General features: G+C 47.0%; 1 long non-coding RNA gene across 2 annotated transcripts; it reads left to right on the forward strand.

The window, feature by feature from the left end:
• Window positions 1-36,130: 36,130 nt before the first annotated feature.
• Window positions 36,131-108,600, forward strand: LOC140385987 (uncharacterized). Of its 2 annotated transcripts, XR_011933506.1 has the most exons (6): window positions 36,131-36,249; window positions 46,083-46,179; window positions 48,495-48,558; window positions 87,471-87,577; window positions 107,564-107,682; window positions 108,406-108,600. It is a non-coding gene; the product is annotated as an uncharacterized lncRNA (long non-coding RNA). The 2 variants fall into 2 exon arrangements; XR_011933507.1 differs by lacking the exons at window positions 36,131-36,249; window positions 107,564-107,682 and adding an exon at window positions 40,146-40,263.
• The last annotated feature ends 35,579 nt before the right edge of the window (window positions 108,601-144,179 follow it).

Consider the following 144,179-nt stretch of genomic DNA (forward strand, 5'->3'; position numbering starts at 1 on the left):
ATCGCGCCGCACCGGTTGGCGGGCCCCCCCGCTCGATTCTCTGGCCCGGATGGGCCGAAGTCCCGGCGCTAAAATGCCTGTCCCGCCGGCGTAAATTAAACCACCTACCTTACCGGCGGGACAAGGCGGAGCGGGTGGGCTCCTGGGTCCTGGGGGGGGGCACGGGGCGATCTGGCCCTGGGGGGTGCCCCCACGGTGGCCCGGCCCACGATCAGGGCCCACCGATCCGAGGGCGGGCCTGTGCCGTGGGGGCATTCTTTCCCTTCCGCCTCCGCCACGGTCTCTACCATGGCGGAGGCAGAAGAGACTCTCTCCACTGCGCATGCATGGGAAGCTGTCAGCGGCCGCCGACCTAGCCCCTTAAGGTTGGGGCTCGGCCCCCAAAGATGCGGAGCATTCCGCACCTTTTGGGCGACGCGATGCCCGTCTGATTTGCGCCGTTTTGGGCGCCAGTTGGCGGACATCGCGCCGTTTCCGGAGAATTTCGCCCCTTATGCGGAAAGGCTGAGGGACTTGAGGCTGTTTTCGTTAGAGAGAAGAAGGTTAAGAGGTGACTTAATTGAGGCATACAAGATGATCAGAGGATTGGATAGGGTGGACAGTGAGAGCCTTTTTCCTCGGATGGTGATGTCTAGCACGAGGGGACATAGCTTTAAATTGAGGAGAGATAGATATAGGACAGATGTCAGGGGTAGGTTCTTTACTCAGAGAGTAGTAAGGGCGTGGAATTCCCTGTCTGCAACAGTAGTGGACTCGCCAACACTAAGGGCATTCAAATGGTCATTGGATAGACATATGGACGATAAGGGAATAGTGTAGATGCGCTTTAGAGTGGTTTCACAGGTCGGCGCAACATCGAGGGCCGAAGGGCCTGTACTGCGCTGTAGTGTTCTATGTTCTATGTTCTAAGCTTCTTGAGTGTTCTTGGAGTTGCATTCATCCAGGCAAGTGGAGAGTATTCCATTGCACTTCTGACTTTTGCCTTGTAGATAGTGAACAGCTTTGGGGGGGTCAGGAGGTGAGTTATACTCCATAGGATTTCTAGCCTTTGACATGCCCTGGTAAGAACAATATTAATATGGCTAGTCCAGTTCAGTTTCTGATCAATGGTAACTTCCAGGATTTTGATTGTGGAAGATTCAACAACGGTAATTCGATTGAATGTCAAGGGACGGTGGTTAGATTCTCTCTTGTAGGAGATGGTTATTGCCTGGCATTTGTGTGTCGCAAATGTAACTTCACACTTGGCAGCCCTCGCCTTGGAAGCAAATGGACGTATTAATGAGAGGCAGCACGGTTTTGTGAAGGGAAGGTCGTGTCTCACTAACTTGATAGAGTTTTTCGAGGAGGTCACTAAGATGATTGATGCAGGTAGGGCAGTGGATGTTGTCTATATGGACTTCAGTAAGGCCTTTGACAAGCTCCCTCATGGTAGACTAGTACAAAAGGTGAAGTCACACGGGATCAGGGGTGAGCTGGCAAGGTTGATACAGAACTGGCTAGGCCATAGAAGGCAGAGAGTAGCAATGGAAGGATGCTTTTCTAATTGGAGGGCTGTGACCAGTGGTGTTCCACAGGGATCAGTGCTGGGACCTTTGCTCTTTGTAGTATATATAAATGATTTGGAGGAAAATGTAACTGGTCTGATTAGTAAGTTTGCAGATGACACAAAGGTTGGTGGAATTGCGGATAGCGATGAGGACTGTCGGAGGATACAGCAGGATTTAGATTGTTTGGAGACTTGGGCGGAGAGATGGCAGATGGAGTTTAATCCGGACAAATGTGAGGTAATGCATTTTGGAAGGTCTAATGCAGGTAGGGAATATACAGTGAATGGTAGAACCCTCAAGAGTATTGAAAGTCAAAGAGATCTAGGAGTACAGGTCCACAGGTCACTGAAAGGGGCAACACAGGTGGAGAAGGTAGTCAAGAAGGCATACGGCATGCTTGCCTTCATTGGCCGGGGCATTGAGTATAAGAATTGGCAAGTCATGTTGCAGCTGTATAGAACCTTAGTTAGGCCACACTTGGAGTATAGTGTTCAATTCTGGTCGCCACATTACCAGAAGGATGTGGAGGCTTTAGAGAGGGTGCAGAAGAGATTTACCAGAATGTTGCCTGGTATGGAGGGCATTAGCTATGAGGAGCAGTTGAATAAACTCGGTTTGTTCTCACTGGAACGAAGGATATTGAGGGGAGACCTGATAGAGGTCTAAAAGATTATGAGGGGCATAGACAGAGTGGATAGTCAGAGGCTTTTCCCCAGGGTAGAGGGGTCAATTACTAGGGGGCATAGGTTTAAGGTGAGAGGGGCAAGGTTTAGAGTAGATGTACGAGGCAAGTTTTTTACGCAGAGGGTAGTGGGTGCCTGGAACTCGCTACCGGAGGAGGTGGTGGAAGCAGGGACGATAATGACATTTAAGGGGCATCTTGACAAATACATGAATAGGATGGGAATAGAGGGATACGGACCCAGGAAGTGTAGAAGATTGTAGTTTAGTCGGGCAGCATGGTCGGCACGGGCTTGGAGGGCCGAAGTGCCTGTTCCTGTGCTGTACATTTCTTTGTTCTTTGTTCTTTGGATGTTGTCCAGGTCTTGCTGCATTTGGACATGGGCTGCTTCATTATCTGAGGAATCACGAATGGTGCTGAACATTGTGCAGTCATCCGCAATCATTCCCATTTCTGACCTTATGAGGTCATTGATGAAGCAGTTGAAGATGATTAGGACACTGCCCTGAGGAACTCCTGCAGTGATGTCCTGGAGCTGAGATGATTGACCTTGAACCACCACAACCATCTTCCTTTGTGCCGGGTATGACTCCAACCAGCGGAGAGTTTTTCCGCTGATTCCCATTGATTCCAGTTTAGCTCGGGCTCCTTGATGCCATATCAGTCAAATGCTGCCTTGATGTCGAGGGCAGTCACTCGCATCTCACCTCTGGTGTTCTGCTCTTTTGTCCATGTTTGATCCAAGGCTGTAATGAGGTCAGGAGCTGAGTGACCCTGGGGCAACCCAAACTCAATTTCCGTGAGCCGGATTTCAAGGGAGGTGGTGGCATAGTGGCGTTGTCGCTGGACTAGTAATCGAGCAACCCAGGATAATCATCTGGGGGCCCAGGTTCTAATCCCCCCTTGGCAGGTGATGGAATTTAAACTTAATAAAATATCTGGAACTAAAAGTCTAATGATGACTGTGAAACCATTATCAATTTCCTGTTGAATGTACCACTCGCCACCGTGGGGATGCGTCTGTCAGCAGGACAGTAAGATCCCACCATTGTGAACAGCCAGAAAATCCCGCCAAGGTTTTCTAGTCCTGATTGGAATATCTGAGGTATTGTCTTTTACAGTTTCAGGACATCACAGAGTATTTACAGCCAATGAAGTACTTCAGAAGTGTGGTTAGTGTACAATGCAGGAAATGTGGAGCCAATCTGTGCACAGCAAACTCCCACGAACAACAATGAGATAATGAATTACCAGATAAACTGACTTTGTTTTGCAATATTGATTGAGGGATAAATATCGCCCAGAACACAAAGTAATATTGAAGCATGTTGACACAATGCAAATGTTTCAGAAAGATTTACAGATCTTAATAAAGTACAGTTCAGTCAATCAAAATGTCAGAAAGGCTTTGATCTGTTTGTTGGTCGAGATTTTCCACTCCCTTTGGATACAGTTGGCTTAATTGATTCAGTAACTCTGCATATATTAACTCAATTGCACGGCAGTCACTGACATTTTTACTTCTAGGTGTCAACACTGAAGAAGGCTTTGCAGATAAGGCAACCTTTTCACATTGATGACTTTTCTTTCATTTTCCCTTTTGATGCCTCCTTCATCCTGGTATTGTTCGCAGCATTGTTTCCAGGTACAAACATTAAAAAGCGGTTTTGTTGTCAAATTTTAGCCTCTTAACCAAATATGTTGTTCACCTCTTTCCGAAAAGTGTCTGTTTAAATGATGTTACGGACAGGGGGTGGTTTAATTTAAAACAACCCTGATTTCTCCTCTCACTGCACATCCATAAAGAGAAGGAGGTTTGGATTTTTATTTCCTACTTTTGAAGTGGTGGCGTAGTTCCAAACCCCTCAATTTTGGTGTGATCCAGTTTTTGTCAATAACCCGACAGCAAACTCGAAAAAAGCTCAACTCAGAGGGTTAGTTATTCACACAAACTCAAAATGTGGCACACAGTGGAGGGTGAGGGGCATTGCTATGTAGCCCTCGGCATATTTACACAGGAGGAGAGGGACAGAGAAAGAAAGATTTGCAGGGCAAGGATCACAGGCCAAATAATTATTGTTTCATATGGGTCCAGAATCAAGAATCAAAAGTCCAATGATGTAGATGTTCAGAAAGTCCAGCATTGTACAAACTGATGCTGGACAAGCAGAGGCAGATTTACTGTGAAACACACCTTGCCTTGGCATAGGGCGCCGGCCATAGGAGGGGGTCGGAGGGGGGGTCGGTGAGGGGGGTCGGGGAGGGGGGTAGTTCCACGCCAATCAGAGCACTGGGCATCCAATCACAGCCTGATTATTCCGCATTTGCTGATAAGCTCAACGAATAGAAATGTGCCTCAACAAATAGAAATGAGCCCATCAGCAGGCAATGCACAGTGAAATCAGGCTGTCATTGTTGAGTCTGAAAGAGCAGCATCATCAAGGCACGAGGCACTGAAAACCACCACAAGGTGAAGTCAGCCGCTGAGGGGAGCAACAGGCAAGACGGGCTGGTGACTCGACGGAGGACTGAGAGCAGGTCAACATTAGCAAAGCGCGAGGCGTTGAAAGCCATCACGAGGTGAGGTCAGCCACCGGGCAAGGGGAGCAGGTGAGGCAACAGGCAACTTGACCCAAGGCTGAGAGCGTGCCGGCAACAGCGAGATGCCAAAAGCCAGCACAAGGTGAGGTCAACTGCCGTGCAGGCGAGGCATGCAGGCGCGCAGCCCCGAATCAAGCCTCAGCCACAAGGAGACGACGGTGAGGATGAAGGCTGCCTTGAAGTCCCCCGGCGACCAAGGCAAGTGACATTGTGAGAGTGAAAAAGTGTGAGGGGTGGGGGGGAGACTGGGAGGGAGGGGATGCTGGGTGGGGGAAAGAGTGTCAGGGAGAAGGAGAGTGTTCGAGGGGGTTAGCCGGAGTTGCAGCCTTGCAGGGAGGGAGTGTGTACGAGGGCTGGGTTGCATTTTGCAGGGAGGGATACTTTGTGGTGGGGTTGGGGTTCCAAGAGGAGTGAGAGTTTGTGAGGCGATGTCGGTAGGGGTATGAGGTTGGGAGGGGGGGATGCCCTGAAATGAGCCCAACAAACGGTAAATCTGCCTCTGCGGATAGGTCACTTTTCCAGTAGAGTTGATTTCCACGATGAACTGAGCGCACAGAGAATTAGACTTGAAGCCGTTGGTATAGACATTCAGAAGTTCCATGAGAAACTGGGTGGGGGGGGGGTGGGGGTGCAGTTTGGGTGTGTGCAGGCGCAGGCATTCAAACCTGGATATATATAGCTCTTGCTGAATTCAAGATAACAAACCTTCATACAGTCCAGCAAGAGAGTATAACAGTGTCTCTTAACTCAGGTGGGATCATAGAATCATAGAATTTACAGTGCAGAAGGAGGCCATTCAGCCCATCGAGTCGGCACCAAACCCTGGAAAGATCAAACCAGTTAAGCCCACCCTATCCCCATAATTCAACCCAACCCAACCTTTTTTTTGGACATTAAGGGTAATGTTAGCATGGCCAATCCACTTAACCTACACATCTTTGGACTGTGGGAGGAAGCCGGAGCACTCGGAGGAAACCCACGCAGAAATGGGGAGAACATGCAGATTCCGCACAGACAGTGACCCAAGCCGGGAATCGAACCTGGGACCCTGGTGCTGTGAAGCAACTGTTCTAACGACTGTGCTACCGTGCTACCCCTCGGATGTGGGGCAGGGGGTTGGGGGATGAGGTGTAATGCCACGTGGCTCCCATGTCTCTCCTTTAGCTTTGACAACTTCTTCAGTCCCTCATTCCAGCAGTTTGCATTGCAGCAGTCTGAGATTGTATTGCATTAGTCTGAGATTGTATTGCATCAGTTTGAGATTGAATTGAAGCAGTTTAACATTGCATTGCAGCAGTTCAAGACTGCATTGTAGATGTTAAAAGATGGCATTGCAGTAGTTTGAGATTGCATTTCAGCAGTTTAAGGTTGCATTGTGGAAACTCCAGATTGCATTGCAACAATTTATGATTACATTGCAGATGGTTGAAATTGAATGACAGCAATTTGAGATTGAATTGCAGCAGCCTGAGATTGCATTGTTGCAGTCTGAGATTTAATTGCAGCAGTCTGAGATTGCATCGCAGCAGATTCAAATTGTAATGAAGATTGAACTGAAGCAGTTGAAGATTGCATTGTATCAGTTTGAGATTGCACTGTAGCAGTCCGACATTTAATTGGTGCAGTCTGAGAATGCACTATGTTAGTCTGAGAGTGCATTGCAGTTGCTTGAAATTGAATTGCAGCAGTTTGAGATTGTGTTGCAGCAGTCTGAGATTGCATGACAGCAGTCTGATATTGCATTGTATCCGTTTGAGATTGCATTGCAACAGTTTGAGTTTGCACTGTTGCAGTCTGAGATTTAATTGCAGCAGTCCGAGATTGCATTGTATCAGTTTGAGATTGCATTGCAAGAGTCTATGATTGAATGCAGCAGTCTGCGATTGCATTGTAGCATTTTCTGATTGAACTGCAGCAGTCTGAGATTGCATTATAGCAGTTTGAGATTGCATTGCAAGAGTATGTGATTGAATTGCAGCAGTCTGAGATTGAATTGCAGCAGTCTGTGATTGCATTGTAGCAGTTTGAGATTCAATCACAGCAGTTTGAGAATGTATTGCAGCAATCTGATATTGCATTATAGCAGACTGTGATTGCCCTGTAGCAGTTGGAGATTGCACTGTTGCAGTCTGAGATTTAATTGCTGTAGTCTGAGATGTAATTTTAGCAGTTGGAGATTTGCAGTGTCGGAGATTGCATTGCAGCAGGTTGAAGTTGCATTACAGCAGTATAAGATTGAATTACAGCAGTGTTGGATTGAACTGCAGCAGTTTGAAGAGTTTGGAGAGTGAGAGAGATGTGGGAGGCGAAAAGGAGGAATAAATATGATATCCACCTTGTTTTGATGATTCATGCTGACCGACACCATTTTGAACTAACATTATTGATGGGCACAATTCATCAAAACATTTTCTAAGTGTAATTTTGGGTGAGTTTTGGGCAAGGTCTTTCACATTGGTTGCAATGGTGAGATCACGGTCTGCATTCACCCACACTTGGTTCCAAAAATGAGCCCACATGTGAATCTCGACATGCCTGGCTCCTTCACCGTCTGACTCGCCCGACTTGCACCTCAGCAGCTCGCCGCTAATAAGGGGGAGCTGCTTTTAAACATTCCCTCAGCCTCACTCCCAGTCAAGAAATGAGGACGGCAGCGCACAGACCTGCTGCTTCCTTTGGCGATGCCGACCTGGCCTGGCTTCTCGATGCCGTTGATGAGAAGCGGGGCACACTGTTCCCACGAGGGGGTCGGAGAATCTGCAGCAGAGTCGGCAATGCTGCCGGGGAGGCAGTGGCAGCTGCCATCAGTGCAGGTAGCATTACCAGGAGGACTGTCGTCCAATGTTGGAAGAAGATGAACAACATCGAATGCAAGGGTAAGTTACCACCTCTCTTCTGGCATCAGTCCCATCTGCCACCCCTCAATTTCCCAACCCCTCACCCCCACCTCCTTCCGAATCCACTAGCTGACACCTCGCACCCACCCAATATCCGATCTTCAATCTTGTTCCTCAAAATTCTCTGCCACCCACCAGCACAACCCCTTCATGTGCAGGTGTGGTGCCCACACGTGCCAGCTGCTATAGACCACCCACGACCCATAAAACATGAAGCTCACACATTCCTCTCTTTGTCCTCGCAGGAGAAGATAGCCCGTCAGGAGAATGGGGATGAGGAAAATATCACCCCTGATTGAATGGAGGAGCAGACTTGATGTGCCGAGTGGCCTAATTCTGCTCCTATGTCTTATGGTCTTATGGACACCGCAGAGTGAGAAACCACCGGTTTCCACCTGGAGGACCTGTCAATCAAATGTGAGTTGTTATTGTCTCATTGACTGACCATCCCTCCCACTGACCACATGTCCATTCTCCCACAGATACAAGGGTTGCCCCCAGAATGGGCACACATGATCCAGGGATTGGCATGGTGGTGCCACGCGTGGTTGTCACCTGGTTGCCGCCCAGCGCCTCCCCCCTCCCATGGAGGCCCACCCCTGTGGAGGTTCCCCCCACCTCCAGCCGAGGGCCCCCCAATGACCACAGGGGCAGCAAGCCCAGCACCCCCAGGCTCTTTGCCTGTGAGCAAAGATGGCTACTCACCTCCTTGGCTCCCCACAGAAGCCCTTCCGCCAGGTTCACGCTTTTCAAAAGGAGTACTAATCAGCGCCAGCATGGCCACTTGCTGGGGAGGCCGCTGAATGAGGGGAGGCCGCTGGATGTGGGGTCACTCCCGTTAATTGTATGGAAATTGGGCTTAAGTGGTGACAATTGGTTTCTTGTCACGTTACAGTGGGATCCCAATTTCGCCTCCACGAGGAGGCTGGTTGCATCACAAACTGATTCTCATTTTTGGCCTCTCCTACTATTCACCGGCTTCATTTCGCTTCAGCGAGAGCGTAACGAGGCCAGAGAATTGTGCCCTTTGAAATTTTTCGGTGAATTGCACCCCTTAAACTGACTTGTCAGCCAATTACCGCTGATGCTGTATTTCTGAAAATAAAATTAAAGGTTGTTTTATCTTTTCACTCACCCTTGCGAATGTTTCCAGCATTTTATCATCTACACCTCGCAGTGTTTTACTTTTGTTTCACTGTTTAAATTAATGTCAACTTCCTTCCAAGAATTACCAACATGAAGAACTTTATCTCTGACTGGATTTGCAGGTGTCTCTTTTTAACATCTTTAACCTCTTCCATTTCTGACATAAGATCATACAACCTGGTACCTAGGACGTGGGGGCCTCCTACAAAGTACATACTTTCAGACTTTCAGCCAGGAAAAATAATTATGGGGAATGTCGATGATTCGTTTTGCAAGCTCGGAATGCCTGGGGCATATTGTAGAAGGCAAAGCATATGATCATGGTGTCATATCATACATGATGCTACATATTAAGTTGCCAGGCTTAAAATGTTGACGCAGTCGTATTGTGTCAGGATAACTTTATTAATATGTGATTGCATATTGCAATTTTGGAATTTTCTTACAATGCGGTGAAAACTGAGAATATTGGTGCAAACAAATGTCAACGTTCTTGTTACTGATCGCTGAGGCAGAAGAAATGGGTGCTGAAACAGTTTGCACGTGTGAGAATTCTGTCCACACTCATTTCACAAGAATGCAGTGCTGTGAAATATCTTGATATCAGGATTAGTTATGTGAATGTGAGAGACTTTGTGGAAGAATCGTCTACAACAGCAGAGATGCACCACAGCATTCATTATTAGGATTGCTATTTTGAGGTTGACAGTGCCTCACTCTCCAGTGTGCCCCAGCATCCTCGGAACTGGTGGGCGAGAAAGGAGCGGGCTCACATTGAGAGATTCCAGTGGCATCTTTTAAAATGACAAACCATTATGTGGAATGGTAAAGTGACATGTTGCGACACATTAAGGCTTTGTATGTCCATGAGGTGTTAAACAACTGCAATAGATATTCACGTTTTTCAGAACTGTTATATTAGCCTCTGAAAACTGGATATTCTTGCCCTCTACTGATCAAATTTGGATTGCACTGTACGCTTGGAAAGATACTACAATCTCAGCTAACTCTTCCCCAGTTTGGTTTGAACTGGAACTTTTTGATTCAGCCCATTCTATCATCCCAAAATGGGAGTAGCAATCGCAGGGCACACATTCTTTATTGTTTCACTAATTTAAACACTTGGATCACCCACAATTACTTGGAATGCACTCCATGCATTGGGAGTGTAGAATCAGCCCTGCAGTATATTTAAAAGAAATATATATCAGCAAGCATTTGCTGTAACTATGTGATTATTAACTGGCATCATAATATAAATAGGCCAAAATCAGCATATGTGACATTAGCACATAAAACCTTAATGCATTCAATTGAAATTCCATTGTCTGTTATCTTAATGGACTGATTAATCTGCACCATTTTCACACCAGAACAACTTACCGTTTATGTAACATCTTTAGTGTGGGAAAACACAAAAAGACATTTTACAGAGGTGTGAAGAAAATAAGAGCTGCTGAGCCAAAAAATAAAAACGATTTGGGAAAGTGACTGAAAGCTTGTTTGAATTGGTGAGGTTTAAAAAGGATTGATCCTAAAGGATAGGTGGAGAACAAGAGGGATTTAACAGAAGGAATTTCATATGTGGGGCCCAGGCAGTCGGCAATGGTGGGTCAAAGAAAGATGGCAGTGAGGTGGCACAGTGGTCAACACTGCTACCTCACAGCGCCAGACCCCGCGTTCGATTCCTGCCTTGGGTGACTGTGTGGAGCTTGCACATTTTCCCCGAGTCTGCGTGGGCTTCCTTCGGGTGCTCCGGTTTCCCTCTCCAGTCCAAAGACGAGCATGTTAGGTGAATTGGCTGTGCTAAATTGCCCCTTTGTGTCCAAAAAGGTTAGGTGGGGTTACAGGGATAAGGTGGAGGATTGGGCCTCAGTAGGATGCTCTTTCGTAAGGCTGATGCAGGGTCGATAGACCGACTCTGCACTGTAGGATTCTAATCTGTGATTTTATGAGGTGCGATAGCTAGATTATCCAAGAGAACGTAGACATGGAATGTAGGGTAAGGGGAAGGAGAAGTGGTAATGCAAAGGTATGGAGAGATTTATAAACGAGGATAAGAACTAAGAATGTATAATTCAGGCAAATTGAGGGCTAGTGAAGATCAATGAGGATATGAATTTTTAAAAACCAAGCAGAGCTTAGTCCAGAAAAGGATATAGGCCACTTGGCTCCTGACCTCATTAAAATCTCAGTTCAAACGTGGACAAAAGAGCTGCATTCTCGTAGTAAAATGAGAGTGACTGCCTTTGACATCAAGGCAGCATTTGATCAAATGTCACATTCAGGAAGCCTAGTAAAATGAAAGTGAAAGGGAATCAGGGATGGCAAAGGGAGATGGTTGTCATTGTAGGTCAATAATCTCAACCACAAGACATCACTGTAGGAGTCCTGCAGGGTAATGTCCTAGCTCTGGCCATCTTCAGCTGTTCCATGCTTTTCTAACATAAAGTTAAAAATGGGGGTGTTTGCTGGTCATTGCACAACAATGTCATACAAGACTCCTTAGATATTGAAGCAGCCTGTGTCCATGTGTGCAGCAAGACCAGAACAACATTCACTGTTGGGCTAATCGGTGACAAGTGTCACACAAATGTCACAAAATAACCATATCCAACAAAAGAGAATCTAACCACCTCTGGTTGACATTCAAACATGGGGCTGGTTTAGCACAGGGCTAAATCGCTGGCTTTGAAAGCAGACCAAGTCAGGCCAGCAGCGCGGTTTTATTCCCGTACCAGCTTCCTCGAACAGGCGCCGGAATGTGGCGACTAGGGGCTTTTCACAGTAACTTCATTTGAAGCCTGCTTGTGACAATAAGCGATTTTCATTTAATTCATTTTCATTTCATTTCAAATCATCGATATTGCTGAATCTTTCACCATCTACACTCTGGAGTTGCCATTGACCAGAAAATTAATTGGAACAGTCATATATACACTGTGGATACAAGAACAGCTCAGATGCAGGGACTTCTGCAGTGAGTAACTCTTGGGTTGGATTCTCCGTCCAGCCGCGCCAGATTTCTGGACCAGCACGCCGGTGGGATGCTCTGTTTCGCCAGCTGGCCAATGGGGTTTCCCATTGTGGGGCAGCCCCATGCCATCGAGAAACCCGCGGGCTGCCGGCAAAATGGAGAATCACGCCGGCGGAGAATCCAGCCCCTTGACTTTCTAAACCCTATCAATCGTCTACAAAGCACGGGTCAGGAGTGTGATGGAATATTCTCCTATTCCATGGACGGGTGCAGCTCCAACAGAACCCAAGAAGCTCAGCTTCATCCAGATCAAAGCTGTCTGCTTGATTAGCATGCCATCCATCACCTTAAACATTTACTCCCTCGACTACCATTGCACCAAGGCAGCAGTATTTACCCTATACAAGTTTTCTTTGATTACACCTTCCAAACGTGCCACATTTACCACCTAGAAAAACAAAGGTTGCAGACACATATCAACACTAGCACCTCAAGTTCCCCTTTGAGCCACACACCATCCTGCTTGGAACTATGTGGCGCGCTTCACTGTCCCTGAGTCAAGATCCTGGGACTCCCTCCCTGACAGCACTATGGGTGTTTTGACACCAAATGGGCTGTAGTACACTCGGGACCACCTTCTCAAGGTCAATGAGGGATGGGCAACAAAAGTCTGACCTCCCTTTTCAGTGATGCTGTCATCCCTGGAACTGAGAACTTAAGGGATAAGAATTTAAAAAAACAAGTCAGTTCCATAGGACGTCCCAAAGTAAATATAGTCAATGAAGCACCTATACTTCTTAAGCCTTGATGGTCAAGCGAAAGTATTGACCCCATCAGTGCAGCTAGTTGTGAGGGGGCTGTCCCCTGATGAAAGGCTAAGTAAATTGGGCTTATGTTCTCTGGGGTTTAGAACAATGAGAGCTAATTTTAATGAAACACTCAAAATTCTGAGGGTATGCAATAGGGTAGACAATGAGAGATTGTTTCTAAGGTTGGGAGAGCCTAAAACACATGGATGCAGCCCAGAATTCTCCATTGCAAGTCCGCCCCGCTACCGCTGTCAGCGAGAATGGAGAATTTGGTGCTCAACAAATCGCCCACTCACTGCAGTGGCACCGGAGAATCGCAAAGACTTCAGCTGATCCAGGAGACCGGGAGACGTATCTGCAACATCATGGCGCACCTGTGACCTTGGGGGTATGGGGGAGGACACCTGCTCCTGGAGGCCATCAAGGTGACGGTCGCCCTGAACCTCTATACCATTGGCAGGCACCTGTCGGGGATCTCAAAGATCTCAGTGAACAGGTTTATGCTCGCCGCCAGGTATGGCCGGTTGGCAAAATACATCAGCCTGAATATGGACCGAGCCCACTAGGTTACCCGGGTAGCAGGTTTCGCCACCATTGCCGGGATGCCCCGGGTCCAAGGGGTGATCAACGTGACGTATGTCCCCCTACGAGCACCATTGCATGAGGTGTGCACTTCACAAATTGCAAGGGGTACCACGCCATGAACGTGCAGCTGGTGTGTGATCACGAAATGCACATCATGCACGTCTGCACCCGATACCCAGGCAGTGTGCACGATGCCTTCATCCTGCCGCACTCGAAGGTGACCAACATGTTCGAGACACCCCACCTGGTGAGTGGGCGACAGGGGTTATCCGCTGCAGTTGTGGCTAATGATGCCTATCCTGAGGCCAAAGACAAACACGGAGTCTCGCGACAACAACGCCCATGGAGTGACCAGGAGTGTAAACGAGCGGTGCATCGGCATGCTCAGGATGGGGTTTAGCTGCCTGGACGGCTGCCAGAGTATCGGCGCAGGGTGCGGTGGTGGATCTCTTACCGGGTAGCTCCTACTATATGGTGCCTCCACATATCTGGTCCCGTCCCCTGCTGCTACCAGGGTCAACACCAGGGGTGGTTCCCGTCTGCCCTGCAGGTCCTGGCCCGGGGGGGGGTCGATGGTCCCCGGGCTACTCCTTGGGACGGGGTGCAGCCAGTGCAAGCTTTGGGGGCTCCCAATCACCTGCTGCTGCCAGTCCTGGAGGACTGCTCTTGTCTCGACCAGGGTCTCCATACTCGCAGCCATGGAGCACAGGGACTGTGCCACATTCCTCTGGGACTCATCACTCAGCGACAATGCCACGTCACCCAGTAACTGTTCCAGGTCCCTCTGTGTCTGGTTCAAGTCAGCCAGCAACAGGCCATTGTTCTCGACGCCCGCAGCTATGACCCGTTGTGACTGGGTCAAACTCTGGAGCACCGCAGTAATATCCATGTGGTCCTGGACATGGCTGCCTGTGAAATGGTCGCCCTTTCCTGTCCCGCAGCCAACGCAGAGTACCCCAGGCCTTGGACATTCCTGACCCAGGGCCGATAACGTCGCACCCAAGGTCTCAACTGCAGACATGCGGTATTGGCCTGGGTGACACGCATGGTCGGCACCACCACCCGTCCCTCCACATGGTTGGACTCTGCTAACTGCACCTGCAGGTACTGGATGGTTGCTGGCACCCCCTGATGTAGTCCCTGGCTCTGTCACTGCATCTCCAGCATTGATGGGAGTTCCCTTTCCAGAAGCCCGAGAACCGTCTGGACAGCAGCTAGTCCCTGGGGTCTGGACGCCCACCCACCGTCTGCCCATCGGGGGTTCCTCCCTCCACCTGCTCCAGATGGTGCCACAGGAGCCTCCTCACTAACATGCCCAACCGAGTTGAGTGCCTCTGGAATAGTGGAGGGCGTTGGTGGCAGCAGTGGCAGGATGTCGGCGACGTCTCCGGACATGTGCTCTGCAGTGTGGCGGGGTTGCGGCTGTCGGTGCCGGTCAGCAGCAGGACCTGCCTCATCGTGGGGCAGCACGGTAGCATTGTGGATAGCACAATTGCTTCACAGCTCCAGGGTCCCAGGTTCGATTCCAGCTTGGGTCACTGTTTGTGTGGAGTCTGCACGTTCTCCCCGTGTGTGCGTGGGTTTCCTCCGGGTGCTCCGGTTTCCTCCCACAGTCCAAAGACGTGTAGGTTAGGTGGATTGGCCAAGCTAAATTGCCCTTAGTGTCCAAAAGTGCCCTTAGTGTTGGGTGGGGTTACTGGGTTATGGGGATAGGGTGGAGGTGTTGACCTTGGGTAGGGTGCTCTTTCCAAGAGCCGGTGCAGACACGATGGGCCGAATGGCCTCCTTCTGCACTGTAAATTCTATGATAATCTATGATTGCAGGATGAGTGTCTGGTTTGTGGACGGGGACTCCAGATGGACCCGCCTCGTTGCCAGGTGACCCTGCAAGACATAACACAAAACGTATGGCTAGACAAAGGGTGGAGGTGAGGCTGGAGTGGGCTGGGGCTGTGGTGGGGGGGGGGGGGGGGGGGGGGGGGGTTTGCCTCACGTGCCAGAAGACCAGTGCTATTCACTGCGGGCTCATTTGCTTCTCCGAAACCGACCTCCGCCCCGGCGACTGCCCACTCTCCGATCCCACTGATCAGTTCAAATACCCTTTGCTCTGTGATGGTTAGGGGTCATTTGTCTGGCGGGCCCCCTCGGGTCTTTTCTCTCTCCCAGCGGTTGCGGGCCACCCTCTCCTGGGAAGATAATTCATGCACAACGTGAGACAATCGGAAGCGGGCAGCGCAGGGGGCCCACAGCTGGTGGCCTGGCCATGGCGAGTGGTATGGGTGCTGGCATGAGGTGCAGGGTGGGGGAGTGTGCAGTCTGCCAGCAAGTGAGGCTGGATCAACCTCTGGGGTGGGGGGGGTGTCGGTGGGGGGAGGATAAGGGTGTGTGGGACGGGGGTTTCACCTGGTGGGGGCCGCATGGGGAAGTGAAGGGAGGGTGATGGGGTGGGTGTGTGGAACAGGGGTTCGTGCCAGCGGCATGGTCACGGTTCCTCACCCTGGCCGACCTGAGGAGGTTGTGCAGTTTTGCTGTTGTTGAAGTCCACGAATCCTGCCCTGGATCTTTGTCTCAGGAACGGATAATCTGACTGACTATGTTTTTCTTAGGGTTTGGAAGCCTTCTGGTTGTTGTGTTTGGGCAGTGACCAGACTGGTCCACATAACTGAGGCCTGCAGCAGTGGTTTCTCCACTCTGGCTGGTGGCTTCTTTATGCGTGTGCTATGCACACTGGTTGCACTCCACCTGACCTGTAACCAGGTGGGTGGGCAAGCAGGATGGTTGGGGTTGATAATACGTTTTCGGGGAACTGGCAGCCATGGAAACAGGAGAAGGCCATTCAGCAAATTGAGCATGTTCCACCTTTCAATTGGGATAGCACTGACCTCAACACCATGGCCTGGATTTGTGATGCACCATGGTTCCTTTCCCGTCTGGCTAACAAGTGGAGAAACCCATCCACAACTCTAGTGGCTTCCACACAGGAATTTAACGCTGGGAGTAGTGTGAATTGAATTAGGGCGAGAATTCCACCCCATCTCGGTAAGAAGCCCCCCACCCCTGCCACCCCGAGAGAACTATTCACCAAATGGATGACCGCCAGCTCTGTAATCCCAGCAGCATGAGCTGGACGTGATAGGCATTGCTGGGGTTACAGGAAGGTTCACCACACCAAGGACCTGAAGAAAGCCTGGGCTTGGGTGTCACAGCTGGGGTGGGGTGGCTGGATTTAAGAGTTCGAGGGTTAAGGGTGTGTGTGTGCATATATGTTAGTTGGGGGGGAGTGGTTGGTGGGGGGTTTGGAGGGATGGCTTTGACGGTACTGGTACCTCTGATGGGCTCAGGAAACCAGTAAAGGAGGTTTTCCTGCCCCACCCTTGCCCAACATCAGCTCTCGCAGCTAAAGTGACCATCCCTCCTACATGGGATGGGCCTAATTGGCCACTTAATGGGGTCAATTGTTCCAATGGTGGGCGACGGGTCACCCAACCCCTCTCCCGTTTCCCAATAAAATTTCAGACAGGTCAGGGCCAAGTAGGCAAGTGGCAGGATTGCCACAAACTGGAGTGTAAAATCCACCTTTTCTGAATTTATTTCATACCCTTATTGAACAGAAATCTATTGACTTCATTCTTGAAATCCCCAATTATCCCAGCACCTACAGTCTTTTTGAGGAAATTTGACTGCCCTTTCTGTGGAAATGTATTTTGTTGTTTTCCTCTCAGTTGTTTGGCGTTGCCACGCACACAATAAGAATCTAACTTGCAAGTGTACGTGGCACGTACGTGTCCCACATGCAACCAGACAGTGGGGGTAGGCAGGAAATATCCACCCTGCCATCAGCTGACTCAATTTCAGGTCAGGCAGGCTATAAAAGTTCTGTCTCCGAGGCATCCAGTCTCCACAAACAGCGAGAACCAATTCTGATTGGGGAAAGTGATCATCCATCAGTACGACCACCTAGATAGTTTTATGTGTCTTTCCTTGACACCCTCCATCAATTGACCCCTATCACCCCCTGCCCCCCTTCCACCTGCATGATTATCTCTCTGGATACCCATCACTCCAACACTCCCCATTCACAAAGATATCTTAACACAGTGGAAGAGTGGTCCCACTGTCCAATGATGCTTCCCTGCAGGTTCTCTCTCAGCCCACCTGGAAGTGGCAGAAAGTACTTTTCCCCAGGGATGGGAACAGGAGGCACTCCCACTAAGCCAGGGCAGCTTGGGCAGAGATCGGAGAGGAGACGAGCAGCCATGGGGTCCACCCAAGATCCTGGGTGCACACAAATGCGTACTCACCATCAGTACTACATGGCAAAAAAGGGCCAGGCCATGCAACAGTTGTGCATGACAAGGGGCTGGGGTTTCAGTTAGAACGTGTGGCCAGTGTGTGTCATGGGGATGCATGGGGTCAAGGGAATTAGGCGCCTCTTTATATGCTGCTCAGTCTCCAACTGACACACGAGATAAGGAGACAGTCACTGCTAGGGAGATGGTCAAGATAGGAGGATGAATGGCCAAGCTGAAAGTGGTCATGCTTTTCGAGCAGGAGGCCTTAGAAATTGGTGGGGAATAGGGAGGTGCAGGCAGTGTCTGCCAGGATAGAGATATTGAGGCAGGGACACTTTAGAGACAGGAGTAAGACAGTGGTTTCCTGTTACACCAAACTGCCCTTTCTTGTTGTTCTCTACTGCAGGCCATCACCACAAGTTCATAGAATCATGGAATCCTAACAGTGCAGAATGAGGCCATTTGGCCTATTGAGTCTGCACTGACCCTACCTTGGGCATCCTCCCAAGGCCCATTCCCCCGCCTTATCCTCGTAACCCCACCTAACCTGCACATCTTTGGATTGTGGGAGGAAACCAGAGCACCCGGAGGAAATCTATGCAGACATGGAGAGAACTTGCAACCGCCACACAAACCGTCACCCAAGGCCGGAATCGAACCCAGTTCCCTGGTATTGTGAGGTAGCATTGTTAACCACTGTGCCACCAAAGACAATAATGCTAAGAGATGAGTCTACCTCTGATGAAGATGAAGAAAACCCGAAGGGTGCACTGAAATCTGTCTCTCCCTCCTTCCCCATCAATATAGTTATACTCATCACAGTTATAAAAGGTTTGTGTGGGGGCACAATCCAGGGATCACTTCTTAGATGCATTCCAGCAGCTGATGGAGGCTGTGTCAGCCTCGATCTCTGAAAGTGGGAGGTTTATTGGGGGTCAAGCCCATGTGGAGCCGCAGGTTGATGTTGGTGGTCTGGGTCGTCATTCTCCGCCGGCGGGAGTCTCCGTTTTGCCGGCGCCCGGGGGTTTCCCGACGGCGTGGGGCTGCCCCACAATGGGAAACCCCATTGACCGGCCGGTGTTACGGAGACTCCCGCCGGCGGGTCGGGGCAGAAATGTGGCGGGGCGGGTAGGAGAATTTCGCCCCTGGTCTCAGCCACGATAAGCTTACTGGAGAATGCAGAGGTGGGCCGAAACATCTGGAAGAAGTGCGAGAGGCTACACTGAACCTTCTGTGGAGGGTGGAATGGTCTATTCATGTCTTAGCTTGAGCCATGAATTCGGCTTGTGAGCACGTGGCTTCCTTCATGACAATGTTGGCGACTCCCATGGCATGTCAAGAGTATCATACAACCTATACGCGCGAGGACCTGCATTTCGTTCTTCTGGCCATAGTCGCAATACAGCAGCGGCTAGGCAAAAGGAGAACGAGGTATCAGGACCTCTGTCCAGAAGCCCCTTCTCCCCAATGTTACTGGTGGTGCTATTGTGGACCAGCGGGATGGAGGAGCATCAGACAGCCACCCTGGGGCATCCCTCAGGGCAATCCTATGGTGAGCGGCTGCTCCTCATCCACTCTACTGGTGGTTCCAGAGTCTCTAGGAGGTAAGGCCAAGGAGGGTGCCCTGCAACCATGCAGGAGACCCCTAATAGGCTTGGGCCCCACAAGATCTTACATAAGAACATAAGAACTAGGAGCAGGGGTAGGCCATCTGGCCCCTCAAGCCTGCTCCGCCATTCAATGAGATCATGGTTGATCTTTTGTGGACTCAGCTCCACTTTCCGGCCCGAACACCATAACCCTTAATCCCTTTATTCTTCAAAAAACTATCTATCTTTATCTTAAAAACATTGAATGAAGGAGCCTCGACTGCTTCACTGGGCAAGGAATTCCATAGATTCACAACCCTTTGGGTGAAGAAGTTCCTCCTAAACTCAGTCCTAAATCTACTTCCCCTTATTTTGAGGCTATGCCCCCCAGTTCTGCTTTCACCTGCCAGTGGAAACAACCTGCCCGCATCTATCCTATCTATTCCCTTCATAATTTTATATTTCTATCAGATCCCCCCTCATCCTTCTAAATTCCAATGAGTACAGTCCCAGTCTACTCAACCTCTTCTTGTAATCCAACCACTTCAGCTCTGGGATTAATCTAGTGAATCTCCTTTGCACACCCTCCAGCGCCAGTACATCCTAAGGAGACCAAAACTGAACACAATACTCCAGGTGTGGCCTCACTAACACCTTTTACAATTGCAGCATAACCTCCCTCGCCTTAAACTCCATCCCTCTAGCAATGAAGGACAAAATTCCATTTGCCTTCTTAATCACCTGTTGCACCTGTAAACCAACTTTCTGCGACTCATGCACTAGCACACCCAGGTCTTGAATACTAGAGGCGCAAGGTCATCACATACAATGGGGCAGCACTCTCAGAAATCGAACACCTGCTGATGTCAGATTTACACCTGGCATAGTGGTCATAACATAAAAATTTTTAGTTCACTTGACTGTTGTGTGTATTCAGTACATTTGTTGGGACTTCTTCCTTCAGAGGACATATTGCTCTGTAATGTTTCAGGTTTGGCAGTCATTACTGAGTGCAGGGGACTGAGAGATACCTCAACTGTGGAGGCGACAATGTGATGGAGGTCAGTTTTTATTGAATAATAATCTGTGATTGGCTTGATTCACATTCTCAAGGCAATGCAACATGGCTGAACTTACAGAATCTGACAGTCTCCCATAAATAACATGCCAAGGAGATTGACTGACATCACTGACAAGTGTGAGAAGTGATGTTGCTGCTCGTGCAATCATGACCTTGACAATATGATTAAGGAGCAGTGATATGGGGCGGGATTCTCTGACTCCCCGCCGGGTCGGAGAATTGACGGGGGGGTCGGCGTGAATCTTGTCTCCCCGCCCCGACGGCAGCTGCCGGATTCTCCGGTGCCGGTTTTTCGGCGGGGGCGGGAATCGCGCCGTGCCAGTCGGGGGCCGTTGGCAGTGCCCCCCCCCCGGTGATTCTCTGCCGTGATGGGCCGAGTGGCACCCCTATTCGGCGGATCCCACCGGCGTGAAATAAACCAAGTCCTTATCAGCGGGACCTGGCTCTGCGGGCGGCCTGCGGAGTCCTCGGGAGGAGGGCACGGGGGATCTGGCCCCGGGGGGGCCCCCACGGTGGCCTGGCCTGAGACCGGGGCCCACCGATCCGCGGGCGGGCCTGTGCCGTGAGGGCACTCTCCCTCCGCGCCGGCCATTGCGGACCGTTACACCGGCCGGCGCGGAGGGAAAGAGTGCATGTGCTGGGATCACGACAGCACATGTTGGTGCTCCCGCGCATGCGCCAACTCACGGCAGCCGGCAGAGGCCCTTCGGCGCCGGTTGGCGTGGCACCAAGCCCTTCGGTACCGGCTGCCGCGGCGCCAACCCCGCCGGCGCCGGCCTAGCCCCTGAAGGTGTGCAGGTCTGCCCCGCCGATTCGGGGAGAATCCTGCCCATGGCTCTTCATAGTTTCATTGACTTGACCATCAATGTAAAACCAGTGTCCTTTCATCCTATTTGATAATGGGCACTCCTCTTTGTCTTCTTGGTGATCGGGGGCATGTACAATGAGGTAACTCGGGATGGCGGCTGGCATAGGCGAGTGCCCAATCAGTTTAGGCAAAGGTTGATTGATTGATTGATTGATATTTATTGTCACATGTACCGAAGTACAGTGAAAAGTATTTTTCTGCGGCCAAGGGAACGTACACAGTATGCAAATAGTAGACAAAAGAATAATCAACAGAGAACATTGACAAATGGTACATCGACAAACAGTGATTGGTTACAGTGCAACACAAGGCCAAACAAGAGCAGCATAGGGCGTTGTGAATAGTGTTCTTACAGGGAACAGATCAGTCCAAGGGAGAGTCATTGAGGAGCCTAATAACTGTGGGGAACAAGCAGTTCCTATGTCTGGATATGCGTGTCTTCAGACTTCTGTATCTTCTGCCTGATGGAAGGGTCTGGAAGAGGGCAAAGCCTGGGAGTGAGGGGTCTCTGACAATGCTGTCTGCCTTTCTGAGGCAGCAGGAGGTGTAGACAGAATCAATGGGAGGATGGCAAGCTTGTGTGATGCATTGGGCTGAGTTCACCACACTCTGCAGTTTCTTGTGATCTTGGACCGAGCAGTTGCAATACCAGGCTGTAATGCAGCCAGATAGTATGCTCTCTATGGCACATCTATAGACGTTTGTGAGAGTCGATTCAGACATGCCGAATTTCTTAGCTTCCGTAGAAAGTAGAGATGTTGTTGGGCTCTCTTGACTGTTGCATCAATGTGAGTGGACCAGGACAGACTGTTGCTGATGGTGACCCCCAGGAACTTAAAGCTATCGACCGTCTCTACTTCGGAGCCATTGATGTAGATGGGGGTGAGTGAAGTGTAATGTTTCCCGAAGTCGATTTTCAGTTCCTTGGTCATCCAGCATTTAGAGAGAGGTTGTTTTAGGTACACCGTGCAACCAAGTGACTTATCTCCCTTCTGTAGTCCGATTCGTCGTCGTATCATCTGCAAACTTCTGGATTGAATTGGAGTTGAATCTCGGCACACAGTCGTGTGTGTACAGGGAGTACAGTAGAGGACTGAGCACACATCCTTGTGGGGCCCCGGTGTTGAGGACTATTGTGGAGGAGGTGTTGTTACCTATCCTGACAGATTGCGGTCTGTTGGTGAGGAAGTCAAGGATCCAGCTACACAGGGAGGGGTCAAGTCCAAGGTTGCAGAGTTTGGTTGGGATAATGGTGTTGAAGGCGGAGCTGTAGTCTATGAACAGCAGTCTGCTGGAGGTGTCCTTGTTGTCAAGGTGTTCAAGAGTTGATTGTAGGGCCAGAGAGGTAGCATCTGCTGTGGATCGGTTGCCGCGGTAGGCAACTGCAATGGATCGAGACCATCTGGGAGGCTGCTCTTGATCCGCCTCATGACTAGCCGCTCAAAGCATTTCAGGGCCACCGGCTGGTAGTCGTTGAGGCACGCTACCTTATTCTTCTTTGGTACTGGTATTATGGTGGTCTTCTTGAAGCAGATAGGGACCTTGGAGCGGAGAAGTGAGGTGTTGAAGATATCTGCCAGCTGGTCAATGCAGGCTCTGAGTGCTCGCCCAAGGACTCCGTTGGGACACGTTGCTTTCCGTGGGTTCACTTTCAAGAAGGCAGCTCTTACCTCCGAGGCTGTAATAGTGGATATGGGTGTGTCCAAGGCTGTTGTGGCGGGTGGCACTGATGCATTGGCTTACTTTTCAAAGCGGTCTTAGAACTTTTTCAGTTTGTAGATGAGGAATGATGGTCAGGGTGTTGCATCACTCTTGGTCAAAATGATGGTAAATGAGGTAGTCCCAGACAGTTCTGACACATCTTCCCATGGTCTTAGCATTTGGAAGAAGTGTCACGTGATCTCCGTTCTGCTCCATGTAATCTTCCCCAGCATGCTCATCTGAGTAGGTTATCAGCTCCCGCCGACCTCAATTGGCAATTCTTCTCCCCTTTTCATTGTTATTTTCTGCAAGGGAAAGAAGACAATTCTGGACACCCCCTGTGGTAAAGCTTTACCGGAGCAGTGAAGGCATCAGAACTACATTTTGAGCAATGCTATGATGTGCTCTATCATTGCCGTTGTTGAGGCATGTGCTGCATTGCAATTCTCCTCCGTGAGTCACTTACTGGTGTCATGAGCCATGATCTGAGGGGATAGTTCTTGTCACTCAGTTTCCAACCCTGGTCTTGGGCAGGTCCCTCAAATAGCTGCTGCTGCTGGGAGTTTCCTAAGATTCATTAGTTATGCAGCTCCCTGAGAAAGAAGTACATTCCTGCATAGCTCTTTTCTGGTGGTCACAAACAATCTGAATATTAAGGGTGTTAGACTCCTGTCAATTGGTAAATGCAGCTGGCTGTTTGCAGAGAACTCTAATAGCCATGTGTGCACAGTTGATTGCACCCTGTACTTGTGGGATTTGTATTCTGCCGCAAAGCCAGCTGTTCGCCTTATCTGGCTATCTGCATCTGTTGAGAACCTGATGGATTCATTGGTCCTTCTGAACAGGTCATTCATTGGCCAGTGTGCCCCCACCCAAATGCACTTATGTGTTGCAGCCTGGAAAATGGCAGGTAATAAGGAAGGCAAATGTAATTTTGGCTTTATAGTTGAAGGGATAGAGTATAAGAGTAGGGAAATGTTGCTGCAAATGTAGAAGGCATTAGAGAGACCGCACCTGCAGTACTGTGTACAGTTTTGGTCCCCTTATTTGAGGAGGGATGTAGTTGCATTAGAGACAGTTCAGAAGAGATTAACTCCAGAGATGAGGGATTTGTCTTATGAAGAAAGATTGAGCAGTTTAGGCCGATACTCTCTCAAGTTTAGAAGAATGAGAGGAGATCTAATTGAGGGAGAGAAGATGGTAAAAGGTATTAACAAATGTGACGTAGAGTGAAAGTTTCCTCTTGTGGAGAAATCTAGAATGAGAGGTCATAGTTTTAGGATAAGAGGTAGCAGATTTAAAACAGAGATGAGGAGAAATTACTTTTCTCAAAGGGTCATGAATCTGTGGAATTCCCTACCCCAGATTGCAGTGGATGCTGGGACTATGAGTAAATTTAAGGAGGAGAGGGTCAGATTTTTAATTGGTAATGGATTGAAGGGTTATGGAGAACGAGCAGGAAAGTGGAGCTGAGGTCGAGAGGAGATCAGCCTTGATCGTATTGAATGGAGGAGTGGATTTGAGGGGTTAAATTGCTTAATCCTGCTCCTAGTTCTTATGTTCTTGAGCTTGAAGTCTTCCATGTCAGCTTTGATGTGAACATTTTCTTATCTTGTTTCATTTTTCATTTTTAGGATTTGTTTATTTGGGGTTAAAAAAATAGCTTTCATTCATTCACAGCCATCTGCTCATTCTGCATTGCCACCTGCTGTTGCAGTTTGGGTAATGTATTGGGGTTTTCAGAACAGTTGGGTGAATTCTCCGCCGGCAGGATTCTCTATTCTGCTGGCAGTGGACCCCCGTCCACGGGTTTCCCGGCGGTGTGGGGTGCCAAAATGGGAAATTCCATTGGGCGATATCGGAAATGGAGAATCCCGCTGCTAGTGACGGTGGGCCGCAGAGAAATACACGGCTTTCTGTCGTTGTTTTTAAGATTGCACGCGCCAGCACTTGGAGATTAAAATATTTGTTCAATGCAGTTGAGATTTAATTAAAGCTGGTTAAGGATTTACCAATGCCTTGTATGAGGATTATTTCATCCACAAATGCATCCAGCAAATATAAAAACATAATAACTTGGATGTCTACTGATTTTTTTGCTTAATCCTGATGTACTCCTGTAATCTAAAGATTGTCTTCCCCATGATGCCCAATTTTGCATCTGGTTTGGCCTTTGCAGATACTCCAATTGGTCTGGTACGTCTAATTTGTAAACCATGGCTGTTTTCCTGAAGAGTTCCTTCTCCAAGATGGCTCCACAGTCGCCATTTTCATTTCATCTCTTGCAAGGTTTCGGCAGGTTCCCATTGTGCTGGCAGGGATTTTTATTTTTTAACTATTCACTCTGAAGAAGGCATTTAGAATAAAAATGTTGGGCCAGCTTCTTGTTTTTGTTAAGCCTGGGAAACAAAGAAAGGTAGATTTTTAGCTCTGCTTGTAATTCTCTGCCAAGCCCGGCCACCGTGTGTAACAGCACCAGCTGTGGAGCTGCTGCAGCAGCTTTCTTGCAGTTGCCCTCTGGTGTGCTTGTGTGATCAGCTTCTGTTTTATTCCAGCTTCCACAGTATTTTATTTTGAGCTATTCATGGTGCTCCCACATGCCTCTTTGTGGAAGGTGCTGTGCACAATTGGCTGCCATGTTCCCTACATTGCATCAGTGACCACACTTGACAAAATCACCTCATTGCTTTAGACTGTCCTGCAATTATGAAAGTCTCCTAAACGCACATCTTCCATTTACCATGGGAATAAGGAAGGCTTGAAGAATTTGAGCAGCATTTCAATTCCGCATATCCAAAAATTGTACTTGGTAGATCTATGCAATAATTTAGAAATTCATCTTTCGAGAACGTTGACAGAAGTGTATAAATTACAAGCTGTTACCAGGTAATGGGGTAATAATAAAGTCACTTAGAGATAATACTTTGCAATATCCAGTGGAGAATAAAACTTAACTGTTAGCTGGTAGCGATTGCCCATTCATCAATTTTGCAAATAAGACTGGATACGTGTTAAGATCTAAGGTCAGTGTTTTGGAAAAAATAGCTTTGGGATATTCAATGGTTCTGAAAGGTGTCATACAAATACAATTCTTATGTTGATAATATTTTCCCACTGACTGCATATTTTCAGTGAATGGCTGATGATCATAATTAAATTATTTTTCTTTTTCTACCTTTGCTATTGGGCATTGCTCATTGGGTTTATCTGTCATGTCTCTTGTTCCATTATACTTTGGGCTGAATCTTCCAAAGAGTAGTAATCACCGCTGGATTGCCAATCCGCTCCCAGTTTGTCCAGACAGTGCTGGAGCACTGACTTTCTCGTTCGAACCGTGCACCTTCAGAAATCCTTACTTGTACTTGGAGTCCTTCTTTGTAATGCATAATCGTCAGGGAAGTCCACTTTTACGGCATTACCTGCTGTATGCTGATAAGTCTTCATTCATTGACGCAGTGAATAGCTAGGAAACATTTAAGTAGCTTTTCACTGTGTTAGGAAATGAGTGTGAATGAGTTATGTGGGGAGGGTGTTTGAGTGACAAGGTGAGTAGACTGCCAACTGGTAGGCTAGCATGGTGGTAGTGAGCAGGGTGGTAGGCTGGTAAGTGGCAAGGCTGTTAAGGTGGCAGATGGCACGGTGGTAGGTGGCAGGGTGGGTCGGGTGGGCAGGTTGCCAGCTGTGTCAGGTTGGCAGGGTGGTGAGCTTATGTCAGGTCAGGGGGGCAATCAGAGGGACAAGACTGAATTGAAGGGTCAGGGGAAGTCGGTCGGTCAAGGAGGTGTCAGAGAGTCGTGGAGGATCGGAGGATCGAAGGGGTGTTGGAGGGCCGGGGGCAATTGGAGGGTTGGGAGGGTTAGATAGTTGAGAGGGAGTCAGAGGATCGGTGGAGTCAGAGAGCCAGGGAGGTGGAAGGTTAGATGGTGTCAGAGGGGGAGTTCGGGTAGTCAGAGAGATAGAGGGGAGGTTTGGGACTTCTGAGGGGTCCTGTATGCACATCCATTATTTACAATTCATTTTTACAGAATGTGGGCTTCGCTGGCTAGGCCAGCATTTGTTACCCATCCTGAAATATCCTTGGAAAGGTGGAGGTGGCTGCCTTCTTGAACTGCTGCAGTCCATGTGGTGTTGGTACACCCACTGTGCAGTTAGGGAGGGAATTCCAGGATTTTGGCCCAGTGACAGTGAAGGAACAGTGATATATTTCCAAGTCAGGATGGTGAGTGGAACTTTCAGGTGGTGGTGTTTCTATGTATCTGCTGTCCTTGTCCTTCCGTAGAGTAGTCGTCGTGGGTTTGGATGTTGCTGCCTAAGGAGCCTTGGAGAGTTTCTGAAGTACATCTTGTAGATGGTGCACACGGCTGCCACTGTATGTCGGTGGGGGTGGGAGTGAATGTTTGTGGAAGATATATGCCAATCAAATGGGTTGCTTTATCCTGGATGGTGTTGAGCTTCTTGAGTGTTACTGGAGCTGTACTCAACCAGGCAAGTGGGAAGTATTCCATCACACTCCTGACTTGTGTCTTGTAGGTGGTGGACAGGCTTTGGGGTGTCGAGGTGACTTACTTGCCACAGGATTCCTAGCCTCTGACCTGCTCTGGTAGCCACAGTATTAATATGGCTAGTCCAGTTAAGTTTCTGGTCAATGGTAATCTCAGCATTGATAGTGGTGGATTCAGTGAATGGTAATGCCATTGAATGTCAAGGGGTGATGTTTGATTCTGTCTTATTGGAGGTCATAGAATCGTAGAATTTACAGTGCAGTAGGAGGCCATTCAGCCCATCGAGTCTGCACTGGCCCTTACAAAGAGCACCCTACTGAAGCCCACGTATCTACCCTATCCTCGTAACCCAGAAACCCCCACTTAACATTTTTTGGACACTAAGGGCAATTTGGCATGGCCAATCCACCTAACTCGTACATCTTTGGACTGTGGGAGGAAACCGGAGCACCGGAGAAAAGCCACGCAGACACAGGGAGAACGTGCAGACTCCGCACAGACAGTGACCCAGCCAGGAATCGAACCTGGGATCCTGGAGCTGTGAAGCAACTGTGCTAACCAATATGCTACCATGCTGCACTAATATTCATTGCCTGCCACTTATGTGCTGCAAATGTTACTTGCTACTCGTCAGCCCAAGCCTGCATATTGTCCAAATCTTGCTGCACTGCAACATAGACTGTTTCACCTTTGGGGTACATCTCGCCTTCAACTATCTGGTGATTGGAAGATCTAATTGCTGTGTCTATCCATCTGCCATTCCTCCTCAGTCCATCCTCTTGGATCAACGGATCCTCGAACTATCAATCTCTTATATTTGCCATTTGGCTTACGAATATCAGCAGATTTTACAACATTTTATGCAATTCTTTTCCTTATTTGTTAGTAACAGTGTGAACTGTAGACAAACCAGAACAGGCCCCTGTGGAACTCTATTGGGCACTCTCACCCAATTAAACATTTTTCCATTTATCATTGTAGCATATTGATGCAGTAACTAAATACAGTGTGTTCTTTTAAAACAATATCCAGAGCTTCTAAATGATTGATGAGACTCTTTGAAGGCTTTTCAGCCTGGATTTGGCAGTAAACATAATAGTCAGGCTATCAACACCTCCTGTTATTCAAGTGTATGTGGGACAGTAACTTCCAGTAACTGCATGTGGTACCATGGCCCCTTTAATGGGCGATTGGTCTTGGGTCATGTGACCCACTCGGGACCTAACATGAGGGAGCCCGCGAACCTTCGCCAATTGGAGGTAAGCGTGCGCACCTCGGGCGCAAGGGACCCTCAGTGTGGGCCGGGCAATGAAGACATGCATAATAGTTGCTGTGCCTGTTAATGAGTTATCTTCGTTATTGCCTTGCGAATTGCTTTGCCTCCTCATTGATACCTCGAGCTACTGCATTGTTGACGAGGGCAACTGGATTTTGGTCGTGAACTTCCGATTTCAAGGGAGAAGGATGTGCCATTGGACTTGCTCAGAAAAGTGATCTCCACAATAACAGTGAGTGAAAAACAATACCGCTGATAGGGAAACTTGTTTCTTTCAAACCGGAGCCAAAGACTGGGGCCAATACATTGAGAGACATCGGTACTTCTTTAACCCTAATGATATTACTGGAGGTGACATGCAAAAAGTAATCTTGCTTACAATATGCGGAGTGCAGACCTACAACCTCATTCGGAGTTTAACATCTCCAAGTCGCTTGATCAAGTGATAGCATTGGTAAAAGAGTATTATAACTCCAAACCCACTGTCATACTACAATGGTACAAATTCAATTCGGCCATCAGGGACCAGGGGTGTCTATTTCGTCATTTGTAGCGAGACTTCGTCAAATGGCTGAGCGCTGCGAATTTGGCCCTTTATTAAGTGATAGGCTACTCGACCGTTTGGTTTGCAGCATTAATAACCTAAACACCCAGAGGAAACTACTGGCAGAAACCAAAATTTCCCTCGATAAAGCAAGAAAGGTCGCTGAAGCTCCTGAGTGTGCGGAAAAGGGCGTTTCCGAGCTAGAGTGCGTGCTGGCAGGCGAGGTGAATATGTTTTGGCGGGGAATGGAGGCAAAACGAGGACTCAAAGTGGCAGATACAGAGGAGTTTGAATTGAGAATCCAGAAGCAGGAATGGATACAGAAACGAAAGAGGAAAATGGACCTTCAACCGGTAATTTTGATGAGTTTTACAGATGTGGGAGAGACCACTCCCAGGATACTTGCCAATGCAAAGATTTTGTGCATTTCATATGGAAAAGAAATGGCCACAATCGAGCACAGTGACGAGTCACCCAATTTTTAAAAAACCTTGACTCCAATAAGGTAGGAGCCTGAGGAAGAATCTGAAACTTACAAGTTGAATATGGTTAAGTTAATTAAGACCACTCAGGTCGAGATAACCCATATGATAAATGAGCGTGAGTTGCGCATGCAGGCTGACATAGACGCTTCTGCCACGGTGATGGGAGAACAAACCTACAAGGACCTGTGAGGGGGAATCCAACCCTTCAGATTAATCAGCACAGCTGTGAGGGCAACAAAGTATACGGGGGAAAGCCTGAAGATATTGGGTACCACGACAGAACCAGTGTCGTCTCAGCATTAATCTGCACAGTTACCCATGATTGTTTCGGAAGGCCAGAGGCCAAACCTCATGGGGCAGGACTGGCTACAATGAATAAAACTAGATTGGTTCAAAAATTTTCAAATGACTGGCTTTCCAAAAAATCCAGAGCAAGTACAAGGACGTTTTCCAAAATGAACTGGGCTGGGTACAAGGGGTCATAGGTATAATCTATGTGAACTCCGAGTCCACACCAAACATGTTCAGAGCTCGGCCTGTTCCGTACGCTCTCAACCAGAAAGTCGAGGCAGAGCTGAAATATTTAGAAGAATTAGCAATCATCAGGCCAGTGCAGTTCTCTGAACGGGCAGCCCCTATCACCCCAGTGGTAAAGCCTGACTGCACCGTCAGGATCTGTGGTAATTACAAACTCACTATAAACTAAGAAGCTCAACTTGATAAGTATCCTATTCCCAGGATAGAAGACCTTTATGTAAAACTGGCAGGGTTTTGGGGGTGGGGGTGGGGGGAAGAATTGAAGTCTTTTCTAGGTATGGTCAATTACTACAGAAGAATTATACCAAGTTTAGCAACCACTTGGCATATTTGCGGCGCCTCCCACTGCAGGCCGCTGCCGTTCGCATGTGCGGCCATGGGCCGAACAATTCTCCGGCCGTATCGGCAGCTAGAGCCGGGTGCTCGATGCTGCGTACCTGCTAGCCCCCCCCCCCCCACCAGATGGAGGATCGGTGGACCTTTTGTGCCAGTTCTTTGGTCGCAAAATGGCAGTGTTCCCACGCCAGTGTCAGGACATGGGGCTGGATTCCCTGCACCCGCGACGGCGAAATCGCGTTCAGCGATGGGGCGGGGAATCTGTTTTCCTGCAGGAAATCGGGACCGGTGCTGGTTCCGCTATTCTCCGCGCCCCCCCCCCGAAATCCCTGAGTACACCGTGCTGAGTATCCACCGCCTCAACCATTACCTGAGGCGACCCCGCTATTCTCCGTCCCTGACCGGCCGAATTCGCGACGGCGTGGACTCAGTCCAGGGCCGCCACAGTGGGGGAGGGCTAATCAGAGGGCAGGGCGGGCTTCATTCTGGACAGGGGGCTATGTGTGTGGGTGCTCCGGGTCGCTGGAGGCTGGCGCCATGCAAATGCGCGGCCTCTGGCCTAGAACTGCGGGCGGGGGGGGGGCATATTGGCACCGGGAGCTGCGGGCTCCACGATAGCTGCCTGCTAGCCCCCTGCAAGACGGTAAATCTGTGGCGTTTTGACGCCAGTTTTCCTGGTGTAAAAGACCACAGTTTTCACGACAGCATGGGGACATAGTCCCAAAACTGGAGAATCCAGCCCGTAGTCTCCAAATCGGAGAATCCAGCCCATTCTCAGTTATGGAGGTGTGCAGTAGTTTACTCCATTCACACAAGTCCCAGATCCCATATGGAGGGTGCAGTGCCAAAAAAGGCTTTTTCGGCACAGCGGTTTCCAATGGAAAATTCCACAGCAAATATGGCTAGAACTGCCCATTCACTTCCTGACAGCCAATTTTGACACAGGGTCAACTGGTCAACTGTAAACCATCGTCAAAAGACTAGAACCTCAGAAGGTGATGACCTAGTTCCACGGCCATCAACATTCTATTTGACTATTCCTTCAGTGAGGGATCACAGTTGGTTTTGTACAGATATTCAATCACGGGGCTCTCATGGACGAATTTGAACAACCAGAAACTAATTCGCACATACGCATTTTTCGCAAATTGCTTCCCCACCTTGGCCCAGAGATACTGAGGCCACTTGTGGCATTCCACTGACAATCGAGACCCACTTATTGAAAAGTGAGATCTTGTGACGCTAAGTATCATTCGTATTGAAAATGTTGATCCTGGAGAGCTTTCCCATCTTATGACTCGAGGTCAATCAGAAGCACTTATTGGATATTGCCAACATTACAGCAAAATGTCCTACTTTTATATTTCCGTGTTACTTATTACTGATAAAAACGATTAGTTCTAGAAATGATTCACCGGTCCCCCAGCTGTGTATTACTCAGTAGCGCGCCGTTCGCTGACGGGATTCGAACTTCCCGCCACTTGTCAATGGGATTTCCCATTGAAGCTATGCCACACACCAGGGGATGCGATGCCGGTGGGAACAGAGAATTCCTCCAGCCGAGATCATGAAAGAATAGTCTATGCTTTTAGCTGATTTGACTGAAGAGGTTTTTTTTTAATCTAAAAGAATGCTGAACCAACTCTGCTATGGAATATAAAATAGATGAACTATTTAGGAATGTAAGACATTTTTAAACAATCCATGGAGTGCCAACAAACTGAGCTGGGTGGGAACAAGATTTTGTGATAGGGTCAGTAGCTGACCTACATGACGAATAAGGAATATCCATTCTTCATTGCAGAGAAAATATGAAGTGACTCTATAAACCCAGTCTGCATGCCATAGAACATAAAACATAGAACATTACAGCGCAGTACAGGCCCTTTGGCCCTCGATGTTGCGCCGACCTGTGAAACCACTCTAAAGCCCATCTACACTATTCCCTTATCGTCCATATTTCTATCCAATGACCATTTGAATACCCTTAGTGTTGGCGAGTCCACTACTGTTGCAGTCAGGGCATTCCACACCCTTACTACTCTCTGAGTAAAGAACATACCTCTGACATCTGTCTTATATCTATCTCCCCTCAATTTAAAGCTATGTCCCCTCGTGCTAGACATCACCATCTGAGGAAAAAGGCTCTCACTGTCCACCCTATCCAATCCTCTGATCATCTTGTATGCCTCAATTAAGTCACCTCTTAACCTTGGGAAGTAGATGACCCAAGGAATGCTAACCATAGAATTTTACTGCACTTTAATACTGGAAAGATTGAATAATGAATCATCAAATGAAGCTAAACTTGTTTTTTAACTGAGGATTCAAATGCAACCAAATAACAAAATGGAAAAACACAAGCACTGCAGTTGGAGAAGCTTACATTCCACTCCCTTCCGTATGTAACATCAAGGGAGTGTGCCTATTCAGTTTGATCCTCCGATCATGCATTCCTGACAGGGCACCTGCTCACAGGAAACAATTGCTTGGGAAATCATGCTCATGCACCCTTACACTTACGGTCAATTTAAATTAATGGGTGGCACAGTGGTTAGCACTACTGCCTCACAGCATCAGAGACTCGGGTTCAATTCCAGCCTTGGGTGATTGTGTGGAATTTGCACATTCTCCACGTGTCTGCATGGGTTTCCTCCTGGTGCTCCGTTTTCTTCCTACAGTCCAAAGATGTGCAGGTTACGTGATTGGCCATGTTACGCTGCCCTTTAGTATCCAAAGATATGCAGGTTAGGTTGGGTTACGGTGATAGGACAGGGGAATGGGCCTAAGTAGACTGTTCTTTTGGGTGGTCGGTGCACACCCGATGGGCCAAATGGCCTCCTTCTGCACTGTGGGAATTCTATGGTTCTATGAAAGTCTGGGGCTGTAGGCTTGACTGGTGCTCATTGTGAGCATGATTCTCGGGGACGGCGGTGGGTGGGTGGGTGGGGAGGGGACACGGAGGGACGGATGCAATTAAGCCATCAACCTTATTGTTCCTACACTTATTTGGCATTGGGAGATTTCACAACTTCCTACTAAGTCCTTACTTCCACTGACCGTAGTGCCGATAATTCACAGCGAGGATACAGCTACAGACTTCTTCTGTATGACTTTCTACAGCAATGCATATAATGGTGCATTTAGAGTGTACACCAGACTATGTGGACTGTGATTTTATTTTGATCCTGCATTTCCCTATTCAACTTTTGTTTTCCCTTCTATATATATGAATACATAGGCAAATATGTTCAAAGCAGCTAAACTGTTTAAATTATTGTGAAAGTGTACAAACTTAGCAATAGCATGATGGGAAAAATAGCCAACTTATGTAACCATGTATAAGAAAGCTGTGTCAGCTATTACCAAGACCAGACCCTGAAAAACTAGACAAAGCTAAGAATCCACATAATCGTATCATACAAGGCCAGAAGAGGGAAAATAGTGCCTGACCTTAGTAAAACCTGATAACAAAGTCACGATCTAGGAATGTCCTAATAACACAACCTCCTCATGACCTAGGACCATCTGCTTCAAGGGATCATGAGGGCAGAGGTGAAAGCAAAATAGGACCACGTCTTAAACCCTCTAAAGACAAAATACTGCAAATAACCCAAGTCAGGGTCTTTCCATGACAACATGTTTGTTCAGAAGTTATGACTGTATTGATGTCCTTACTACTGATTCCTTACTACTGATTACATTTTTGAACAAGGTCTGTTTTTGTAAAATGATACAGCTTTTGTATAAATATTGAACGTTTTCTCCATGTCTTTGCGAGCTTGAGGAAGAATTTGCAGTTTTGCCTTAACTGCTCTCTCACTTCAAACTGTAGCCGTACTGCATGCAGACTTTGGTCAATAAAGACTAAGTTATTTTTATCGAAACAGAGTTATAAAGTTGTTTTCTCCACAGTCTCGAAGTAGGAAAGATTTCCAATTCAACATTATCAATGTAGTTTGCACCTAATGACCATCTGTGCATTTTCTAGAAACTGGTGACATGGCAACTGAAGTAGATCAAAAGGGGATTCTAATGCCTTCTTCGATTTCACTACGTTGACTGCTGTTGTTCTTTTACTGCTGGGACTGCCCAGTCCTTCTTCACTTATAAGTGATTGGGGGGGGGGGGGGGGGGGCGGGGATCGCAACAAATTTTCTGGTTCTTCAACAGTGTCCACACAATAACATCTGGACAACATTCAGGTTTGGATTGATGAGACAAGTAGTATTCACATCACTCAAGTGCCAGACTATCTTCACCAAGAGAATCTAACTTCCTTTGCTTGATGTCCAACAGCATTATCATTGCTGAATCCCTGACCATCAATAGCTAGGATTGGGGGGGTGGGGGATAGGGCGTGCTAGGGGTTACCATCGACCAGGATCTTACCTACAGCCATATAAACATAGATGCTACATGAGCAGATCAGAGGCTGGGAATTCTGCAGCCAATAATTCACCTCATGATTCCCCAGAGCCTGTCCACTGTCTACAACACACAAGTCAATAGTTTGATGGAGTCCTCTCCACTTTCCTAATTGAGTGCAACTCCAACAACACTCAAGAAGTTCAACAACATTCAAGACAAAGCAGTTTGTATAATCAGTAGGCTATCCACTACCTTAAACTTTCACTCCCTCCATCACCGTTTCACAGGGGTAGCAGTGTGTACAATCTGCAAGATGCACAGCAGCCACTCACCGAAGCTCCTCCCACAGCACCTTTGAAACCTGTGACCTTCACCACCTAGAAGGGCAAGGGCAGCAGATGCATGGGAGCACCATCACCTGCAACCTGCCCTCGAAGTACACACCAACCTGTCTTGGAACTATATCGCTGTTCCTTCCTGAGCATGATTTGAAAGGGAATGGAAGAGCCTGTCTCTAACAGAGTGCATAATGTCTCAGGCTGTCATGCCGATGTCTGCATCCATGACAATTCCTTTGCTCATGTGTACTTTTCCTGGTTATCCTTGGCAAGGTCCCTCACTGTTGCCATTTGCATTCACATTCTTAGAGGGCAGCCTTTGTTTCCAAGGGGTCATCCATTTTAACTGAGGTGGCCATACAAAAGCAAAATATTGCAGATGCTGCATCAAGCTGAAATTGTAACTTTGTTTCTCTGTCCTCAGATGTTGCCTGTCATGGTCACTATTTCCAGCATTTCAGCACGACCTGAGATGTATTAATAGAAAGCAACACTTTCAAGGTTGGACTTTCAGTTTCTCTCCATTTTGTTTGCAGCCTGGCCTCAGAAATCAAGTTGAGTCTTAGTCAGTAATAGCAATGCAGAGATTGCAATCAAATGCTGCAAACAGGATATGGACCTTTCCAGACAGCTGCCACTTTATACAGATGTATTTTATTTGGTTACTTTGGTTAAGTTGCATTCTTATTATTCGGATAGATAGCGAGGCCCAGAAACCTTTGGTTGATGGATTTAGTCCAAAATCATGTCCCGCGGGCTCTGCATAAATGCTGATAACATTATCGGCGCTTGATTTGCTATGACCGTGCAGTGATGAAAAATTATTTTGCTTCATCTTCATTTTCTTTTCAGCTTAAGTGCTCACCCTGTATTTTCTTTTGAGATTTGGATGGCATGTGTGGGTGTGTGAGTGTGTGGGTGTGTGCGAGCTGTGTAGGTGTGGGTATGTGTACACATCTGATGGGGAGAGCGGAGGTCAGGGTTGTGGATCTTGTGAAAGACTCTTTCCTGAATGATCTATTTCTTTGTCTTGGCATGGTTTTCAAACACTATCCTTGATGGTTTATAATTCATTACATAAGGTGAGTTCAACTTTTAAAAATACTGCACATTAGTACACACCCATAAGGTATAAGGTAAATTGTGATCTAGTCTTTGACAGCCAACTCCTGCAAGTTAAAATAAAGGATAATTGCACATGCTCTCGGGCACAATTGGAATACGTCTTCAACTATACAGTGCTCGCTGATTATGCTTAAATGAGGGAAGATTTTCAATTGTGTACAATGATGTCAGCACAATGTGGAAAGGCTTCTTAGATTTGTTTTTCATTTAAATTTAATGAATTGGCTGTCAACATAAATAACGTTCATTGGAAAGCTCGCCCACTGGGAGGAGGGGTTTTAGGCAGGCCCAAGGTCATTTTTGGTGACCTGCATCTCTTAAGAGGGCAGTACTCATTGTGAAGCTAATCTAAAGTCTATTTCCGTACTGCATGCCAATATACATCGACTGGATTCTCTGACAATGTGAACATTTTAGTGGAACAAGTTTGCAGGTTTAAGAATATCCCCACCCCATCAGGTGGGAAGAGGCTGTCCTGCCACACTGCCAGGTGAGAATATTACTAAAGTAGCATGTCAGTGTCAGAGGTTTTGCCCATCTCACCTGGAGGCAGTGCAGAAAAATGTTCAATTACCTTTCCCAGGCTGTTAAGGTAAGACGCCCATTCAAAGCTCTGTACCACTGTACAGCCTATCAATGATAGGCTTCAGTACCACTGAGAGCTCGCTGTTCCTATAGAACTGAGACACACCTCAAAATGGTGGGCCCTCATATCACTGGCTTCTATTCAGCATTGCAGACCATTTAAGCTGAAAGGGAACAGTTTTTTTTCACTGTGATTCACAATGTGTGTATAGACCGTGTAAACAAAGTAAAGAAAAAAGCTGCAAATATTGGGAATCTAATTTTGGAAATGTACGCAGGCTGTGAAGAGAAAAGGCAGCCTCGAGTATAACCTTCATGAAAACTGAAAACATTAACGTGGGAAAGAATTTACAAAGTTTCAAATAAAAAGGGGAAAGCAATGAAAGGAAACTACAGACTCTTCAATCAAAGGAAAAAACTTTCGCAAAAGTTTAAATAAAATGACGGAAAGGATCAACTAAGCTGATTAAGAACTACTTAACCAATGAAATTCCTTTCTCTGATTAGAGAGCCATTTAGTCCGCCCTGCTTCTCTTTCCTATCCACATCTACCAATGTTTTCGATTCTGATGAAGGACCATCTGAAGTGTTAACCTGTCTTCCTTTTAAAGATGCTGATTAACTGTATATTTCGGGTGGCGCAATGGTTAGCACTGCTGTCTCACGGTGCCGAGGACCCAGGTTCGGTCCTGGCCCCAGGTCACTGTCCGTGTGGAGTTGCACATCCTCCCCGTGTCTCCGTGGGTCTTAACCCCACAAAGATATGCAGGGTAGGTAGATTCACTACGCTTAATTGCCCTGAAATTGGAAAAACAAAATTGGGCAGTAAATTTAAAACATTTCCAACATTTACTGCTTATCAAGAAAAAAAAGCTAGTTTACAGCAAGTGTGAATGAAATGTGTGCTGGGAGTCTCCGGCCATTGAGATTCTCTGTTCTTGCTGGCCGTGCACCACCGCTCGCGGGTATCCTGATGGCATGGGGTGGCTGAATGGGAAATTCCATTGACACGCAGCTGGAGGATGGAATCCTGCCACCAGCAAACGGCACACCGCCGAGAAGCACAAGGCAGGTGGACCAGAGAATCCAGCCCATAATATCTGAGTGTTCTTTGATTTCCTCTCTCATGTTGTTTATAACATCCTCTTCCAAGGGTAGCACGGTGGCGCAGTGGTTAGTACTGCTGCCTCAGAGTGCTGAGGACCCGGGTTCGATCCTGTACCCGGGTCACTGTCCATGTGGAGTTCGCACATTCTCCCTGTGTCTGCGTGTGTCTCACCCCCACAACAAAAAAAGGATGTACAGGGTAGGTGAATTGGACACGCTAAATTGTCCCATAACTGAAAAGAAATGTATAATCCCATCGTCTTCCAAGTGGAGTCTTTCAAGACATTTGGCAGCCAAAGGAAGTGCAGGCTCTGACCTTCTACTACTGTGAAGGCAATTCCCTGTACCTTACGCTGGTCTCCTACCAGAGTTATGGAGGGGAGACTGGGAGCATGCCCATGGAACTTCAGATACCTGGCATTTCAAAATCTGCTGAGAAAAAAGAGACTCAGGAGCCAAATATTAGAAGAGGACAGACCTAAAAAAAACTTCTAAGCTCGATATTTGAAGGTGCGCACAGCATGGAATGTTCAGGTGAGGTAAAAATATGAAGTAATCAATTTTGGAAAAGTGTCTAAGGAGTGACACAGAAGGGAGAATGGGGAAAATATGAATGGCAGAGTAGTCAGAAATAAATAGATAGGATTTGCAATATTAGCAATGAAGATTCAGGACCTGAGGAAGGAGCTGCGCTCCGAAAGCTGGTGATTCAAAACAAACCTGTTGGACTTTAACCTGGTGTTGTAAGACTTCTAGCAATGAAGATGTCAGCTCATTTGTACATAACTAACCCTCCACTATTAAGTAAAGTAAGCAACCTGTTTGTTTTAAATAGGTTAACACCTTATTAATATAACTGGGAAAATGTGCAGATCAGGTTAGATGAAGCAGAATGCGATGGGGCTTGTGTGGAGCATAAACACTGAGGGAGGCACCTTGGACCAAGTGGCATGGTTTTGTGCTGTAAGTTCAAAGCCATTCCAGCCAATCTAAGAATCATATGGACAAGCGAACACAGTTGTTGCTAACATTTGCATTTCAGTTTGTTAAAATTGTGCTTTAAGGTCTGATTCTGTAGTCAGACGTCGCCAGTAAAGAATATGGCTTAATCAGTACTCTAGTAATCTAGAGTACTGATTAACTTACTTACCTTGCAGGTCAGCTGTTTAGTTCGGGAGTGAGAGCTGGGACCTTAGAATCAGCGTGGGGATTTGAAAAAGCGCGGGAGCTGCGAGGCAGAGGGGACCGTTTAAAAGGTCGCTGCCTGGGCTGAGGTAAGTACTGATTAACTTACTTACCTTGCAGGTCAGCTGTTTAGTTCGGGAGTGAGAGCTGGGACCTTAGAATCAGCGCGGGAATTTGAAAAAGCGCGGGAGCTGCGAGGCAGAGGGGACCGTTTAAAAGGTCGCTGCCTGTGGTGAGGTAAGTACTGATTAACTTACTTACCTTGCAGGTCAGCTGTTTAGTTTGGGAGTGAGAGCTGGGACCTTAGAATCAGCGCGGGAATTTGAAAAAGCGCGGGAGCTGCGAGGCAGAGGGGACCGTTTAAAAGGTCGCTGCCTGGGGTGAGGTAAGTACTGATTAACTTACTTACCTTGCAGGTCAGCTGTTTAGTTCGGGAGTGAGAGCTGGGACCTTAGAATCAGCGCGGGAATTTGAAAAAGCGCAGGAGCTGCGAGGCAGAGGGGACCGTTTAAAAGGTCGCTGCCTGGGCTGAGGTAAGTACTGATTAACTTACTTACCTTGCAGGTCAGCTGTTTAGTTCGGGAGTGAGAGCTGGGACCTTAGAATCAGCGCGGGAATTTGAAAAAGCGCGGGAGCTGCGAGGCAGAGGGGACCGTTTAAAAGGTCGCTGCCTGGGGTGAGGTCAGCTGTTTAGTTCGGGAGTGAGAGCTGGGACCTTAGAATCAGCGCGGGAATTTGAAAAAGCGCGGGAGCTGCGAGGCAGAGGGGACCGTTTAAAAGGTCGCTGCCTGGGTGAGGTAAGTACTGATTAACTTACTTACCTTGCAGGCCAAGTCGATTTCAGCAGGAGCGGAGCAGGCTAGTCCATTTCAGCGGGGGCAGTGCAGAAGTGATTTCTGGGAGGGAAGTCTTTCCTTTAAATTTTTTTTTTTTTAATTTTAGTGTTTAAGGTGGGAACAGGAAGTCGACCCGCTGACTTCTAGGAAGACCTTCACCAATAAATTCTGGTGGAGAGGAAACCCGAGACACTACACCTGTAGTGTCTCCCACCCGCCTTCCTCCTCTAACCTAATAATAAAACCCATTGGTGTGAGGTAAGTACCATATTTTATTATTGTTATTAATATTTTTTTATATAAAAAATTTAATTTAGTTGTCAGCCAGATCTTGGTAGAAAGTTAGAGGGATGGCAGGGAAGGGAGTGCAATGTTCCTCCTGCAGGATGTTTGAGGTGAGGGATGCCGTTTGTGTCCCTGCTGATTTTACCTGCAGGAAGTGCTGCCATCTCCAGCTCCTCCAAGACCGAGTTAGGGAACTGGAGTTGGAAGAACTTTGGATCATTCGGGAGGCAGAGGGGGTCATAGATAGCAGCTTCAGGGAATTAGTTACACCAAAGATTGGAGATAGATGGGTAACTGTAAGAGGGACTGGGAAAAAACAGTCAGTGCAGGGATCCCCTGCGGTCGTTCCCCTGAGAAACAAGTATACCGCTTTGGATACTTGTGGGGGGGGGGACTTACCAGGGGTAAGCCATGGGGTACGGGCCTCTGGCACGGAGTCTGTCCCTGTTGCTCAGAAGGGAAGGGGGGAGAGGAGCAGAGCATTAGTAATTGGGGACTCGATAGTCAGGGGCACAGATAGGAGATTTTGTGGGAGCGTGAGAGACTCACGTTTGGTATGTTGCCTCCCAGGTGCAAGGGTACGTGATGTCTCGGATCGTGTTTTCCGGGTCCTTAAGGGGGAGGGGGAGCAGCCCCAAGTCGTGGTCCACATTGGCACCAACGACATAGGTAGGAAAGGGGACAAGGATGTCAGGCAGGCTTTCAGGGAGCTAGGATGGAAGCTCAGAACTAGAACAAACAGAGTTGTTATCTCTGGGTTGTTGCCCGTGCCACGTGATAGTGAGATGAGGAATAGGGAGAGAGAGCAATTAAACACGTGGCTACAGGGATGGTGCAGGCGGGAGGGATTCAGATTTCTGGATAACTGGGGCTCTTTCTGGGGAAGGTGGGACCTCTACAGACAGGATGGTCTACATCTGAACCTGCGGGGCACAAATATCCTGGGGGGGAGATTTGTTAGTGCTCTTTGGGGGGGTTTAAACTAATGCAGCAGGGACATGAGAACCTGGATTGTAGTTTTAGGGTAAGGGAGAATGAGAGTATAGAGGTCAGGAGCTCAGATTTGACGTCGCAGGAGGGGGCCAGTGTTCAGGTAGGTGGTTTGAAGTGTGTCTACTTCAATGCCAGGAGTATACGAAATAAGGTAGGGGAACTGGCAGCATGGGTTGTACCTGGGACTTCGATGTTGTGGCCATTTCGGAGACATGGATAGAGCAGGGACAGGAATGGATGTTGCAGGTTCCGGGGTTTAGGTGTTTTAGTAAGCTCAGAGAAGGAGGCAAAAGAGGGGGAGGTGTGGCGCTGCTAGTCAAGAGCAGTATTACGGTGGCGGAGAGGATGCTAGATGGGGACTCATCTTCCGAGGTAGTATGGGCTGAGGTTAGAAACATGAAAGGAGAGGTCACACTGTTGGTAGTCTTCTATAGGCCTCCAAATAGTTCTAGGGATGTAGAGGAAAGGATGGCGAGGATGATCCTGGATAAGAGCGAAAGTAACAGGGTAGTTATTATGGGAGACTTTAACTTTCCAAATATTGACTGGAAAAGATATAGTTCGAGTACATTAGATGGGTCGTTTTTTGTACAGTGTGTGCAGGAGGGTTTCCTGACACAGTTTGTTGACAGGCCAACAAGAGGCGAGGCCACATTGGATTTGGTTTTGGGTAATGAACCAGGCCAGGTGTTGGATTTGGAGGTAGGTGAGCACTTTGGGGACAGTGACCACAATTCGGTGACGTTTACGTTAAGGATGGAAAGGGATAAGTATACACCGCAGGGCAAGAGTTATAGCTGGGGGAAGGGAAATTATGATGCCATTAGACGTGACTTGGGGGGGATAAGGTGGAGAAGTAGGCTGCAAGTGTTGGACACACTGGATAAGTGGAGCTTGTTCAAGGATCAGCTACTGCGTGTTCTTGATAAGTATGTACCGGTCAGGCAGGGAGGAAGGTGCCGAGCGAGGGAACCGTGGTTTACCAAAGAAGTGGAATCTCTTGTTAAGAGGAAGAAGGAGGCCTATGTGAAGATGAGGTGTGAAGTTTCAGTTGGGGCGATGGATAGTTACAAGGTAGCGAGGAAGGATCTAAAGAGAGAGCTAAGACGAGCAAGGAGGGGACATGAGAAGTATTTGGCAGGAAGGATCAAGGAAAACCCAAAAGCTTTCTATAGGTATGTCAGGAATAAGCGAATGACTAGGGACAGAGTAGGACCAGTCAAGGACAGGGATGGGAAGTTGTGTGTAGAGTCTGAAGAGATAGGCGAGATACTAAATGAATATTTTTTGTCAGTATTCACTCAGGAAAAAGATAATGTTGTGGAGGAGAATGCTGAGCTCCAGGTAAATAGATTAGATGGCATTGAGGTACGTAGGGAAGAGGTGTTGGCAATTCTGGACAGGCTGAAAATAGATAAGTCCCCGGGACCTGATGGGATTTATCCTAGGATTCTCTGGGAGGCCAGGGAAGAGATTGCTGGACCATTGGCTTTGATTTTTATGTCATCATTGGCTACAGGAATAGTGCCAGAGGACTGGAGGATAGCAAATGTGGTCCCTTTGTTCAAAAAGGGGAGCAGAGACAACCCCGGCAACTATAGGCCGGTGAGCCTCACGTCTGTAGTGGGTAAAGTCTTGGAGGGGATTATAAGAGACAAGATTTATAATCATCTAGATAGTAATAATATGATCAGGGATAGTCAGCATGGCTTTGTGAAGGGTAGGTCATGCCTCACAAACCTTATCGAGTTCTTTGAGAAGGTGACTGAACAGGTAGATGAGGGTAGAGCAGTTGATGTGGTGTATATGGATTTCAGCAAAGCGCTTGATAAGGTTCCCCACGGTAGGCTATTGCCGAAAATACGGAGGCTGGGGATTGAGGGTGATTTAGAGATGTGGATCAGAAATTGGCTAGCTGAAAGAAGACAGAGGGTGGTGGTTGATGGGAAATGTTCAGAATGGAGTTCCGTCACAAGTGGAGTACCACAAGGATCTGTTCTGGGGCCGTTGCTGTTTGTCATTTTTATCAATGACCTAGAGGAAGGCGCAGAAGGGTGGGTGAGTAAATTTGCTGACGATACTAAAGTCGGTGGTGTTGTCGATAGTGTGGAAGGAAGTAGCAGGTTACAGAGGGATATAGATAAGCTGCAGAGCTGGGCTGAGAGGTGGCAAATGGAGTTTAATGTAGAGAAGTGTGAGGTGATTCACTTTGGAAGGAATAACAGGAATGTGGAATATTTGGCTAATGGAAAAGTTCTTGAAAGTGTGGATGAGCAGAGGGATCTAGGTGTCCATGTACATAGATCCCTGAAAGTTGCCACCCAGGTTGATAGGGTGGTGAAGAAGGCCTATGGAGTGTTGGCCTTTATTGGTAGAGGGATTGAGTTCCGGAGTCAGGAGGTCATGTTGCAGCTGTACAGAACTCTGGTACGGCCGCATTTGGAGTATTGCGTACAGTTCTGGTCACCGCATTATAGGAAGGACGTGGAGGCTTTGGAGCGGGTGCAGAGGAGATTTACCAGGATGTTGCCTGGTATGGAGGGAAAATCTTATGAGGAAAGGCTGATGGACTCGAGGTTGTTTTCGTTGGAGAGAAGAAGGTTAAGAGGAGACTTAATAGAGGCATACAAAATGATTAGGGGGTTGGATAGGGTGGACAGTGAGAGCCTTCTCCCGCGGATGGAAATGGCTGGCACGAGGGGACATAACTTTAAACTGAGGGGTAATAGATATAGGACAGAGGTTAGAGGTAGGTTCTTTACGCAAAGAGTAGTGAGGCCGTGGAATGCCCTACCTGCTACAGTAGTGAACTCGCCAACATTGAGGGCATTTAAAAGTTTATTGGATAAACATATGGATGATAATGGTATAGTGTAGGTTAGATGGCTTTTGTTTCGGTGCAACATCGTGGGCCGAAGGGCCTGTACTGCGCTGTATTGTTCTATGTTCTATGTTCTATGGCTCACAGATTGTAGAACAGGAAATCACAGGCATTTTATTCTCGAGCATGTGGGCCTGCATTCCTTGTAAGTGCCTTTATTGAGAGATACGATACTGTGATCTGTTTTGAAATAGTCTACGGTCAATCCATACTATTTGATTCATTTTATTAATGAATCATTGAGAATATCTTGTGAACCACCCTGGGTTAAATACAAAGAAAATCAAGGAGTCAGGGAGATCACAATTTCCCTCATCCTGTCTTTAGTTTGAAAATTGAATTGATCCCAATTGACCAGTTTAAACAAATACCCACAATCGCTGAGAGTGAATGTGACACTTTGCCAGGTGGTGGGAAGGAATGGAAAAAATTTTGGAAAGAAAAGTCACACGCCAAAGAGATTGGGTGGGATTTCCGACCCATTGAAGGTGACTCCACTTGGTGGGTTTCCCGGCGATGGGACGGATGAGCCACCCAAACGTCTTAGACATCAGCAGGACCAGAAGATCCCACCCGCTGTCAATCGCGAGCTGCCTCTCCCACTGGACAATACGCAGTGGGGGGGGGGGGGGGGGGTAGAAACTCCTGCCCATTGTCTTTTAATTGCTCCAGGCAGTAAGGCTATATGGAAACCTAACAGTAAAACACTATCACCCTGATGAGAAGACAAATGAAAGGTGTTTGGGTATATCAGAGTGCAGAGAGCTGAGTCCACAAGGGGCTATGTTCTCCATAGTTTGGAAAGAATGGGCGGTTTGGAGGGGCTCATTGGCCTCTTCTTGCACATCCTTTCTTGAGGTCCTTTGAAAAACAATATTAATCGTTCAAACTGTAGAGTTTTAGGCAGAAGACAAACACAAACCTGCATTTACATGGCATGTTTCCAGAAGTCTCAGAAACAGCTCCAATCGCTTCAGGAATTGTAACTGTGGCACGCTATTCTTGACAGCAAAATAGGAAGTGTGCACCACTTCCACTCTCTGGCTAATTTTTGCTGGTTGCTACGGAATTCCTATTAAAAGTTAAAGTGCCGGCAGAGCGTATAGGCGACATGTGATGGGGAAAACATTGCAGTTGTGAAATCCTCCACCAGCTGACAACGCTGCAGCTACAAGCCAGCCATAGGAGCCTCCCAGTCAAATGGGGAGGCTCTTCATCATTGCTGCAACTTTCCTCTCCAACTCGATTGTCATTGGCGCAAGACTTACTGAAAGCACAAAGGTGGCAAGAGTATTTTTCAAATTTAAATGTCATTGCAAATGTTTCATATTACTTTCATTTCACTTTATTAATGCATGCATCTTCACTGTTGTGGAGACTAGCTTAAGTCAGAGAGCTATATATACTGGCTTGGCGCATGATTGGTATGCATTGGTAGTTATGGGGGAGTGAGGGATATTTATCATTTTGGAAGAAACAATGTTGTGTTTTTTGTTGTTTCTTTATTGAATGGTCACCTTAGCATTCAGTCCTCTACTCGCCGCTCGGGGGAACATAGCGGAATTTGCAGGGCAACTGGCCCCAAAGGACGTTGTCAAAGGTCACTCTCAGTGGGGATAATAAAAGTTTTATAGTTGAACTCAAAGCCTTGGAATGGACTCTGCCAGCCAACATCCTGAGATGGACTCGTATGTGGACAGTACTGACACCACCCTCTAGGCCTCTTACTTTCTTACTGTGACTGATCCTACCTAATTAAGGCTCCTGCCTAAATAAGTAATCCCCTCCTGTCAAGTTTTTCATTCTTGCAGGCCCTTTAAGATCCTCCCCATTGATTTTTTAAAAAATGAATTAGTTTCACTGTTACATAAGCAAATGTAGCCACTTGTTAATCTGTACTTTTCTGGTATTGGTTCAGGGAGCAAAGTTAGTTCGAAGACTGGGAGAACACTGCTCTTTGAATATTGTCATAAAACCTTATCATCCATTTGCTGAATTAGAGACTTCTCATTCTGGTAAGTGCTATCTACACTTTTGCTAATGATCTCATAAATAAGAGATAATGTTCCGACAATGTCTGTAAGGTCTCCTGTAATGGTTTTGTCAATAATATTTAGTGAAGTTTTCAAATCACATGTACAATATCCTGGGTCTATAATATGCCTAAACTAAGTGATGTAATATAGACTTCCTGCTTGCTGGAGGGAGAAGTTGCTTGCTTCAGCAAGATGTTCAAAAAGTCCATGACACTGTTCGATTTGATAATTGCCTACTTTATATCAAGAAGATACACAGTTGGAATAACCCATGGGATTTCGAGTTAATCTGATCATCACAGTTGTGAAGAGCCAACATTCTCCCTTCTTTTTATTCCAAAATGGTGTCGCACACAGCTCCCTTCAATATTATGAAGGTTATGCACAATGTTAGCTAGAACTCGATGGTAGCATTCTTCTCTGATTAAGAAGATTGCGAGTGCGAGTCCCACCCAAGGACTTGAGCACAAAATGTGGTCTGGCAGGCCCGTGCAGTACAAAAGGAGTGCAACACTGTTGACGGTGGCACTCTTTGGATACCTTGGTGAGCTGTGGCTCCTCAGGTCATCAAGTAAGATCCCATGGTATTACTTTGAAGAAGAGTAGGGGAATCCCCATGGCTTCTGGCCAACATTTCTCTCTCAGCCAACTGCATTAAAACAGATCATCTTGGTCATTGTCACAGTACTGATGGTGGACCTCTTAATGGGCAAATTGGCTGTGTGATTTCTGACAATACAGAAGTGCCTTAAGTTCAAAAGTGCACATATTGGCTGTGGAGTGTTTCGGGAAGTCTTTCTTTTTCATTTGGAGGAGAGTAGGGGAGAAATATGAAAGGAAAGAAAGAGTTGGCATGAGGCCAGGTTCTCTGAGCGGGATGCGCTACCGCATTCTGCAGAGAATCCTTTGAGTTCTTTCTAAACATTCATCAGCCAGTCGTTTATGGAATCAGTAAATGGAACAAGTATGCACAGCTTTAAAACACCAATCACTTCACATTTTATATTCATTACATACTTCTATATTTATGTTTTCATTTATATTGCCCACGTTTGTCAAGGGGCTGACAGAACTACTTAATTTTAAACATTGCAATGGCATATCTAATTGTTTTTCATGTTTTACATTTATTTGCCCAAATGATGCTGTGACAATATTCTTCTGCAACTGAGAAGATGTTTGTTTTTTTGCAATGGTACCTTTCTTGTTTTTGGTATGGTTTCAGAGATGCTGACAGTATTTTAGGGCAGGATTTTCCAACCCTTCCCACCGGGGGATGACTTCCACTGATGGGTTTCCCAGCATGATGAGCCATGCAATACGGCATGGACATCTGCGGACCAATGGCAGCCGCCTCCACTGCTGGAAAAAACATTCTGCGAGGTGGGGTGGGGGGGCGGTGGGGGGGGGGGGGGGTGATATCATGGGTGTGTTGTGATTCACTGACTGACCACTAGGAGTCCCCTTAATATATTAGTGAATGTTAGAGTCAGGTGAACCCTCAGACTGGCTGGAGGAAGCTGGAGAGGTTGCTTGTGCTTGATCATACTATTATTCATCTGTTGTTTTGTATATAGTTTGCCCACAGTTGATGTTAATAAATTATTTATGGCTTTAGCTAAAAGTGTTCTTGTAATATAAATCAGGCCATTCAACAGGAACATTACGGGGGGGGGGGGGGGGGGGGGGGGCAGAAAATCCAGCCCTAACATATGACACTTTGAAGGATATCACATCCGAACCTGATGCTGTCCTTGTCTGACATCCTCATATGTCAATTTACAACTCCATTCATTGGATATTGGGAAGGAATTGGGACCCAACAGGGGCCACAGGTCAAATTGGGATCCTTCCACTTCGGAATAACTCAGTACTGCACCAGAATGTGCCTGTATGCCTGAACCAGTGGATTGAACCATTCCATTTTTCATGGTTGTTTCACTAAACAGGGTGTGAAGTTGTTCCATTCCACGGGATACAAGCTGACAACATCTAACACATTGTTCTGAAAATGCTGTCCTTGTTAAGAATAGATGGTTCTGCAAAAAAAATGATAGAGAGAGAGATTTCAGGCAAATGCCGTTCCCAAGCTTGCATTCCACAGAGCAATTGTAGGGACTTAATTTTTACATCTTGCTTTCTTCCTCGCTCAATTTTATAGCCCCACCTTTACAAACAAATTGGTAAAGTACAGTGCACCACCCTTGACAGTGGTTTCTATGAGTCTTGACTGCGTTTGAATCTAATGTTGCATTCGATGACCCCTTTTTTTTGTGGGTTCTGCTTTAATTCAGGTATTCATTTGAAGAATGGTTTGCTTGGCGCCAGTGGAACAAGGAAAATAATTTCCATATAACTGTAAGTGTCTGCATGTTCATCCACCCAGAACAATACACTTATTGTGCATACTGGATCGCAGAAATGTTCGAGAAAATTATTAGTCATGCTTCATCACTCACAGTGGTTTAGTGAGATAATGCAAATATATTATAGAGTCTTTCAGCTATTGTAAAAATGAACACTCACATTAATATGTTGGCTTAGCTTTGTGGCAGCAACAAAGCCTGCTCGAAATGCAATTTATAAGCCTGATGTTGTGCCTGTCAAACAATTAAAATATATATTGCCAATTAAGTTAATTGGATCTGTCCTTAAATAATTATTTAATTTTGTGTTTTTAGCTCACTGCCAGTAATCATTTTCCCACGATGTAAAATCTGTGTTAGAATTTGTGGAACAATAATAATTTCACTGAAAACCCCTTAAGTCTAGCGACATTGTGCTTGATGATAAATGGGCATTAAAGTTACAAAACACTGAGAGGTTACACGGGTCCATATGTAAATTAATTATTTTGTACTATACTATTTTTACACAACCATTTTAGCATGGAAAATAAATAGATTAGCATTGCATTGGAGTAGCACGGAGGTTTTATGTAAAGGGGTTAATCAATGTCCTACCAGAGGAAAATTTTAAGACCCAACCGTGAGTCTGCTTTCAAAATGTTAGTGCATTGTTTAGCTATTTATTAACAAATTTTGGAAATCATTGCCGCAACTGTCTCTTCTACAATATCAGTAATGAAATTTTAACTGTTTGAAATTTTGGATACCTTCAATTCCTTGCCCAATTTTGGCAAGTGCTTGGCCATTGTTGAACAAATAAATATATGATCTCATGTGAAGAGAATGTGAAGTCATCTGGGTATATTTGCTCCACCACAGTCCCTTCAGCTTGGTGGCAAATGGAGCAGAAAGCTGGGAAAACAGTATTTTGTTGAAAACAGCTGGAAGTTTGACATTCTCCTGTGTTTTCCAACTTGTGGAAAAAGACATTTTAACACAAATTTTCTGGTATTATTTCAACTTTATTGCTGAGTACTGCTCAACTAATTCTTGTTAATAGCTGACACTACCGATTGGTACTAAACTCCATCCAAAAACTCAACCATTCCTACAAACTACCCCTATAGTAGGATGCATAGACCAAGAAGCAGAAAAATGTTCCCTTCTAACAAATTATTTTCTGCAAGGTTTGGGACAGCCCAAAGAGAAAGGTGTTTAGCCACCTGTGCCACCTCCTGAATGATGAATTCACATCACCATTGACCTTCTTGTGGCAATTAAGAAAGTAAGGACTTTCAATGCCGCCAGCAGATTCTAAGATAGAGAACATAGAACAGTACAGCACAGAACAGGCTCTTCGGCCCTCGATGTTGTGCCGAGCATTGTCCGAAACCAAGATCAAGCTATCCCACTCCCTGTCATTCTGGTGTGCTCCATGAGCCTATCCAATAACCCCTTGTAAGTTCCTAAAGTGTCTGACTCAACACTATCACAGCAGGCAGTCCATTCCACACCCTAACCACTCTCTGAGTAAAGAACCTACCTCGGACATCCCTCCTATATCTCCCACCCTGAATCTTATAGTTATGCCCCCTTGTAACAGCTACATCCACCCGAGGAAATAGTCTCTGAACGTCCACTCTACCTATCCCCCTCATTATCCTATAAACCTCTACATAAGACAGGTGACTGAAGTACTCTTTGGCTATGCACACAATTTAATAGAACAGCAAATGCAATTATGGAAGGGGGTGTCACCCATCCTATAAAGCAGCACTAATAGAGAAATAAGCTGCTCACTGATGCTCAGTTTGGCTTTCGACAGGGTCACTTAGCTCCTGACGTCATTACAGCCTTGGACTGCCTATCAATTAGATCTCTAATGCCAAGCCAAAGCTACTGAGCTCACTAAAGCGATGGAAGGTGCACTTTGTGGCTGTAAGGAGCTAGGGGTCAGAACTTCAATGAAGTGGCAGGAGATGTACAATGGGTAGGGTAGGATGAGATAGTGGTCATTTAGGGGTTGGGGTGTAGTCGGGAATTTTGGGTGGTAGTTGGGTGATCGGGAGTAAGCAATGGGGGGGTTCAGGAGGATAGTTGGGGTGTCTGGGGTGACATGTGAGAGTACCTTTAAGAAATGGGTGTTTATAAATGGGTGTGTATGTAAATGTCTGTAGTGAGAGTACATTTAAGAAATGGGTGTTTACTACTGCAGTGATGGCAGAGAGTGGGTGGAGCTGGGCTGTCTGTCAGCTTTTTACTTTGGTTTTAGGCTGTTTGCTGCAGGGTGTGTTTTAGTTTAGTTTTCAGCGTTAGAGCTGAAGCCAGACAGAGCAGGTGTACTGTTGATCTCTCTGCCATGAAAAGACTATCTCTTGATCATTTGGTGAATTCAGAATTATAAATGTTCTCAGTAGTGAATGTAAACCTAATGTGCTTCTGTTAAAAGGTGTTTCTTTTCTCTTCTGGATGTTGTTTGGGAAGCTATTAAGGTTTACTTAGTGTTATATTCTTTGGGGGTCGTATTTGAATTGATGGTTGTTAAGATGTTCACTGTATGTTTTGAAAAGGTTAACTTGAGTTCATAGAATAAACATTGTTTTGCTTTAAAAAATACTTTTCCATTTCTGCTCTACTACACCTGTAAAGTGGGCCGTGTGCTCCCCATACCGCAATCTATTAAAAGTTGTGGGTCAGGTGAACTCCATGATACACTTTGGAGTTCTCTAAACCCTAGCCCATAACAAATTGGGCATTCGAGGGGGATAACAGTCTATCTATTGGATTGGCTTAGTGAATTTAAAGACAATGACGGGTGAACATATTCTGTAGTTGCTTTTCAGGTTTGGTATTTTAGTTTAAGTAGGGAGTGTGTTGTGGACAATGGCACTTTCAGAGGCTCTGAAGTTTTTGGGGGTGGAGACGGTCACACACAGTAACTTTTGGACAGAGACTAAAAGCAGACTGTTAGATTTGGCAAAAACATTGCAATTAACATTACCTGAAAAAATGCAAAAAAATGAGGTAATTATGGCGGTGGCTAAGCATTTATAATGGCCTGCGATACAGTTTGACTAATTGGAAATGACAAAAATTCAATTACAACTTAAACAAATGGAACACGAGAAACAATTAAAGTAGCTTGAATACAAAAGAGATAGAGAGGAAAAAGAAAGAGAAAGGGAGATACAGATCCGGGAAAAAGATAAAGAGAGAGAGTTTGAACGTCAGAAAATGTCCATGAAACATGAGTCAGTTAAAGTTGGCAGGCATAAAGGGAAACGTACAGTTGGATGATAGTGATGCGGATAGTGAGAAAGAGCGTCATAGTCGAAGGCTTGGTGGGGATCTATTTAAATATGTCCAAGCATTGCCAAGGTTTGATGAGAAGGAGGTAGAAGCCTTTTTCATTTCATTTGAGAAGGTAGCTAAACAAATGAAATGGCCACAGGACATGTGGGTATTACTGATTCAAACAAAGCTGGTAGGTAGGGCTATTGAAGAGTTTGTAGCACTAACAGAGAAGGTATCTGGGGCATATGAGGAGGTGAAAAAAATCCATCTTAGGTGCATATGAGCTAGTGCCTGAAGCTTACAGACAAAGGTTTAGAAATTTAAGGAAAGAATTTGGTCAAAATTACATGGAGTTTGAAAGGCTCAAACAGAGTAATTTTGATAGGTGGATAAGGGCTTTGAAAATAGACCAAACGTATGAAGCTCTCAGAGAAATTATGCTTTTGGAGGAGTTTAAAAATTCAATTCCTGATGTAGTGAGAATTCATGTGGAAGAGCAGAGGGTTAAAACTGCGAGATTAGCAGCAGAAATAGCAAATGATTATGAATTAGTTCATAAATCAAAGCTTGGTTTCCAACACCAGTTTCAGCCTGTGAGGGATAGAAACTGAGGACATGAGAAATACTCAAGTGGTAAAGGTAAAGGTGATCTGATGGGAGATAATAAGGAGAGTGTACCTCCTCGGTACACTCCGAGGCATATTCTCTATGCCAAGGCGTAGAGAAATGGACGGATCGTGCAGAGGCCTTCTTGTTCAAAGGGACTGACAATCAGGAAGGATTTCAGTTGGAGGAAGAAGAACAAAAATTAACTATATTCTTGTACCTGTTTGCATGTGCTGTTTTTTTGAAACAAATAGTATAATTACTGTGTGCATTTCTTAAAGGATAGTGAAAAAGTGATAAATGAAACCATCTTCTAGTTGATGGTTTATCTTTTTTCTTGGGGGGAGGTGTCATGTGAGAGTATCTTTAAGAAATGGGTGTTTATAAATGGGTGTGTATATAATTATCTGTTGTGAGAGTAGCTTTGAGAAATGGGTGTTTACTACTGCAGTGATGTCAGAGAGTGGGTGGAGCTGGGCTGTTTGTCAGCTTTTTACTTTCATTTTTGTCTCTTTGCTGCAGGGTGTGTGTTAGTTTCGTTTTGAGTGTTGGAGCTGAAGCCAGACAGAGCAGGTGTACTGTTGATCTCTCTGCCATGAAAAGACTATCTCTTGATCATTTGGTGAATTCAGAATTATAAATGTTCTCAGTAGTGAATGTAAACCTAATGTGCTTCTGTTAAAAGGTGTTTCTTTTGTCTTGTGGATGTTGTCTGGGAAGTTATTAAGGATTACTTAGTGTTGTATTCTTTGGGGGTTGTATTTGAATTGATGGTTGCTAAGATGTTCACTGTATGTTTTAAAAAGGTTAACTTGAGTTCATAGAATAAACATTGTTTTGCTTTGAAAAATACTTTTCCATGTCTGCTCTACCACACCTGTAGAGTGGGCCGTGTGCTCCCCATACCGCAATCTATTAAAAGTTGTGGATCAGGTGAACTCCATGATACACTTTGGGGTTCTCTAAACCCTGGCCCATAACAGGGGATAGTACAGTGGGCAAGGGTGTATTCAAGGGGTCAGGAATGGAGTAAAGAGGGTGGGATAGTGGGGTGCCAGGAGGGTGGATGAGGGCATGGAGGGGTCATCGGGAAGGTAGAGGGGTAGTTGGGTGTTGGGAGGAAAGTTGGGGACATTGGGGCATGGTTGGGGCAGTCATGTGGTGGGGGAGGAGTTGGGGATTGGGAAGCGCAATTGGAAAAGATGGGAGTGTAGTGATGGGGTGGAGTGACTAGGAGGGAGGAGAGGATTCGGAGGAGAGCTTTGGGAGCTAGTCAGGGAGGATGGGACGGTAGGCAGTGTATCAGGAGGGTGGGATGTGAGGGTTAGTTCAGGGTAAGGAGGGTAGTTGGGGGGTAGTTGGAGGTTGAGAGGGTAGTCGGAGGATGGTGTGTTTGTTGGGAGCGTAGACGGTAGTGGGGGGGGAGGGGGGTGGTATAGGGTGGTTGTGTGGGATAGTCAGGATGGGGCATGCGGAGATTGGGAATATTCTCAATGGTTGGAGAGTAGTTGGCGGGGGATATTCTGAGGTCCAGTGGGAGGGTCCGGGAAGGGTGGGGGCTGTGGTCAGTGGTTACACAGGTGTTGAAGTGATTTTAATCATTCTAACCTTTTCCGGATAATTATTCTGCTTAGTGAGTCAAAACCATTCAATGCTTCTGATTTAAATTGGTTCCCAGTGCGGGGTAATTAGAAGTTTCAACTTCCCGAGCAAACCACCATGCAGTCCTTGCATGAGGGCATCTCATCTTGGCTCCATCCCGAGTAAGATGCACTGGAGATCGGAAGTTCTGGGTCTACATGGCTATCTTGTAAACAGACAATAGCTGCCCAGAGTTTCATCTATTGCGCATAGCATAACCTGGTGCTGCAAAGGAGGGAGGACTTGAAAGATGCTGATACGGAGGAGCTGCATGTCTCTTCCGATGAGGAAGAAGTCGAAAGGGATGAGGGCGAAGAGTTTGAGGAAGCCGAGCTTTAGGGGAACAGTCTACAGCATAGGCCAGATGAGGCAGACTCTGTGTCACCTTGATTGTGTATGAGAGGTCACATTTGGCAGCAGGTGATGTTATACAATATAACTCTATTTCACATCACATTGTCCGTGTGGCCCCTTCTCCTCCATCATGTTGCCATCTGTCACTTTCAATTATGGATGTCAGTCTGCATTCATCCTGACCTTTCCATGGATCTGGGGCACCTTTGGATCAAAGGTTTACAAAGTCAGTTTGCCTGCATGACCAGCCCTTGGCAGTTGCAAAACGCAAAGACAACATGCACCACTCAAGACAACGTTCGTTTGGTCAGAAAGAGCACTCATCAGATTTATTACAACTTGGGTTGTATGTCACTCTTACCTTCAAAAGTATCATAAGTTACTGTATGTGCTTCCACAGCATACGACAAGGTTCCTTTGATTGCACCACATGACCATTTGCTTTATGTTCAATAACCTTGGCGAGGGTATAGCTGAGGGGAGGCTGCCCAAAACTTGTGACTCACCTCTGCTTCCTTACTTTGTGATGAGAGTCTTGTGGCCGCAATGCAGATAACTACAAAGTAACAAAGGCAGGAGGTTGGAGGCTTTAGTACCAGCAAAATAAAGCATCTTTGAGGATCATTGCTCTTAAATGTGGAGAAGATGCTCACATTTGTCACTGAGCTTAGAAATTGAGCATTGTGAGACCTGGATCAGGCAAGTTCTGGGCAGCAATGCTGCCTCACGCTGTTGAGGACCCGGGTTCGATTCTGACCCTGGATCACTGGAGTTTGCACTGACCCACATGTCAGTGTGGGTCTCACCCCCACAACCCAAAGATGTGCAGGGTAGGTGGACTGGCCATGCTAAATTACCCCTTAATTGGAATTTCTTTCAAAAAGGATCACGGACGTTCTCTGAGTAAGATCTCAGAAATAGGAAACGCTGACGGATGACAGTGACTAAATGGAGGGAGTGGATCTCTGACCCTTCTCCATGTGTTGACACATGTCTCGATGGAAACAAGACCTTCACTGTACAATGGTGCAGTTTCTCCATGTGTCTCCGTGAGTTTCCTACAGTACTCTGCTTTCCTCCCACAGTCCAAAGATGTGCAGATTAGGTGAATTGGCTATGCTAAATTATCCCTTTGTGTCCAAAGATGTCCAGGTTAAGTGGATTGGCCATGATGAATGCATGGAGTTGCGGGGATAGGGCAGGGGAGTGAGTCTTGATAGAGTGCTCTCTTGAAGGGTCGGTATAAACTTGATAGGCCAAATGTGCTCCTGAGGGCCTGTGGCTGACTCCTTGAGGAGAAGGGAAAGCTGAAGTCCCTGTCACATAGTCACTGATGAATGCCACCAATGGCTAGAGTGATGGAGTGCCGCTCCTTCAGTATTGCAGGACCAGTATCCTGGACCAAGGTCTCCATAGCAGCCGCCATTCTACCAGCGTTGACCTTGTTGCATCAGCATGCAGGCACTATAACTGCAGCCTGAACACAGTTGGACTCCTCCACCATTCATCGCAATCCGTGCAAATTAGCTGACAATCTATGATTCTATGAACCCTTCCTGATCATCCCTTAAATGCTGCTGAAGCTCCACAAACTGAGTTAGAACCGAGTTCGGAGACTTGTCTTCTGACGTGGGCTCAGCAGAACCCTGGCCGCCAACAGTCCTCTGATCGCTGCTACCTTGAATGTCACTGCCACCACCTTCTGTGGACCAAATTGTGTGCTATGCTCACCAGACTGTGAATCCAAGGCTATTGTTGAACAAGGCCCCACTGAAGTATGTTATTCTGTTCTGAGGAAGGATGTAGATGATCGCTGTGACAGGTCTTCATCAGTGCTCTCTTCTTCTACCTCTGAAATGCCTACAAGGCTGGAGATGAAGACCTGGTTGGTTCATGCCCTCAGACGCTTTCTAGAACTTCCTGTGAAAGAAAGGTGTGTTCGGAAATGAAGGTGGTATAAGGAATTAATATTTTTCTTTTATGCATTTGTCATAATATAGACCAGTATATCATGGTGCAGACACCCACACTGATGGGCACACAGCAAGACCAATCAACACACACAACACCGCAGCCAATCACCAGTTAGAGCACACTCACTATATAGACAGAGGGCATCAGTGTTCCCGCTCATTCGGGATGCAGCCCCTCAGAAGGACAGAGCTTACAGCTTACAGCACAGATCTTCACCATGTGCTGAGTGCATAGACTGGTTAGGACAGGCATAGGTCTTTAGTTTAATCTAACGTCGTGTTAACCCACAGTGAAAGTATGTTCAACAGTTTCTAACTTAATAAAATAGTGTTACATAAGAACATAAGAATTAGGAACAGGAGTAGGCCATCTGGCCCCTCGAGCCTTCTCCGCCATTTAATGAGATCATGGCTGATCTTTGTCGACTCAGCTCCACTCTCCAGTCCGTACACCATATCCCCGAATCCCTTTATTCTTTACAAAGGCATCAATCTTTTTCTTAAAAACATTTAAAGAAGGAGCCTCAACTGCTTCACTGGGCAAGGAATTCCAGAGATTCACAACCCTTTGGGTGAAGACGTTCCTCCTACACTCCATCCTAAATCTACCTACCCTTATTTTGAGGCTATGCCCCCTAGTTCTGCTTTCCCCGACCTGTGGAAACAACCTGCCCGCATCTATCCTATCTATTCCCTTCATAATTTTATATGTCTCAATAAGATCCCCCCCCGCATCCTTCTAAACTCCAATGAGTACAGTCCGAGTCTATTCAACCTCTCATCATAATCTAATCCCCTCAACTCTGGGATCAACCTAGTGAATCTCCTCTGCACTCCCTCCAGTGCCAATATGTCCTTTCTCAGGTAAGGAGACCAAAACTGAACACAATACTCCAGATGCGGCCTCACCAACACCCTATACAATTGCAGCATAACCTCACTAGTCTTGAACTCCATCCCTCTAGCAATGACAGACAAAACTCGATTAGCCTTCTTAATCACCTGTTGCGCCTGCACACCAACTTTTTGCGACTCGTGCACCAGCACACCCAGGTCCCTCTGCACAGCAGCATGTTTTAACATCTTACCGTTTAAATAATAATCCATTCTGCTGTTATTCTTCCCAAAATAGATAGCCTCACACTTGGCAACATTGAATTCCATCTGCCAGACCCTAGCCCATTCACCTAACCTATCCAAATCCTTCTGCAGACTTCCGGTATCCTCTGCACTTTTTGCTTTACCACTCATCTTAGTGTCGTCTGCAAACTTTGACACATTGCACTTGGTCCCCAACTCCAAATCGTCTATGTACATTGTGAACAACTGCGGGCCCAACACTGATCCTTGAGGGACCCCACTAGTTACTGGTTGCCAACCAGAGAAACACCCATTTATCCCCACTCTCTGCTTTCTGTTAGTTAACCAATCCTCTACCCATGCTACCACTTTACCCTCAATGCCATGCATCTTTAGTTTATGCAGCAACCTTTTGTGTGGCAATTGTCAAAAACTTTCTGGAAATCCAGATATACCACATCCATTGGCTCCCTGTTATCTACTGCACTGGTAACATCCTCAAACAATTCTACCAAATTAGTCAGACACGACCTACCCTGTGTGAACCCATGCTGCGTCTGCCCAATGGGACAATTTCCCTCCAGGTGCCCCGCTATTTCCTCCTTAATGATAGATTCCAGCATTTTCCCTACAACCGAAGTTAAGTTTACCGGCCTATAATTACCCGCTTTCTGCCGACCTCCTTTTTTAAACAGTGGTGTCACGTTTGCTACTTTCCAATCCTCTGGGATCACCCCAGAGTCTGGTGAATTTTGATGAATTATCACTAGTGCGTTTACAATTTCCCTAGCCATCTCTTTTAACACTCTGGGATGCATCCCATCAGGGCCAGGAGACCTGTCTACCTTTAGCCCCATTAGCTTGCCCAATACTGCCTCCTTAGTGATTACAATCATCTCAAGGTCCTCACCTATCATATCCTTATTTCCATCAGTCACTGGCATGTTATTTGTGTCCTCCACTGTGAAGACTGACCCAAAAAACCTGTTCAGCTCCTCAGCCATTTCCCCGTCTCCTATTATTAAATCTCCCTTCTCATCTTCCAAAGGACCAATATTTACCTTAGCCACTCTTTTTTGTCTTATATATTTGTAGAAGCTTTTACTATCTGCTTTTATGTTCTGAGCCAGTTTACTTTCATAGTCTACCTTACTCTTCTTTCTGGCTTTTTTAGTAGCTTTCTGTTGTCCCCTAAATACTTCCCAGTCCTCTAGTCTCCCACTAATTTTTGCCACTTTGTATGTTTTTTCCTTCAATTTGATACTCTCCCTCACCTCCTTAGATATCCACGGTCGATTTTTCCCCTTTCTACCGTCTTTCTTTTTTGTCGGTATGAACCTTTTCTGAACACTGTGAAAGATCGCTCGGAAGGTTCTCCACGGTTCCTCAACTGCTTCACCATGAAGTCTTTGCTCCCAGTCTACCTTAGCTAGTTCTTCTCTCATCCCATTGTAATCGCCTTTGTTTAAGCACAAAACACTGCCTTTACCAACCTGGTTAAACCAATCGATATGCAGATTAAAATCTCCCATGATAACCGCTGTACCATTTCTACATGCATCCGTTATTTCTTTGCTTATTGCCTGCCCTACCATCCTGTTACTATTTGGTGGCCTATAGACTACTCCTATCAGTGACCTTTTCGCCTTACTATTCCTGATTTCCACCCAAATTGATTCATCCTTGTCCTCCATAGCACCAATATCATCCCTTACTATTGCCCGGATGCCATCCTTAAACAACAAAGCTACACCACCGCCCTTACCGTCCATTCTATCCTTTTGTATAGTCTGATACCCTTGGATATTTAACTCACAGTCGTGATCATCTTTTAACCATGTTTCAGTAATGGCCACTAAATCATAGTCATTCACGATGATTTGTGCCATCAACTCATTTACCTTATTTCGTATACTACGAGCATTCAGGTAAAGTACACTTATGCTGTTTTTTATGTCTTTGTTATGAATCCTAACACCTTGATCAGTAACTTTTCGCAATTTATTTTTCCTCTTACCCTTTCTCCTAATTTTCCTTGTCTTTGAACCCACATCTCTACATAATAACCTGTCACGTAACCTGCTGCCTTGATCTCCATTAACCATTATACTGTCCATAGCTTTACACTTCCCTTCCCCCCAACTTGCTAGTTTAAAGTCCTTGTGACCAACCTATTTATCCTATTCACTAGAACACTGGTTCCAGAATGGTTCAGGTGAAGACTGTCCCAACGGTACAGGTCCCTCCTGCCCCAGTACTGATGCCAATGCCCCATGAAATGGAATCCTTCTTTCCCGCACCACTCCTTTAGCCACGTGTTAACTTCTCTAATTTTCTCAACCCTATGCCAATTGGCACGTGGCTGGGGTAGTAATCCAGAGATTATAACCCTGGAGGACCTGCTCTTTAATTTAGTCCCTCGTGTTTGATAATCCCCAAACAGGTCCTCTTTCCTAGTCTTACCTATGTTATTAGTCCCAATGTGGACCACAACAACTGGATCCTCCCCCTCCCTCTCCAAAATCCTTTCAAGTCAATCAGCTTTAGTGTTGTACTATTTTAAGTGTTGGTGGCCTCTATGTGTTCCACGGATCCAGAGCAACCAAAACAACAGCATTAGGAATAAGGTGGAAGTTTAAATACGCTTAATTTGTGTTTCTGTATTTGTGTGCTGAGAAAGGGTTAAAACTACAGTTTGGCTTCTAGCAACCAGAGACTCTCACTGAAAAGCAGAAGTATTTGAGATTTCAGTTGGAACCAGGTAACCTAGAAGCAAGAAGATTTCTACGGAAACTGCCAGGACAGACAGGACAATACAGAATGTCCCAGAAGCAACAGAATCCAGGGAACGAGGGTTCCAGGAAGTTAAGAGAACAAAGAAAATAAATCGAGAAGAAGGGTTCTGTTCAGTGAAGTCAGGAGCAGAGAGAGCGAGGCAGTTTTAGACAGCGCTGCAAGTACAGACCTGGAGATGTTGGCTAATGGGAAGCTAGATATCTGAGGTGAAAAGGATGGTGACTCCAAAAGCCTGTCCTGCATGAAGTTAAATGGAGAGTGTGAACAGGACACATGGCCAGGCAGATGATAAGTTGCCTGTCTTACGTGCATGGTGAGTAGAGCAGTAGATGGATGAGGACATGATGTACAAAGGGCATGGGGCTAGATGGAGATGTGAAGGTGTGCGTGAGAGAGTGAAGATGATGTGCTTTCAACTGGAAACCTGTGAGGTCCCTGTGGAGTATCATCCTCCTAAGTCCTGATATACTTATGAATGTGTATGTGTGGTTAGTGTGATGAACAAATAGGATAATTTATCCTCTTCCTGCACTGGATTACAACCTCTTCTGCATCACATTTGAGCTGACTGCCAAAGCCATTGCCTCCCAAACTGGAGCAGTGGCATGGTAGATCTCCTCTGGCCAGCACTGGAGTGGAGGACATTCTGGTGGGCCCCAACTGGGAAGAGTGTCCTGCAGTCAGCATCACCATGATGCAGTCTGGGAAGAGTGTCCTGCAGTCAGCATCATTGTTATGCAGACTGGGAAGAGTGTCCTACAGTCAGCATCACCATGAAGCAGACTGGGAGGAGTGTCCTGCAGTCAGCATCACCGTAAAGCAGTCTAGGAACCATAGGAACTAGTGAGTATCTATTCTATTATTTGATTTTATAGTAAGAATACAGGTAAGATTTGAAAATCCATGTATCAGAGCTGGAGCAGCAGCTGGAGTCACTCTGTAGCATCCAAAAACCTGAGATTTTCATGGAGAGCATGTTTACAGAGGTGGTCACATCCCATGCTAAGACTGCATAGGCAGAAAGGGAATGGGTGACTGCCAGGCAGAGTATATGTCAGCAGGTTGTGCAGGACTCCCCCGGGGCCGTACCCCTCGCAAACAGAGGTGCTGTTTTGGATACAGTTGGGATAATGACTTCTTAGGGGAATGCATTGAAAGGGAAATCTGTGACACCATGGGTGGCTCAATTGTGGAATGTCACAGAGTGGCTACAGAACATTTTAGTGGGGGAGGGTGAAAAGCAGTCGTAGTACACATTGATTCCAATGACATGTGCGAGAAAATGGGATGAGTGCTGAATACAGAGGGTTAGATGATAAATTCAGAATCAGGACCTCCAAGTTAGTGGTTTCAAGATTACTCCCAATGCCATGCTCTAGCAAGAGCAGAGGGTAGATCGGATGAATGCGTGACTAGAGGGATGGTGTCAGAGGATGGGTTTCAGATTCCTGAGCCATTGGGACAGATTGTGGGGCAGGTGGGACCTGTACAAAATGGATGGGTTACACCCCAACAGGACCAGGACCAATATCCTTGCAGGGGTGATTGCTAGTGCTGCTGGGGAGGCTTTAACCTGATAAGGCAGGGGGGTGGGTACCTGAGCAGGGAGTTAGAGGATATGGAATCTGGGGTAGAATCAAAGGCAGAAAAAGTAAAAGCTAAAGAGGAAGACCTGGGAATAAAAGGCAAAAAACTGTGGCTCTATTGTCGCTAGAGATTGGCTTAGTGTAAGGAAAAATGAAAAACAAAATTAATATTTTTGTATCTTAATGCACTTGGCATAAAAGAACAAGATAAATGAACTGACGGCAGTTAAATAGGTTAAAATTTGTATGACCTGATAGCCATTACTGAGACATGGATGCAAGGAAACCAAAGTCGGGAAATCCATATTCAGGGTTATTCGGGTTTTGGGAAGGACAAGCAGGAAGGAAAAGGTGGAGGGGTAGCTCTGAAAAGAAGAAGAAATAAGTAAAGTTCTGCAGGACGCTCTAGGCTCAGAGGATGTAGAGTCAATTTAGGGGGAAGTAACAAGTACCAAATGAAGGAAGAGGGGGTAGGTGTATTCTATAAATCCTCCAATGGTTGTTAAATTGTAGGAAAGAGTTTACATCAAGAAATAACAAATGCATGTTAAAAGTGCACTGCATTAATCATGGGCAAATTTCATATAGATTGGGCTAATCAATTTGGAAATGGCAGCCAAGTGAATTAATTAATAGGGTGCATTTGGGATGTTTTTTTGGAGAAATATATTATGGCGCTAAAGGCAGGGAAGAGATTGAAAAGGTTGTATCTGGCTCAGATCACATACGGCGTGGCCAAATCAGAGGCCACTCGCCCACGATCCCATGTGCTTCCAGGTTTTTTGCATCAGTAATAAGGCAGAGACTGGACAAATGGTGTAATCCGTCATTGCGCTCAGCGAGAAAATGCCACTTTCCCCACCTGCCACCGTACTAAGAGGGCACAATCCCACCCTTAGCTCAGTACGTGAACTGCCATACTCAAACAGAAGTGACACACTGGGGAGAGGGACTGATTCATGCTGGTTTTTTGCCAGGGCCCCCCCAAGACAATCAGCATGTGTTAGGCCCATGTACTGCTCGAGGCATCCGTGTGCGTGCCGCACCTTGGGTCTAAGCTGCAGCATCGCTTACTGATCGTCAGATCTTTCGTATGCTCAGAGCTTCAGATCCCGGATATCTTTGGCATGCACGCCCCAGTAAAAAGTTACAAAATAATGACAGCGTGCTGAACACCATTGCTGCTGAGGATGGAAAGCAACATCTGCTGATTGAGGATGAACTGCTGACAGCACAGAAACAGAAGCAGCAATATATTGGCAGTTCTTACGTCTGGGCTGCTGCACTGGGACATCTGTCTGTTGTTGACTGCAATGATGTCAGTGCTATCTGCTTGGCTACGGTTGTTGTATATCTTACCGTGAACTGATAAACATGACATGAGCTGACGTCCCTTGGCGTTTTCAGAGCTGGCCAATGTAGCACGATGTTAATTAGCAGCAACATTTATTTAACTGCATGTGTATTTCTGCTCAGATCTATTTTGCGTCTCAAGAGGCTCTGGGCCTTGGCAAATGCTTTACAGAACTAAAATGCATCTAAAAGAGCATCAAAGAAGAAGTGAGGATCCCTCAAGATACAACCAGAGTTCTATCTAAAGTTGAAATAAAAATAGCTAATATGTTCATGATTCTGACCGAGGAGTATTCCCTTTGCAACATGTGAAGATCATGTTTCTCAGTTTTGTAAATTCTAAGGATAAACAGAATGGGCTGAATTTTCACCAAGTGATGATGGCGGCTGGCCCCAATTCCAGGATTCCCGACCCCATTCTCAGGCTGCCTGATTCTGGGAGTGCCTTCAAAGCCTTCCCTGTCAAAAGCTCACATCCGGTACTCCCGACCTGGCCAGCTCCATTTCAGATAAAGGAATGTCCGACCTCTCCTCAATTTTCATGGAGTCGGGTCAAGCTTTTCGATAGTTGTGGTTCATGGTCCCTCAGATGGGTTGAGAACCCCAGTCTGTGAGACAGAACCTTTTATAAAGTAATTCAAAAGGTGCTCTTCATGGTCCCCTTGTCAAACTATGCTCCTCCACCGATACCCTACGACCCTCAAACCCCCAAGTGCCAAGCTATGGCACATATGTTCCGACAGAACCACAATACCCTTAGGGCAGCACGGTGGCACAGTGGTACAGTGGTGAGCACAGCTGCCTCATGGCGCTGGGGTCCCAGGTTCAATTCTGGCTCTGGGTCACCGTCCGTGTGGAGTTTGAACATTCTCCCCGTGTCTGCGTGGGTTTCGCCCCCACAACCCAAAGATGTGCAGGGTAGGTGGATTGGCCATGCTAAATTGCCCTTAATTGGAAAAATGAATTGGGTACTCTAAATTTATTATGAAAAAGAACCACAATACACTTTATAGAACCACTGAAAGGCAAATCATGCTTCACAAATCTATTGAAGTTTTATGAGGATGTAACTAGTAGAATAGACACGAGAGAAAATAAGTGGGTGTGTTGTTTTTGGACTTTCAGATAGCTTTTGATAAGGTCCCTCATAAGAGATTAGAGGGTAAAATTAAAGCACATGGGGTAGGGGGTAAATCATGTGATGTCAGAGAGTGGGTGGAGCTGAGCTGTCTGTCAGCTTTTTACTTTTGTTTTAGGCTGTTTGCTGCAGGTTGTGTTTTAGATTCGTTTTCAGTGCTGGATAGCTGCGGTCACAGCTAGAAGGGGTATTAGTCTCTCTCTCTGCAATCAAAAAATCGATCCTTTGGTGATTTAAAACTAATATCTGCTCTCAGTAGTGACTTTAACCTGATGTGCTTATGTTTCAAGGTTTTTTTGAAAGTCTTATGGATGTTAAAAGGACAGCTTAAGGATTATTTAATGTTGTATTCTTTGGGGATTGTATTTGAATTAATGGTTGCTACGATGTTCACTGTATGTTTTAAAAAGGTTAACTGGAATTTATAGAATAAACATTGTTTTGCTTTAAAAAATACTTTTCCTTTTCTGCTGTACCACACCTGCAGAGTGGGCCGTGTACTCCCCATACCACAATCTATTAAAAGTTGTGGGTCAGGTGAACGCCATGATACACTTTGGGGTTCTCTAAACCCTGGCCCATAACTGTTGGCTATCCTGAATCCAGCCCGTACCCTCCTCCAGCAATGAAAATCCTGCCTTTGAGGGCACTTTCTCCCGGGTCGGGCAGGCTGAGTTTGGAATTTTGTCGATGCCGGCTACCCACCTTGAGGATGAGAATTCAGGCTAACAATCCTGATTTTAACACAGGGTACAAGTTCAACATAGTGAGAGTGTTATGCTTACCTGTCTTCAATGCAGCGAAACCTGAACCATTTTAATGGGCAGTTTCATTTTCCCCCCTCCATCCTTTGCATCTCTTTTCCAATCCCAGCAGGAATGTGAATCAAACCAGAGGGCAGGGGTGGGATTTCAAGCAACAAGAGGGCATCACGGGAAATTCAGTGGAACAACCCTGATCGTCAGCTGAATGAATCAGACAGTGAAAAGGGGACATAGGCAACTAATGTCTCTTTGTGATGCCCATAAAACCATTCAGAGGTTATGCAAAATGGAAGTGTTGAAATGTATATCTTTGACATCCATATTTTGAAAATTTCATCACCAGTCGAGCTTATTTGCAAATTTTACCAAACTGCACTTTGTTCCTGGGCCCAGGCAGATGATGCAGATTAGAAACAGCAGGAGAGCCGGCATCAAACCTTGTGGTATTCCTCTCATTCGCTCCCCCACTCTGAGCTCGATCACTTGACTACTACCTGCTAATTCTGATCAGCCAATTTATAATTCACATCTCAGCTCTGGCTTGAATGTTGGACTTTTACGACACATGTTTCCTTAACTCTTGGGGTATTATTGACTTGGAATTTCCCTGAGTATGGCTCGGTTGCACCGTCATGATCTCATCAGAAATGTGGCAGATGTGCCCTTTGCCAGAATAAGTCAAGGTTTCGGCTGCACTCGTTGTGAAGTTGTGTTGGTGGAAGCTCCCAGTCTCTGGCTGTTCCTTTTGGGTTGGGGTGTCATCAGGATCAAATGGGGTCATAACCCAACACCACCTGAGAAACTGTCACCAGGCAGCGATTTTCACCAAGTTGGCCAATTAGTGGCCAGGGTGCAGGTTCGCTGTTTCATTAAGGTTAGCGGGCAGTTCAATAGGAGGCCCTCCAGCTCAGAAGAAGCAGAATTCTGTAGTTTAGGTAAAAGAGAGAGAGAGAGGAGGGGGGGGGGGGGGGTGGGGGGGGGGGGGGGGTGGAGAGAGAGAGAGAGAGAGAGGAGAGGGGGGGAGAGAAAATGCATCCATTTTGAAGCATTCTCTCCACACATTTTAAAACTATTAAATGAAAACATGGCCTCAGCAGCCTGGCTACCATTGCAGTGGTGGTCAAGCAGGTGGTGAGGACCTCAAATCTAACTGAAGTGATCGCTCCCCCATCTGTAGTGCGGGCAGGCATTTCGACCCCAATTCCCTTTCTGGCAAAATGGCCCCGGGTTGGAATAGTGCTGTAAACTAACACACGGAACAGCGTTATGAATTTCTACTCATGTCCATCTCTATATTTACCTCTCTATGGGGTAAATTCTGCCCAGGATCTCCCAAATACCAACCTGGGAATATTACCTCCTTCTTAAGCTATGTTCACCTCCCCCCACCCCACCTCCCCCTCCCCACCATGGTGAATTTGGTGACAGGGGACACTTAAACAGGTGGGAGGGTACCTGTCTGCCAACACCCCAATGCAGTCTGGAGCAAGAAGACTCATGAGTGACCTTCTCACCACACTGCCGCCCTGGAGCAGGAAATGAATGCCCACTGAGGCATCTTCATAGAATCATAGAATTTACCGTGCAGAAGAAGGCCACTCGGCCCGTCAAGTCTGCACCAGCCCTTGGAAAGAACACCCTACCCAAGTCCACAACTCCATCTTCTTCCCATATCCCAGTAACTCCACCTATCCTTTTTTAGACACTGAGGGCAATTTATCATGGCCAATCCACCTAACCCGCACATCTTTTGGACTGTGGGAGGAAACAGGAGCACCCGGAGAAAACCCATGCAGACATAGTGAGAACGTGCAGACTCCGCACAGACAGTGACCCAAGCTGGAATCGAACCTGGGACCCTGGAGCTGTGAAGCAATAGTGCTAACCAGCATGCTACCATGCCACCCACATTGCTGAAATTAACCCAGTGACGAGGGGAGGTGCAAACCAAGCAAACCTGGGAAGGTTACTATTGGGTTCCCAGGGGCCCCTTGTTCAAAGGCACAGTGCCTAATCGAGATAACCCAGCACTGAGGAGGAGACCACTGAAGGCAAACCATTTGCCCTTGCTGCTGACACTCCTGCCCGCGACCCTCTTCCCGCTAACACTCACGCATGCCTGGGTCCCTCCTCGATCCAAGGGCTCGGGAGGGTGTAGTACCAGCAGGAGCTGCAGAGTAAAGGGTGAACATCATAAGCATATGATGCTGATGTAATGATGTTGTAACATTGCATGGCTGAATAAAAGAAATCTAAAGGGAGCAGAGGTTCCGGCCTCGTGCAGGGGTGTCAATAACTGTATATGAAGAGAGAGGTATTTAACAAACTGCAGTCTCGAGAAGCTTACTTTGGGAGAATCGACAAACCCTGAATGACTCCACCTAGCCCCTGAACACATGACGAAACATCAGCCATTGCCACTGACTGGCCGGCAGCTCCCAGCCATGGAGACTTGGTCCTGGGGCGAGGCCTGCCAATGGTCTGTCAAATACCTGAGCGGCACAAGGTGGCCTTCCCAAAAATAAGGATGAGGGGGTCTTTGAGCCGGAGGTCAAGACCCCCATTGTCTCCAGAAGATTCCACCCCTTGCGTGACCAATTGGACTTCAGTATTCTTTAATAGCAGAACAACCTCTGTATAATATATACTTTTATATTATAAACATTTTGTGAGGCGACTGAGGTACGGCCACTTTAATTTGACTCCTACAAAATGCTAACAAGGTGTACGTGCATACATGAAGCACACAGAGTAGATTTTATAAATGTCATGCTCTTGGCTGCAGTACTTGGAGCACAGTATGTTGGAGATTCAGGGACAGACGTCACTGGATTTTCTAACTGTTGAAATAAATGGACACAAAATGGTAGACGTGCACTGACCCTCGTGTCTTCATTCCTGAACTGCACATTGGAAGCTTCAACAGACACCATCACATGGATTTTCAGAATGGGGCTGGAATCCAACACCTGAATAATTTCTGGGCCCCAATCTTACGTCACAATCGCGTCAGTGAAGCAATACTTATTTTAAAATGCAATGAACTAATTCAGCTGGGGGCAAATTTGACTCTTAATTTGCATCATCAGGAATGGGCTCGAATATTTCTTTATTCACCTGGCTGGGGAAACATTTATAGTTTGGTGTTAAGTTCAACAATCCTTTCAATGGCTTCAGCTGACGAAGTGTACGTGGATGTGATGCCACCAAGAATTGATCCCTTGGTGCAAGATGTTCAGTGTATCGGCGATGGTCTGGCTTGGATAGCCACAGTCACAATCTAAGTTGTCTCTCATGTTCCACTTGTGGAGCGATTGGCCACAATTTCCTGATGAACATAGGCACATAGGAGCAGAAGTAGGCCATTTGGCCCTTCGAGCTCGCTTCACCACTCAATAAAATAATTGGCTGACCTGCTTGCGGCCTAAGCTCCCGTTTCCTGACTACCCCCTCCGTAACCACTGACTCCCTTACCTAACAAAAGTCTAACTCTGCCTTGAATAAATTCAAAGACCCAGCATCCACTACTCGAGCTGCCTTGCCTGACTTGGTTGCCAATATGGCACTGTCCACTTTCTCTTGTGCGTAAGGACTTAAGAGGTTGGTCTGCTCTGGGGCAGTCTTGAGAGGCTGCACAGGGTCGTCCTTACCATCTATTGATCTTCCCTGATGGCCAGTATCTTTGAGTTTACTAGGAGCTGTGAAACAACAGGTCTTCATTTTCCTTGTATTATTCCAGGAGCTTTTCACTTTTCGGGGTCCGGTAAAGGATGAAGAATCTTTCTGAAGCCCCGGGAAATTTGGCGGTTGAGAGTTTGAGTAAAGTGGTTGTATTTTTGAGGATGGGTGGGATCCAGTTAATGGTGGTTTCAAAGTAGTCCCTGCGGGTATCCACGTTTTCCTCCTGCAGATACCAGAATGGTTTTGGCTGTGCTGCAGCTGTATTATTATGTTGGGCCATTTGGTGACTTTTCGACATTTGGGATGGTCAACTGACCTATTTTGAGGGAAGCAGCACCTTTCACATGGTGCTCCTGTTAACATAAGTTTGAAAACCCACTGGAAAATGGATTCCCTGCAGTTGCAACAAGGTTGAGAAACTGGACCAGCGACAAGAATATTGCCAGCTCAGCGTGGAAGGCTCATCTGGGGCAAAATGTGAGCTACTCGCAAAAGAGCTGACTGACAGGAATGTGAGCATAGTCACCCTGCGAGAAACCTATCCGGCGGACCACTCCAGCCATCGAATCCACATTCAACTCATTACAAGCAGGGTTAACGAGGCACATGGCCTAGCCATCTCCATCAAGGAAAACCTCACCAAAGATGCAGAGGAACTAAAATCAGACAATCCTTTACTCTATCTTCATCAAAGGAGGAATGTATTCCGGAGGGTATGGGATCTAATGACATACTCCAGGATCGTGATTGTCAATGCACGCCCACACATATGCTCACCCTCACTGGCAACTGAGAATCTAGTCCCTGGTGTGGAAAGCTTTGCACCAGAAGCATAAATTCATAAAATCCATCTGATTATCTATCTCACGCTGATGCTATTTCAAAAGAGAGAGAATTATTCCTGTCTAAGTAAATGGAAAGTTCATCCAGAAACAGTTAATATTGATCACCAAGTCACTAATTGGCACATTGGCAATGGCCTTTGCAATTGCCTCATCAGGGGTCCTTTAGGCCGAGCCTGAAAACATAATGCTGGACAGCTAATTGGGGAGTCTGCAATGTTAGCAATCTCCATGCAAAAATTGCTACATTTCTTGGGCAAACGAGGAAGTTATCAGACAGCTTCTCTGAGGGAGAAATTGAACCTTGCTTTGCCCATTTTTGTAAGCGCAAAATTTACATTGGAGGGATAGAGAGATCATGGGCTGGATTCTCCGATTTGAAGACTAAGCGCTGACGCCGGCGTAGGAACAGAGGTATTTTACACCAGAAAGAATGGTGCAAAAGCTGCACCGATCCTCCATCTGGTGGGGGGCTAGCAGCCACGCAGCGTAACCGATCCTCCATCTGGTGGGGGGCTAGCAGCCACGCAGCGTAACCGATCCTCCATCTGGTGGGGGGCTAGCAGCCACGCAGCGTAAAGCCCCCGGCTTTACCTGCGGATAAGTCCGGAGAATTGCTGGGTCCGTTGCCATGCATGCGCACGGCGGTGGCCTGTAGCAGCCGCACCGTGCAACATAGCGCCATCCATGCGCAGACCTGGCCTGCCAAAAACTCCCCCCCCTTTGACCAGACTTGCCACCTCGGACCACCTCCCATCAGTCGCACCAGCCCCTGCCAAAGCCGCCCATGCCTGCGGAACAGCTCCCCCCTGCCAGTGGCAGTGCTGGAGACTAGTCCGCAGCCGCCACACCGGGTACACAAAAAAAAAGGATAAGTGTTCCACGTCGTCGGGAACTCGACCCATCAGGGGCGGAGCATTGGGGGAAGGCCTCAGGTGACATCCCGATGGCGTGCGGCATCATCTTCGAGTATGCCATTTTCAAGGGGGCGGAGCATCGCAAAAGCAGCACCGTCCCTGATTTTGGCACAAACGGGGATTCTCTGGACGATCGGCGAACGCGATTTCAGCATTGGCGACCGGAGAATCCCGCCCCATATCTGTTTTGTCAGAGTGTTATTAACCTGCCAGAGCAAATAACCTAAATAATTGGCCCAAATCTTGCTCTATCCATTTAATTGGAATTGGAAATAAAGTTGGAAAATACGCACCAGGCCGTAACGGAAGCCCTGATGCAGACATTCGCACTGAAATTGCCCAGAGACTTTAAACTTCCCATGGACTTTTTTACGCAGCCTGGAATGCTCTGAGAAAGTCTCCCACACTGAGTTGAGTGTCAAAGGCATGGGCCTAATGTACAGAAATAACCTGGTAGTCTGTGTTAGAAGAATTACGGTACCTGGTAATGCTGGAATACCATTGGTGGAGAATGTACTTGTTCCCATTGGCTAAGCCTGTATGTTAACTCCGCCCGACAAGGCAGGGTATCAGAGCCTGTGCCGCCCCAGCAGCTTTCTTCTGTACCTGCGCTGCTGGGGGAAACATCTAGCATATTAAAGCCTTCAATTGTCTCCAATCTCGCTTCTGGAGTTATTGATCGTGCATCAATTTAATACGCTAGTTTTTAAAGAATGGAGCTCCGAATCAAGCCAGAGTGTCTGCAACTCAGCCCCCATGCGGCAAACTCAGCGGCAACCGACAAGCACTGGCTGGCGTGCTTCAACGGATATTGCGGGAAGGCCGAAAACACACCCACGGGAGAACAGAAACTACAAATTCTGCACTCGAGGGTGAGCCCAGAAATCTACACACTCATCGAGGACGCGGACGATTTTGATGCTGCAATGGAGCTGCTGAAAGGACATTATATTCACCCTGTAAACCAGGTCTACGTCCGACATCTACTAGCGATGAGGCGACAAATTCCTGGGGAATCACTGGAAGAATTCTACCGTGCGCTCCTGGTGTTGGGGAGAAACTGCAGCTGCCTTCAAGTTTCAGCAAACGACCACACAGAACTTTTGGTTCGGGATGCTTTTGTTGCACGTATGCTGTCCTCCCAAATCCGCCAGCGATTGCTGGAGAAAGAGACACTAGGCCTCAAGGAGGCATGGGCCCTTGCTGGCTCCCTGGTGGTGGCCTCCCGAAGCGCCCGCGCTTACGTCCCCGGCCGCGTGGCAGCCCCCTGGGCACCGTGGAAACCCCCCCCCGCGGCCGACCCCGAGGCATCTCCCATCCCTTCACAAGCTTGTGCTGCGAGACGGCCTGGCAACCCCGGGGTGCCCAGTTGCTATTTTTGCGGGCAAGCCAAGCACCCCCGACAGCGCTGTCCGGCCCGTTAATCCATCTGCAAGGGATGCGGCAAAAAGGGCCATTTCATGGCGGTATGCCAGGCCCAGGCGGTCGCTGGGATCTCCGGAGGTGAATACGGACCGCCACCACAACCCTCTCCACGGACCCGTGCGGCCAGCGGGCGCTGCCATCTTCCTCCTCCAGGGCCACATGTGGCCTCCGGGCGCCGCCATCTTGTCCCGCGGATGCCACTTGTGATGGATGGGTGCCGCCATTTTGTGCACCCCCAGCCATGTGCGACCAGTGGGCGCCACCATCTTGGATGGACTCCCAGGACCCCAGTTCGGCTGACCACACATCGCCCGAAGAGAACATCCAACTGCTGCCACGAGTAACTTCGGTGACCCTGGACCAGTCTCGGCCCCGAACACTATCGACTGCTACGACGACGGTGCTTATCAATGGGCATGAAACGTCCTGCCTCATCGACTCTGGGAGCACGGAGAGCTTCATACACCCCAACACGGTAAGGCGCTGTTCTCTCCCCGTCCACCCCGTTAATCAAAAAATCTTCCTGGCCTCCAGATCTCACTCAGTAGAGGTCAAGGGGTTTTGTGTAGCTAATCTCACGGTCCAGGGAAGGTAGTTCAAAAACTACCGACTCTACGTCCTTCCCCACCTCTGCGCGGCCACACTCCTAGAGTTGGACTTTCAGTGCAACCTCCACAGTCTAACTTTCAAATTCGGCGGCCCTATACCCCTCCTCACTGTCTGCAGCCTTGGAACCCTCAAGGTCGATCCGCCTTCCCTGTTTGCGAACCTCACCCGGATTGCAAACCAATCGCCACCAGGAGCAGACGGTAAAGTGCCCAGGACCGGATCTTTATTAGGTCAGAGGTCCAACGGTTACTGAGGGAAGGTGTCATTGAGGCTAGCCACAGCCCTGGAGAGCTCAAGTAGTGGTTGTAAAGACTGGGGAGAAGCATAGGATGGTCATCGACTACAGTCAGACCATCAACAGGTTTACGCAGCTTGACGCATACCCTCTCCCCCGCATATCCGACCTGGTCAACAGGATTGCGCAATAAAAGGTCTTTTCCACGGTGAATCTTAAGTCTGCCTACCACTTGCTCCCCATCCGCACTAGTGACCGCAAATACACTGCCTTCGAAGCAGATGGGCGGCTCTAACACTTAAGGGTTCCCATCGGAGTCACTAATGGGGTCTCGGTCTTCCAACGAGAGATGGACCGAATGGTTGACTGGTACGGTTTACTGGGCCACATTCCCGTACCTCGATAATGTCACCATCTGCGGCCACGACCAGCAGGACCACGACACCAACCTCCGAAAATTACTCCAGACCGCAAAAATCCTTAACCTCACGCATAACAAGGATAAATGCGTGTTCAGCTCCAACCGCCTAGCCATCCTCGGCTACGTGGTGCGTAATGGAGTTATAGGTCCCGACCCTGAACGCATGCACCCCCTTATGGAGTGCTCCCTCCCGCACTGCTCTAAGGCCCTGAAGCGCTGCCTAGGTTTTTTTTCCTAATATGCCCAGTGGGTCCCCAACAATGCGGACAAGGCCCGTCCCCTGATCCAATCCACCGTTTTTCCCCTGTCGATAGAGGCCCGTCAGGCCTTCAGCCGCATCAAAGCAGACATTGCAAAGGCCCCGATGCACGCCATCGACGAGTCCCTCCCCTTCCAGTTCGAGAGCGACACGTCTGACGTAGCTCTGGCGGCCACCCTCAACCAAGCGGGCAGACACGTGGCCTTCTTCCCACGCACCGTCCATGCCTCCGAAATCCGTCATTCCTCAGTCGAAAAGGAGGCCCAGGCCATAGTAGAAGCTGTGCGATATTGGAGGCATTACCTGGCCGGCAGGAGATTCACTCTCCTCACTGACCAACAGTCGGTTGGTTTCATGTTCGATAATGCACAGCGGGGCAAGATAAAAAACGGCAAGATCTTACGGTGGAGGATCGAACTCTCCACCTACAACTATGAGATCTTGTATCGTCCCGGGAAGCTAAACGAGCCTCCCGATGCCCTATCCCACGGCACATTTGCCAACGCACAAGTGGACCCCCTCCGAGCCCTCCACGAGGACCTCTGTCACCCGGGGTCACTCGATTTTTCCACTTCATCAAGAGCCGCAACCTGCCCTACTCTATCGAGGACGTCAGGACAGTCACCAGGGACTGCCAAATCTTCGCGGAGTGCAAACCACACTTCTACCGGCTAGAGAAAGCGCACCTGATAAAGGCTTCCCGGCCCTTTGAACGCCTCAGTATGGATTTCGAAGGCCCCCTCCCCTCCTCCGATCTCAACACGTACTTCCTGAACGTGATTGACGAGTACTCTCGGTTCCCATTCGCCATCCCCTGCCCCGACATGACCGCAACCACCGTCATAAAGGCCCTCCATAGTATCTTTATGCTGTTCGGTTTCCCCGCCTACATACAAGTGATAGGGATCCTCCTTTATGAGCGACGAACTGCATCAATTCCTGCTCAGCAAGGGCATTGCCTCGAGCAGGACGTCCAGTTACAACCCCCGGGGAAACGGACAGGTAGAGAGGGAGAACGGAACGGTCTGGAAGACTATCCTGCTGGCCCTGCGGTCCAAGAATCTCCCAGTTTCCCGCTGGCGGGAAGTCCTCCCGGATGCCCTCCACTCCATCCGGTCATTGCTCTGTACCATGACCAACCAAACACCTCACGAACGTCTCCTTGTCTTTCCCAGGAAGTCATCCTCTGGGACCTTGCTCCCGACCTGGCTGGCAGTTCCCGGACCCACCCTGCTCTGAAAACACGTGCGGGCGCACAAATTGGACCCATTGGTCGAGAGGGTCCATCTCCTTCACGCTAACCCTCAGTACGCCTACGTGGCGTACCCCGACGGCCGACAGGATACGGTCTCCCTATGGGACCTGGCGCCCGCTGGATCCCCACACACACCCCCGCCACCAGTCCCACCCTCCCTCCCACCGGCGCACCCCACAGCCTCCCCTTCATCCCCTTCCCAGGTGGATCGGTTCTTCCACCAGCCCCGTCTAGGCCCTCCCGCCCACCGGCGCACCCACAGCCTCCCCCTTCCCAGGTCAGTCGGTCCTTTCACCGGCCCTGTCTAGGGGTGATGAAGCTGCCACAGAAGCCGAAACCACGCTCCCGGAGTCACAGACGCCCGAACCTTCACTGGCATCACCACCAAAGCTACGACGATCGCAGAGGATAATCAGGGTCCCCGATCGACTAATTGCTTCAGTTTGAAATGTACATTACTGTTGTAAATAGTTAAGATGTAATAAGGCAAAATGCTGTACGGAGGTATCACGGTACCTTCATAACTGTAACTTCTACCACTTTACCACATTGTAATACGAAGCCACCACCCCCGCCAGACTCCTTTTTAACAGGGGGTGAATGTGGTAGCCTGTGTTAGAAGGATTACGGTACATGGTAATGCCGGAATACCATTGGTGAAGAATGTACTTGTTCCCATTGGTTAAGCCTGTATGTTAGCTCCACCCTGCAAGGTGGGGTATAAAAGCCCATGCCACCCCAGCAGCTTTCTTCTGTACCTGCGCTGCTGGGGGAAACATCTAGCGTATTAAAGCCTTCAATTGTCTCCAATCTCGCTTCTGGAGTTATTGATCGTGCATCATAACCCAAGTACTTACCCAGGAAATGTTAGCCTGGTTAATGCCTGGCCTAAATCCGAAATTAGCCAGCTCAACTGACCTGAGCTCCTCAATCAAACCCTCCCTTCCCCAACACAACCAATCTACCTCTGGGATTCCTCTTTCCCACCACACCCCTGACTCAACTCAACTATACCCTGACCCAAGCTGACTCTCTCCCCCCACCACCCCCCACAAGACAAGGCTAGCCCCAGATCCTAGCTTACTTCCACCGCCCAAACTGCAAGCCAAACTGGCTCTCTTTCCCACGATGGACCCCCTTGACCCGACTACTCAATCACTTGCATCCTCACCCACCCACCAGCACTCACCCACTCACTCACTCACTCAGTCACTCACTCACTCAATCACCCACTGATCCACTCACTCGCCCGCTCACCCAGACTTACCTGCTTTCACTCACCATCACTCACCCATTCACCCACCATCATTCACCCACTCACTCAGCCAGTCACTCACTAACACATTTCTCTCACCCACTCAATCACCCCATCACTCACTCATTCACTTACCCATTTACTTGCCCCTTCACCCACCCGTTCACCCGCCATCGCTTATCCACCCACTCGCTTACCATAACTCATCCATTCACTTCCACTCACTCACTGACACAATCCTCTCACCCACCCACTTAATCACCCCACCACTCACCCACTCACTCACCCGCTTACCTACACACTGGCCCCCTCCCCACCCATTCACCCACCATCATTAACTCACTCACTCACACCCTCGTCTCCTCACCCACCCACTCAACCGTCCCACTCATTCACCCACCCACTCACTCCAACGCCCACCCACTCTTTCATTGACTCACTGAATCGCTCATGCACACACTCACCCCATCACTAACCCTCCATCGCTCCCCCACTCACCGACACATTCACTCAATCGCTAATCCACTGAAAGACTTCAGACCTTTATGGATTTACCTGAATACGGTTGCTAATTTCGTTAAAAAGGGTGTTTCCTCTCTTTACCTGTCTTCTTCAGGGGATGATTCTGCATGACCCATTGCTGTGCAGCGGGGTAGGAAGATTTTGTTGAAAAATCGCAAAACGGTCGGGTCATAAAAACCTTTGTGTCAGCAGCAATGTACACAGCATCGATGCTGACTGGATGGCCAGGGCCAATATTTTCAGTGACACATATTGACGGTCAATGCAGTTTTCCTCATGAGAATGTGTTTCTTTGTATAGCTCTTCCTTTGTGCTATGGAAGGTCTGAATCATAACTGTAATTCACGAGGTAATTTTCAGACAAATGTTCCCAAAGTTGTTCCTCATGACAAATTTATTACTCTGTCAGTTATTGGTGTAAGACTAATGGGTGTCATCAGTTGACTTTGTTATGTTGTTTTTTATTGAAGAATGGCACCACGTGAGCAAGCTTGCAAATCAATCAGATTACTTCTATATTCACTGATCCCGATCACAATGATTGCTCGTGTTTTCATTGCCGTTCTCGGGTATACTGCTCTACCTTGCGAATTTATTTGTTTTGAGCTTTTAACCAGTTTAGCAGCTCTATCCCGGTTAAGTCAAACTGACCATGCCCAATGAGAATGGGGCATGTTGAGATGTTAAAACAGAGCCAAGTTAGTTGGCGAATGACGTAAATAAAACTCTGTTGCCATATAATCATCGTCGGGTGATCCATTGATCAGTGCTTGCCCACAGGTGGTGGCAGACTGGAGCAGGCCCAGGAAAGAGGTTGGAAGTTCAGGTTATTTGCTCTGCCCTTGCAGCATTGAAAGTTTAGAGATGGATAAGGCTTCATCTCCTGCATGTTTCTCTACCACCCCCCCCCTCACCCCCTGCCTCCCCAGACTAGGCTGGCCTTCAGATTCCAGCAATGTCAGTTTGCTCACAAGGCCTTGGAGCCACTGTCACTTTGGATGTAGTTACTCCTGTTTCAGGTCATCGCCTGACCCCACAGCCAGAGGTAGAATTCCACTTTCAGCCATTAAACAACAGCGGCTTAGTACCAGACCTAACCTTCACACTCAAGGAGCACATACATGCCACACTAAATTAGAAAGTAGGAGACACGTATCCCGTAGGTACACCAAGCGTGGTAGCTGGCTACAGAAGCATTTTCTAATGTGTATATATATTACCCAATACATTTTGTTTTCTCCTTTGTTAAGACGGTCAAACTACCTGGCCAACACTCTTGTTTCACCACATGTCTCCTGCTTCACTTTCCTCTTCCTCTATTGCCGAAGACTGCCGTCTTATCCTGCTGAATGTTTAGTTCTCTGTGCCACGCAGCTATGCAGCATGTGGATCAGGATTATTTGGGATAGCTTTGAAGTTTAGGCAGACAGTCCTCTGCAGGTGACAAACACCCAAATCTTAGCTCTATTATTCCAAAGATGTGCTCGATGGTAATTCAGCTTACTGCATTCAAGAGGATCAGGTGATAAAGGAGGGAACTAGTGACTATCTTTATACACTTTGATAAATTTCTATTTATAAATATGCCCAGTGCAAACATGCAGCTTCTAACTCAGCCACCACAATTTCAGTTTGTTCGTCTGCATACCTCTTCTGATCCCAATAAAGAGCGGGTGAGCCTCTTGAAAGGAATATTGTGTAACAAATACTGCGTGTTGAAAGCAAGCTTAGCTAATCAAAGTAAGGTGACATTTCCAGGGTTGATGATACACTCCAATCCCCCTGGAGCCCATTGGTCTTCCAAGGTCTGATGCGTACAGACAGACATCGCATATTTCCTCTCAGGGGGCATCAGGATATGCACAAAGCAGGGGAGGAGAGGTAGGAAGTGAAGCCAAATGATCCCTTTGACCCCACACTGCCTGGACTTGTTCATGGTCACCTTGGCCAGGGGCAGGAACAGTCCCACGAGGAGATCCTCCAAACTGTCCATTCTACTCCGCACCAGGAAGCTGAAGATCAGAAGTTTGGGATTGAAGAGGAGCCGGAACTGAGAAGCAGCCCCATTGGATAATGAACGAAGCAGGCTGCAACCTCGCACGTCCTCCATAGATATGAAATACTGACTCACCCAGGCCGTAGAAATTACAGGCGACCTGGGAGTCCATGAGTGGACATAATGACACATGCCCACTGCGTGTAACACTCTCCATGCTAAATCCCTGATGGACAAAAGGAGGCACGGTGGCTAACACTGCTGCATCACAGCTCCAGGGACAGGTGTTTAATTCCAGCCTTGGGTCCTGTCTGTGCAGAGTTTGCACATTCTCCCTGTGCCTACGTGTGTTTCCTCCAGTGCTCCAGTTTCCTCCCACAGTCCAAAGATGTGCAGGTTAGGTTGTTCGGTCATGCTAAATTACCCCTTAGTATCCAGGGATATGTGGGTTATCGAGTTACAGGGATAGGGTGGGAGCTTGGTTAGGGTGCTCTTTCAGAGAGCCGGTGCAGGTGTGATGGGCCGAATGGCCTCATTCTGCACTGTAGGATTTTTATGATTCTATTCTCTGACTTCCACATGAGACCCTGGCCCAAGGGAGCACCAAACCCTCCAGATAGCAGGACGGAAGACTAAAGTATTACAGAAGACTGATGAGGGTCAGGAAATGGGGGGGGGGGGGTACAGGAGCAGCCTATACAGGAAACTCACAGAATGCACAGAGGGATTGCCGAGATATGGCTCAGGTAGTGGGGTTGAGAAACCCGAGGAGGTTTTAGGGTCTGATGGCAATGAGAATTTCTGTTTGAATGTGAGTAAACATGGAGCAGTGCTCCATGTGCCTGACCCACCTCAATACCTTCCGTACAGCCGAGGTCGAGCCCCACATTTGTTTAGGACACACTGTGGCTTTGACCGCAAACTGAATGTCATCCAAGGACTTGCATTGCGCCAGCAGCTCCGGTGGCATCCAGCCCACTCCTCTGCCCACCAGTGCATTCCCGGCTCTGGTCACTTTAACAGCCAGAGTCCTCTCCTCTGCAAGTCACACAAACGCATACTGATGGAGGTATGTGTTCATCGGCAACAGCTCCCAGAGGACAGCAGCCACTCCAGCTGGTGGTGACCATGGTCAATGTAGGGGATGGGGGGTGGCGCTCCAAACAAAAGCTGAACTGCTCTGTCAGAAAGTCCAGCCATCACGGGCCCACCAGGAGGCCAGAATATTTCTCTCAGTTGGCCTTGGCAGAGGTTGCCACAGCATAGATCTTTTGACATTCGCATACAACCTCCACAGATCAACAGGGTCTGTGCAAGATGCTTTAGCCAAAGAGCGTTACAGATATTTAAGGACGTTTGAAGCATAGTCACTGTTGTGCTCCACAAGATACAGAGAAGAATCATCAATGTGGTGATAATTGTGTGTAGGTCAATCTTTAATGACATTGGGCTTTCAGGAAGTCAAGGCGAGTCCTTGGTGGGTTTTGTAAGGGCCCCGAAGAATCCAGCATGAGTTTTAAGGATACAAAATAATAAAGTTTATTTACTATAACAATATATACATAGCAGTAGCAGTAACTTCCCTTGCTACCTTCTCCTTCCTCCTGGTTCCTGGACTGGCCAGCTTATTTATAGTAGGAGTTTCTCCGCCCCCCTCATTGGGGAAGTTCATACTCCCATAGGATTGTGGGATAGTCATTAGTCCCCAGCCAATCGTCAGTAGGCAGGTTATAACATCCCTCCCCCCCCAAAGTCCAAGGAATCCACCGTAGGCCCTGGCGAAGGAAGGCGTCAAACTCGTTTGGCCGCAGGCCGGACGCCATTTGCACGCGGCGCTGGATCAGGCGGCGTATAACGACACGGAGACCGGCGCTTCCGTGATGAACGGCGCGGTTGTACATCCACGGCCTGTGGACCCAAGGATTCCCCCTCTGATTCATCCCGTGTCTCCATCTCGGAGTCAGAGTCTGCTGCCTCCGTCATGTCAGCGTCTCTGTCCCCATTCGGTCCCGTCATGACCTGCGCAGGCTTTGAGTGAGGCACCAGTGGAAGATTTGGAGGACTACCTTCCCTTGTTTCTGGTCTTTGCCGCTGTTGAACTGAGCTCCGGGGCGGGGAATCTTTTGCGGGGATGATCTTCTGGACCGGACGTGGTCTACATGTTTTCGCTGGAGACGACCCTGGGCTTGCACTTGGTACGATATAGGGCCCGTTTGGCGAAAGATTACCCCAGGAACCCATTGGGCACCACCAGCAAAATTCCGCACGAATACTGGGTCACCGGGCGCAAACTGCCGAATCGGACGATGCTGAGACAATCCCGGTCCCTGCCGTTCTTGTGTGCGACGTACTTTTGCGCCAATGTCCGGGAAGACCATACTAAGGCGGGTGCGAAGTCTCCGGCCCATTAGGAGTTCTGCGGGAGCTACCCCAGTCACTGTATGGGGGGTGGTCCTGTACGTAAACAAAAACCGAGCCAGTCTCGTGTCCATTGATCCGGAAGACTGCTTCTTTAGGCCTCTTTTGAATGTTTGCACTGCACGCTCTGCCAACCCATTTGAAGCCGGGTGGTAAGGGGCAGTGCGGATATGGCGGATTCCGTTCATCTTTGTAAACCTAGCAAACTCCTCACTCGTGAATGGAGTGCCATTATCCGTGACCAGCACCTCGGGGAGGCCATGCGTGCTAAATGATAAACGCATTTTTTCAATTGTTGCGCAGGACGTTGTCCCCTGCATCTTATGCACCTCCAGCCATTTGGACTGGGCGTCAATTAGTAGAAGGAACATGGATCCCTGAAAAGGGCCTGCAAAATCTGCATGTAAGCGTGCCCAAGGCCGCCCTGGCCATTCCCAGTGATGTAGGGGCGCGGCCGGCGGAAGCTTCTGATGCTCCTGGCAAATGGAGCAGTTTTGGGCCACCTTCTCAATGTCAGTGTCGAGGCCTGGCCACCAGACATAACTCCGGGCCAACATTTTCATCTTGGTCACGCCCGGATGCCCATTGTGCAAGTCTGATAATATCAGCTCCTGGCCTTTTTCCAGGACAACCACACGCGTCCCCCACAAGAGGATGCCGTCTTCCACGCTGAACTCTGACAGCTTGGAGGAAAATGCCCGTAACTCGCCTGGGAGCTGTCTATGCTGCCCACCATACAGGACTATGTGCCGAACCTTTGACAGGACTGGCTCCGTCTGGGTCCACTCACGGATCTGTGATGCCGTGACAGGCAAGGTGTCCATAAAATTTAGGGTTGCGACCACCTCACCGGTCGTGGGGGTCGACATGGGGCCGGTCGATAAAGGCAATCGGCTCAGTGCGTCGGCATTTGCTATCTGCGTACCTGGTTTGTGCTCCAGAGAATACTCATATGCAGCAAGCAACAAAGCCCAGCGCTGGATCCGTGCAGAAGCAATGGGCGGTATCGGCTTATCCTCTCTGAAGAGTCCCAGCAGGGGCTTATGATCAGTCACGATAGTGAAATGGCGGCCGTACACATACTGGTGGAAGCGTTTCACCGCGAAAACCACTGCCAGGCCCTCCTTCTCGATCTGCGCGTACTTCTTCTCCGCTGCAGTCAATGTGCGGGAGGCGAAAGCTATCGGTCGCTCGGCCCCGTTCTCCATCTTGTGGGACAGGACAGCCCCAATACCATACGGGGATGCATCACATGTGACGAGCAAAGGCTTTCCCGGATCATAGTGGGTTAGTAACCCAGATGACGACAATTGTTGCTTTACCCGCCGGAAAGCGGTTTCTTGCGGCTGACCCCAAACCCAGGTGTGATTTTTCTTTAGCAGCAGGTGTAAGGGGGCCAGCGTAGTTGCCAGATTGGGGAGGAACTTCCCGTAATAGTTTACGAGACCGAGAAAAGAACGAAGATGCGAAGTGTCAGTCGGGGTGGGGGCATGTTGAATTGCACGCACCTTCTCTGCGACGGGGTGCAGACCCTCGCGGTCCACCCGATAACCTAGGTAGACTACTTCTTTTGCCTGAAATACGCACTTTGTGTGACGTAAACGGACTCCAGCCTCCGAAAGGCGTTTAAGGACAGCCTCCAGATTTTCCAAATGCTCTTGCTCCGACGTCCCTGTAATCAACACGTCATCTAGGTAGACAGCCACACGTGGTAAACCTCTCAAAATGCCCTCCATAACACGTTGAAAAATTGCGCAGGCAGAGGATACTCCAAAGGGCAACCGTGTATATTCATACAGGCCCCGGTGTGTGTTAATTGTTACATATGGTCGGGAGGCAGGGTCCAGCTCCAACTGCAGGTAGGCGTGACTCATATCTAATTTTGTGAATGAGAGTCCGCCTGCAAGTTTCGCGTCGAGATCCTCTATGCGAGGCATTGGGTATCGGTCGAGTCGGGAAACTGTATTCACTGTAAGTTTATAGTCGCCACACAAGCGAACTGTGGCATCTGGCTTCATTACTGGCACAATTGGTGCTGCCCAGTCAGCAAAACGGACGGGCCTGATAATACCCAAACTCTCCAAACGAGTGAGCTCCCCTTCTACCTTCTCGAGCAAAGCGTAAGACACTGGGCGCGCCCGGAAATAGCGCGGTGTGGCTCCTGGTTCAACTTGGATACGGGCTACGGCCCCTTTTATTTTCCCCAGACCAGGCTGGAATACCTCTGGGTATCGTCCTAGCACCTCAGTCAACCCTCCAGAAACTGTTTGGAGGATGTGCTGCCATTGCAACCGCAAATGGCGCAACCAGTCCCAACCCAACAGGCTGGGCCCATGGCCACGCACTACGATAAGTGGGAAACGCCCCTCCTGGCGTCCATAGACAACAGGGGTCATTGTAGTTCCTGCAATGTCCAGTGGTTCCCCCGTGTAGGTGGCCAACCTGGCCTGTGAGTCAGTTAGTGTAAGGGTCTGTGTACCATGCTTGATGCGGTCGAATGTCCTCTGAGCGATCACGGAGACCGCTACGCCAGTATCCAACTCCATCTCCAGCGGGTGGCCATTGACCCGTACTGTCACCTTAATGGGGGCCACACGGGGAGCTGCCACACAATGCAGCTGCAGGCAGTCGTCCTCCGTCTCCACGTCCTCAGGAGTGGTCGCCGCAGGTTCATCCACATGGAAGGTACGGCCTCTGGGCTGGTCCCAGTTACGGCCCCTGGGCTGGTCCCAGTTCCGGTCGGAACGACGGCGCCTCTGGCGTCCCCAGGACCGCCGTCCGCGACAGGGTCGGCGCCTACAAGTCTGACACGGACATGGCTCCTCATCCATTGGCTCTGGAGAAGGCTCCCTTCGGGGAGGAATGCCCGATGGCCACTGGCGTCGGTCTGGTCGTTGCCTCGCCCAAGGTACCGCAGGAGTGCGGGGGGACGTTTTTGGGCGGAAAGGGTTGCGCCCCAAGGCATGCACTTCCATTCCCTGTAGCTCCTGTACTCCTCGCTCTGCGCTCTCTCGGGACAAGACTATTTGTATTGCCTGTTGAAAAGTCAATGTTGGCTCCGCTAACAACTTTCTCTGGGTGGCCGCATTGTTAATACCGCAAACCAAACGGTCGCGTAACATTTCTGACAAGGTCTCACCATAGTCACAGTACTCCGCAATCCCGCGTAGCCTGGATAAAAAAATCGGCAAGGGATTCTCCAGGGGTCCTCTCAGTGGTATTAAACCGGTAACGCTGGACTATCGTGGACGGGGTTGGGTTAAAGTGTTGCCCCACTATATTCACAAGTTCGTCAAACGTTTTGGTGTCCGGCGCAGCTGGGTACGTAAGGCTCCTAATCACCCCAAATGCATGCGGCCCGCAGGCGGTGAGCAATATGACCACCTGGCGCTCGTTTTCAGTGATATTGTTTGCCCGGAAATAGTAACGCATCCGTTGCGTGTACTGGTTCCAGCTTTCCAGCGCAGCATCAAAAACATCCAAACGTCCGTACAGAGGCATGGTATAATAGAAAACAACTTCCAACCTGTATCCAACAAAAATCCAGGGAGGTGGCTTCAGCAGTGTAGACAGCTATTCACTTTTACCTTCGTCGCCAGTTTTGTAAGGGCCCCGAAGAATCCAGCACGAGTTTTAAGGATACAAAATAATAAAGTTTATTTACTATAACAATATATACATAGCAGTAGCAGTAACTTCCCTTGCTACCTTCTCCTTCCTCCTGGTTCCTGGACTGACCAGCTTATTTATAGTAGGAGTTTCTCCGCCCCCCTCATTGGGGAAGTTCATACTCCCATAGGATTGTGGGATAGTCATTAGTCCCCAGCCAATCGTCAGTAGGCAGGTTATAACAGTGGGTGAGGCCCGGATAGGGCAGTCCCACCTTAATTCTCAGGCTTTCTGATTTTGAAAGGGGGCAGGGCGTGGAGCACCACGCAGCTGTTATCAATCAGCCGGTGCCATTGAACTCCCAAACTCCTCAATCCGCAGTGTGCGGTCTGCAATTTGGTTCTGGAGACACGGTGAGTCCGAAGGCCGAGGTAAAGGTGAGTAAGCCTTATTTCGAGCTGTGTAAGCTAACCGCTTAAAAGTTGCACTTGCTTCTGAGATTGAGACTGCTGTTTGCCCTCAGGGGACATTTGGGTGGGGTGGCTGGGAAAGGGGAAGGAGATATTTGTGTGGGTTCCTCTTCATCATTCCTTGCATCGTCAGCCAAGATGGTGACATTACTGACTGCCAGTCTCACTGGGCGAGGAGTGTGTTGCCCAGGGTAGAAGGAGTTTAAAGAAATGACCACAGCACCTTCCCACGTGCAGTGCGTAGAGAAGAGATGGGGGCTAGCTGCATACTGTTCGCGCCGGGTACCCGGGCATGAGATGGCAAAGTCCCCAGAGTGAGCAACAGAAAGGAGGAGGCTGAGATATTACCCTGAGCGAGGGGACTGGAACAGATTCAGCTTCCTTGCCATAACTGAAAGTCCGTGTCGGCCAAGGCTCCGAATATCAAAAGACACCTTTGCCACATTGGAGGCAAATCTTGCGTTTCGAAAATCTGGTGGCCACCCCCTGCCAATTGCAGTCAATGTTGCTGTTGCCCTCAACCTTTCGCAGCCGGTTCCTTCAAGCGCTCTGATACAGACCACTGCAGCATTTCATAAGTAGCTGCCACAGGGTGCAGAACATCTGTGACCAGGGTTGGGGAACATGTTAATATCCTAACCGCTGTGAAGTCACAGATCTGAGGATCAATAGGGCTTGAGTCATGAGTTGGATTTCCACCAATACAAGGTGTGATATATTGTACACATATAATCATCAAAGCACCATCACAAATCTGTGAATAGAAAGTCATTTGATTCCATTGGCGTGCAGTTTGTGTGCAACCACAATAAGACAAAGAATCATCTAGACTCGAAATGTTAGTTCCCTTCTCTCTCCACAGATGCTGTCAGACCTGCTGAGATTGTCCAATATTTTCAGTTTTTGTTTCAGATTCCAGCATTCGCAGTAATTTACTTTAACGGGAAGGTATTCCTCCATTTGTGTACACAATTCCGTGGAAGCTGCCATGACTCTTAGATATTGAAAGAGTCAACATCTATGCAACCTTTTGAGTGTCGGCCACAGGTCTATTGCTGGCTCCAAGGAGACAAAAACTGCCCATTGAGGAGGTGGCTTCTTACCCCATTGCACCAACTAGAGATAGAGCTACAACAGTGTTGGAGCACAGTCACCATCAGACCAGGCACCTACTGAGCGGGCTGTTGGCTTTTTAAAAATGCACTTCCAATGTCTTGACCTCTCAGGAGGAGCCCTGCATACTCATGTGCAAGGGTATCAAAGATAATGGTGGCCTGCTGCATGCCACAAAATATATTGCAGGGAAGAAGTGTACACATGTAGGATCCAGAGCCTAGTGATGGAGAAAGCTCATTGAAATAGAGGTGGAGAAGGAGAAGGAAAAACCCTTTGCCTCACATGATGATGTAGTCGAGGAGGAGGGTGGCAATGGGGGAAACAGTGAGAGATGTGCCCAGGTGCCTAGGGCCAGGTCAGTACATGATGCCACAGTTACCAGTGAGGACCTAATACAGAGACAGTTCTCCAAAGCGGCATTGAAGATATAGCGAGACTTTCAACAGCAAATTGTTGTCAAGTCAATATGGCATAAATATTTCTGCCAATATCGGCGCTTCACATCTACCAGGAAATGCCCAATCCCCAATAAGAGAGAAAGTCAGCAAATGTCCTTGTGATTGTCTGATATCAATATGGCTGAATTCTGTACTATTAGAAACCTGTATTCTTGAGGGATTGACATTGAGATGCTGTGGTGATTGTCAATTTAAGACCAGTGAGGGTCGCATGGTCTGAAAGACCAATCAACATGAGGGTGAGCATGTGGCTCTCCATAAGATTTGCCATTGTCTCATGATTGGAACTCATGCACTTGAACCCCCGAGACAAGGTGGAATTCACCACAGTGGAGGACCCTCCACTCACTATGAGTGAACTTGCATTGCCTTGTGAAATTCTGCCAGATATCCATACATCTCCTGCTGATGATCCAAATACTGTGCCCCATAAGGTGACTTTTTCAAAATTTAATTCATGGTGTCTAGGTTTCTCTGGCTAGGCCAGCGTTTACTGCCCATCCCTAATTGCCCTGGAGAAGGTGGTGCTGAGCTGCCTTCTTTAACCGCTGCAGTCCCTGTGGTGTTAGTACACCCACAGTGCTGTTAGGGAAGGAGTTCCAGGTTTCTGATGACAGTGAATGAACAGCGATATCTTTCAAAGTCAGGATGGTGAATGGCTTGAAGGGGAACTTCGAGCTGGTGGTGACTCCTGAGGCCCAATCTCTATACCAGCTAGAATATCATCACCCCTTCCCTCAGAGAGATTCTGCACAAATGATTCTGACTGTGACACCTCCTCCTACACTCTGGTTCAATGTCCTTTACCACATGTAACCAACTCTAAACGTGTGCTACTTCTGTCTGCAGTGTTAATATCGGTGTTGGTGTAGTGTGGCCTGGTGAGATCGGTCGATGCTTCCTCAGATACCGCTTTCCCATCCTCCTAATGTCCATGGAATGACACAACTCTGGAGGTGGGTATGTGACCATGGGATCCGTGTAATACATGTTATGGGCGAGGCGTTTTCAGAACCCCAAACTGTATCATGGAGTTCAACCAACCTCTCCCTTTAATGGATTTGTTGCTTTTCCTAGCACACGGCTTTTTCCCTAGGTGTGGGATTACAATTATGGACACAGAAAATATTGCAACAGTAAATAACTCCTTAAAATGTTCCCTCAAACTTCCAAGAGACTTAACACCTTTAAACAGTATCACATAAGGTTAAAGGATATATATATATTCTGTAGAATGGCAGAGATACATTTGCTTGGGTGACTTCAGCTCCAGCACCTTGCTTTCTTCCTTCAGCTCTCTGGAAATCCACAGACACACCCACGCTGCTTTCACAAACCTGGCTTTCTCCCTTCAAGCACTCACAGCAAACCAGAACTTCTGAAGCTGCTGTCTCAAACTGGCTTTCTACTTTTAAACTGCTCACAGCAAAACAGCCAGGCACTTTTAAACTGCTCCCAGCAAAACCAGCCAGGCACTTTTTAAATTGCAAAACCAAACTGCAAAATGGCTGACCTGACCTCAGTCCCACCCACTCTCTGACATCACTGTTTTCTTAAAGGTACATTGCTTAAACATCCATGTCTTAAAAGTACTCTCACATGACACACACAATAGGAAACAACTAGTGTTAGCCTTGGTCACTGTTATTGTAAATTTGGCTACTCATCATTCTCACCATATGAACAGAACCCCTGGCCTCAAACGCTTCCTTCATGCTCAATCATGCTCCAAATTCCCATTATACTCAGTCCACCTCCTTCGTGCTGAACAACCATCGATCTCACCAATGAGACCATGCTTGACAGAGCCTACAACACTGCCTATTGTGCATCCGAGGGGCAATACTCTGTCTCATACACTAGCCTCGGAAGGCACGCGCAACCTGCATTTCTCCCTCCTCCACTGGATATAGCACCCTCAGGTTCACCCTTCCTCATTTGCACCCCCCACTCCCATCCCACACCCTCCACACCCCTTCATCCCAGACTGGGCCACTACTTTGCCTGCTCCTTGGTGGTGTATCACAGTGTGTATTCAGATGCCACCCTATTAGTGCTTCAACAGACAAGAGTGTCGTGTCCATTCATTCATCCTTGTTGAAGGGGAAGCACGCACCAATTATGTCCCACCTGATGTGTCCCTCACATGGCACCCAGCCAGAAAGAACTTTGTGCTCCTGTTAAACAACTCCCCTAGGCTGCGCACAGCAGGTCATGGAAGCACTTGAGGCACTGTACCTTTTACTGTGCTCGCTTATCACTCTGAGATTTCCTGCCAAACTCTCTTTGTTATGGCCGGAGGGTTGATTCTTCCTGCTGGATACAGAAGGTGGAATTCTCCGTTTCTGAGACTCAGTGTTGATGCCGACGCAGAATTCATGGAATTTTACGACAGCATAACTGCCGCCAAACCTGGATCGATTCAGCAACTGTGGAGGGATAGCACCGGCTCTACGTGGAACACAATCGATTCCAATGAAAACGGTGCGGGATTCGCTGGGTCCGTGATGGACACTCGGGAGGCTGACAAGCTGCAGCCGTATATACACATCACAACTCAGCCCATCGGAGGTGGAGCATCTCGGAGGCCTCATAGAATCTCAGGTCCGATCCGCTAATGACATGCAAACGGTGTTTCCTGTACGTGCGTTCCAGAACGCATTGACGTCGCTGTCGAGATTTCGGGTTTCGCGATTTCTGCGGCAGCCAACGGAGAATTCACCAAGGGTATCTTTCTGACCTTCAACCTTGTGCACCCGGACTCCCAGGATCTGGGTGCGTGCCTCCATGCAAGACACTCACACAGCTGTCTGGGACATTCTGCATGACAACAATGAAAACAGATGAGTAAATAAATGTTTTCTCTTTCTGCAGTGCTATTCAAAACCTGTGTTAAGCACATGCTGGAACCTTATTTGCATGTAATGCACAGATTTATGTTGTGGGGAGGTGAGTGCGGGAGTAGGCTGGGTGGACTGTGTTTGGGTGTGGGCACCCTAAAATGTCATGGTGTGTCTGGAGCTGAGAGGACCCTGCTAAACTGCTTCGTTGGAATCACATGTAATCTGCACTGACATTGTGCTGCTGTAAAGACAAGAGATGATGTACGTTTGGCTGCCCACAGTTGGAAATCTGATTGGTGAAAAGGTATATGGCAGGACATTAGAAACTTACATGAGTGGTTGTGAGAATAACCCCTGAGATATAATGCTCATTTTACTTACTGTACAGTGTCATGACCAACTGAAGCTAACAAAATGCAACCATTTACATGGCCAGGTGTAGTGGATCTTTGACAACAGTGAATGTTTCATGGACTCTCCACCATGGGCAGACTTCACAACATAAACGTTCCTTGTGGAAGGCTCCTGATGGAATAATAACCAATTGGCCAAGATTTACAACTTTTACTCACAAGTCTCCTCCCACGCAGCTTTGCAAATCTTTCACCATCCTTTCTCACCCAGTGACTGGAACGTAGGGCAGCCCTTTATGTCGGGCCTGAGTCGTGAAATTCCCACCTCCGCATTCAGGCCCGCTTCTGGCTCCCAACTGTTTCCGACGTCAGTGGGCCCAAGTCCAGCCCACACCCAACACCGCCATGAAAATTGCACCACCTGCGGAGCCACCTTTTCCTCGAAGCGGGAACGCAGATTGGGAATTTTTTTCAACACCCTCAACGATGAAAATCCAGTCCTGTATCGCTGCAAAAAAGGAAATTTAGCAAAATAGGTTTGCTCTGATTCCTTGGGATGCTGACTACTGTGATGCATTTGGTGACCTTTATGAACTTGTTTTCCTCAATAAAATAATGGAGTTCTCCCAAAACCACACAAGGAATCTTCATTTCCGTATTCTGCACATTTGCTTCCAATTGTAGTGCAGCAAAAAAGAGCAATTTTTAGACCGACATCCGTGAGAAGAAAGTGGTTCTGCCCAGAAATAGTGCAGTCCACAGTAACAGAAAGGACTGCAGGGAATGAAAGGTAGTTTATCATCTATAGTTTTGAATTTCCTCTTGGTATAGATACTGACATTTAAGAATCTAACTTCAGCATGCCGAGTGAGTGATGTCATAAATAACACATTTTACATTGGACAGGATTCTTTTTACATTGGACAGTTCCCGATGCGGCAGATAGAATCAGCGATCTGTTTCCGATGCTCCAGCCCATCGCAGGCGGTGGCATTAATGTCCATGCCACGTGCCAGCGGGAAGATGGAAATAGGTCAAAATGACTCATTTGCATTCGATTAATGGGCTGGACACTGACATTTCCAGGCCTCCATGATTCCGGAATCATGCAGCCATGGATTGGTACAAATATTTGCAAGCATGGCCCTGGCACGGTGGGTCATGGGGGTAAACAAAGTCCATCAGACAGCCCCCTCACCCCCACAATGCAAATCCTGCCCACCTACACCTGACCCCCCCAACTAGATGCCCCCATCAGACTGCCCCATCAGAGCCCCCCACCAAAGACCCCAACCAGAGCCCCCTATCAGAGCCTCCCACCAGAATTTGAAACCTTACATAGTGCTGGTTAGTTGAATAACCTTCACCTTTAAAGGACATAACCTGTGATCAATTATTACATTGTAAATATAGCGAATGCCACAAAAAATGTTAAACACACACATAAATATTTTTAAAAAGCATATTATCATGCAGCAACATAAACTTAACTGTTAAGGTGGCATTGCCAGGCTGGCAGGGGCATTGCGGTGCAGCTGGTAGTGCCAAGGTGCCTGGGTGGCATTTGCCCGTGCCGAGAATCAGGTCTGGAGGAGTCCTGCCCTTATGAGATGGGGTGCGGGTGGCTCGAGGACCCCTCATTGGTAGTTTGGGGTGTTGGGGGAGTCTGGAGTGGGGGATTCAGAGATCGGAGCGAGGTTTAAAATGACGCCCAGTCTCTTCCTGCTCAGGCAAGCAGAGCGGTGCTCGTTAGTGCAGGAAATAGGGTCGAGTGTGGGATCAGCGGGGAACGCCCTGCGAGGTCCATAAATGAGGCATAGTCCCGTTTAATGGCGGGGTCATTCTCGGCAGTGCAAGCGCCAGGAAACACCCAACTTAACGCACCCAACACAGAACTCTGTTTCATTTCTGCTAAGTGTTATGGGCGAGGCGTTTTCAGAACCCCAAAATGTATCATGGAGTTCAACCAACCTCCCCCTTTAATGTATTTGTTGCTTTTCCTAGCACACGGCTTTTTCCCTAGGTGTGGGATTACAATTATGGACACGTGGGTTTTTAAACACAAAACAATGTTTATTCCATGAACTCAACTTAACATCTTAAATAAACATTGAATTTCTTAACACCCCTTACTTCAAAGATAACCCCGAAAATTTTACAACTCTAAATAATCCTTCAGTTATTCCTTTCAGCATCCAAGAGAGACTTAACACCTTTAAACAGAAACACATCAGGTTAAAGGCTTTACTATTATGAGTTTAAATCACCCAAATGATCCAGAGATAGTACTTCATGGCAGAGATCCAGCTCACTGCAAACACAGACACTCCCAAGCTCTTTTCAAACTGCAAAACTAAACTGCAAAATAGCTGATCTAAAGCCCAGCTCCACCCACTCTCTGACATCACTGTTTTCTTAAAGGTACATTGCTTAAACATCCATGTCTTAAAGGTACTCTCACATGACATAAGTCTCGTTCTTGATCTTTGTCAAGAGGCCAAGAAGTTATTGTGAGAATAAAGGTCAAATTAGCAAAGAAAGCAAAAACAAAACCTCGGAATTAGACAGAGAATCTATTTTTTTTCTCTTTTTAATAAAGTTAGAGTACCCAATTCATTTTTCCAATTGAGGGGCAATTTAGCGTGGTAATCCACCTACCCTGCACATCTTTGGGTTGTGGGGGCGAAACCCACGCAAACACGGGAAGAATATGCAAACTACACACAGACAGAGACCCAGAGCCGGGATCGAACCTGGGACCTCGGCACTGTGAAGCTGAAGTACTACCCACTGCGCCACCGTGCTGGCCGAGACAGAGAATCTTTAAACATTTCAGTAAAATTAAAGACTGGACTGACAATGTGGTATATTCACTCATAAACAATTATACAAATTGAGAAACACGTTTTACTTCAGTTATTTGTGGCCTGATTTTTAAGGTTTTCTTTGGATGGCAATGTCAGTGTGAAAATGGAGAGCTGAGCAGCAACAATTTTGTGCATTTACAAATTGAGTCACCCAGTAAAGAAAGCTTCACTTACTTCAACTGAGAAAATACTTCAGTCTCGTAAGTGCATATCTTTGTTGGGAAAGATGTTCTAATGGTGGAGTTTACACTTACGTCTTTGTGCAACTAACACTTCCATAGGTCTTAGCAACACTTCCATCATGTAATTTAGTCAAACTTTTCATGAAGTTCTGAAGCGAATTAACACAGTGTTTTGTCACGTTCTAACACAGTTAAAAAAGTACAAAAGTTGCACGTTTACTCCTACATTCCTCAGAAAACATTTTGAAGTCTAATAATTATAATGTGGGAAAATTCAGCATCCAACTTTACTGACAGCAAGATCAGACAAACAGCCCCAGGACAAATGACTTGTTATACTGAATGTTGCAACTTCTTCAGAGGGAATTGTTGACCAAGACATCAATAGAACACCTTGCTCACCATCGCTGAGATCTTTAACAGGGCCAAAGAGACTCACGTAACATTTCATACAAAGGACCTCCTATCCAACCGTGCAGAATGCATTCAATGCTGCAATGCCTTGTCAGCCTGGATTTTATGGTTCAAGCTTGCCGGGACTTATTTTGGTGAAAACAGACGCAGACCCAGAAGAAACTTCTGACAGAGGGTCACTTCACCCTCCAGCGGGCAATGGATATTACCATTTCCTGGGAGAGTAGGGTCTAAGAGCTGCAGAGCGGTCCTGAATCTCGGTCGTCGGAGCGACCGGCAACCAGCCGTGGCCGGGCCCGAGAGACAGACTCGAGCCTCCACAAGGCGGGACCTGCTGTGGGAACTGAGGCCGTCGTCATGACACACCTGGGAGCGAACAGGGTGATTCCCCTGAGCCGGGAACGAAGATGGCATCTTCAGGCAGCAGGTCAGGCATCGTGACCAGGGCTGGGACAACAGGCGAGCCTTTGAAGGTGACATTCCCTGCCAACTTCCCAGGTAAACATATAAAATTATGAAGGGAATAGATAGGATAGATGCGGGCAGGTTGTTTCCACTGGCTGGTGAAAGCAGAAATAGGGGGCATAGCCTCAAAATAAGGGGAAGTAGATTTATGACTGAGCTTAGGAGGAACTTTTTCACCCAAAGGGTTGTGAATCTATGGAATTCCCTGCCCAGTGAAGCAGTTGAGGCTTCTTAATTAAATGTTTTCAAGATAAAGATAGATAGTTGTTTGGAGAATAAAGGAAAAAAGGGTTGTGGTGTGCGGGCGGGAAAGTGGAGCTGAGTCCACAAAGGATCAGCCATGATCTCATTGAATGGTGGTGCAGGCTCGAAGGGCCAGATGGCCTACTCCTGCTCCTAGTTCTTATGTTCTTATGTATTACCACCCCCCAGAGATCAAGCATATTATGTTGAGGATCAGGAAGATGCATAACAGCAGTGGCATTGCATTACAGCCCACAGGATCACACCAATCCGAATTGCACTGAAGGTAAATGGGCACCCCATTGACATGGAATTTGACAGCAGAGCGGCGGTCTTGGTCATCAGCTGCCGGATGTTCACCATGATCTGGTTTGGCTACCTATGTGGGGCAGCCTTTAGCCATTGAAGACTCCACCCACGTGACCGTGACTTACGGGGACCAGTCGGCATGCTTGCCCTTGGTGGTAGTCCGTGGTGGAGGATCCAGCTTACTAGGCCGTGACGAGCTGCGCTATTTAAAATTTGATTGGCAATGTGTTTGCCGTATGTACTCCCACGGCCTGGAAGGAATGCTGGCTAAATCCCAGGAGTTTTCGCTGAAGGCCTTGGCACCATTAAAGGCACAATGGCAAAAATCATTGTGGATCAAAATTCACAACTCCGTTATTTCCGCGTCCGCCCAGTAGCATATGCACTATGCCCCAAAGTTGGTGTGCAGTTGGAATACTTGGAGCGCTTGGGCATCACCCACTTCGCCGATTGAGCTGCGCCGGTGGTCCGGTGTTAAAGCCCGATGGATCAGTACAGGGACTACAAGGTGATGGCGACCGCGTTTCTGATCTTGGTCATTACCTGGTCCCTCGCATTGAGGACCTGTCTGTTTGCCAAGTTCAGTGTGGAAAACTCAGCACGAGTCTTGCGTATCTGCAGCTGGTCCTAGATCTGGACTGTCGGAGGTTTGTCACCGTCAACACCCACAGACGGTTTTACGAATACACCCCGTTACCATTCGGAGTTTCATTGGCCTGTGCGATTTTCCAGCGAGTGATAGAAAACATCCTACGGGGCCTTCCTAGGGTGGCCATATGCTTGAACGATGTCCTCATCACCGGGGACTCGGACAAGGAATACTTGGAGAACCTCAGGGAAATCCTCTGACGGTTTGAACGTTTGCCTCCTTGGGGAAAAGTGCATTTTAAATGCTCCCGTGGTCACCAATTTGGGGTATCAGGTAAACAGGCACGGCCTTCACCCAGTGGAAGACAAGGTGCAGACCATCCAACAGGCTCCCATCCCTCAAGGTCAGACCGAGCTCTGCTCCTTTTTAGGGCTCATGAATTACTCCAGGAAATTCATCACCGGCTTAGCCACGCTGCTTCGTCGGCTCCAATAAAAAATAAAATCAATAAATAATCCTTATTGTCACAAGTAGGTTTAAATTAACACTGCAATGAAGTTATTGTGAAATGTCCCTAGTCACCACATTCTGGCGCCTGTTCGGGTACACAGAGGGAGAATTCCGAATTCTCAGCTGGTATGGGAATTGAACCCGCGCTGGTGGCCTTGTTCTGCATCACAAGCCAGCTGTCTAGCCCATTGAGCCCAGCAATTGTTGAAGAAAGGGCACCTGTGTGAATGGGCGCCCCGCCCCTGCACTAGACGGCGTTCCAAGAGGCCAAGCAGCGGCTGTGCTCCGGGAAACTATTCATACACTTTGACCCCCAAAAAACCTTCTCCCCACGTGGGATGCTTCCCCTTACAGCATGAGGGCCATTCTCGTACACTGGATGCCCAACAGGTCAGAGCGGCCGACCGCTTTCGCTTCTTGCACAATTGCCGACGTCGAGAATCACTATAACCAGGTCGAGAAGGAGGGCCTGGCTGTTGTGTTCAGATTGCGGAAGTTCCACCAATACGCCTGAGACCACGTGTTCATGGTCAATGCGGACCACAAGCCCCTGCTCGGGCTGTTTAAAGAGGATCGGGTGATTCCCCCGATTATGACCGCCAAGAAGCACAGGTGGACGTTACTCCTGGCGGCTTATGAGTATAAACTAGAACACCGCCCGGGCACATGGATCCCACATGCCAATGCATTGAATCACCTGCCCCTTTCCACGAGGCTGCCGGCACCCGCCTCAGCCGTGGAAGTGATAGCGGCCCTCCACTTCATGGACTCTTTGCTGGTCACAGCTGCTTGTATTAAAGAAAAGACCCAGACGGACCCATAGTTATCCCAGGCCCGGCACATGGTCCAGTACGGGGCCCAACAGAGAGCTTTGCCCAGCAACCTACGGGCTTATATGACAAAGCTCCCGGAGCTTAGCGTGGAGGATGGTGGTGTGTTATGGGAGTCTCGGGTGGTTCACCCGGAATACGGTCACGCACCATTGCAGCAGGACCTCCACAGTAGACACCCGGAAGTACCCAAGATGAAGATGCTCGCCCGCAACTACGTTTGGTGGTCCAGCACAGACTCCAACATCAAGAAGATCGCCCATCGCTGCGGCCTTGCCAGGAGAACCAGAAGGCCTCAGTTGCTGCTCCGATGCACCCTTGGAAGTGGCCTGGAAAATCTTAGTCCTGCGTCCACATTGACTTCGCCGGCCCATTCCAGGGGGCGACATTCATATGGATGCCCATGCGATATGGCTCGAAGTCCACAAGGTGCAGCCTGTAACCATGAAGCTGACCATGGACCTGCTGAGACATACGTTCAGTACTCATGGCATCCCCAAAGTGTTGGTGTCTGGTAACGGTGCGGCCTTCACCAGCAGGGAGTTTGAGCCGTTCGTAGCTTTAAACTGCATCCGACATGTGCAGATTGCTGTGTATCACCCGGTTTTGAACGAGTTGGCAGAACGGACAGTCCAAATCTTCAAGTAGGCAATGACAAAGCTGACCACCATATCCTGGGTAGCATGGCTGGCCCGTTTCCTTTTTATTTCCCAGACCACCCCCCATGCCACCATGGGATTGGCACCGGTTGGGTTGCTGATAGGACGTTGGCTCAGGACATGCCTTAGCCTCATCATCGCGGACATCCATGCACAGATCTGCCATTGACAGGACCACTCAGAGATGGATGCTGTTGGTGCATGCAGCTGCGCAAAGTCAAGCCTGTGGACACCTGTCGATGTTTGGAATTTCGCCACCAGATGGACCCCGAGCATGGTGCTTAGGGCAACTGGTCTAGTCTCCTTTTGGGCCAGGCATAGGGACATGAAGCTAGCTACCACTTGGACCACATCTGCTGCCGTACACAGGAACCTTTGGAGCTGGCTCAAATGCAGTGGTCCAGGACCAGCCACGGTCTCCATCACCACCTAGATCACCGCCTAGATCACCGCCCAGATCCCAACCCCGATCGTCGTCACCTCCGCCCATCGATGTGAAGGAGGCTGAGATGCCCGACGCATCCTTGGAGCACTCAGACACCCACTCCAACATGAACTCTGGCACACTCGACGTAGTCATACAGCCACTGCCAACAGCGGTGCACTTGCCAGCCGCACCACTCCCGCCTCGACGCTCTGCACCAAAACATTGGTTACCGATGAGATACACACCTCCTGGCCACCCCGATGATGCCAGATGTTCATTGTAATGCCTTGCTGTCGCAGAAAGTAGTATAGGCAGGTGAACCTGCACCTTCCCCTTTATAATTCATGTTCAAGTAGATCTACATCCTAGCCTAACTTACTGACAAATCTTTCCACAAGTAAGGGGCCTGAAACATCTATCTGAGTTTCTCTTCCCAGGTGTAAGGCATAGACTATTTTCTCAATGGGGAAATGCTTTGGAAATCAGAAGCACAAAGGGACTTGGGAGTCCTTGTTCAAGATCCTCTTAAGATAACGTGAAGGTTCAGTTGGCAGTTTGAAGGCAAATGCAATGTTAGCATTCATGTCGAGAGCGTTAGAATACAAGAACAGGGAAGTACTTCTGAGGTGGTATAAAGCTCTGGTCAGACGCCACTTGGAGTATTGTGAGCAGTTTTGGGCCCCGTATCTAAGGGAGGATGATCACAAGAATGATCCCTGGAATGATGAGCTTGTCGTATGAGGATTGGTTGAGGTCTCTGGGTCTGTACCCGTTGGAGTTTAGAAGGATGAGTGGGGATCTTATTGAAACTTACAGGATACTGCGAGGCCTGGATAGAGTGGATGTGGAGAGGATGTTTCCGCTTGTAGGAAAAACTTGAACCCAAGGGCACAGCCTCAGACTGACGGGACGATCCTTTAAAACTGAGATGAGGAGGAATTTCTTCAGCCAGAGGGTGGTGAATCTGCGGAACACATTCCCGCAGAAGCCTCTGGAGGCCAAATCACTGAGTGTCTTCAAGGCAGAGATAGGTAGGTTCTTGAATTAATAAGGGGATCAGGGGTTATGGGGAGAAGGCAGGAGAATGGGGATGAGAAAATATCAGCCATGATTGAATGGCAGAGCAGACTCAATGGGCCGAGTGGCCTAATTCTGCTCCTATGTCTTACGATCTTATGGAAAGGTATGCACTGTCCTGTGTCCTATTGATACCACATGATGATCAGATACAAGATTGTACACTTGGGATTACATTATACATTTCATTCCCTCTTGACACAAAATGACCAAACCCATGTCTTTGGGATATGAACTATGATACAACATGATCTGTTCCCTGAGAAATGCATGTTGATCTTTCATGCTGCTCTAATCTAAATTACTGTTTCTTTCACTTGCTGACACCTCATCAGGGCTGTGAAAACCCACCTATCCACTCCGTTTCGGGGCATCATAGGTCACATAAGGAGCACTCTGTTGGTACGCTGTCGCTATTTGCATCCTCTCCAGTACATGTTCAATGTTTTCTGCCCCATTCAGGGGATATCGCCAATGGGTTGGAGTTATAACAGGGAATTTCAACACAATACCCAACATCATGTCATTACCAAGGTTATCACATTGGTCATACATTTCTGGAGCTGTTCAATCTTCTCAATTTTTATATACTCAGTGGGTGAAAGTTCAGAATCTGTCACTCGTGTTAAATGTTTATTGCAGATTCAATCAGGTTTGTGCCCTTCCTCCAATTTCTCTAAATTATGGTGGGTTTGTTTCACTAACCAATTCCTGTATATCATGCGCACATCATTCTGAGATGCCTTTGTGCTTGTATCTCAATTTTCTAACAGTATGTAAAATAGGATTAGTGAGTTTCCTTAAATGAAGTGTCATTATTAGGTCTTCATATATTTGCTGTTGTACCATAGTATTTCTTTGCTGTAGAATACTTTTGATTTTCAACTTAGCTTTGCTTAGTTCACTGTTATGTTACTAAACTGAACGTGTTGGAAGCCAATCCTGTTGTATTGACTTCTGTTATTATATAATAATAAGAATTTTTATTAGTGTCACAAGTAGGCTTACATTAACACTGCAGTGAAGTTACTGTGAAAAGCCCCTAGTCACCACATTCCGGCGCCTGTTCAGGTACACAGAGGGAGAATTCAGAATATCCAGTCCACCTAACAAGCACATCTTTCGGGACTTGTGGGAGGAAACTGGGGTGCCTGGAGGAAACCCACGCAGACACGGGGAGAACGGGCAGACTCCGCACAGGCAGCGACCCAACCCAGGAATCGAACTCGGGTCCCTGGCGCTGTGAAGCGACGGTGCTAACCACTGTGCTACCATGTCACCCAATTGGTGAACCTGCACCTCCTCTCTCATAATCTGAACTCTTAAAGGCTGACTTGATCCCGTCTTGGTGGAGGACAAGGTCAAGGCTCAGTACACCTCAATATTCTTTTGACAGTTTATAGTACGACTGATGATTTACAAACATCAGTACCTTGCTCCCTTCAAGTTAAATCAATGCTTTCAAATGCTGTTCTGTGACTTTAAAACTTCACCTGTCATGTTGATCACTCAGAGGAATAAATTCCCATGTGTGCTGATGATCAATTCCTCAACCGATTAACCTTGTAGGTTTCCACCTCTTTTCCTAAACACGTTTCTCACAGTGAAAAATTACAGCCCGGGAAATGATTGCCGCAAACCTCTTCTCACTTTTGACTGTGCCGTCTTACATCTTGCACCAATGCCACATCTGAGGCCGTGAATAATCCATTAACATCTGAAGGTACTTCAATGGGGGAAGATTCTGGCTCATCAACATCATCAGATTGTTGACTGAGTTTCACTCTATTGAAACAATTTTTGGGATGAGTATTTCCAAGAGTATCCACCCAGCCATATATGGAAACCCAATGAATATGCAATTCTACTGTTTGAGCACAGGAGTTCGATGATCTAGATAAATAATTTAAAACTTGGATAGAAACATATATTTGTGTGGGCATATTGCCTCTGCCGTCTCTTGACTCATATATTCAAGAAACCACTTTGTTTTGTCTCCATTTCATCTCAAGATTTTTTTTGTAACTCAAATGACAATAGTCCCATGGAATGCAAACAAGAAAACCATGGCCATTTTCTAACTACTGTCCTTTACAAATGGGCTTTTTCTTCCCACTGCCATCACTTGAATGTTAATTGCTGGCCCCCCTTTAAGATGAACATAGACACCAGCGTAGCATATGCCATCTTAATCTGTGCTGCCCTCCTGGAAGCACTGCCACATCACAATTACAACATTTTTGGAGATGTATCATGGGGCCACCCTGCCGCTGGGGAATGTTTAAGCAGTTGGCATAAGAGTAAGGAAAATGGCAATACAAGGCCCTATCCCAGATTCCATCTATGCATCTAGATTATATAAGTGTTATATAAAACGGACATCATGCTGGCACAGTGGTTAGCACAGCTACCTCACAGTGCCAGGGACCTAGATTCGACTCCAGCCTTGGGTGACTGCGTGGAGTTTGCATGTTCTCCCCATGTCTCCGTTTCTCTGGGTCCTCCAGTTTCCTCCCACAGTCCAAAGATGTGTGGGTTAGGTGGATTGGCCATGCTAAATTGTCCCTTAGTGCCCAAAGGGTAGGTGGGGTTATGGGGATAGGGAGGCGGGAGTGGGTCAAGGTAGGGTGCTCTTTCAGAGGGTTGGGCCATACTCGATGGTCCAAATGGCCTTCTTCTGCACTGTAGGCGTTCTCTGATTCTATTCCATGATTACTGGGCCTGAGAAATTTTGAAACCAAGAAAGAGACATTTGGCGCACTATAATTGAATCCCAATGTTTAAATCACGCAATATTTCTTTGGAGTCACTTGCACATCAGTATATCCATTCAATTTACAAAAACGGACTGGTTTTAAACTTTGAAGCAATTTTTCAACTCTGTCTCCCAGCACATGTACAATCCTTCAGCTGGTAGAGAAAGTGTCTTTAACACCCTATTTAAAGTGCAAAGAATTTATGTGCTTTCCACGAATATTCTTAGCAACCAAGTGTTCAGTCATGACAAATGATCTAATGAACAGTCAAAATGATCTAAGCTTCAATGGAGCTATTTGCTTTACGAAGGTGAGACAGAGTATGGAGATAATGAGAGATCAATCACAATGGCTAATGTCTTTGCAAAGATGGTTTAAGTCATATGGTGATGAAAGAAAATTTATGTGAGAACAATGCATGCAATATATGAGGAAATGAACCTTTGATTAACCCAAAACTGTAAGATCTGCCTTCACACCCCTTTCTCTCTTTCTTGATTACAGATGCAACAGTTCACTGTTGTTTCTCAGATAGTGTGCAAACAGAATGAGAAGATCACAGTAAGACCATTGCTATTAAATAATGGACGCTTCATCCATTCCACATTGATATGTTAATTCAAAGAGATTTTTAAAAACCCGAGGGGGTAGAGCGGTGGCGCAGTGGTTAGCACTGCTGTCTCACGGCGCCAAGGACCTGGGTTCGATCCTGGCCCTGGGTCATTGTCCATGTGGAGTTTGCACATTCTCCCCGTGTCTGCATAAGTCTCATCGCCACAATCCAAAGATGTGCACAGTAGGTGGATTGGCCGCACTAAATTGCCCCTTAACTGGGATACAAAAAAAAAATTAGATGCTTTAAAAAAAATTTAAAATCTGAGGATGAGCTGCTGGCTTTTCCAAATATTGAAAAAATATGAGCAGTTATTAAATTGGCCATGTTGTCATGGAACCCTGCAACTCCAGATGCTGCGTATTTCCCCAATCTATTGAAGTTTGCTAATTGGGTGCGTGCCATGGCATCATGGCACCCCATCAGTTGCAGTTTCCCAACCCAAAAAGACCAATTTACATTAATTCACTGTTTCTTATCAGTTTGCTGTTCCTCTATCCATGCTAATATATTAGCTCCAACACCACAAACTCTTATCTAGGGTGGTAACCTTTTATGTGGAAACTTATCAAATGCCTCTTGCAAATCCAAATACAATGCAGCTGTTCATTCCCCTTTATCCACACTGCCTGTTGCACACTCAAATAACCCGTATAAATTTGTCATGATTTCCTCATAAAAGCCTGTTGGCGCTGTTTGAGTGTAGTATGATTTTCTAAATGTCCCCTGCCGTTACTTCCTTAATAACGGATTCCAACATTTCCCAATGAAAGGTGTTAGTCCAACTGGCCTACAGTTTCCTCCTTCCTGGCTCCCTCCTTTTTTGAGTAGTTTTCCAATCCACTGGCACCTTTCCAGGATTGAGGGAATTTCGGAATATTACACACAGTGCATCAACTGTGTGCGATTTTTCAACCCGTGTTAGCCACCAGTGAGAAACGTGGTCCGTGTTCAAAATCCGAAGAGAATCAGAAAACGTGATTCTTTTTGGCGTGATTGGGATTTGTGATTTTCTTCCAGCACTGGATTGACATACTGGAGGAAGAGGAGGAGGAGGAGGCAGAGGGACATGCGGCCACAACTGAGGAGGCAGGGGAGGAGCAGGAGGGGCTGGAGGATGAGCCCAAGGAGGAGCAGGAGGATGGAGGACAGGTGGCGGCAAGGTCCAACATCCCAGGGAGACCCTGTGTCCGTCAGTTTAACATCCTCCCTTCACCCTCCCATCCCCCAAACCACACCCATAATCATTCCGCCCCTCCCTAACCACCTGTTCTCCCTCCACAGATTTGTGTAAGATCACACCAGGGTGATGAGCCTGTGTTGCATTGTCTGCGGGTTCCCTATACATAGAACATAGAACATTACATTACAGCGCAGTACAGGCCCTTCGGCCCTCAATGTTGCGCCGACCTGTGAAACCACTCTAAAGCCCATCTACACTATTCCCTTATCGCCCATATGTCTATCCAATGACCATTTGAATGTCCTTAGTGTTGGCGTGTCCACTACTGTTGCAGGCAGGGTATTCCACGCCCTTACTACTCTCTGAGTAAAGAACTTACCTCTGACATCTGTCCTAAATGTATCTCCCCTCAATTTAAAGCTATGTCACCTCGTGCTAGACATCACCATCCGAGGAAAAAGGCTCTCACTGTCCACCCTATCCAATCCTCTGATCATCTTGTATGCCTCAATTAAGTCACCTCTTAACCTTCTTCTCTCTAATGAAAACAGCCTCAAGTCCCTCAGCCTTTCCTCATAAGATCTTCCCTCCATACCAGGCAACATTCTGGTAAATCTCCTCTGCACCCTTTCCAATGCTTCCACATCCTTCCTATAATGCGGCGACCAGAATTGCACGCAATACTCCAAATGCGGCCGCACCAGAGTTTTGTACAGCTGCAACCTGACCTCATGGCTCCGAAACTCAATCCCTCTACCAATAAAAGCTAACACACCGTACGCCTTCTTAACAACCCTCTCAACCTGGGTGGCAACTTTCAGGGATCTATGTACATGGACACTGAGCTCTCTCTGCTCATCCACACTGCCAAGAATCTTACCATTAGCCCAGTACTCTGTCTTCCTGTTATTCCTTCCAAAATGAATCACCTCACACTTTTCTGCATTAAGCTCCATTTGCCGCATCTCAGCCCAGCGCAGCAGCTTATCTATGTCCCTCTGTAACTTGTAACATCCTTCCGCACTGTCCACAACTCCACTGACTTTAGTGTCATCTGCAAATTTACTCACCCATCCTTCTACGCCCTCCTCCGGGTCATTTATAAAAATGACAAACAGCAGTGGCCCCAAAACAGATCCTTGTGATACACCACTAGTAACTGGACTCCAGTCTGAACATTTCCCATCAACCACCATCCTTTGTCTTCTTCCAGCTAGCCAATTTCTGATCCAAACTGCTGAATCACCCTGAATCCCATGCCTCCGTATTTTCTGCAGCAGCCTACAGTGGGGAACCTTACCAAACATTTTACTGAAATCCATATACACCACATCAACTGCTTTACCCTCATCCACCTGTTTGGTCACCTTCTCAAAGAACTCAATAAGGTTTGTGAGGCACGACCTACCCTTCACAAAACCGTGTTGACTATCTCTAATCAAATTATTCCTTTCCAGATGATTATACATCCTATCTCTTATAAACCTTTCCAAGATTTTGCCCACAATAGAAGTAAGGCTCACTGGTCTATAGTTACCGGGGTTGTCTCTACTCCCCTTCTTGAACAAGGGGACAACATTTGCTATCGTCCAGTCTTCTGGCACTATTCCTGTAGACAAAGATGACTTAAAGATCAAAGCCAAAGGCTCAGCAATCTCCTCCCTAGCTTCCCAGGAGAGTAATAGCCACTCGCTGTGAGGATAGCTCTGATTCCTCAGTATCTGATAAAGTCTGACTCCTGTATGTTTGCCAACAGCGTGCTTATACCCACCTTCATTATGAAGTCTGCACCGGGGGCTTTTGATCTTCACCACTGTGCCGGGGATCGGGGGGAACAGGTAGTTGATTGGGCCAGACTGCTGTGACAGAGGCTTTACATTTATCAGGTGTTAAATGTTCTAATAGTGAACTTTTTAATGCCACAAATTTCCACTCCCCCTAGCTATGGACGTGACCTCACCAGTGCCCACTCAGTTCTCCTCACTCTTCTTGATCTTCCATGGTCCAATGTTACGTTTAGGTGTATCCCCAGGATGCACATCAGAGGTAGAAGCAGTCTGCTGCTTTTTATTCCCTGCGACCTTTGATGCCCTTGGTGGATGTCATCTGGAGGGCCTGGAGTCAGAGTGCCTCAGCCATCTTACTAGTGACATGTGCATTGGCATGCTGCCCAGTTCTGCCCGTGCCTTGAGATGCTCCGGTGTTCAGAGGGGGGATTCAGAAGAACCGGAGACTGCTGTGGTATCCTTGGTGGAAGGCTTCAGGTTGGGCTCCAGCACTTCCTCCTCCCTGGGGGTGCCTGGAGGGCCCTGAGTGACTGCATGGGATGGAGGGGCAGCTGGAGTGAGCTCCAAAAGCCTCTGATTCATCTGGTCCTTCTAGTTTAGGAGGCTCCCTATTGTCTACACCATGGTGTCGCGGTCCTCAGTGATGACCTTCAGTGACTCAGCCATGCTCTGAAGTACCTTGGTAATGTCCACCTGCATCTGGGTATGATATTGAGGCCCTCAGCCATGGTTCTCACAGACTGAGCCATGCCTTAGGCACCACCACTCAAGGTGTGAACATTGTGCTCCAGGTTTTCCGCTGCAGTCACCACCCTGATAGTGTTGGCCTGGGTGTCACTCATTGCTGGCACCATCTCCTGCACCTGAAAGCTTTGGGACTCCACCAATCGGCTTTGCAATCGCTGGAATATCACTGACATCCCCTCCTGAATTTCATGGCTGTGTCCTATAATCTGCATCAGCTCTGGGATAACATTGTCCAGAGGCTTGGCATTGGCTGGGACCCAGCTGAGTCCTGAATCCAGCAGATCTCCAACTACTGTTTCCCTTAGATGTCCCTCCCTCCACCTGATGTGCATCAGCAACTGTGCTGTGATTACCTGATAGTCCTTGTCCACTAATATCACCCACCGAGGTGTATGTATCTGTGCTGGTAGAAGGTGTGGATGATAGCAGTGATGCATTGTTGGTGTAATCCTCGGAGCTCTCCTCCGAGGTGGTCTCTTGGGTTGCTTGAGATGCATGACTCCGGATGGTCTGGCCTCATCAGATGGTGATCCTGCAAGCCAGTGGACATGTGGTCAGTGAAAAGGAAGGATAATTTTATGAGGTATCAACAACTTACTTGAAAAAGGTCATCTGGATGAAGGGGCAGTAGATCCTCACCTCTCTGGCGCTGGCTGACCTCAACTGCTCGCTTCTAGGGAAATCTTACGATTTCCAGGGCATGTTCCTCATAGGGGTTGATGACTCGGATCTCTGGGATTCATCCCCATCCACCCCGTCTTCACCCTTTCCCTCCTATGGGCAATTTTCACCTGTGGAGGCAAAGAGAGGACATTGTGAGCTGCACGTTTGTTGTGTCGGTGGGGAGGGGTCTAGAGAAGGAGGTAGGTGTGAGTCCCACACCTAGACGTGAAGGGGTTGTGCTGGCAGGTGCCAAAGGGTTCTGAGATACAAATCTAAAGATCGGATGTGTGCAGGGTATGAGGTGTCAGCCAGTGGATTGCTGGGGAGGAGGGGGAATGGGTTTGGGAAATTGAGGGGTGGCAGGCAGAACTGATGCCAGGAGAGAGGAGATAACTTACCCTTGCAGCTTGTTAGAGGCTGTTTGTCTTCTTCTGACATTGGATGACATCCTCCAGGTCATGCTTCCCACACTTAGCAGCTGCCACTACCTCCCAGGGGCATTGCTGACCATCCTGCAGGTTCTCCGATCCCCTAGAGGTACCAGGGTGCCCCACCTCTCATCCATGGCGACGCAAATCCTGGCCAGGTCAGTATCCCCAAAGCAAGGAGCAGGTCTCAGTGCTGCCATCCTTATTTCTTGACTGGGAGTGAGTGGTGAAGGAGCACGTAAACGCTGCTATCCCTTGTTAGGGGCGAGCAGCTGAGATGCAAATCCGGCGAATTTGATGGCGAGGGAGCCAGGCATGGCGAGAGTCACATGATGGCACATTTTTGGGACTAAGTGCAGGTGAATACAGACTGCAATCTCGCCATTACAGCTGATGCAAAACACACCACCAAACATGCCCAAAATGACATTTCAAAGTTTTTTGGGTGAATCACACCCGACATTACTGCTGAGAGTGAGGTGCAATAGATAAATGTAGCATGAGGTTTTTGTTTGTGTTTAGAGTTTATGGAGAATACCTTTTAGGAAGTTTAATGTATTAGTTGCTTACTAAGTAATGTTTAGCTGAAGTTGATCTTGGTTTGCTTGTTGCAGTAAAAGTCTTCAAGCATGAAATCACTTGCGAATCTTCAGATTGGTCACTGGGAAATACAAATATCTTTTTTTAAAATAAATTATCGGTCTCTATGCGGATCTCAACAATTTTTTTTGTTGCAAATCTTACCATTTTGCTGTGCCAATTTCTAAAGTTGCTACTCTATACCTTATCATAGAATTATAGAATTTACAGTGCAGAAGGAGGCCATTCAGCCCATCCAGTCTGCACCGGCTCTTGGAAAGAGCACCCTACCCAAGGTCAACACTGCCACCCTATCCCCATAACCCAGTAACCCCACCCAACACTAAGGGCAATTTTTGGACACACAGGGCAATTTATCATGGCCAATTCACCTAACCTGCACATCTTTGTACTGTAGGAGGAAACCGGAGCACCCGGAGGAAACCCACGCACACATGGGGAGGATGTGCAGACTCCGTACAGACAGTGACCCAAGCCGGAATCAAACCTGGGACCCTGGAGCTGTGAAGCAAATGTGTAATTGTGCTATCCACAAGGCTACCGTGCTGCCCCACGAATTCTCTTTCTATTCCTCACCTCCTTGCTCAATATTTTCATCTCCATCCTCTTATCCCAGTACATCTCCATTGAGACCTCTTTCTTTCCTGCTTACCCAATCTTATTTCCAATCCTTTATCTCACCTTCTTCACTGTTCCATCCATTCTTCTTTTCACCTCAATCAGTATTGTCAATTCATTGATTGGTCATGCACGGATATTTGATATCATCAGCAATAATCAAAAGGTGGTTTCATTGATTCAGTGGCATTGAAGATGCTGAATTGCCTATTTCCTTCAGCGTTTCCTGTTATTGGCGCTGAAGACTAAGAGAGACATCAGGCTTGAACCAATGATCCCGGCATTCACCTTTGCTTTATTGATGAGGAATCCCAGTGTCTTCCCAGCATCTTCGTGCTTGAGCGCACCCCGTATTCAATGTTACTGCAAATATGGATAGTTGTAGCAATGTAGAGCAATAGCAATGGCAGAGAAGGGGAGCTGTAAGGTTGTAAGGCAGTATCAGCCACGTCGAAGGAAGGTGATATGTGGCACAAAATCAAAGTCTGACATGGAGTATTCAGGGAAGGGGTTTAGGTAAGAGAGGGAAAAAAGTCAGAGAATGAAAGAAAAATGTTAACACTTGTTATTTTTTCTTTGTCATAGCTGATTGCATAAAATAAAATTTCTTTTTTTACCCAGGACACTGAATACACCACAATGCCTTTACCGTCACAATTTTCCATTCTAATCTCCTTAACCCCGGCCACTGTTGGAGGAGATGGGACATCTGAGGATCAAAATAAGTCAAAATTAAAAGACCCAACTCCATTGAGGATTCTGAATCGCACAACAGTTAGTTGAGAATCAAAGATTATTCGAATAAAGAGGATGGCATAAAAGGCAATTTTAGATGACTGCAAGACTTCTTTCAATGCAATGTAAATTTAGCTGATACAGGCAACTTTTAGTTACAATTAGTTAGCAGGTTCGGTTAAAAGAATCTCCAATGCAGTCCATAATTTGGCAATGAAGAAAACGCTCAACACTTTCAAAGTACATCAAAATCTACAAATATTCTTCAGCATCCTTTTTGGGGCTGTTGAATATAATTTGCAGTCAGGCACAAATCTTCAGACATCCTGGACTGACCACCGCCAGCCACATCCCATAAATTAATCAGAAAAATACTTTTTCCCTCTGCTTCATTGGGACTTAAAAGTGGGCATAGAACGAGGAACTGGTCTGTTCCTCGCAGCTTCCTTATTAGTGGGGTAGATTACAAATGATTCCCATTGCTTTTAATCATCCTTTTAGTCTGGCTGATGCTAAACATCCCTCACCAAAACTGAATGGCATGATATAAACTGCAAAGACAAATTAGTCACAAATACAATACTCCAATTGGTTATTATTCACTTTTTCATTTTCAACAATAATTTGTTGCCTTACAGCTCTGGCACCTACTGATCTACTTTGATCTTCCTTATCATCCCTTTCCTCATCTTATGCCGGCATCTCTGGTTCTGTGGCAGCTGAAGGACTTGGCCCTGACGACTGCTATTATTGTGCAGCATGGTGCAAACCATTACAAGCCTAGGGACTTGCCTGAGGCGATATTGCAGAACTTCATTGGATCAATCCAGGCAGCAGCATTTTGCTTTAAAATGGTTAACTAAACGTGACCTCTGATATCTGTGTTTCTCCCGTTATCTTGGTGTTCAGCAACTGTGCCCCACTTTCCCGGTCTGGATCAAAGACAGGAGTCATTGAGATCTGGTGCAGTCTTTAGGCATCCATGACACCTGTCAGGAAATAGGGCACAGATCTGCATTTTTTGCTGCCTGTGCCCACAGACTAAGTGAACAATCAGGGAGCAGAACTTCTGCCTCTCATAAGATATGGATGTTTTTTGATGAGGAGAACACATGGCAAAGTATACAGCCTGCAAGGCCGTGAGAAACCAGAGAATACAGGTAAATCTAAAAGCTCCCTTCCTGGTCAACAGCTTGCATCAGAAAGGTGGGGGTCCTGATGTTGCCTTTTCAAGAGGGCAACTAGTCCCGTGCTCGATGGCCATGCAGGCAGCAAACGTACTGCTGTTGGTATTACCTGTAGAATCTGAAATGAAGTTGTGGTGCAAAGTTGAATGATCTTAATTTTCACATTACAGGCAGCCTGTGCTGCCTTGGGGTTGCTAGGATACCAGACCAGACCCCAACTTTTGTTAGGATACCAGACGAGGACCCCAAACAACTTTTCTATTTGTAAAACTGGAAATGACCCTTCATCCCAGGAGTGATGACTCTGACCAATAGGTATATTTTATGTTGAAACAAACTTTAATTAAATCACAGAATTTACCAGATTAACATCAAATAAATAACTTTACAATTATAAGCTAAACAGTTCTTTAATGAAAGGAAAAACTTGAGCTTACTATCTACACCTGCCAATGCCGTTCAAATGCCACTTACAAATAAAGTTAACACAACAGGTTTACTTGCTTAGCTCTGCAGAGACTGTGGAGAGAGTTCTTTTCAAGAGCAGATCCAGTACACTTCTACTCAACTTAACAGCATTTGTCAAATCTGCTGTTCAACATAAAATCCTACAACAGACTTCAAAACTACAGACAGACCTTGCTCCTCCCATTAATTACATAATATGTATCCCAATAAGTTTCATGATCTGCTTAGCTAGGACTAAATCCCTCATAAATGATCTACTCTCCAAGGAATCTCCAGAAATTATAATATCCCATTAGCCCTCTATCTGTAACCAAGTGATTGAAATGAATGATTACAACACCTTTTACATCCCATTAATTGCAGCTTTAGTCGACACACTACCTGTATGTATTGTGAACCAGGGTTTTTAATAACATTACTACATTGGAAAATCTTGGAAATAGTCAAAGCCGCTAGGTCCCGCTGCCTAAACCTGACATTTTCCTTTTTTGCAAGGTCTGAGAGTAAACTGACCATTTAAATCCACTGAAGTGGAATTTTGGTAGACCAGTTATGAGAAACCTGATGTGTGCAGCTTAGAACAGGTAAGAGGATATCTGACCTTGCTGGATTAATTATGGTAGCCAGGGTGTTCATTTGAAGAGGAAAGATACTTCTTTGGATTGGGGTTTTGGGGTTTCTATGAAAGAGTTAAAGTACCCTTTGGGAGAGGGAAGGCACCTTTTAAAAGAGGAAACGCACTCTTCTGAAGCGGGGCAGTATCATTTGGGATTTTTAAAAGTTAACATGATTGTGCACTCTTTAGAGACAAAATCATTGGAATTGTTCAGCTGTCAGAGAATTGGGAAATAACTATTCCAACTGTCAAAATTGTCAAGGAAATGTCAAAAAGTACTTGGTGAGTTGGTATGAAAGGGGACAAGGGCAAAAGGTGTTGGGTGGGGTGCAGTGGCTGGCATCAGATGCCACTAATTTAGTGTATGGTGTACGAGGAACCATGGGGGATGGGCATGGGTTGAAATAGATTAACATGAATATGGCATGGGGAATGTGTGAAAGGGTAAGGGGATGAGGGGGTTCTGAAGGTGCAGCATAGGGAGTGTGCGGGGGGGTGAGTTGGCAAGGGTTGATTTTTGCTTTATCCTTTTAAAAACTGTATTTGAACGCAGTGCCGGAGCACAGAGGCACGATTTCCGCCTGACCAGCCACCTCACTCAATCCAGGGTTCACCCTCCCTATCTCCTATTCAGGCTGTCTTCTGTGACTGAAAATCTCCCCTGCAGGCAAACATTTTGAAAGGATGTACCAAGAAGGGATATCTCTTGACTCTGCGAACCCTGATCCAGGGACGAGAATCTGAGTCTTTGGGTCTCCACTACCAGCAATGCAATCCCAGCAACATTGCCATAGAATTATCGAATCCCTCCAGTGCTGAAGGAAGCCATTTGTCTGCAATGTCTGCAACGACACTCCAAAAGAGCACCCTACCTAGGCCCTGCCCTGCCTTATCCCCATAATCCCACCTTACCTTTGGAAGCTAAGGGGCAATTTAGGCTGGCCAATCCAATGGTGGCACATCTTTGGACAGTGGGAGGAAACCCACACAGGCAGGGGGAGAATGTGGAAACACCACACAGACAGTCATCCGAAGTTGGAATCAATCCCGGATCCCTGGTGCAGTGAAGAAGCAGTGCGAACCACTGTGCCACCATGGCACCATCTTTTTTGGTACTCCTGCAGCAAGTGAGGTAGAATAATACCGCTGCAGGTAAAGGTCATCCTTCCAACAGCTCAGTAATATCTAACTTAACAAATCTCATAAAATGATCAACACATCACAGATCCCAGTAGCTAATAGAAAAAATCCATATGGATGTGGGGGATCACTTTAAATATCTCTATTTCACTTTTTGATAGTTCATGTACCATGTGTTTTTTTTTCTAGGCACGCGCAAGTCCCATTGCAAACATAGGGGTGGATACTTCAAATCCGCTAGCTGGTGGCGGGTTTCATGATGACCCGTGGAACCGGGCGTCGGAGAAAAAAAATAAATGCCACCCCCATTTCTCCCACCACCGGACCCAACTGATTGACAGGCCCAGGCAGTTTCAAAGGAAGGTTTACTGTTGTTTATTTGTACAGCTCTACAGGGGTCCATTAACTCGGAAGAGCAGCTGTTTTTCTAACCGCTGTTTTTTCAAAGAGCCTGCCTTTGTTCTGAAGAGAGTCCTAGAAAGGCCAGGACTCCCCCCCCCCCCCCCCGGTACACTGGAGGCAAGTGTAGGGAAGGTACTCACCCCTTTCCCGTCCCTTGCAGTGCAAGATGCACTGCCAAAGGGTGGGGCTATCAGGGGGGACTGAGGAGGAGGGGCCATTTCAGTGATCCGGGGAGGAGAGGCTGCTGAAACAGTATTCTGAGCTTGAGGCATCCTTTAAAAATGGCGGCCCAATCTCTGAGGGGTGGGACCTGTCAGAGAGATTAGGGTTGCCCCTTTCAGGTCCAGAAAAAACGCCGGGCTGGATTCTCCGATTCTGGGGCTATGTCCCCACACTAGCGTGGGAACGGTGATGTTTTACAGTGTTATATGCAGTTTTGCTGTTATAGAAGTCCACCGTATGCAGTCCTGGCGTCAACACTGAGTTTGTGAAACGGAGAATCCCGCCCCATATCTGTCAAAGGCATAATCTTTTAATATTGTTGCCAATATAGACCCTTCATAAAATAGCAGTATGTAACTGTCAATGATGTTTATTACCTCGCTGAATGTTTCAATATCAAGTTTTAAGATAGTCTTTGCTGAGCTCTTTGATACTTAAAACTAGCATTTTTATTTCAAATGAGCCTCAGGGTGCAGGAGTTATGAAAACTGAAAAACCTTAATGCTGTCACTCTAAGTAGCTTTGGAATATAGAAAGTGATCGTTAACTGAACCAGAAAACAGTTTCCAGAAGACTAGTTAATAACTGTTAAAACAGATACTGTCATCACAATTATTATTATATTAATTGTATCATTATTGGGTTTTCAATGAGATTTTGATCCTTAGTGCCAATGTGATGGAGTCAACTTCTGAGCTGCTCTAAATTGAAATCACTATTCCATCCATTCTATTTGAAAATTTAAGCAAATCACTATATTGCGAATTTGAAATGAAACTTTTAGCTGTTTTTTGAAAGGATTTCATGTTTATGTGAGGAGTTAAAGCGTTACACAATTTTCTTTTTGTCATGTACATATTATTGCAGAGATTATCTGCCTTGAGGTATATTATTATCCGGTCTGGTTGGAAATGCCGATTCTACACAAAGTCTTCATATACATAATGGTCACCAAGTTGTTCCCTAAAATCAGTGACTAGACATGCATGTCAGGTCTTTGAAGACAGCAAGATCATGCTCAATGCCAGAAGTCAGAGGAACATAGGTTCAATCATGTAATTCACAAGTTCTCACCCCCCACAGGGCACCAGATGTCACATCTGTGGAATGGAATTCTGTTCACCTAAATGGATGTGCTAGAGTCCTGGGGCAAGGCAGCATGAGGAACAAATCAATCTAAGCTTCCAAAGATTCACTGTCCAACATCTCCCATAAGATGCTCATTCACAAAGGGAGTTTTTCTCAGAATCCTCATTTGATTCAGGAGTCAAAGGAGAGAAAGTGCAGGAGGCACTGCATGGGGGACATGGCCATGTGGTGCGTGGGCATCAATAGGAGGCTGAGGAGCCTAGACAGCGGAGATGACTCACAATACCTAGAGTCTATTGTCTACAATTCTGCTTTCTACACGTAAGTGAGGGCCAGTGCAATTTTCAAATGCAACGGACGTTGTCCGCACATTCAATATCACTCAGTTTGTGCCGTAGAGAATGTTATACATCTCAGAGTAATGTGAACAGTTCTGGTTCCCATATTATAAAAATAATATAGAGGCACTGGAGGACAATGAAAAAACCCAATCTTTGACGTTTAGATATGTGTTTCATTTTATCTTGAACTTAATATGACTGCTATCTAGCAAATCTGTTCATGCAATTAGGAAAGGAGACAGATTCTGAGCTATGGTGTATGTTATTCAGCTGTCTTTATCCATTAAATTGTACCCTTTAATGAAGTCTATTTGATGCAACCTCATGATCTGAGGTAAGAATGACAGATATCTCTTCACCAACGATAGCAAGAACTTTGATAACATAAATGATGAAATGAAGTGAGTAATGGGAAGTGAAATTAGGATAACTCTGTTGGGAAGTGAAATTGGGAGGATTCTGTTGGGAAGTGAAATTGGGATGATTCTGTTCTTCCGATACATGGCAATGGTGATTACAGTGCAAGTTGTGACTTGCTGAAGGGCGCAATGTAGGATTGACTAAGTTAACCACTTTCTCTTGTAATTCGCCGGGCTAACCGTCGGAGGCAGGGAACAGGGAACATTATTCGTCCTGTCAAACATATCATCCAACATGATTAACTATCCAAATATTATTATTCAAATCTTATACAAAGAAAAGGAGGATATACCGACCATATAGGTTTTGAGCTTATTTTAGTATGATGTGAAAATCAGTGAAACTGTCTCTGGCCTTACAATTTGAAAATGGGCTTGTTTCATATATATATATATCTCTCCAGATATAGAGATAAGTAGGGTATAAGATCAAAATCTTGTTGGTTCCACGAATCTGCAGGATTTAGTGATGTACTTTGCGCTTCTCCACTTTTCCTGCGAATAAAACATTTTCATGACAGAGAACCAGTATTACTTGAAACAATTGGAATCAGAATGTTTCTAGTTCTGCTCCATCACTGCAATCTCTTCTTTTTAGGTTGTACTTCACGTGAGTCCGATTTTCAACTTTGGCCCAAAGCATGTGTACGATTGTTGGTCTTTTCAGCAGTGTGCTTATGGTACCGATCTACAGCCACAATCTGAAGACTCAAACCAGTTTCAGGGTCTAATTTAAATTTTACTGGAAAGCTGTTGGAAGTCAGTACATTTCCACAGAGGGTTGGGAAGCAGTTAGGTCCTGTTATCCCCACCTATATTTTCTTCCGAATAAGCTCAATTCCTGCACTGGGCAATTCCAATGAATGGAGAGCAGAGTTCTGAATTGACATTCAGTTCAATTCAGTTGACATTCAGTTCGATATTGGCTGGGCCAAAGATAGTTATGGTCATTGGAAGAGCCTGTCAGCAGGCTGCTAAACCATGAACCGGCCTGCCAGTCCTTTTGCTGCTTCATATAATTTTTCAAGTGAAGAGCGTGAAGATTCAAAAACAAAAACCAATGCAAATGGCTACCTGAACAATGAATGAGTTAACAAATGGATGTCGAAGATGTACAGCAGGTTATCTCAAACAGGCTTCTTGCAATTTTCAATTGTTTAATTGTTTGCTGTTTGATTATGTTTGTCAGTTGACTGTTCACTGTGAATGATTCGTGAAGCCTGGGTGTTGCTACTTAAAGAGACAGGAAGACTGAACCGATACTAGTAGCTGTCAGCGTGAAAGCGTACATTTTAAAAACATTGTGAATGGAGGTGTTGCACAGATAGAAATTGGAGTATCATCTCCACATATCTCTGGGGCATGAAACACAACATACAGTTGAAACTTCCTTCCCTCTCAACACTCTGATTAAGAAAAGCCTTGACCATAGATGTAGAACACAGATGTCATTACAGGACAGTCTTATTAACTTGGTAAAAGATCTGTAATACTTGAAATGCATAAATATTTAATACTAATTCATTGACACCGTGACGGCTATTTAGATAGTACACTCTCAAGAGATGTTTGCAAACTAAACAATAATGTTACGATACCCTGGGCGAGTGTGCAGTCAATTCCAGCCCCACAGGCCCTGGAGACCCAACTTAAGTGAATTAACCAATAGATTTGTACGCTTTCCTGAGACCTTTGGCTCTAGGTGGCATGGTAGCACAGTGGTTAGCACTGTTGCTTCACAGCGCCAGGGCCCCAGGTTCGATTCCTGGCATGGGTCACTGTCTGTGTGGTGTCTGCTCATTCTCCCTGTGTCTGCGTGGGTTTCCTCCGGGTGCTCCGGTTTCCTCCCACAAGTCCTGGAAAACGTGCTGTCAGGTAATTTGGACATTCTGAATTCTCCCCCTGAGTACCCTAACAGGCGCCGGAAGTGGCGACTAGGGGCTTTTCACAGTGATTTAATTGAAGTGCTAATGTAAGCTTACTTGTGACAATAAAGATTATCATTATCTGCTGCTCAAATGACTTACAGACACAAGGGGTGGGATTCTCCGCAATCGGCGCGATGTCCGCCGACCGGCGCCAAAATCGGCGCGAATCAGTCCGCAATCGCGCCGCCCCAAAGGTGCGGGACTCTCCGCATCTTGAGGGGGCCGAGCCCTCACCTTGAGGGGCGAGGCCCGCGCCGGACTGATTTCATCCCCGCCAGCTGGCACGGAAATGACTTTGCCTTGCGGCGCATGCGCTGGAGCGTCAGCGGCCGCTCACGGAATCCCCGCGCATGCGCAGTGGAGGGGGTCTCTTCCGCCTCCGCCATAGTGGAGACCATGGCGAAGGCGGAAGGAAAAGAGTGCCCCCACGGCACAGGCCCGCCCGCGGATCGGTGGGCCCCGATCGCGGGCCAGGCCACCGTGGGGGCACCCCCCGTGGCCAGATCGCCCCGCGCCCCCCCCCCCCAGGAACCCGGAGCCTGCCCGCGCCGCCTTGTCCCGCTGGTAAGAGAGGTGGTTTGATTCTCGCCGGCGGGACAGGCTTCCAGCAGCGGGACTTCGGCCCATCACGGGCCGGAGAATCGCCGGGGGGGGGGCCGCCAACCGGCACGGCGCGATTCCCACCCCTGCCGAATATCCGGTGCCGGAGAATTCGGCAACCGGCGGGGGCGGGATTCACGCCAGCCCCCGGCGATTCTCAGACCCGGTGGGGGGTCGGAGAAACCCGCCCAAGATTTGTGAGTAAAACATGAAACAAAATGTTATTTATATTGAGAGAAGAAATAAACATATAATGCAAATAATAGAACAATTGACTACTAATCTAACTATCCTCAATCCCCGTCCCAGACACACATCAGACACAAGGTGGGCAGGAAGGAAAGGTTACAAAATAACAGGGATTAAAAGGGCTGAGATGTATCTTTGCTGCTGGGATAGTCTTTGTAGTCGTTAATCTTGAAATCATTTGTTAGTTTGGATCTTTTAGATTATGCCTTCAATTAGACCTCGCGGGCTCCAAGAATTCCTCCGGAGAGTCACCTTTACTTATACAGGCCTCGACCAGATTCCTCTGAGTCGCACTTAGATAGTATTGTAATTCTCCAGCTGAGCATTTGCAGCAGGTTCACCGTCCACTCTGTCTCTGGAACACTTGTCTGCTTTTTCTCTGGGCAGGGTTCTGGCTCTGGTTTGGAGAGAGTGAAAAGGGCCACGAGCTCAGGACCCTTTTTGGATTCTCAGGAGAGATATCAGCTTGGGATTTTCCAGCCTCTCTCACAGAGGTTTAAATTTGCACAGGCCTGGCTCGATATTAAATGCTTGCAGCATTTAAATCAGGGGTCAAACCTTCACAGGACTGATAGAGTGCCCAGACCTGCTCAGTCCAATCGAGATATCAGTGAGAGAAGAAGTTCCAGCCTTTCTGGAAGAGATATTAATCAGGCTTCTGGAGAGTAATTTCTCAGAACGAAGCTGAAAGCAAAAAGTGGTCCCTGCCTTCTGCTCCATAATCTTCTGCAAGACGATACTAATCTTAAAAAACAGAAAATATCCCAAAGTGTCAGAAGAGGGAATTCTCTGCTAGCCAAGTCCATCAAAGTGACATTATGAGCTATGCCACAGAGCACACTGCATCAACGGGTATGCCTGGCCAGTTCAAATAGCAGCTTGCAGTGAAGGGGGGCGGGTGGAGTTTTCAGTTCAAAACCAAAAGTCTGTAGTTTTAAAAGCGGCCAGCAGGGCAGGCATTATAAGGAAACCAGAATGAGACAAGGATTTACAATAAACAAAGTAAATTACCTATGGAACTTCACAAAGAATCATTGTGATACATAATCTGACCCTACATAATCTGAGCCTAATTAAACTAGAATGATACACACTATATTGAAGAAAATACATCATTGATTTATCAGTAGAAAGAAAATCTATATTAACTGATTGCAAGAAAATTTGATATTTCTATATTGCTTAACTGATATATATCATACAAATATACTACTGCTTCACTTAGGAGTGAAGGTGGATTGAGATAAAATTAGCCATTGGGAATTACCATTTCATTTCACAGTTTCCAGATTGGGTGAGTGCAGGTTAATGTGAAGCATGGGGATCTCACAGGTGATGGGCTCAGGCAGGGATTGTGTCAATGCACACTACCACAACAACAGGATCCAGTATTAGTGAAGAGGCTGGAGAATACCAGATGGAACTTTGACCTGCACATTATGAGGCAACAGATAAATCGCAGGCATGTGGACAATGATGGAGGGAGATTGAACTCTGTCCTGCAATAAAGGTGCAAGACCAACATCTTGACACACAGGTAAAATGGCATCTTCTAAAATAGAAAGTAAGATTGGTTCTGTCTGGGAGGGGTGTGAGGAAATATGGGAGGACTACTAAGCTGGTCTCTGGAGCTTCTTCTTGCAACAAATATCCACTTGTTGGTGCCTCACTGGGTTCAGATCAAGTCCACAGGACTCAGAGTCCATTTCCCAGGAAGCAAGAGCAAGCTAGATTTCAAATTTTGTACTTTGAAAGGGATAGGCCTAACTTAATAACCTCACGTCAAATTTTGAAAAGCTACATAGTGGAAGACAGGAATGCAGCCTTGGAGAATGAAGGCTGTAGTGAAGGGGGAACATCAATTCTGCCACCCCAACAGTGAAGGGGAGTCATGGGTTAACAATTAAGGCCATTCATCAAATGGATTCCATTCATTCATCATAAGCAATTGAAAGCTCATAGTTAGGCCAAAGCAAAGAGTGGGGTTCAGAGCCACATTGGTTCAATTATGTAATTCACAGGTTCTCACCCCTCACAGGACACCAGATGTCACATCTGTGGAATGGAATGCTGTTCACCTTAATGTATGTGCTGGAGTCCCCGAGACAAGGTAGCACGAGGAACAATGCAATCTCAGCTGCTAAAGCTTCGGGGTCCAACTTCTCCCAAAAGTAGCTCAGTCACACCTTTCTTTTCAGCACTCTTTAACAATCTGATCTCCAAGATATCCTTTTTGAGAGAAGGCAAAAGTGATAATACATCCAGTGGTCCAGGGAGCTTTTTTCAATGTAGGAGGTGAATGAGAAAAAGGCATTAGCACGTGCAGCTCCAGCAGGAGGCACTGCATAGGGGGCATGGTCAAGGGGAGCATGAGCATCAATAGGGGGCTGAGGAGCAGAGACCCAGACAGCGGAGATGACTCGCAACACGTCTACGATTCTCCTTTCTACGTATGAGTAAGAGACAGCGCAGAGCAAGGCTACAATAGTCCAGAGATCTGGTCCACCACATATGCCGTATGATCTGAGAAGACCTGATGCCAAGTTAGTTTGGAGGCTTCCCCAGCCAGTGGCCTTGATGGTGATGGCAGCACTCAATCACTTTCCCTCTGGGCTTTCCAGAGAAAAACTGGGGATCTGTGCGGCATTTCTCACTCGGCAACACATCCGTGCATTCAACAGGTGACCAATGCCCTTTACAGGAGAGCCCAGCATTATCTACTTTGCTCTGAACAAGGATAGCCAGGCTCAGAAATTCATGGGCTTTGCAGCTATGACAGGGTCTCATGAATGCAGGGAGTAATAGGCTGCACCCATTTGGTTATAGAGGCTCCCTGGTAGCAGCCCCTCATATTCAGACACTGCAAGGGCTTCCATTCTGTCAACGTGCAGTTGGTGTATGGGCAGCGAAAACAGATTCTGCACGTTTGTGCACGGTTCCTGAGAATGGCCATGACTCCTACTTGCTCAGCCTCACCCAGGTGTTTGAGATCTTTGAGGGGTCTGCAGGGGTGGTTGCACGGGAGTAAGGGCTTCCCACTTAAACACTGACTCATGACTCCGGTTTATCGCTCTCAGGCTCTAGCCGAGAAAAGGTACAACACTGCTCACGTCACCACACGCCCCCTCAAGGAACAGACCATAGGACTGCTGAAGATATGATTCGGATGCCTGGACTACTCAGCTGGCTCTCTGTGACATACATCGCAGAGGGTTTGCCGCATGATCGCAATATACTGTGCCCTTCACAATGCGGCAATGCAGAGGTGAGGTCCTGCCAGGCGATGAACTGGACGAAAAGGATCCCTCTGCAGAAGATGAAGAGGAGGAGGTGCAGGAAGTTGGGGTGGTGAGCTTGCTGATGCCATGTAGGAGCAGAAATGTGGGATTGATACCCTAATAGCTGAAAGGTTCCAAGAGGAATAAAATCTAATTTGATCATCAGGACACATCGCCTCCAGCCCTCTGTTGTGTTATGCTGCTTCGGATAACACAGGCTGATACTTGATGCAGTCTTAACTAAAGGATGCTCCAGACTCTGAAATGAGTACAACGTGTTTATTGAACTATTAACACAGTTCTCAAATGAGTTCGACTCTGCTAATCTAACTGTAGTAACTCAGTCCAACTGTACCAGCTTGCTCTAAGCCACGTGCTGGGGTGTGATGCTGCTGCTGATCAACACTGTCTAACTCTCTAGATGTCTGTCTGTGAAAATAGCGCAGGGTGCGTGTGCCTCATCCCTTTTATAGTGTTTATGTCATGCCCCCTTGTGGTAATGCCACCTCTGAGTGTCCTGACTGCACATTGGTTGTGTCCTATTCTGAGTGTTCATTGGTTGCATGTTTGCATATCATGACACCCTCCAACTATTCTGTGACTTTTGAGGGAATATCCGAACCATCGCTGAGAGAACGGGTCCTGCATTAACACTTAGGCCTTAAGAGCTCATGACCTACTCAGGTCAGGTATTAGCCATGGTCATCTGTGTCCTGCTAACGTGCGCACTCTGTCAACTCAAAATCCAGAAAGGAAGAACCGTGATGTGAGTTGAGGCCAGACACTTCCTATGCCACTTAAGGATGTAAACACTGCCGCGAGGGAAATGCATCCCAGTGTAGGGCCCTCATCCTAAAGTGCAGTTAGGAAACCCAGATGTAGAAAGAGCCACATTGCTAATGAGCACTCCCCAGCCATTGCTATCACTTGAGGGCTAACGGTTAAGAACTCACTCATCGTACACGGCGAATAAAAAATTGCACACATCCCCCTGACAACAAACACATTGCACTGAGATTGACATCACATGAATGTCAATCTTAAAGGGGACATTCAGTGTGAGGAAGGCTGAATCTCGAGATAAGAGGATTGCAAAGATCTAATCCAAAATGCTTTAACCTGACGATTGCATTCGCATAGACATGGGATGGTTTACAAAAAGGGCAATTTATTCACAGTGATAGAGCACCCATAACCCTGAGGTGGCTGCTAAACCTTTTAACTTTCCTAACCCGACCATTATAATTTGGTGCAGCCCCGATAACCACAGCAGGGGTGGAGGCAGCATGCTGACTGCTACATCTGATGCTGTGATGACCTTGGTATATGTCCTCTGGTGGCCCGAGCCCAGGAAGTGCCCGAGCTTATAAGAGTGTCCTGCTCAGGTGCAGAAGCAGCTGCGGCAGTATGTGCTTCTGGAGTTGAGGTGGGCACAAGTAGAGGGGACCGTGATTGGCTGCATATCCTTGGAGTGTCCTGAGTGGAGGCCCCCAGGGTGGCCGGCTAATGGTCAACCTCTGTGTGGGTGTCAGAGAGCCCTTGTACATGGGGCACCTAGAGGGATGCCAAGGTGTCTCATTCCCATGTGACCTACATCCTGATGGTGCCCACCAGAATGTGTGGCCATGGAGCACGTAGATGAGTGCAAGTCCTGCAGGACCTGCAGGACCAAGGTCTCCATGGTGATTGCCAACTTGATCATAGTGACCTCAAGGTGCTCGCAAGTCAGCGCCACAACGCGGACGGACTCCTCCATCACATGCTCTCATTTGCGGAGAGACTCTTGAATCTCTGCCCAATGTTTTGCTTTCACCCTTTATATTTCCACAAGTGATCGGACAGCGACTTCCAAAGGCCCATCATCTGACTTGGACAGAGCAAGTGACTGACCTCCAGTAGCCCTCCGAGTGCTGAGCCGGGTACTTGGGCTGTCCTTACCTCCAACCGCTGGAGCTACGTGTCAATGAGGTGTTCTCCAAAAAGTGGCACCGAGTCTAGCCTTGAATTACGTCCCACTGAAGTATGTGTCTCTGTGCTGAGAGAGGGTGTGGATGAGCGTTGTGATAGTTCTTCCTGAGCCATTGTATCCTCGGACATGTTCTCAGGGCTCGGAGAAGCCCATTAAGAGGGCGCTGAAAAATACGAAAGGACAGCTTTAGTGGATGAATTGAAGTTGATTTTGAGTACATGGTGCCCAGTGTCAATCGCAGGATTCAGTGAAGTGAAAGAACTGAGAACCGCACTATATTGTTGCGGGAGACCAAGCTCTGCCTCATTGCAATTGCGATCCCTGTCATCGCTGGTGGAACTCTAAAGCAGCATCCTCATACTTGCTGAGGGTGCCTATCCCTGCTGCCTCTCCCCCCAGTCTAGGCTCACTCTCAATTTCTGTGCACAAGTTTGGCCTGTACAGAGAAAAAAGTAGGACACGTGATTAGAGGGGATGGAGCAGAGCTTGGGTGAAATGCATGTCCCCTGTGTGTGGAGTGCCCTATCCATAAGGGACAGAGAATGGAATGTAAGCTATAATAGAGATGGGATAACGGTGCTGCGAAAGTCTTGTTGTGAGAGTAAGTGTTGATATGTGCTCCCTGCACTTGCACATATGAGATCCATGAAGAGAGTAGCTGTTTGAATACGAGACCAGGCTGAGCGTTTGACAGTGGAGGGAGCTGAGAGAGGATTTACGGTGGTGGAGGGGATGAGATCAACTATCCGCTTCCTGCACTGGATGGCACTTCATGGGTGAGGGGCAGCTTCTCTATCCTTCTGGGTAATGGACTCCCAGGCCGGTGAGGTGAGGTTGGCGTGATTCATTGAGCTGTCCCTGGCAGTGGAAGATGGTGCTGCCGTCTTCTTCAGGCTACTCACCTTTTGCTGCTGGGTTGCTGACATCCTGCATGGTCTGGTGAAGCCAGGTGGGCTGGGCAGAGTGATGTGAGTGAGCTGGGCTGGTGTTTAAATATGGTGCCTATACCTTCGAACCTATCATTTGACAGTGGGTGGACATATCAGCTATTGGTCCACCAGGTGATTTGGAGGGGAATGCGATAGTGCTTAATTACTCAGGTTGCAAGTGCAGAGTCTGGCATGGGGTCCCGCCATTCTGGCCATCAGGAAAGGTTCCACCAGAGCAAATCGTCTCAAAAATGGAGAATTCCACACATAAAATGAAGGCCCTGCCTGCCCTCTCAAGTGGATGTAAAATATCCCATAATGAATTGGATTGGATTTGTTTATTGTCACGTGTACCGAGGTACAGTGAAAAGTATTTTTCTGCATGCAGCTCAAACAGATCATTTAGTACATGAAATGAAAAGAAAATACATAATAGTGCAACACAAGGTACACAATGTAAATACCTAGACACTGGCATCGGGTGAAGCGTACAGGAGTGTAGTATTAATCAGGTCAGTCCATAAGAGAGTCGATAGGAGTCTGGTAACAGTGGGGAAGAACCTGTTTTTGAGTCTGTTGATGCGTGTTCTCAGACTTTTATATCTTCTCCTCGATGGAAGAAGTTGGAAGAGTAAGTAAGCTGGGTGGGAGGGGTCTTTGATTATGCTGCCCCCTTTCCCAAGGCAGCAGGAGGTGTAGATATAGTCAATGGATGGGAGGCGGGTTCATGTGATGGACTGGGCAGTGTTCCCGACTCTCTGAAGTTTCTTGCAGTCTTGGACCGAGCCGTTGCCATACCAGGCTGTGATGCAGCCAGATGGGATGCTTTCTATGGTGCGCCTGTAGAAGTTGATAAGAGTCAGTGTGAACATGCCAAATTTCCTTAGTTTCCTGAGGAGGTATAGGCGCTGTTGTTCTTTCTTGGTGGTAGCGTTGATATGGGTGGACCAGGACAGATTTTTGGTGATGTGCACACCCAGGAATTTGAAGCTGTCAACCATCTCCACCTCGGCCTCGTTGAAGCAGACAGGGGTGTGTACAGTACTTTGCTTCCTGAAGTCAATGACCAGTTCTTTACTTTTGCTGACATTGAGAGAGAGATTGTTGTTGTTACACCACTCCACTAGGTTCTCTATCGCCCTTCTATATTCTGACTCATCGTTGTTCGAGATCCAACCCACTATGGCCGTGTCGTCAACAAGCCTGCAGATGGAGTTGGAACTAAATTTTGCCATGCAGTCGTGTGTGTATCTGGAGGATAGTTGGGGGGTAAGTATGCAGCCTTATGGGACCCTGGTATTCAGGACTATCATGGAGGAGGTGTTGTTTATTCTTACTGATTGTGGTCTACGGGTCAGAAAGTCGAGGATTCACTTGCAGAGTGAGGAGCCAAGTCCTTGGTTTTGGAGCTTTGCTATGAGTTTATGGGATTATGGTGTTGAAGGCCAAGCTGTAGTCAATAAACAGGATTCTGATGTAGGAGTCCTTGTTGTCGAGATGCTCCAGGGTTGAGTGTAGAGCCAGGGAGATGGCGTCTGCTGTGGACTGGTTACGGTGGTATGCGAATTGCAGTGGATCTAGGCATCCTGGTCGTATGGAGTTGATGTGCTTCATGACCAACCTCTAGAAGCGCTTCATTAAAATTGATGTCAGGGTTACCGGACAGTCATCATTGAGTCATTGAGCCAGTGCCTTATTCATCTTTGGCATAATGTTATTTCAAAGAATAGCGGGAAGGTTTCCCGAGCATTCTGGCCAATCTGCACCTAAAATTGGCATCAGAGACCAGATCATCTGTTCATCATCACCTTTCCGTTTGTGGGAGCTTGCTGTGCAAACATTGGCTGCTGTGTGTCGCACATTACAGCAGTAACGGTACTTAAAAAGGAACTCATGGACTGCAAATGCTTTGAGACATCTGGTAATCAGAAAAGTTGGTCAATAGATCTAATTCCTTTCGGAAAAACTTAATTACATCGGGCGGGTTTTTCCAGTCGTTCTGTCAGTGGGATCTTCCTCTCTTGCTGACGGTAACCCACTGCCGCAGGTTCCCCGGCAGTGAAAGGTGAGAACAATTGGAAACCCTGGTTAACAGCGGCGGGATCAGGAGAACCTGCCCGTTGAAAATACTTGTTATGTCTTTCCTTAATAACGTGTTCAAAAGGTGCGAGTAGAAGCTTATAATGGAACTTTTGTTGCCAATCTCCTCCAACTAATTCTTCTTGGGTTGCTCGCAATTGGGCGTTAACAAGGCTTTTAGCATCATTTGCATGCAATCGTTTTTTAACTGATAGTATGAGGAAATGTGTTTTGGTGAGGAAACAACCCTAAGTAGAACAGCACTGTAGGTGTTGTTATGGGCCAGGGTTTAGAGAACCCCAAAGTGTATCATGGAGTTCACCTGACCCACAACTTTTAATAGATTGCGGTATGCACTTGACGGGGGCGAGTTTGAGTAGGTTCTTTGGGGTAGAGGACAGATGTGGAAGGTGCTCAGGGAGCCCGGCGAACCATGTCCATATGTTTTGGTCATGCCCGGCACTTGAGGGGTTCTGGAGAGGAGTGGCGGGAGCAATATCTCAGGTGGTGAAAGTCCGGGTCAAGCCAAGCTGGGGGCTAGCAATATTTGGAGTAGTGGACGAACCGGGAGTGCAGGAGGCGAAAGAGGCCGGCATTCTGGCCTTTGCGTCCCTAGTAGCCCGGCGAAGGATCTTGCTAATGTGGAAGGAGGCGAAGCCCCCCAGCCTGGAGGCCTGGATAAATGATATGGCTGGGTTCATGAAGTTGGAGAGGATTAAATTCGCCTTGAGAGGGTCTGCGCAGGGGTTCTACAGGCGGTGGCAACCGTTCCGAGACTATCTCGCGGAGCGTTAGAGGAAGGTCGGTCAGCAGCATCAGCAACCTTGGGGGGGGGGGGGGGGGGCGGTGGAGGGGACGTCCTGGGAGGGGGGGGGGGGAAAGGGGGGACTGCCTGGGAGGGTGGATGAGCAAGAGATAACATGAAGGGTTGGGGAAACTGGCACGTACGGGTGAGGGCCAGTGTACAAAGCTGTGTAAATATATCATTTTGCCATGTATATATCTTGCTCTGCGCGATTTCTCTTTTTTTTTGTTACGAGGTGGGGTGGTTATTGTTTGTAAGAGAGAAAAATTGTGTTAAAAAACTTTAATAAATATATATATTTTTTTAAAAATAGATTGCGGTATGGGGAGCACTCTACAGTTGTGGTACAGCAGAAATGGAAAATTATTTTTTAAAGCAAAACAATGTTTATTCTATGAACTCAAGTTCACCTTTTTAAAACATACAGTGAACATCTTAGCAACCATTAATTCAAATACAACACCCAAAGAATGCAACACTAAGTATTCCTTTAAGCTTTCCTTTCAACATCCATAAGACTTAAAACACCTTTTACCAGAAGCACATCAGGTTAAAGTCACTACTGTTAGTAATTTTAAACCAACAGGATCGATTTACAGGCTTTAGATTACAGCGAGAAACTCATACACCTTCAGGCTGTGACTGCAGCTATCCAGCACTGAAAATTAAACTAAAACGCACCCTGCAGAAAACAGCCTAAAACAAAAGTAAAAAGCTGACAAACAGCCCAGCCCACCCACTCTCTGACATCACTGCAGTAATATAAACACCCATTTCTTAAAGGTACTCTCACTACAGATATTTATATACACACCCATTTATAAACACCCATTTCTGAAAGGTACTCTCACATGACAGTGTGCCAACACCAAATAGACTCCACTGGTTCAAGAAGGAAACACAGTACCAATTTCTCAAGGGAAATTAGGGATGGACAATAAATACAACCCTAACTAACAATACCACATTCTGTGAAAGAACCAATAAAAAAAGAACCAAAGCTGTTAAGAGAGAATACTTAACCTCTAAATAATCTCAACAAATCCTTCTTCACTGCCTCCCAGCAATCAAGTCGTTAATTACCTGTGAATAAAACATCCACTTCTGTTGCACTGCAATTGTCCAGCTTCATATTGATGATGGAAAACCATCTGGAGTGGAAGTAACCCAGCATTGAGGAGAAATACTCAAATGTATTGTAATCCATTGTAATCCAGTCTGATGAAGAGTCAAAGATGCAGGGACTTTTGTCCGACAGTGCAAGACAAGTATGCCACTGAATCAAATATCTCCAATTGTAGCACTTCCACAGGGCATTCTGCATGCTCACAGGTTGACACTGAAGCACAAGAAACCTTGTAAAGAAAGGCACCTCGGCTGCCATGAGCAGCGTTTGACCTTACATTGCCTGAAGAATTCTTGAGCACGCAGAATGTTCAGTCATTGTGTTAGTGGGTGAACTACTTATCTTATCTTCCAAACTGGCATACATTAAGAGACTTATATTCTAGTATCACTGAAATTGAGAATACCCCCAAAATTGCAAACAACTTCACAAACCAGTTTGGACAATTCAATGATGATAGTCATTCATGTCATTGCATCTATTCCTTGAAAGTCCTGTGTGTGACATATATGTTTTGCTGCAAACATTATTTCATGTGATACCTTATACGCTAAAATTTAAGGTGGAAAAGGCGTATGCAAATACTTATAATTGAAAAATTGCATGAGAAGAATTCGCTGGCGTTCACAAGTCAATCTTCATTATTATTTTCTTCGGCAATTTAAATTTTTTAATGCAATTTTTTACTTCAAGAGCTCAGCTTATCTCAAAATTGGATGTGTTTAAAATGCAAATTCAGGATTCCCCACCATACAACCTGCACATAAACAGGAAGCGATGAGTACACAGCCTCATCCTGTGAGGATTTGACAATTTCACTGTGTGCTTTTTTTAAAACTCGAACAGATTTGAAAGAAACTAGTTATTGGATTCTCAAAGCGTTTTCCCCAGGCAGTGTATGTCATGACCTGTTCAGATAGGTAAAACCAACGATTAGCTGCCTCTGTATGTGATTTTGTTCAATTGATAGTTTGTAAAATAGAACAAAACTCTATGACTTTATCAATTATAGAATGGATTTGCTCTTTCATTCAGCTATTTATGCTCATTGTATATTCAGTTTAAAAAAAAAACACAATTCTTGAGATTCAAACATTTTAAATTACATATGTGAACTTGAAATCGGCAAAACAGTGAACTTGAATAATTTCTGAGGGAATTTATTTGCTTTATTTTTATTGAAGATTTTATAAATTGTAAATTCGGGCACAGTTTAACCAGAAGGTTTCTAAGTGTGGTAGCGAGCGGAAACTGACGTAGGCTTCCCTCGCTTGAACCGGCGAGGTCGTCACCGCTATAAAGCGTTATTGATGCGCTTAACGAGGCCCCACAGGCTTCACGTTGCAAATGATGGTCCTGCCGGCTGATTCGCCGGGAAGTCACTAACAAGGGAGAGCAACACTTAAACCACTCCTGCATAACCAACCCCAATCAGATCACAGCCATGTCACTGAGGAGACCAGCCCTACGATTCGGGGATGCCGACCTGGGCAGATTGTTGGAAGCAGTGGAGGCCAGACAGGATGCTCTGTTCCCTGAAGGGTTTTGGAGGGTTAGCCACAGGGCAACCAGTGCCGCCTGGGAGGAAGCGGCAGCGGCCGTCAGCTCGGGGAGCATCACGAGGAGAGCTGGTACTCAGTAAAAAGTGTCATAATATACACCAGTATATCATGGTGCAGATACACACACTGATGAACACACAGCGGGACCAATCAACGCACACAACACCGCAGACAATCACTAGTTAGAGCACACTCACTATAAAGACCGGGGCATCAGAGTTCCCGCTCATTCGGGATGCAGCCTCCGAGAAGGACAGAGCTTACAGCTTACAGCACAGATCTTCACCATGTGCTGAGTGCATAGACTGGTTAGGACAGGCATAGGTCTTTAGTTTAATCTAACATCGTGTTAAACCACAGTGAAAGTATGTTCAACAGTTTCTAACTTAATAAAATAGTGTTGCACTATTTTACGAATTGGTGGCCTGTATGTGTTCCACGGATCCAGAGCACCCAACACAACATGATACCAGGAGTTGAGGGATATTAGAACTTCTTAGACCTACCTGCAAGTGATCTGCCTTCCACCAGCATACAGTCATCCTGCAAAATGGACAGCGTCCGCCTGCCGCCGCCGCTCCGCATCACTGGCAACCTCGGGGCCAACTGGAAGATAGTCAAACAACGCTTCCAGCTCTACCTAGAAGCCACAGACCGGGAAGATGCCTCAGACACCAGGAAGATCGCTCTCTTCCTATCCACAGCCGCGGAATATGCCATCCACATTTTCAATTCTCTCACCTTTGCTGATGATGAAGATAAATCAAAATTCAAGACGGTCCTCCTCAAGTTTGACACTTACTGCAGCATAGAAAATGAAAGTTTTGAGCGCTATGAATTCCAACAGCATTTGTAGGGTAAGGATGAATCTTTCCAGTCCTTTCTCACCCACCTCCGCATCCTTGTGCAGTCCTGTAATTACTGGCCAACCTCTGACTCCATGATACGCGACCAGATCATTTTCGGTGTTCAGCCGGACCCCCTACGCCAGCAGCTCCTCAAGGGACAGCAGCTCACCCTAGCGATCGCCATCGAGACCTGCGTGCTACACAAACACGCCACTAGTCGGTATTCCCAAATCCAAGCGGCTGAAATGGCGCGGCAAGGTCCCCATGAGGCAGAACGGGTCCAAGCAATCGAGCAACTCCAGGGCCTCAGCCTGGATGAGGGCTGCCATTTCGCGCACTTTTGCGGACTCCGCGCTTGTGTGCACCAAACGAGGGGACGGCGACATCGACGAACGTACTGCGCAGGTGCACACCACGTACAACTGCACCGCACATGCACGGTGGCACAGCGAACGTTCTGACGCTACAACGTGCGGCAGCTGTGGCTCCGCCCACTTAAAGCGGCAATGCCCTGCCAAATCCCGACGATGCCTGCGATGTGGCAAACTTGGCCACTATGCTGCTTTATGCAGATCATATCGCTCCAGCCAGCCTCGCAGGAATGTCCGGGCCATTCAACCCACGGTCACCGAGTCTGATGCAGACCTACTATGCGACATTGAGGACCCGAAGGCATCTTTTCGAGTCGGTATCGTTACAAAAAACAGGGTGTCCCTGAAGCAAAGAATCCAGCCTCTATCGGTATACAGCATCGATCCAGACGATGAGTGGTGTGCCATCCTGACGGTCAACCGGTCCCAAATACGATTCCGCCTGGACACTGGTGCCTCTGCCAATCTCATTGCGTGGTCTGACCTCCAAAGCCTTTGTGTCAAACCAGCTATGCTTCCATCAGCCTGCCAGCTATTAGATTACAATGGCAATGCAATTACTGCCAGCGGCTCGTGCCAACTTGAAGTGACGCACAAGTCACGCAAAGCCATCCTTCCCTTTGAAATCACGGGCTCCTCGAAAGCCTCCCTGCTTGCTGCGCAGGCATGCAAGCTGCTGAATCTAGTTCAGAGAGTTCACTCTCTCTCTCCTGCTGACGCATCTGCCTTTCAGGACACCAACTTCAGGGCGCAGCTCAATGCCATTATCAACCAGTACCACAACGTCTTCGAGGGCATGGGCATGCTCCCGCACACCTACAAGATTTTATTAAAACCAAATGGCACACCTGTGGTGCACGCACCTCGCAGGGTCCCAGCACCCCTTAAAGACCGCCTCAAGCAGCAGCTGCAGGACCTCCAGAACCAAGGAGTGATTTCCAAAGTCACGGAACCAACTGACTGGGTCAGTTCCATGGTATGTGTAAAAAAGCCTTCCAGCGAATTGAGAATTTGCATTAATCCCACAGATCTAAATCACAATATCATGAGGGAGCATTATCCAATTCCTAAGCGCGAAGAGCTCACATGTGAGATGGCTCGCGCCAATCTCTTCACCAAACTCGACGCCTCAAAAGGATTCTGGCAAATCCAGCTCGATAAATCCAGCATGACACTTTGCACATTTAATACCCGCTTTGGCAGATAATGTTACAACAGGATGCCGTTTGGGATCATATCTGCATCAGAAGTGTTCCATAGGATTATGGAACAAATGATGGAAGGTATTGAAGGTGTTCGCGTCTATGTCGATGACATAATCATTTGGTCCACCACCCCGCAGGAGCATGTTAGTCGCCTCCAACATGTATTCAGAAATATACATGAGCATGGCCTCTGCCTCAACAGGGCTAACTGCTCTTTTGGTCAGACGGAACTCAAGTTCCTCGGGGACCACATCTCCCAATTGGGTGTGCAGCCGAATGCAGACAAGGTAGCTGCCATCACAGCTATGAAAATGCCAGAGGACAAGAAGGCGGTCCTCCGATTTCTGGGCATGGTCAATGTTTTAGGGAAATTTATCCCTAACCTCGCCTCTCATACCACGGCTCTCAGGAACCTGGTCAGGAAGACGACAGACTTCGAATGGCTCCCTTCCCACGAGCGCGAATGGAGGGAACTCAAAACAAACCTGGCCACGGTCCCGGTCTTAGCTTTCTTTGATCCAGCAAAGGAGACCAAAATTTTGAACGATGCCAGTCAATCCGGCATTGGGGCAGTGCTCCTTCAACGTAATGAGGTCTTATCATGGGCCCCCATTGCATATGCGTCACGTGCGATGACCCCCAAGGAGCAGCGCTATGCGCAGATAGGAGTGCCTGGGCCTTCTGGCTGGTGTGGTTAAGTTTCCCGATTATGTCTACGGACTTCCTCAATTCACTGTCGAGACCGACCATCGTCCGCTGGTCAATATAATACAGAATGACTTGAACGACATGACGCCTCGCCTCCAGCGTATTCTTCTCAAACTCCAGCGATATGACTTCCAGCTGGTACACACCCCAGGCAAAGACCTCATCATTGCTGACGCTCTCTCCAGGGCAGTAAACACTCCATGTTACCCAGCGGGATTTGTCTGCCAGGTTGACACCCATGTGGCATTTGCGGCCTCCAATCTACCTGCCACGGATGAACGCCTCATCCAAATTCGCCGCGAGACAGTGGCTGACTCCTTGCTACAGCGAGTCATGCCCCTAACGGACGGGTGGCTCAAGGGCCAATGCCCTCAGTTCTATAATGTCAGAGCTGATCTGGTGGTAGTAGACGGGGTTCTTCTAAAACTGGACCGCATTGTCATCCCGCATAGCATGCGCCAGCTTGTCCTGGAACAACTACACGAGGGCCACCTTGGCATGTAAAGGTGCCGCCGATGGGCCCGAGAGGCAGTGTACTGGCCCGGCATTAATGAGGACATAGCCAACACAGTGCTCAACTGCCCCACTTGTCAGCGCTTCCAGCCGGCTCAACCACGTGAGACCCTGCAGCCCCATGAGTTGGTCACTTCACCATGGACTAAGGTGGGCATCGACCTGTTCCACGCACTGGGTAGAGACCATGTCCTGATCGTGGACTACTTTTCGAATTACCCGGAGGTGATACGGTTGCACGATATCACATCGTCTGCAGTCATTCGTGCATGCAAAGAAACCTTTGCTCGACACGGCATCCTGCTCATGGTTGTGTCGGACAATGGCCCCTGCTTCGCCAGCCAGGAATGGTCCAACTTTGCCAGGTGGTACAATTTTGCCCATGTGACATCCAGTCCCCTGTACCCCCAATCCAACGGCAAAGCGGAGAAGGGAGTACATATAGTCAAATGGCTCCTATGCAAGGCTGCCGATGCTGGGTCGGATTTCTACCTTGCCTTGCTGGCCGATTGCTCGGCCCCACTGTCTACTGGCCTGTCACCAGCCCAGTCACTCATGGGTCGTACCCTGAGGACGATGGTGCCGTCCATCCATGTCCCAGACCTCGACCATGTTCCGGTCCTTCGCCGGATGCAGCTGTCTCGTGCACAGCACAAGGCGACTCATGACTCCCGTGCAGCTGATCTCCCTGCTCTGGCTTCAGATGACAACGTCCACGTCCATCTTCCGGATGGTGGTTGGTCTGCAACCGCTGTTGTCCTTCGGCAGGTGGCCCCCTGCTCGTTCCTTGTTTGTCTACCAGATGGCTCTATTCTGCGCCGCAATCGACGCGCCCTTCGTCTCGTTCCACGCTCGCCACATGATCCTCCACTGTCGCCTCACCCTCCTGCTGACCCTGCCACGGACTATGCAGAGCTCCCTGTCACTCTGCATCCCCCTGACTCTGACGCAGTCCTGCCCGCACCTGAACTAGCGGCTCTCGACTCACCCTTGAGGCGGTCAACCAGAATTCGTTGCCCACCTCAGAGACTTAGTTTATGAACTTTGCGGACTTATAAACTCTCTGAATTGTTTCGTTGCTTTGTTTGATCGTTTACCTGGCTTGTATTTAGTGTTGATCTCGTTATTCTTGTTGCATACTGCTTCTCTGCACCAGACACCTTCCCATGTAAATAGCTTAGTTCTCATGTACGTAGTCCTGTAAATATGTCTTTGCACCCCACACGTAGTTAGGAACATTCTCATCATACATTATTTATTGCCACACACATACATTCTTTTATAAAAGGGGGGATGTCATAAGATACACCAGTATATTATGTGTGTGCAGATACACACACACTGATGGACACACAGCGGGACCAATCAACACACACAACACGCAGCCAATCACCAGTTCGAGCACACTCACTATAAAGACTGGGGGCATCAGAGTTCCCGCTCATTCGGGATGCAGCCTCCTAGAAGGACAGAGCTTACAGCATAGATCTTCACCATGTGCTGAGTGCAGAGACTGGTTAGGACAGGCATAGGTCTTTAGTTTAATCTAACATTGTGTTAACCCACAGTGAAAGTATGTTCAACAGTTTCTAACTTAATAAAATAGTGTTGCACTATTTTAAGTGTTGGTGGCCTGTATGTGTTCCACGGATCCAGAGCACCCAACACATCAATAAGATTAATAACCTCCACCGGGCCACACCGGTGGGTTGGCACCGGACCCTCGACCCCCATCCCGAGAATGTGCCTGGCGCCACTTCGGCTCAGCACAGTTCTGTGCTCTGGCCCACCCTTGTCCAACAGTGCTGCCCATGCTGCCCCACCCCATACCCACCCCCCACACCCACACCACCCCATATTCCCCACCCCCATAATGCTCCCCACCCCCTTCTCCCACTCTGGGGTGCTCACTTATCTATGATTGCCAATTCCCAATTAGCAATAGCCTTTAGCCATGTGGCTGGAAAATTCTAATGTCAGTGGGAATTCTGAGAGGTTGGTAGGGCAGGCAGGCAGTGGCTGGGGTTGCCCCAGGAACTGGAACACATGATCCACAGGGTAGCATGGCAGACCTACAGGCACTGAGATGCCCATATCCTCCCCCCCCCCCCCCCCCCAAGCTGAGGCCATGGGTGACCACCTCCCGATGCTTCGCAACCCCCTTCCCTCATGGAGGCCCACCCTGACCAAGGCTGGCCCCTCGGGGGGTCCCCATCCGAGCACGGTGCAGAAATCCCAGTGCCCCGGTCTCAATGCCCAGGAGCGAAGGTAGCTACTCACCTCCTCGGGTCCCCACAGCAGCCCTTTCGCCAGCTTCACATTTTAAAACATATGCACGAATTGACGCCCGTGTGACCACTTGCTGGGGAGTCTGTTAGATCACAAGAGGCCGTCAGATAGGGGGTATCTCCCGTTAATTGTATAGAGATTGGGCTTAAGTGGTGATTATTGGTTTCTCGACATGCTACGGCGCGATCCTGATTTCGCCAACGGGAGTGGGCCGGTTAGATCGCAAACAGAGCGGCGTCCGGCGCGGTTCCCGATTTTGGCCTCTCCCGCAGTCTAATGGTCTTATTGCACTTGCTTAATTTAGCAATGAGGAGCAGAAGTAGACAATTCACTCCTTCGAGCCTGCTCCGGCATTCAATCAGATCATGGCTGATCTCTTCCTGGTCTCAAGTCCACCTCTCTTAAGCTCAACGCGGCCATTAAAATCACGGTCTTCATTTGTAATGCTTCAGTGCTCATGACATGATCGGTTATTGCTCAACCCAGGCATTGACTCCTAGTCATTAATTGATTAAAAAGATTTACTCTTTAAAATACACAAAGACAAAAGTGGTTGGAAGTGTCGGGAGTCAATATCAAGATCCATGTACTGATCAGGGGATAAACTGTTGGATGGAAATAGTTCGAAAATGCTGTTGATGCTCTGAAAGCTGGAATGGACAATTGGTTCCATTCCTATTCCTTTGCCCCATAAGATGTTTAGCTCTTTAAAACCACAGCTTCTTAAAATATATAAAATTTAAGCCAAAAATTTGTATTTGCGGCAGTTTGTTCTAAATAGCCGCACAGCCCATTTTAGCTTGTTCCAAATTAAGATCAATGCTCAGTGTTCTGTAAAATTCAGAAACATCAGTTCCTTCTGTAAGAGCCTTAGCTGTGAAAGATGCCAAATCGCTGCGCACTTTTTCTTGCTGTCTTAACAATGCCCATTGGTTCAGTTGCCTTGACAGTGATTCATAATGCGGAATGATGCCAACAGCGTAGGTTCAGTTCCCCTACCGGCTGAGGTTATCCACAAAGTCAACCTTGCCCTGAGCTTGAGGAATGATGACCTCAGGTTGAATTACCACCAGACAGCTCTCTCTCAAAAAGGGACAGCAGCCTGTGGCCCTCAGGGGCTATGGCAACTTTCATTAACAATGTGCGGCCAAGGTGAGCTCCAGAATGTCCAATTATATAATTGATCGGCTTCGGTCAAATCAGCCAAACACTTGTGAATGGGATAGCATAATTCTGCATCTGATGCCCGGTTCTTCTACTTGTTCTTCTGGGAAAACCTTTTCAACTTCCATTGTCTGGAAATAATGCTGTACGCATTACTTCATAAACTAGCAGGTCTGATTCTGAAACACAACATCCTGCAATTGAGTTCAGTGAACTTAACTCAAAAGGGCTAAATTGAACTTAATGGCTTCATTTTTAATTAAAGTTTTTCCATGAACTCCTGGCTAAACAGCAACTAATGTTGCTGCACAGTTGTTTGATTCACATGTTACACTGAAATTGCGTAATTAAAGTTGGCACACAGGGTAACAGAAGGATTTTCCCAAAATGAACTTTTATTGAGTTCAAAAGTGTTCTTTTTAAAACACTTAGGGAATGGAGTATTGCAGCCAAATAACACATGTTATGATCCAGTAGATGGTAATTGCTGCATAAACCAAATCCCAAAGGAAAACTTAGCCTGCGTATCACAATTAATTTAATTTTGTATTTTGATAATGAGAAGATAACTCTGACTGAATTCAGAAACCACAAATTCGAGAAACACTTTTGGGAATTCAAACACAAAATTAAAATATTTATTAACAAAAGAAAAGAAAACTTAAACACACAAAGTTACAATTACACAGTTAAAATTTGTCTCACAGAACATTCTACCACAAAGACCTCTTACTTAGACTCACAAATAAACACACTTCAGGCAAAAATCCCTTCAATTTTTAACTGGAAAAACCCAGTAAAATGACCACACCGCGCACACACTATTGCAGTAGGTAAGGTATATTACAAGGCTTCTAACTCTCCCAACCTGTTCCAGAAATTCAAGTAATTTCAAAACACTAGAGTGCCTTTTTGTAGCCGCACGGCTTTTCTGGCGTAAATGAGTGGCTGGTTTCACTTTGTCTCTTCGCAGCTCTTTTCCCGGACAGAGCAGTACATCAGGAGGTCTCACATGGCAACTCTCAAACACAGTTCCCGACCTCTCCTGAAGTATTTTTACTCTTTCATCTTGATTCTATTTCCTCAGGCCTTCTTTGAAACTTCACTTCCCAGAATATAAAATCTTTAATCTTTTCCCCATTGCCTTCACTTTTGGCTCAAATAAAAGTTAATGATCTCACCTTATTTATTTATGATATTTTCCAAGCTGTAAACCCTGAAAACGCCCCTTTGAAATTTAACAGCTAAAGCTCAAAATCCTCGCTTATCTCCAAATGTAAATTTCTACCCATGGTGATTTACTTCTAGAAACTTCAACTGGGCAATATTTACTTCACGTGAACACCTTTCACACCTACATCCCATTTGATGTCCTACACCTGGCAGCCCAATTGTCTTCAGTGCAATTAAATTGACTTTAGACACACGCACAAATAGAAGCCTGCTTCACAGAATAACACAACAGCCCCCCCACATATTAGAATAACATTAAAATAAAAGCTTCCCTTTGTGTCTGCAGATCTCCTTATGTCTGCAGGCCAGGTTATTTGAAAAGGTCTCTTAAAATAATTAAAGATTCCATAGACCTTTTAATGAAGTTATAAACTTTCTTTGCACATATTATGGCCTGGGAAAGTTATGGGAAGGTGAGACAAATCTCAACCCACGGAGTGGATGTCCCAGAGGCGGGTAGGGCTGAGGGTCGCGGTTCTGTTTGGAATGCTCATTGCTCACTTTGCTGTTCTCTTCTTATTAGTTTATGATTCTGGAGAATCATGGAGCCAGTTGGGTTGACTTATCTACTCATCACGATCGGGCAGCAGCACAGACATTGATGTGCCACTGCACATGGTCAGGACCAGTGAAGGGGGAGGCCTGGCCCAGGGCTGTTACATGATATGTTGGAGCCTAGTAGGAGACACTACCAGCAAAGTGTCTTTCGATATCAGACACCTTACTGCAGATGTTTGAGCTTCAATGCCGGAGAAGACTCCGTCACTCCTGGGGGGATCACCTTTTCCTTGATCTGCAAGAGCTGGAACCATGTGGAATGGGACAACACACACTGCCCATGGCCTTGAAAGGTACCGTTGCTCTAAACCTTTATGCAGGTGGCTTATTTCAGGCAGCATTGGTGATCTGTGCGACATTTCCAGTCAGCTGCACACAAATGTATGAGGCACGTAACAGATGTACTTTATTTGAGGGCCCGCATGTATATATACTTGGACAAGGACCAGACGAGCCTGGATTCCAGGCCCATGGACTTTGCCTGCTTAGCAGGCATTCCCCAGGTGGAGGATGTGATCGACCGCACCATTGTTGCCCTGCTGTCTCCATGGCATCATGTGGTGCCAATCATGAACCACAAAGGATTTTTCTCCGTCAATTTCCAACTCATTTGTGACCACATGATGTGCACAATGCAGGTGTCTGCCCATTAACCATGTAGCATAATGCAGCATGGTAGTATAGTGGTTAGCACAGTTGCTTCACAGCTCTAGGGTCCCAGGTTCGATTTCCGGCTTGGGTCACATTCTATGCGGAGTCTCCACAAATACCCACTGATCCTCCAACTCCACTGCTGAACCAGACCGCTGTGACGCCTCCAGTCTATGTCGATGCCAATGTGCCCGATGTTGTATCTTCAGATTCAGAAAAGGAGATGCAGACGTCTGAAGTCTCGGATGCCGATTCAACAGTTCAGTCGCCTCCTGATGATCAACCGCCACAGTGTTCCTGCCACAGACAACGTTCTCCTGCGAGGTGTACGCCGACTGATCCGGTGCATCAGGTACAAGATGTTTTCCAGGAAATGCAAGAAGTGCCCTTGTATCCCTGTGTAAGTGGCATGAGAGCTGCATGTCCTGTTAAAGTGTTGTTTAATGGGAACTAGTGTGTTAAGGTTAAGAAACTACATGTAATATGTTATTGTTAGAGTTGAAGTTTAAAGGTTTAAGTATTGTTTTCTTTCCTTTTGATTCAATCAAATTTGTTGTAAAATAACCAAACCCTATTTCCCATATTGTCACTCCTGGAACAAATCGATCTTTCCACACTTAAAAAAGTTATGGAGTCATAGAGTCATAGAGGTTTACAGCATGGAAACAGGCTCCTCGGCCCAACATGTGTATGCCGACCAGTTTTTACCATGAAGCTAGTTCCAATTTCCCGCATTTGGCCCATATCCCTCTATATCCATTTTACCCATGCAACTGTCTAAATGTTTTTTAAAAGATAAAAGTTTACCCGGTTCTGGTCCAGTCTTTTCGCCACTGTTGAGAGCTGACCAGGCACCCGTAACACCCCATCTCAGAGTTGAGCTTATCTGTGTCCCTCATATCTTCTCCGCTGCGCCCTCTGCAACTGGCACCCTGGGGTTTGATGGCGACATGAGTGTTCTCCTCCGATATCACCTTCAGAGGAGTGGTCGCAACTTCTCGTTTTAATGCAGCTGTTGTAAATTGCACCAGCAAATGATGAATATTCTGTGAGGTGGGGCTGTCCCAGAGTGAGTCTCACTAATGATATTATAATATATTTAAATGAGGTTTCTGGCCTCCCATGGTGTGATTCACATTGCACCATCATTGTGGGGCCTGGAAATCATTTTAGCCAGTTAGCATTGATTCCAAGAGCCTGTTTTCTGTGAAACAGCAAAACTGGCCTCGTCATGAGTGCTTCTTCCCTTCTGAAAAAATTATTTTCATCCCTCCTATTGTCTGTGCATGTTCTCTTTGTGTGTGCATTAGGGCCTTTACCCTCCAGATCCTCTTGTTGCTTCCCTTTGTGTCTGCAGATCTCCTTAGTGTCTGCAGGCCACATTGCTTCCTTCCTTACTTCTTTTCAGTTGGTACTGTTTACAGGCCAGGTTATCTGAAAAGTTCTCCTAAAATAATTAAAGATTCCATAGACCTTTTAATGAAGTTATACATTTTCCTCACTATGCTACTTCTAGGCCAAAGATTGTAAGAATATGTGGGTCAGCACTACTAAGCTTATTTCCAGGTTTAAAAGTTACGGGCTTATTTTGTTCTAGTTCTCCAGATATGAACCTCAGTGCTTTTTTTTAATGGCCTTATTAATCGGCGTTACTTATTTTAGTGATTTATGTCCCCATGTATCTCTTTGCCACTCCACCCCAAATAAACTTATTTTTAAGCAGTATTCAGTCTCTTCAACGATCCTACAAAAATATGCAGCCATGCTTTATCTAAATTAGAATTAATTTGCTAATTGCATGCAAGTTTATTCATGTATTCTTGTATTTTGTCATTGTCCTGCTCCATTTTAACTAGATCCCACATTTGAGTATTGCTAAAAAAAGAGACATGCTGTTGAATCTATTCATCTTGCACTCATGAAGACAGATGCACCAAATCTCAAAGCGAACAACAACTCATTTTACAGTGGAGGAGGGTGCTAGTTGGGTGACACACGGGGCGGAATTTTCCCCAAAATGCACAGAGGTGTTATCTCAGGCAGGAAAACTGGTGTGAAGCTCACAGTCTTCGCAGCTGGGTTTTCACACCATATTGAACAACACTATGTGCATTTTTAAAGGGGAGGCGAGGTTCGCACTGTTAGACGTTTTAGTTGCTGTGATATGAAGAGTCTAAAGTTCTGTTCCTTTTTCAGAAACACCCATTTATTTCATTCCAACAGCTTTGCACAAAACTCTCACTATACATCACCTGACAGAGGCCACCTGAACCCCTTTACATATCAGTGTCAATTAATGAATACTTAACATAAATGAGACAACTAATTGCAATGTCTCTTAACCCATTAGTTAACAGTCTCCCCTTCCTTGGAGAAAAATAATAATTAGGTGAAAACAAAATTTAAAGAAACTCAAAAACACACACATGATTTCCCCCCCCTTTTTTTTGTTTGGACGAGAAAGAAAAAAAAACAGTCACAGAAACAAGCGCCCTTCATTAACAATATCCAAAAGTTTCTGTGAACTCGCCCCTCTTTTCGTAAAACCGTCTGACAGTTGATAGCTCCTGTTGACCCATTTAATTTTTGATATTTCCCCTCTGTCCAACATCTGCTTCAAACTTGTGATATCTATCCGTAACCTCTTTTCGTTGACACTTTTTGTAGAATGCACATTTTCCCACAGGGATTTATTGTCAATGTGACAGTCAATAGGTATATTACCCAAATCCCCTAATCCCCAAATTTCTGTCAATATCATACTTATATAAAAGGCCATATCCACCGCCTCTACAAGGCTTAATGTCTCAGCAGCCAAAGTGCTTTTTACCACTCTCCTTATTTACTTTGTTTCCCACACAAGCAGGCAACATTTACCATTGTTCCCCAAAAGGAAAATTATAAAACCTCCTGCGCTTGAAACCCCATCACATAAATTTGCGTGGGACGCATCACTATAAACTATGAGTTTCAAGTACCTAAGGTCACCTAAAATCGGGAACTTCAAAACACACTCCTGCATTTCATTTCATTCCATTTTAGTTTGGCCAACATTTTATTTGCTCTTATTATGTCTTCCACTTTGGGATCATTCATTTTTGTACTCAACTCTAAGATATCAAAACTCACGTCCTGTCTAGTCTGTCTACCTAGCCAGTTCAGTTGCCCAATTAAACTTTGCAGTTGCTCTTTTTCTATCTTTGAAACTATTGCGTCTTTTTGTGAAACTCGGCCATGACTAATTGCTATTGGGCTGATGCTTTCCAAATAAGATTGCTGACGTAAAGTTGCCCCTAACTTAGTCTGTCCAATTTCCAGTCCAATATATTTAAATGCACCACAAGCCTGACTTCCAACCCTGAATTCTTTCCTCAAACCAAAGATTACAATAGCTTTGAAATCACTAGTCCCACCCCACAAAAAATCATCGACATGCATCATAAAAATGCCAGAAATATTTCCTTTATAGAGCCAGTAAAACATTGTAGGATCTGCTTTCAACTGGCAACAGCCTAACTTTAACAAAACTGACCTTACCGAAAAATGCCAGACTCTAGATACATCATTTAATCCATATACACATTTGTTCAACTTCCAGAGTACCCCTTCTGTGTTAGCTGCTTCTTTAGGAGGACGGAGTAAAATGTCTCTCTGGAGCTGATGCCCATGCAAAAAGGCAGCTTTTATATCTATAGATTTGCATTCCAATGCCTTTGTGGCTAATAGAGCCAACAAGATCTTGAAAATAACCTTTCCTGCTGTAGGTGAATCTACCCTTAAATCCTGATCTTCTAAGTTTTCTTCAAATCCCCTTGCCACAAGCCTCGCCTTTGCCTTATAAGTTCCATCCGGAAGAACTTTTTCCGAGCAAATCCATCTGTGGGATAGAGCTCTTTGTCCCCTATCCGGTACTTCCGTGTATACCCCAAATTCACTCCAACTATGCAATTCTTGCTGTTTAGCTTCTTTGATAACTTTTTCATCTAATTTATTTGAAGCCACCAAAATCTCACGAGCATGTGGGCGTCTACTCCTATTAATATTCGTAGTCTTACTCATGTTCCGAGATCTTGATAAACGACGTCCCCTTTCCCGCCTGGTATCTCGTTCTGTACTGCTACTGCTTGATCTTTCCCTTCTGCTGTGGGATGTCCTTTCAATAGTTCTCGACCTTTTCCTGCGGACCTGTTCACTATCCGATGTACTATCTGAACTGGCACTGCGTTTCTGTGCCCTCCATTTTTGAACTTCGTTTTCCCAATCCATTGTCTTGACTCCTTCCCCTGAATGCTGTACATTCAACCAATGTTTATACTTTCCAGTGGCCTTCCCTGCTCTACTAATAACAGTTGCATCCTTCCATTGACTAGACCCTTCAGGCAAGTATGTCACTTTTGTACCAACTTTTGGCAGTTGCCCTTTCGGAAAAATGGCCTGTTCTAATTCATCAGAAGTGTTGTGTTCCTCCACAGAAACCCTGTCTATATCAGTTAATTGATCCTCATAGTTCTGTGACACATGCGTACCAGATGACTTTGGTTCCTCGTCATGTCTGTCTGCTCTGTCTAAATTTGAAAATTTGTAATCTGTACCCATTATCCTTGATGAATGTACCCTAACAGTTTGATTACCATGTTGCAAAATAATTGCTTTGCCATCTATGCCTATGATCTTCCCTGGGTCTTTCCATTCATTAGAATTGTCTCTCTTATAGTATACCATGCCTCCTTGCTGAAAAGCGGAATCTGATGGCCGTACGTTATGTCTCAAAGCTCTGCGAATTCTTGCAGAGACTTCTGCTTCCAAAAATGTTTTTCTACTGCTATGTAATGTATTTAAATGTTTAGCAAAACCAGAGCTAATTGTAGTCCCCTCCCAAGCTGGAGGCTGGTCATCCAAAATGGATGGAATTTTAGGATTTCTACCAAACACTAATTGCTAAGGACTATAACCCCCAACCATCTGCAATGAATTCTTTGCATGTACTGCCCATGCTAAAGCTGAATTTAGCCTGCAATTTGGTCAATCTGCCAAAATTTTCCGAAGCATGTCATCGACGACAGCATGATTTATTTCACAGACCCCATTACTAAATGGGCTTTCTGCAGCCGGATTCATAACTCTGATATTCATGTTTTCACACATATCCCTAAACTCATCATTAGCAAATTCTCCCCTATTGTCCGTAAGGAGTTTTGCCAGTGGACCCATTCCTGTCCCTATCCATTTTTCCACTATTTGATCCAGAATTACTCTCTTTTCTTTACTTCGAACAATCGTTGATTGACTAAATCAGTTTGCTAAATCTACAAAATGCAAAATAAATATATTATTTGCTTTATCCCAGATCTTAAGGTCCATGGCCACAATGTCGTTAAAATCCCTGGCCAAAGGTAGGGTTACTATCGGTCGTGCTGGTGTCCTTCTGTACTTCCTACAAACGTCACAGCGGTCACTAACCTGTTCTATCAGTTTAGTATAGTTGTCATCCCTTACCCCTGCATCCTTTAATACATTTTGCAGCCTCCGAGGAGACGGATGTGCAAATTGCCTCTGCAGTTTTAATACCACAAGCTTTTTGTCAGCTAAAGTCCCATTTTCAACTGCCATTAACACATCCTTAACCACTCTACTTGAAATATTATTTGTGAGTAATGGAACACAATAGTGTCCCGACTGTGTAAATTGTAAGTGCACCGTCTTTCCAAAAA

The sequence above is a fragment of the Scyliorhinus torazame genome, chromosome 11 (genome assembly GCF_047496885.1).
Source record: "Scyliorhinus torazame isolate Kashiwa2021f chromosome 11, sScyTor2.1, whole genome shotgun sequence".
Taxonomy (NCBI): domain Eukaryota; kingdom Metazoa; phylum Chordata; class Chondrichthyes; order Carcharhiniformes; family Scyliorhinidae; genus Scyliorhinus; species Scyliorhinus torazame.